Here is a 117,277-nt window from a genome sequence, read left to right on the forward strand (position 1 = left end):
ATAATAGTACTTTTAATTTCTGCACTAATAAAAAATGCGGTAATTTTATCCAACATGTAAAATAATTCCATTTATTTTATTGCTTGGATATAAGCAGTCATTTAAATTAATATACAATTTCTTGAAAATGGTTACTAGGGAGAAAATTGCTGACTTGCAGTCATTCGATCTACAAACACGTTCATTAAAATCAAACGCCTTCCTGGTAGCGTGCCCGTTTGCACTGCCATGTCTGCTGAAAAATTTCAGCGCTCCACTAAATTGCTGTTTCCTAGTCAACACGATGCCAAAGGGACATAATTAGGCTCTGATTAAGTTTTCTGCAGAAGACACAAATATTCACAGATGTTCTAATATTTTGTTTCGATGGTCTTTTCATACAATCCCTAATTGTCCGACATCCTTTGGTGCACTTAAAATAAATATGGTGTGCACGGATACGGGTTTTTGAAAGTAATATATACGTGAGGGTCTCCTGGAGGAGAGATTTCTTCTGCTGAGGGACTTTCTTGTTTTGCAGGAGGTGGTATCCTAGGGCCTGGAGACAAAAGAAAGCAAGACGTGCCTTCCGACTCCCTGATTCTCGCCTTTCCTTCAGTAATCCCCTCCTCCCTGCCCTACTTTTCAGCCTGACGTTTCTATTCTGGGTTTCACCGTCCTGATTCATCGGCCCCGTGCAGCCCGAGCTGCGGCAGAGGTTTCTTGGAGAGGGAGGTGGGTGCCAAGGGCCTCAGGCTTGTCCCTTCCCACCCGGCTCCGGTGGAGCAGCGGCACGCTCACGGTGGGGTGAGCAGAAAGGGGACGGATCCCGGGAGGCTGGCTGATCCCCACAGGGGACCCGCTGGTCCCGCCAAGCTGCGTCGCACCGGTGGGCTCGGGAAAGGAGGACGCCCAAGGAGAACTCGGCGCCGCCAAACACCGGCCCTCCTGCTCCCGCGCATCCTCTGTGAAGCGCACGAAGGAACGAGGCCCGTTCGGCATGCACGGATAGCAGGGCTGACTTCGGAAGTTTCGGCAGGTGGTGTAGTCGTGACCGTGCCAGGCAGCGGAGCCCAAGCCCCGCTTGAAACTTGGGTGCTAAGGCACAGTAACTTGTCATCCGCAGGTCAAAGCACTTTCAGGAGGAGGGGGTGCTGAGGGAGGCCCGGGCCGGCACCGGGGGATTAAGTACCCGCTGGCGCGCAGGGGAGCCCGGGCTGAGGACGGGGGTCCCCTCGTGAGCCCGGGCTGAGGACGGGGGGTCCCCTCGGGAGCCCGGGCTGAGGACGCGGGGTCCCCTCCGCCGCCGGGGCCCGATCCCCGCTGCCGCGCGGCCGATGCGGTCAGTGTCCGCCAGGCGGCTCCGCGCCCGCCGCCGCGGCGCCGAGGGGAGGAGGGGGAGGAGGAGGAGGCGGCGGCGGCGAAGGGAAATTTCCTGCCTGGCTGCCGCCGCCTCTGCCCGCCGCCTCGGGCCGGAGACCGCCTGGGCGTCCCGCGGCCGGCCGCGCCCGCCGCCCTGCGCGGGGGCGCTGAGGGGCCCGCGGAGCCGCCGCCGACGGAGCCGGCGAGGTGAGCGGAGCCCGGTGCGGCGGGAGGGAGGGAAGGGGCAGCGGGCGGCGGGCGCGGAGCCGCCGCTGCCGTCGGCAGGTGCCGGCGGCAGGGGACGGGGCGGGCTATAAGGCCGGGCCGTCCCTGGGTCCGCGGCGGGAAGCGACCGGCGTTTGCTCGCTCCTGCCCGCGGGGCTCTGGGGGCCGGCCCCGGCTGCCAGCGCTGCCGCCCGGGGCCGCGCTCGCCCTGCGGGGGTGTCCCCCAGCCCACGCGTGTCCCTGTCTCCGTGGGGTGCCGGTCCCCGGGAGTTCGTGCGGGGCCGGCCGGCCCGCGGGAGAGGCCGGAGGGCCGGGCGCCTTCCCGTGGGAGCCGAGAGGGCAGGGGCCGGGCGCCTCCGGCGGGGGGCCGTGAGGGCGGGCTGGGCGTCTGGGCCCTGCGGGGCACCCGCGGGGTGGCGAGGGAAGGGCCGAGCCCGCCGCCAGGCATCCCCGTTCCCTCGCCTCCGCGCCGCCCGCCTGGGGAGCAGCGGGCTGGGCTGTCAGGCTCTGCCCCGGCCCCCGGGATGGGGCTCGCCTGTCAACTTCAGCTCTAAAAAGCCGTTTCTCTCCTGTCAGCGCAGCCACGCTCTTTTCACCCAGCTCCTTCTGAGGCGAGCGGGGTTGTGGGTGTATGCGGCGTTCAGGTGCCCAGGACCAACACCTGAGGGGTGACGTGGCTGCCTACCAACTCTTTTAATCTCCCTTGGGCAAGATTAGCACCGTTTGAAAGCCGTACGGTTCTATTTCTGCCATTTATTGGTTTCTGATGATGTTGGCCGGCCGGTTCACGCCGCCGGCAGCGCGGTGCCCTGGCAATGCTGCGGTTTGGCACCGACGGTGCCCGGAGGAAGGGGGTCACCGGAGGAACCGGCGTCGGTGCTGCTCCCCTGCGCAACGGTGGCCCCGTCCCTTCGGCAGAGCCCTCGGGCGCGGTGGGGCTCCGGGCTCCCCAGGGCCGCTGACGAGGAAAGCACCTGGATGTATGGAGATAGGTGTAAATCCTGCAGCTGGTGAAAAACTTTGTATTTTCCTTATACAGCTTGTAAGGGAGAAATGAAATGAGGCTTTCATGGAAAAAAAATCTAATTTATTACTTCCAAAACCAAAGATACTGTGTTCCCCCCTCCGCCCTCCTTATGGTTTCATTTAAAATACTGTGAAAAATAATGACAAGCATCACAAGGATAACATAAAGGCAACTTTTAACTGTCTCCCGTCACTGGATTTTGGTGTTTTTGCACTTCAGTCGTGGGTTGTAGAGAGGGTTAATGGATATCTGCCGTGAGATTGAACAGTTTTTTAATTGGGAAAGGGTGTCTCTTAATTTTTTTTGTAATTTTTCTGTGAGGTTCCTCTCCTTGTGCCTTGTTTCCGTAGAGTGAGGTGATTTGCTGTGCATTCAGCTGCGTAGCTTCTGAACCACTGCCTGTCTCTGACTTGGATGGAGTAGAGTCTGCTGGGTTAGAAGAAATGACATCGCTTATCGAGCTTTTTTTCCTGAGATGTTGTAAGCTCTATGAGAGAACTTGGAAAGTAGAAATAAAGGGGCTGAGAAGTGAAAAATATTTATTATGTGCATGGCAATCTTAGCGTCTGTGCATGTTGTGCTTTGGGGCTTGTAAAAAAAAAAAAAAGGTAACTTTGGATGAGAATTAATGACATGCAGCTGGAAACTCAATGTCATTTACAAGAGATTTTTATGTGGCTATAACGGGCTCTCCTCATTCAGGAGGCACCGTAAGGTCCTGGTTTGCTTTGCTGGGTCACAGATGAAACCGTTTCAGTCTTGATGTGGGAAGATGCAGGTGGTCCGGTGGCACCGGCCCCATCGGCGTCTCGCCGGAGGTGGAAGTGGGGCCTTGAGGAGAGGGGTCCCTGATGGGGTAATGATCTCTAATTACTGCGGGGGGCTTGCGGGGCTCGGCTTTGTGCTGGGGGGGTGGCACTTGTGCCCCGAGGGAGAAGGGGGGTGAGGATGGAGGTGGGACGAGCGGAGACCATCCGGCTGAGGTCTACGAGACAAGCGTGGATGCAGACATCCTGCACGGGGGCTCCGCATTAGCGGGAGTGAAGGGAGTTAAGCTAAAAAGGTTTGTTTTCTCAAGTGACAAAATCAGTTGTTTTAGAAATCTGGGAGAAGAAGGGAAAGAAAACAGTGCGAGAAACAAAATGGTGTGGGTGTAGTGTTTGATTCCTTTAATTTGCTCTGTCTTTGCTCACAAATAGAAGAATTACATAGGAGCTGTGTTATGCCAGCCATCCTTGCTTGCTGTGCTTTGACTAACATACCCTGTGTGCCTTAAATGCATTTAACATATTCTTCCAAGTAAAAGATAAAAACTGAGTTCCTAATTTAAAAGCTTCCTATGCCTCCGACACCTTTAATAAAACCAGACATCTTTATATACCTCAAATCAGTGTGATGCTGCTGTTTGGACTACGGTAGTTTATCCCGAGCCTGTGAAGTGCAGGTGCAAAGATGATGATTTTGGCACATTTGGGTCCTAGTTCGCTTTTGTATCTTGCTTTCTTTCCCCTTTTCCACTTCATGTTTATGTTTGTCTATCTGTTATCTAGCTCAATCAGGTTTTTTCATCTACGTGAGTTAACAGCTGATCTCTGCCAGAGCAGCTGTTTTGAATCCCTGTTTTTCTTGGTCTTATTTTTCTTCCCCTGTCCCCCACTGCATTGCCAGCTCCTGGATTATGTGGCCTGGGCGATGTCAGAAATGCACCATGTGGGCTGAAATTATTGGAAGCTGGAAGGTGGTGGTTTGGGGACTCTGCAGGTTCGAGGTCTGTGTAAGACTTTCATCTTCCATGTGGGTTCCCCTGAAGCTGAAGCAGAGGACGGGCAGAGCTCCGGTCCTTGCGTTGCATGCACGCGAGTGGGCTCTTGCGCATTCCTAAGTGGAAAGGCTTATGGGGATTTTGAAATTCGTATTTTCTTGGCGTCTTTCTGACAGGATGGCGTGCACCTCATTGTGGCAAAACCTGCTCTCCTTAAATAAGCTTCTCGGTTGCAAGACACCTGCCTCGCGCTGTGCGTGTCGTGTGCTTTTTGATTCTTCTGTAAGACAACTGGTGCCATAAGTTGGTTTTCTGGAGCGTTGGTTTATGGACGAAAGCTGCAGAGCTGTGTTATTGACTGAACTAATTTCAGAGCATGTTACAGGAGTACTTGGATCGGCGTACCTGGTGACCTTTTTCTCTTTCATTTAAGAGGTTACATGAAGAAAAATGGGTGAACACGGGTTGACAAACTGCAAAGTGAAAAAGAGCTGTGGGAAGTCTGGTGCAAAGCTGCCTTGGCACAGCTCTCCTTGGTGTTTGCTGAGAAGTCAGCTACACGTTATCAGTAAAAGTGCTTATATACTACTTCGTGTTTGATGTCCTGTAAACGCGTTCACCATGATTTCGGAGCAGGTCAGTTGTAGTGAAGAACAAAAAAGAGCCAAGGCAAGCGTTGAATGCTGTGTAGGATGAAAAAGAGAAAGATAAAAAGGAATACTGACTGTTTGCCTCACTGATGGGAGCGCAGCCCATCCACCCCGCTCGCTGAAGGAGTGGGAGGTTCTGCAGGAGATACTGTTCAATTATATAGAGAACCTGCGGGTTATGTGTGTATGTCCTTTGAATGATATTGTCATTTTATAAATGCGATATTGTATTTCAGTCGCTGTTTCCAAAATACTCTTCAGCATAGATTTATGGCAGGGCTTAACACCAGCTGGAGAGCCTGTGTCTGAAGGTTGTATCAGAGCACTTGAAGGCCATCAGCAATGAATGAAGATGCTTTAGTGGAAAAAAATCTTGCCTTTATATAGAAACATTAAGGTGAATGACGCTGTATCTGGAAGTACGCTGAAAATTTCTCAGCCAAAGCAGTTGGCAAGGAAGGGGATGTTTTTGCTAGACAGTGCTAGCGTCAAGGGGTCGGTAAGAAGAGACCAGCTTAGGATTAGCAAGAGCGGTGCATTCAAAGGAGATGGAGAGAGGCATAAGAAATTGCTGCTTGTTTAAAATGGAAGGCCATTTTTAGAGATAACCGTGCAGTTTACCTGATCCTGGAATGTAAGCCGTATGCTGCATTTCAGAGAAATACTTGGGGTTTTTTTAAATTCATATATGAATAGTGTAGTCAGAACAGTGCTACTTGGTGTTCCTGGTGAATAATGTATGCAAACTTAAACTTGGTTACTTGCTCCACATCCAGCGCACACTGGGATGCGATGGCTTTGCAGCGCCGCGTCCCCGCGTCCCGGGAAGCAGGAGTGGAGGAGCCAAACCTGGGGGCTGCCGTCGTGATGCCGGCAGTGAGCAGGTCTTTATTTCTTGATAGGCATTTCATTATTGATTTCCTGATACAATATTAATGAAAGCAGAGTCCCTCTGTAACCTAAAATATAATTTGGTGCCCCGTAATCGAAAGTATTGTAAATTGAATTGATACATTATTAAAGAGTTCTGAATTACATATTCTTTGTGCAGCTTCATTTATGGGTACCCTGTATGTGATGCTCTCTTTATGGGTTGAGAGCTGTCTTAGGGAGTGATTCAGAGGTCGCTTTAACTGATTTGCGATGTGATGCAGCAGAATTCAAGCTGAATAAGAAATGGCTGTAGCCACCAGGCTGCTCTGCGCAGGCTTTCTGCGTCCTTTTTCACTGTGAACTTATCTTTTTTTTTCTCATTGCCTCTGCCCTTCTGCACGAGGTTGCATCCCAGTGTAGTCTTTGTCCTGTCTGATAACAATATGTATTGTATAATCCCAAATGCTCTAAGGGTTAATATTAAAAAAAAAAAAAAAAAAAAAAAAAGCAGCTGTATTTATTCCAAACTTTTTGCTGAAATGTACATATCTTTTAAATATACATGTACAACAGACTGGAGAACTTGTGTGAGCCAGAGCTGAAATGAGATACTGATAAGCCAGAGATTAGGAGAAAGTCAGCAGCAGGAATTTATTGAAGTATTTGTACAGAATTTATTTTTGAGTTATTCACAACATGGAACATATTTTTTAAGGCATGTGCACAGTGTTGTGCTTTTTAATTCAGTTGACTTACTGCAGGTGTAATAATTCCATCAATGATATCCTTTTGCCTGCCAAAATCCTCTGTGTTGTCTGCAGAGGATGCCTTTGGGAAGTGGGAGAATAGGTGGGAGTTTTTTCTTCCTGATAGGAGAGGGTGATGCTGTTGGACTGTATTTTGATTGCAGTGCGCTCGGATTTTTCTTCCTAAGTAAGCCAGCCAACCGATTATCTCCAGTGAAACAGCTCCCTGAACAAGAGTAGCATTCAAGGCTGCTTTTTTCTATCCTCCTGGTCCTGGCAGCGAGTTTGGGGACAAGTGGCCTCGCTGACAGTCTGTCCTGGCACCTACAGGAGACGGACGGGGGCCCTCGCCCTGCCCAGTGCTGGGTCTGTGGGCAGGGGGGAGCTGCCCTGTCCGCTGCTCACCAAGTACATCTCCTGTCGAACGGCGATGCCCTAAAAATGCCCTTTTTCCTTTGACTCCTGACTAGTGACTCACTGTTGAAGTGGGGAAAGTAAAAAGCTGCTCGCAGAGATCTGGTGCTTGCCCACGCAGAAGTGATGTATCTGTGTTCAAAGGTGTTTCCTGGCTAAGGGAGGAAAGAAAACTGGAAAGAAGTTTGTTGGGGTAGTTTATTGCTTGCGATGGCAGCTTATTGTCACTGGAAAACGTGGTACAGCTCAGACATGGGGTTTTCTGTCCCTTTTCTCCCCACTGTAAAAAGGAAAAAGTGCTCAGTCCTGAAAACTTAGGTTATCGGAGATTTTCTAATGTAAAGTAATAATTATTGGTAAGAATGAGAGATCCGAGCAGGTAAGACAAAAAAAAAAACAAACAAAAAACAAAAAAAAAAACCCTGTAAATCAGGTAGGGGTGTGCTGAGATAAAAACTAAAAAGGCATGAGCGATGGAAGTGACAGTTTTTGGGAGGCAGCTGTGTCATGCGGGAGAGCCAGGGTGCCCAGCAGCTGGATGGAGCTGTACCAGCCGCACTGCCAAAGGTTCGCCAAAGGGAACACACACAAACAAGGATGCAGCAACATCAAGAATCACCGGGAAGAATGCAGTCTAGAAAACACAGAATCACAGAATGCTTTGGGTTGGAAGGGACCTTTAAAGGTCGTCTAGTCCAACCCCCTGCCATGAGTAGGGACATCTTCACCCAGATCAGGTTGCTCAGAGCCCCATCCAACCTGGCCTTGAATGTTTCCAAGGATGGGGCATCTCCCACCTCTCTGGGCAACCCCTTCCAGTGTTTCATCACCCTCATCGTGAAAAATCTTTTCCTCATGTTTAGTCTAAATCTCCCCTCCTTTAGTTTAAAACCATTACCCCTTGTCCTGTCGCCACAGACCTTGCTAAAAAGACTACCCCCATCTTTCTTGTAGGCCCCCTTTAAGTATTGAAAGGCTGCAATAAGGTGTCCCCGCAGCCTTTAAATAGTAGTATGAATTTTTAAGAAAAAGCAAATAAGGAAGCAGTGGAAGATTTACAAGGGAAGCAAGTGAAAATTGCGTTAACTCATGTCACTTAAAAAGATCAGGACAAAATGTATTAGATAAATTGGAGGATAAAGTTTTCTGCTAAAGCAAAGGAGTTAGATGAACTAAGTCTCCTCCTCCTCCTCCTAGGTTTTGTTGCTCTCGAGGCATTAGAGGGTAATTCAGAATGAAATATGCAACTCCACCTTCATGATAAGGTCTTACTCTTTTGAGACCAATGGGTTTCAGGTTTCCTGGTGGTTGGGTTTTTCCTTAATTGTTGTGGTTCTTGAGTTTTCTTCCTCTTCAGTAAAATCAATATCTCTTTCATCTGAAATAACTTTCAAAGAAAGCTTAGATAAAGTGGAGCGCTGCTGTAGTTCTTGGCGGTGCCCCTTGCAAGGGACTGAAGACTAGCAGAGTAATTTTGATTATCGGCCAGCATAACCAGAGACTGAGATGAATTACAGGAGCACGGTGCTTTTAAACGTCACTTTCCTGTGGACGTGGTGTAGTGTGGATTGTAGTGAGGACAGACCAGTTGGGTTGGTTGTATAGAGCTGGCACTTCCCTGGCCTGCGGTCTCGCCATCCAAAGGTCCTGGTGCCCAGGTCTGCTGCTGTCCTGTCCCTGTGTTCCCAAGGGCGGGACCGCACTCCATGAGGCTCATGCTAGGTGGTCTTGGCACTTGCTCCCATAATTTGTTACTTCCCTTGGTTCTTTTAATGACAAGTTTTATCAGAAACAAAAGATAAACTTTTGGCAAATGAGAGAAAGCCCATGTAATCATGACTTGAAGCCAACGATGAGGATTTGTGGTTAAAGACCCTCTTGTTTTCAGTCTATTTGATAAAGGATCTGTAAATATTTCCTTACCAAGAGCTGTAATTCTTTAGCTTCAGAGCAGTTTTCACTATTACTTGGGATGCATTTTAATTTCTTTCTTAGAGGGGCAATTCACAACCAACCTTTCTGTCTTTTAATTTATTTTTGCTATAATGTGGCAATTTGTAAGCATATCTCTGTGTAAAATCTGCAGGGAATTTACCGTAACTTATTAGGATACCTTCTTGTCTCACTTGCCCAAGTAGTGCTCGGTCTGCTCTCGCTCCTAGTGTGCTTCAGTTGTAATTTTTAGACTTCCAAGGCTGTGAGATTGTGGTTAGAAGAGTGTGAACCTTTCAAAGCGTACTTAAAATTACTTTTTTCCTGACAGATTTGCTCGCTGAACGTGCTGCTTTCTTTACCTGTAGCTGTTTCCCAACTGGATTCCAAACTAACAGCGCAAATTAAAAAATAAACAAGCAAACAAAACCAGTCTTGTCCGATACAAATAGTTCCATTAGCCCTTCCTTCGCCTTGCTTACTGTTTCTTTCAGTGAATTCCATTTGTATTGTCTTTTGCCCTTTAATCTTGTCATCTTTGCTGCTTGTCCTTTGATGATTATTTTTCTTTGCATTCCTAGCCTTCGTTTCTGCTGTAATATGCTGTATATAGCTTGAGCTACCATGCCGTGCTTTTTCATGAGTAGTAGGCTATTGGTTTAAACAAGCAATGAATGATGTTTGTATCCCGTGTTCTGCGGGTTTAGATGTCTCAGGTACTTTCCGATTTTTTTTTTTTTTTTTTAATTTAGATTTGGGTTTCATGAATGTATTTAATGATCCTGCACAATGTCACTTAAAATATTTTATTACTCAACAATATTAATTTATCTGCTGCCTGTGTTTCTACTAATCTCATACAATTGGGCGAAGTCGGCAAATTGCTCCTGAGAGCAAGACTGTGGTAAAAAAGCTTTCATAATGCAGAAGAAAAGCCTTTGTATAACCAAGTTAAAATGATACATGCTTTTCCTGTTAAATATAGGGATGTGTTTAAATGGGTTCACATTATCATTTTGTTTGCAGTTGTCAAAAGCTCATTAATTTTAAGTCAAACTACCTAGCTTGCTGCTTCAAATTGCTTTTAAATTACACATGTGCTGATCAATCTTGAAAAGCCAAATTAAAAACTCAGCTGAGGGCACATTTCAAGGCCACAGATACAACACTTAATTCTAATCTGTTTTTCACAGCCTAACCTCCCACCTCCAGCACCTCGCTGGTTCCCGGCAGAACTGGGAGGAGAGGAAATTTTAGTGACTTAAATATTTCTGGGAAGGCAGGGAGGAAAGGAAAAGGTGGAAACAGGGAGCTATATTTAAGTAATGACCTATTTGCATTACTTAGTTTAAACTATTAGAAACAAACTTAGGAAGACGCGATGCTGAGATAATTGGTACTATCATAACGGGTGATTTTTCGAGGGGACTTGCTCCTATTCCACTGCAAGTCCCTCTCTGTTTCACCTGAGCACAACCTGGCTTGGCCTGGGATACAGAACGGTGTGCAGGAGAGCTCTTGGCAGTCACATTCTTCATTTTTTCTAATATCTTTGACTAGCAAACTGCAGAAGTTATTTAGAAGTTATGTGTACGTGTGACATGACTGAGTTGTAATTTGTACTGAAAAAGCTTAAGAATTTCTCTCCTAGATCAACCTCTTTGCCCTTGAAATTTGACCTCATTTACCAGGATCTTCAGAGGAAGAAACTTAAATAATTTCCTTGAAAAATCACTGAACCCTCAAAACTTTCTCTGTAAACAGTGTTTTACATTTCCAAAGGCCTTTGGTTAGCAATTTATTATTTGAAATGAAAGCTTGATGCCTTCCAAAAGAGATTACAAATGCTGTCTAGTGTTGCTCTGTGTGCGGTTAACATCTTCAGGCTTAGTTCTGCCAGTCTGCTGCTGTCCCGCCAGCAGGTCTGCGTACTGTTTTTTCCTCTGGTAACGTTATATTTAAATATAATAAATTTTAGCAGGTTAATTGTGCACAATATCTTTTAGATTTTTTTTTTTTTTTGGTACTCTATCCTTCCTCATCTACCACGCTCTTTCACATTAGTTTTAGCAGCTGTAGCGTCTATATTCCTGATGTTGGTTTTGTTTAAAATAAAATCGCAAGAAAAACATCTTGCAGTGACTGAGCATCTGTGGCATCTTCTGCATCTTAGAGAGAAAAGCGGAGTGAAATACCGCTGGCAAAGTTGGAAACAGCTTGCACCGTCCCGTTCCCTGATAATATACTGACTTCTTTGGGGCATTACGCTTTCTGGCTGGTACTTGACTGCAGCTGATATTTTCATAGCTGCCAGCCCCCGTGGGAAGGGGAGGTGCCTTCTGTTCCTCTTGGGGATTGTATGCAAGGGAACCGAGACGCAGGGACTGTCGGAACGAAGGGAGCACAGAGCCTGGGCACCGCTGCTGGTGCATCGCCAGCCTGCCCCGTGGTCCGCACAGTGCTCGTGCTTTAAGTAATTACCACTACGCAGGATGCTTTGGTGCTGAAGATGTTCTTTAAGAGTTTTGCTCCGGGTACTTTTATTGAAATTGGACTTGAAGGTGGCTGGTTATGAAATGCTGAAAGGAGAAAAAAGATGATACTAGAAAATGAAAGGGCAGTCAGGCCCTGGCCCAGGCTGCCCAGGGGAGTGGTTGAGTCCCCATCCCTGGGGGTATTTAAAAGCCGTTCAAATGTGGTGCTTAGGGACATGGTTTAGTGGTGGGCTTGGCAGTGCTGGGTTAATGGTTGGACTCGATGATCTTAAGGGTCTTTTCCAACCTTAACGATTCTGTGATTCTATGAAAATTCCTTCTGGGGGAGGGCTGTGATTTTTATTTTTTTAAAGGAGAAATTATCCCGTTTGCAAAATGAGATGAAAGGTGTTCCAGCAATAGATTAGCAAAAGAAAAATCTTCTGGTTTTTGAGATGGTGTGTTTATTTACCTTAGCCTTTGTGGCAAGGTAGGACCCTCAGGCGACTCTGTATTTTTGGAGACAAAGCTCATCTTGGACTTCTTGGAAGGTGGATAAATAAGAATCCACTGTTCCCATCCAGCCTGGCCCTGGTCTGCCGAGATCTGTCCCCTCCAGAGAGAAACCGTTCAGTCCCTCAAAAACCGTACAGTGTGATTTGGGGACAGACCATCCCCGAGCTTTTGTCCCCAGGGCACCTCAGCCCGAGAGGCGGGCTGCGGCTGCCTGCCCCGCGGGACGCTGCCATCGCTGGGAGCTGTAATCGGAACCAGCTCCGGAGCGTGGGAAAGGAAGGAACTATCCTGCCGGCCGGCCGTTTGCAGAAATATGCCCAGCTGTCAAGGGGCCGGGGGAGGCGGGGGGGGGGGGGGAGAGCAATGTTTTGTCAGTTTTTCAGCTAGAAATGCATTCACAGCTGTATACCAGGTTTTTGGAGGTGTGTTATATGCTTTTATTTTTGCCTTCATACCCCAATTTGTATCTATTTCGAACTGTTAGGTTTAGTGACTTCTACTAAACATAGTCTCCTCCTTGAAAACCTCCAGACTCTCGTGTTCTCTTACAGCTGAACATGAAGCTGTTGTCCTGCGCTGTTACACAGCCTCATATCTATCCAACAGTGCTTTGGCCAGCTTTTAACATCTTAAATGACGATGTTATTATGCAAAGCCATGTTGAAAGGTTGGTGGATTTCTGCTTATTCACTTAACGTATTGCTCAATGTGCAGTAATATTTTTCACGGTGTTGGTTCACGGCTGTCCCACAGGAGCTCTGCCAATGCTCCCTCCCGCTGCTCTCAACCCTTGTTGTATCCAAGTAATTAATATCCTCGTCACTGATTGGATCTATCAGGCTTGCTTTTTATTAAGCTGCTTGCAAAATATGTTTATGAAGCTGTCAGAGACTCCAAGGCGTGACAGTTACTTCCCCAAAATACGTGCGCTCTGCCCGGCAGTGAATAGCCGCGTTCTCGTCCTCACCCCTGGGCTTTCGCCTGTGGTGCTACACCCCGTAATGACCATTGCGTGACTGATTAACAGAAACATCGCCTTTGTAGCAAACACAAAGTAAGGGCCTGGCGTGGTTCAAGTGGTTTTCATGTGTCTGGGCTGTATTACAGAAATGAGCGTATCCTCATTTACTGCTCCCTGTAGGTGCATTTTGTTATGGCCAAGAAGTAGAAGCTGATGATTGAAGGTCAGTGGGACAGCAGACTGGTGGCATATGTTGATAGATAGCAAATTTTTAGTAAAATTTGTGGTAGGATCGCTTTGAAGACATTCCTTTTATAAAAGCACATTTGTGGAAAGTGTTTGTATTGTACCTTACTTTTAAAAACCTTAAAAAAACCCAACAAAAACCAAAAAAACCCAAACTGAAAGGCTTGTCCTGCAAAGAATGATATGCCCGTTTGACAATACTTTCAGGCTCAGGTTCATATGCTTCCTTTTCAAGTAAATGGATGGAGTGAAGTTCAGTGGAGAATAGATGCTGAATTGCGGTTCAGAGTCGGAGCTGGGATATTCTGTCTTCCTCCCAGCAGTCAGGTTATTCTCATAGCAAGGAGAATGAGACATGCTCTGCAGCCCCTCCGAGGAACAGTCCTCTTACACAGTGTGTGGGTACGAACTTGTGTCATTTTTCTGTGTCTGGGACCAGGTCCGGGTGCTGCTGGGATGGAAGGAGGCTGTGCAGAGCAGGCTCAGGCCCTTGGGCTGCGTCTCGATGGTCCTTCGGTGGTTGCATACACAGAATGCTGAATTTATGTATATAAGAAATGTGCATTCACACTGACTGTATTTTAACACTACTGCTTTTGCCCTGATCAGAATGGAAACTTGATGGTTGGGTAAGTTTTCAAACCGTTGTGTCTGCATATGAGGCATGCTGCTGTTAATATACTTATCAACCTCAAATGTCCTGTTTAATACTGTGTTTTTCCAAGGTTAATTTTAATGTATTCATGTGTTTTCAAAGGCAAATTACTTGTGAATGTCACATAATTAAAGCCTCTAGGAACCTAGATACATTGCTATTGTAATATTACTGGAAATTTGAAAACTTGTATTGCCCGATTTATAAACTTGGGTATGTGCACTCCCCAGCACTGTACCCCTAAACTAGCAGGCTGGTTTACTTAAGCTCTGTCTTTAGTCGCTAGAGAGAATCTTCTGCAGGCATAATTGAGACAACCTGTGGGCTTCTGCCCTGTCCTGAGGGCACTTCTTGTCTCAAGACACTTGTCCTACCTTGTCCCTCTCTCTGATGAGGGGAGGGAGCATGGGGAGATTAACTGGTTGAGTTTCAGTGTTGGGTAATGTACGTCTTATGTATCTGTTTGTGTCTATACATATCTAGAGATTGATTCTTACAGCTAAAAGAAACGTAACAAAGCCAATGTAAGAAGACAAATAGACTAAAATATTTTCAGTGTATTATTTCTTGTATATGAATAACAATGATAACCTGATAAAATACTGGTAGACAAAGTACACAGACAGTTTGAATGGGAATAAACGAGGTGTGATTTTAAGATTTGAAGTGAAACTTCAGCCTGTTGGTGTTTAGTTTCCGGGGGTGGCGGTGGCTTGTGTCAGAAAACAGAGCTGTTTGGGGAAAGGCAAGATGAAGAGAACAGATAATTGTGAATTCGAGAGGGCTGTGGTGGTGCCTGGGTTGAGTGGCAGATGGGTGAGGTTATGAAAAATGCACAGAAAGGGCAGGTTTGGAAGGCATAAAAATGATTTTTATGGCAAAATCTGCCCTCACTTTTTTAATGAATTGAATTGGGCTGTGCTGTAGCTTTCACTTAGGTAAGCACATTTCCTGATTGCCATTCATTTCGGGACACTCCGTGGCTTTGATGGTATCGCAGAATACCAGGTTGGAAGGGGCCTCAAGAATCATCTTGTCCAGCCTTTCTTGGGAAAAGCATGGTCTACACAAGACGGTCCAGCACCTTCTCCAGCCAAAGAAAAAATTTTTTCATCATTCCATGAACATTTATTGTATTTCATCATTCCATGAACATTTGTTTCTCCAACTTTGTGCTGCCTCCTTGGATTTGATTCTTCCCTCGTGCATCCTTTCTGCAGCGTCGTGTCTGCGTCTTTCTTCCCATCAGCATTAACGTAATCAATGCACTCAGCCCTTGGCAGAATGGCAAGCCCTTCGTATTTCAGAGTAGCGGCTGTCCCCAGGCAGGGATCTGGCAGAGGTGCCCCCACCCCATCTCCCCTCCAGCGCTCCTGGGGACAGGCTCCCCGGCCGCATAGGCAGCGTCAGGCTGGGCCGGGCTGGAGGCGCAAGTGGCAGGGGTTGAAGGTTGCTTCAAAATACAAGAATGAAACAAAAAAGCTGAAATTTTCAAGAAAATATTGTATTTCTTTTGAGTATTTTTCACGGGAGGTGACACAAGCACATCTGTTGATGCCTAGTAGGCTGCTGCTCAACTCTTGACTTGAGGTACCACAAATACCCATTGTGTTGGGCAACGGGACTGGCTCTGGAGCTTGCTCGTCATACGGCACCCAACACTGAAGCTATTCACGGGGTCTGATTCAAGGGGCTGACAGCAATCTTTATCTCTGCATAGAAACCGGAATTTTCCTCTGGGACAGAAGCAGCAAAGCTTGAGGGGAAAAATGCCCGTCTTCAGCACCGATTTGTTTCATCCTGTCAATGGCAAGGCCGGAGTGTAGGGAAGCCCCCTCTTCCCTGAGCCAAAGGCAGGTGGTATCAACTCTTTAGTATCTGGGGCTTATGCCTGTGTTTTATATATGTTCAACTCTCTCATAAGTGAGGTTTTAATTTTTTTTTAATCTCATTAGGTCAGAAGGGAATAATGCTTTCCTTAAAGATTCCTTATAGTATTGGTCTTTTTAAAATTTATTTTTTGAGAATATTGTATTGATTATATATTATTGAATTGTATCTATGGAATGTACATGCAGCTTAAAAATATTGTTGTGATCTCAGGTAGAAGGAAAGGGGAACTTTTTTGGCTAGTTTCAGCATCTAAAATCAATAGTTAGAAATGATACAGCGTGTAAACATCAGGAGAAGCACTGCATTTGCTGGGAATTGGTGGCATGTCAGAATTTGCTGCTTAGGGCTTCGCAGCAGTCGAGCAGTAGCTAATAAATTTTCAAAAGTATTAAACAGATTCTGTTAATTTTCAGGGCGGAAAGGAAACAAAACTCAGAAACCGCAGAGGCATTTGTGTAATTTCTAACTGTCTGTTTAAGAACTCCCATGGGAACCTCTTAAAACCAACAGGTGTTTTCTAGCTTTTTAGGTCCCCCTGGAAACATATAAACAATTGTGTCACATGCCTGCTCTTTGATCAGAGTCTTTAAATACTGAAACTCTGCTTTAATTGCAACACACGCTGTTGGGTAACAGAAATTTGTGAAACAGTGTGTCCTTAAAATAGCATCATACCTAGGTCGTGGTAAACAAATTCGAGCTGTAGCAGGATAGTAAGTAGTGGCAATTGGTAACTGCTGCAGTAAAATTAATTTTGGGATTGTTGGGACAGCCGTGTTGTTGTGGGTTTTTTTGGTTTGAGGGTTTTTTTTTTCAGTTTATTGTAATTATGACCAAAGTGAAATAATTGAGCAAGGATGATGTTTATGGCAGCAATTCCCTAGTGTTGCTGGGCCCCCAAATGGGAGATGTCTCTGTACCAGTCCCTGTAGCCCATGTTGCTTCTAGATTGTTTGGCAGCTGTTCATTTTATTTAATTTTTTCCCAAGGCATGCAAGCAGGTATTGAATACGTTTATGCTGTCATGTCTTTCTGTAGGAAGAATGGGCAAAGGAGGCATTGCCTGTTTATCGAGTTTCTGGAACGCTAGAATCCTTTGTGTGCTTTGTTTCCAAGCAAACAAAGTCGGGACAATGGAGAAAGGATATTGTTATTGGGCCTCTGGGACTCTACTACTGCATTTTGTTTTTAAATAGCCTTTAATATTTCTGACCCGATATCCTGAGCAATATAACAAAATTCCAAGTGGACAGCTAGCTTTCCTTGTTTTGGAAATGTCTCTGCTTCCCCCCTTTTTTTTAAACTGAAGATGCAGGTTATTTTCTTAATGCCAGAACAGCTTATCTGCGGGTGGTGTACCACTGTATTTTTGTTTCAGCAAAAACTAATTCTCAACAAAAATCGAACCAGCTAATGTAGTGTCAGTGTCCTGCCAGAAGGTAAAGCAGAAAGTAAAAAAGGAATATAAATTATGCAAATGAATAGCATAGCAAGAGGGAGTGTTGTGTGTAGGCTTAGATGATGGATGTTGTTTGAGACTGTCTTGAGTGTCCGTCCGTGAGCTTTTGGCCAGGTTGCATCGAGTCTTTAAAAAACCGTTTCAGATCTTCCACTTGCATCTGAATGAATGAGGAACCTTTGTAGTGTTGGATGCTAGAGGGGACTAAATTACGTCATGGCCTTGTGGTCCAGAGATCTGAATCCAGATTATTTCTCCTTCCACCCCTGAGTAATATTAGCAGGCATGATTCTGTAGAGGTCTGTTAAAACTTTATTTTAAAATGTTGTTTCATGTTAACTGAATGCCCCGGGACAGGCAGGGATCCCTTGCTCCAGCCTGAAGGAAAGCAAGCACTTGAAGGGCACTTCAACACAACAGCCCAGTTTGATTCTGTCTGGGTTTAATTTAGCAGATTTGGGGCGTTTTCTGGGGTTATTTTTACAAGAGAAGGAGCAACTTTCTTGCTGGGAATGCTGAGCAGTTATTGTGTGTGGGCGGGCTGTGTCTGGGCGATGTTACGCTTCATTTTGGTTCATCTCTTGGGGGATGCCTTCTCGCCATTTATGTCTTCAATAACATGTTTACTGTTAGCATTTAAAAAAATACCTCTGCTGGTTTTCATTTTCCTTTTACAGTGTTTCTGCATAATAAATGGAACAAATTTATTGTATATTCTCCCTGAGTTAACCCCAGTTGCCAGTAGCCCACGAGGACCAGCCAGCAGCCAACGTAGTCGGTGCAGCCTCTATTTCAGCAACACTTCTGCTACCCTTGAAATAAAAAGTTTACCGATATTGTGAAATAATGCATGGTATTGTGAACGTACCGAGTATATTATTGCATGGTATTAAGACACTAACAGGGATAGATATGTAGGCTAATGTTGTGGCATTCGGTGCTGTTTCCTTTTGAGGCTTAGGCTCTGTAATTTTGGCCTCTGATCCCGACCTGGTGGGGACGGTTTGTGTAGGAGCTTTCTTAAATTTCTGACTGAGGCATAACGTGATCATGCCTGGTAACAAGAAGATATTTTCGTAGTTCATGTCTGTTAGAGGGATGAGGTTAGTTCTCCGATAGGAAATGACCATTAAAAGAAGAGGTAAGAGTTGCTGTCAAAATTCTTTTTCATGATGATGTCCAGAATTTACTACACGACTGAAGAAATCTCATTGGCAAACGTCGGTTTTGGAGAAGAGGAGGTACAGAAAGGTGCTTCTCCTTACAGTAAACACAGGAGGAATGACGAGAGAGAAATCCTTAAATGCACAGATGTATTTGCTGTAGTAAAAGTGACTCCGCGTATCGTCTCAAAAAGATTAAAAAATTTTTTTGATGCTTAGAGGAGTTTTTGATGACTTGGTAGCAGTCATCTGCAAGCATTTGTGCCGTCATTTCATTTCTGAAGGCTCTGGGCTGGGTTGTGGTTCTTCTCTTTGGTTTCCCCCCTGAGCTGTGGTTTCGCTAGTGAGAAGCTTCTAAGCTGGTCGTAGCTCTCGGGTCTCGGCTTCCTGAACTTCAGGCTGAAGGATGAGAACAGGCAGAGGTATTTAAAACTGGAGCCCTTCGGTTTCCGTCCCCCTGAAACACATCTCCCTGGGAGCTGTGGCTGCAGTAGGGGCCCTTTACACTCCGCAGGGTGATGGGACAGGAATATGCATGACCCAAGAGGCTGCGTGTTGATTTTTCTACCACGCCCCTGGAGCGTGGACGGTCGGTTGTGGTGTGGCCCATCAGTCTCTTGAGCGATGCACGTTCTTGTTGCTGGGTTGTGGACCTGCCGGCCGGGCCCCATCACTGTCTCTGTCCTGCCTGTAGCTTCAGGCTCAGTGCAAGTGGGAGAGAAGAGCCCATGAGCAGAAAAAGCCTATCTGAACGCCAGTATTGGAGGGAAAGGTTCACCTGAAAGACAGGCGCTGTTATTTGAGCCTTTTGAAAGCAACCAAGTCACAGAGGGTGTTTTCTTCATGGAAAAATAGACAGTCTGTGCTGACAGCTTGGCATAACTCTCCACTATTTAAGGAGTGGAAGAGACTGGGGCAGCAGAAGAGCCCACAGAGTCAATCCTACCTCTTGACTGTAAAACCCTGTCATATGTGGACTTCACTCTGAAAAAAATGTGTATTGTATGCATTGGAAGTTATGGGATTCTGGAGGTGGCAGGAGTCAGTACTGGTGATCGGGAGTTGCTCAAGGCTGAGGCTGGAGATCCCAGAAAATACATCGGTGTTCATGATGTGTTTCAGCTTGGAGTTGTTGAACTCCTTCCTTATCATATTTTTGCAAAATAGTGAGGCTCCATATGAAATCTGGTATTTTTGAAAGGAGATTTATCTGTTTTCTTTTCACCCTCCCACCGGTAGTTTTTGTTTTGCATCTGGATTTCTGGTTGTTTATCCAGTCTTCAGACATGAACATCTGACCTGCTCCTGGAGCCAGTAGTAATAATGACTTAAGGAAGAATGAGGTTCACCATTTCTGTTTGGATAATCGTATGGAAGAATAGCTGAAATAAGCAAAAACTGATAAAAGTTTGAGGTTTTCATCTCCCGCATTAGGCAAATAGCGGTTCTGAGTTTCTACCGGAAGGTCTTAGGGTAGCAGCGTCCAAGCAAAAAGGTCAAGTCCTTGTAGGACATATCCAGTATATTCAGATGAAGGGAACTTTGTATAAATGCAAACATGAAATGCTCCCCGAGGGCCACAGCTTTTATTTATCCCCTCAGTGTTACAGAAACCAAACTTGGAACCAGTTTCTGCTCTTTAAAGCACCACTGCGAGTCCCTGGAGGATGCTGTCCTTCCTGCACATTTACAGGTCTCCAAGGAAGGCTCCTCTCCAGTTGACTCAATATGTGAAGCTGGAAGTTTCTTCTGCACTAAGGCAGAGAAACGATTTATTCACATCACATTCGTTCTTAAACAGAAGGGAAGAAAAGGCTATAGGTTAACTTGGCATCAAAGCACATTTATAATGAAAATTGGCAATCATAAGGCGGGGGAGAAGTCATGTCTCCTGTACTGCGATGTTCGATGACAAAATAGTTACTTGAATCTTACTGATTGATCGTGGAGTGGTCAGGGCAAAAGCAAGGCTGTGCTAGAATGAAGATGAAGGTGATACTTAAATGTTTCCTGCTGTGGAGGTATGTGATTTTGAGAATCCTGTTGTGATAAAACTTAATGCCTCGGAGACAGGAGATTGTGTGTACTTACCTGGATGTTACCTTTCTTTCAAGCTGATAGAATTCTGAGGAGAATAAAAATAGGAATTGCTATCCACTGACTGGTGTCATCTCATTTGGAACAGGTTTTCTAGGCACTCTAGTTGATGGAAAAATATATTCTTTAAATAATATGTAATGCAATCTGTCATGTTTGTGAAGTAGAGTTGAATTATGTGGGCTGTAGAAGAGGGAATTGAAGGAAATAACTTGTTAACTCTTATCAGTGATCTGACAGTGTGGATCCTGCTCCCGGGCTGCAGACGAGTGTCCGTTGTAGCAGACCTGACCTGGCAGCGCCGGTCTCTGGGATAAGAACGGGGGTATATGCTTCTGTTTGCATTACACTGGAAAAAACTCTTCTGAAGTCCGCGCAAATGGTTCACAATTTACTTGAGGACCAGGCGGAGATGACGGCGGGACCCGCAAGCAGAGCCCGCGTCTCCCTGGCTGCGCGGAGGAGCTGCTCCGCTCATCGCAGTCGGTCTGTCTGGCCTGTTTAACTTCCCTTCTGCCCGCAGGGAGCCATTGCGCGAAGGAGATTTTTGGACAGGAAAAGTTACAAACTAAACAGAGGAGAGAGGCAAAGGCTGAAATAAATGAACTAACAGTATTCTTGTTCTGTCGATTTGAATGCAGGCTGTTGTGGTTATATGAATGTCTTCTTCCAGCAAAAATTTGCTGATAGGTTTCTGCCTGTCCTCAGTGACTTATTCCTGCCCCTGAGCTGCCACTCACTGAAGACGTATAATGTTGTTATTTGTGGGCTGTAAATCAGATCAGGGAAACGTTTCCTTCTGGAGGGCTCTTGCTGTAGTATTTTATTTATCTGTTTTAACCCAGATGGTTTCTTGGGCTGGCTTACAGCAAACAGTTGTGCCAGCGCCAGTGGTGGAGTGGTGCAGAGCGGCTGGGGTGGTGCTCAGCTGTGGAGGGAGGGGAGAAGAGATGAAGGGGGGGAAAAAAAGAAGAGGCCTTTGATCTTGGACATTGTTTTTATTGCTGTCTGTATTCATGCACATGCTGTACTCTTGTTTTCCCGATGCCGTGAGCTGTGCTTCCTTTCAGCATGATGTTGAAAAGAAGATCCCCTATGGCTATATGGTGTTTTAGATAGCTACATCGCAACTGGTGGTCGTGTCTTAAAGACGCCACACAAAGACAAAAGTAAAGAAATCGAACAGGAATAATAATAACCAAGTTATTACTAAATCAATATGAAACTCGATGAGGAGAACTGTGTTTCCGTAAAGGCACGGGCGGCTGTGAAGGAGCTGCCCTTTCCTTGGGCGGTGGCAGGAGGTGCCGTAGCCAGCGCTGCCTTAGGGCAGAGGGAATTGGTATTGCCCAAGAACCGAGATCAGGACTTCATTTTGTTGCTTCCCCTGGGTATCCCTGTTTGAGAGCACACTCTTGTGCCACTTAGCTTGTCACATTTGTGCTTTGTGTGACACCTCTCTGATTGTCCCGGGGGAAATTGCCTTGGTCTCAGTAATCCTTTCAGAATAAGCATGTTATCAAACCCTAACGTTATTTCCGGACGTTGCAAAATAAAGTTGTTTTCAAGACGTATGTTGCCACATATTGATGCAGAGCTTAGTCATCAAGTTTTTCTCCTGTTAATTTGTTAAATAACTATTTAAAACTCTTCAATAACAAATACATCTTGGCTATTTAAAAAGGAAAAAAAATCTCCTATGTCCTCTGTGTATATCTCCTATTATCGTCTTCAGAATTACAATTTCTCCTTCGACACAGAGGGTAAATCCAGAGCTTCTAAAGCAGAACCCTAAAATGTTTGCTGCAAACACACGTCCCTTGTTAACTAGTATTTACATAAAACATGCTGACACCACTTTGGGGAGGTTGAGTAGGATGCTTTCTCAGCTGTTGAAATTTGCACATGAGATGGAAGATGTTTTGATTAAAAAAAAAAAAAAAAAAAGGTTAGCTGAATATTTTTTCCATTTATTCCCATGTGCCAAAATCAAAGCAGTGTTTCTCCAGGCGTCTTGCCCATTTTCTTTTTTTTGTTCCTCTTGTTCGGTTGTTTGGATTTTTTTCCCCTCAAGGTTGGGATTTGGGTTCTTTTCCTCTTAATGGAGGAATTGAGTTGCTTAATGAGATAAATACATGTAAAAATGCCTTTTAGACGGAAATGAACATAATAGTACTAGGTTTAGATTCCTGTTCACTTTTAGTAGTTGCAAATTCGATCTGTTATTTATCGGTATAGGCAATGGTGAACTGGGGACAGGCGGTGGGAGACCTGTGAGACTTCACCAGTAACGTCCTCCTGCTGTAAGAACAGTAATGAAAAAGACTACAGTTATGTCTGTTTTACTTCTACGTGTTCTTCTACCTCGTGCATTTTCTAATATGAAGCCCTTTCTGTGATAACATTTTAGTATGTGGTTGCTTAGTTTATTTTTGAGCTGTATTTCAAAAGCCTCCTGTCAAGGAGGAGAACTCCCAACTTTCCTAATCAGTGTTGAAATGGCTTCTTAAAAGCATAAAATAGAATCTTATCTTTTTTCCTTGCAGTGAGGGAAAAACATTCCCTTTCTCATTTCTTTGTTTTTATTTTCTCCGCGTGGATGCTAGTGCTTGTGGCCACTCAGAAACTAGAGCAAAATCTTTTTTTAGAAACTAGAGCAGAATTTTCATAATAAACTTGATCTCGTACAGATTCAGAGCCTCCTTTGGGGGGAAGTGAGGGAAGGAAGCTGGAATTAGGGAGGTTTATAAGCAATGTAATTTCGAGGATCCATATTCTAAAAAGTCTCCATGGATTTGCTACTGCTGCCTGGATTAGAAGACCCTTTAATTTGCTTTTAATTAAAATGATTTTCATTTATTCTGTGCCTTCTTCAAAGGTCCCAAGGCACCCTACAAACTTGTGATTATATATAGGAAATGCAAAATCCATATTCATGCGATGCCGAGGTTTCACGTTGAAGTTAAGGATGAAAAAGAGTTTTACCCTCCTTTTTTCTAGTGGTATTTTTAGAACCTCAATTCCCCGTTACAGTGCAACTTTTAAAGCCCTGTAGTTGTACATGTTTGATCTCGGTGAGATTGCAGTCCAAAGTGTAAGCATTGACCTTCCATAAATATCTTATCTGAATAATATATTTAAATAGCCCAGGCTTTATTTTTGCAACCTCATTAAGTTGGATGAAAAAAAAAAATCATGTAAATACCTTTATTTTTTTTTTTAAAAATAGGCAATGCACCTATTGCAGAAAAGTCCAAACCAAAATGCTATGGAAATGATATAGTAAAGTGGAAACTGTTACATAGCTTGTAAGTATAGTTAGGTTATGGTAATTTTCTTTTAAATAGCTGATCTTAATACAATGTAAATACTTAGAAATGAAGAAAAACCTTTCCTAAAGGTGACCGTACTGCTCTACATTTTACTTGTGTAGTCCACTGTAACTACTAAAGAGCAGAAGAAATAGGGTCATCAACTGGGAAATACCCATATTTTAAATGACTTTTGTGGTGGTTTCTTTCTTTTTGGTTATTTGCTGTGGAATTAAACGTGATGATCAGCATGGAAACCTGAAGAAGTCCAAGGAGTAGTATGGATAATGCAGTCTCAGGTGGGAATTTGGTGCCCTGGGTGAGGTGATGGTGATGGAGCCAGCGCTGGGAGAGAGGAGCAGCAGAGACGGGGAGGCTGGCAGGAGCAAGGTTGCACAAGCGCTGAATTTTTCCAGAGACTGGAAAATTTGCATTTATGTTGGTTCTTTTTGTTTCGGAAGAAACATAAACTGTAGTGGTAGAGATGCTAAGATTTTTTTTTTTTTTTTTTTCATGCTCATGAGTATAGACAGCTCTGAATTAATGCTGGGACATTTTGTAACGAACGGCAGTCTGCTGGAGGCAGAAGTTCTCTGTGTGCTTTTGCACGATGTAGGCAGTTGTACGAGTTCAGTAACTGTACCATGAGTTTTTCATATGCGGTAATTAAAATGGAAAAACAGAACAAAGTCCTTAAAAACGATTTAAACGTATTTATTTCATAATAAAATTCTCTTGAAAAAAATGGGTCTTCTACTGTCGAAGAAGAAAACCTGAAACTTCTGCTTGTTTATAGAGAGCCAGCAATTTCACTGTTCAAGTTAGGGTAAGCAAAATGCCATTTTTGACATTACACTGTTGTTTGAGGATCTTACACCAGAATTGTGAGCAGCATATTTTCGTATAATACTGGTTTTGTTTTCTAAATGAATACAGCAGTGTTCGTGTCTACGGAGGAGTTATTCATGAGGAGTTCACAGAACTTGCTCAGGATCTGGGAGGAGGGGAGATGGCTGTGCTCAGCAGTTTGGCTGAGGATGGGATTTTTGGGGGGTCTTGGGGGGTTAACTTTTGAAAGGTTGGAATCTTTGCGTGCGTATCTAATGTACAATTTAAAAAAAACCTGGTGTAATTGTCTACAGCAGCTACAATTCTGTAGCCTGTTGGCGTTCATCTGCCGAAGCCGTCCAGGTAGGGGAGAGGTGGTGCTGGAGGAGGCTGAGGTTGAGTAGCAAGAACCGAGTGATCCCAGTGAACGGACAACTTTGACTTGCTGGATTTCCCTCCCTAACGCTTGAATGATTTAATTTGAAGCTTAGGGATTTTTTAGTTTGTTTTTCTTCCACCGTTATTTCCCAAACCTGTTCCTCATCTCCTGCTCTACAGCCAAATCTATAAAGTCTCAGTGTTATTTTCTGGTATAACTGATCAATAAAGGTGACTGAACGTGTGAAGGCTGGTATTTGGTGAAGTGTTAGTGAAAAAGGCCAAGTGTCTCCTAAGGGCAGGTATGCCTCCTTCGCCCCCCGCCGTGTCCTCTTCTGTCCTCCTGGTCTATGGTGGCAGCGGATTTCTGGTGGTTGAGTCTTTCTTCAGACCTGGAGTGGCTTGTTTCCAATGACAAGCTGATGGTAAACTTCGGCCTGAGAATCCATGGATTCCTGTTTTCTGGAAACACGTTAGGCAGTAGGAAAACTGTATTTTAAAAGTACAAATGACAGTTGCAAAGTAAAGCTGAAAAGGCCTTTCATTTCTCTTTTATCTTGTTTTTAGTTGACTCTTACCTTCAGTAAGATGTTTGGCTGAATTAAAAGATGGTTATAAGCATCTTATGAAACCACTGCGTCCTGTTGCTCTGTAAATAGATCTTAATAAATGACTGGTTTGGGATTGTGTGCATCTGAGACCAAGATGCTGCTGCAGGGTGATTTCTTGTGAAATTGTAGGCCATTAAGATGATGGACTTAGCGGCGGCTCTCCACAGACAGCTTTATTAAGGGCCAGTTTATGCATTTGTGGTGAAAAACATAGCAGTTGTGTATTTTCAATGACTTTGCGAGGCATCTGTATTGCATCTACTCTGCTTCACTGTTTCATTTAGGCACAGATGTTAGAAAAATGCCTGAATGGAGTTACATAAAACTCCAGCGCAAATTGTTATTCTCCTTGAAATTAGGATGGTGTCATCTTGTTTTGGCTCCAGGGAGATTAGATGAAATGGGCTTCCTAGAGGAACATCAAATACCACAATTTGCAGCCGAGCGTGACCCCAGATGCTTTGTGAGAGCTTGCTGCTCTCCGTCCCTTTCGTAGTGCTACCACCGTGTGGCATCGGCGTGAATTATGGTCCCTGGGAAAATGGCATTTATGCTGCGTGTCGCTGCCCGTGGGAGGACGTCGGCATCAAATAAAGTGCCGTCATGTTGGAAATCCAGTTGAACAGACATATGCTGCTGTCCTGATGTGTTGCTTCAGGACAAAAGGGTGTAGAGAAGTGACTGGAAATTATACAGACTTAACCAGCAGCCTTACAGGCTTCCTGCAAAGCAGCGTTCCCTGCTCTTCAGGCAGCGCCGTTGTGTTTTGAGGGCGAGGGGAAGGTATGCGGAGGGGAGATCCCCGAGATAACCCATGTAACGGCTGAGGGTTTTGGCCGGGTCTGGTCTGGTGCAGCTTCACCTCTCTGCTGTGATCAGGAGCTCATCTGTGAGCTTATCTAAAGCTGGATGTGCAGCGGACGCTTCAAGTTGTTCTCATCTCCTTCGTGCAGGAAAGGAAGTGCCTTAATGAGCGCAGGGTAGAAGTCATTTTCATAATTACTGTTCTAAAATAAATTTAGGAAATACTCATGACTTTGTTTGGCAGTCCCTGGAAAACCTAATCTGAGGCCCAGTTTTCTATAGAAGACTGGACCAGGTGCTCTCCAGAGCTCCTTGCCAACCTCAGCTTTTTTCCTATGATCAATTTTAAAATCACTTGGCATGTTTCTTTCAGGACTCGCAGCCTTTTCAGAAGATGCAATTAATTAATTTCAGGTGGAAAAGGGTGCTTAAAGGAAGCCTTTGGGGGGCACCTGTAAACTGGTTTCAAGCATTTTTCTTTTTTTCTTTTTTGTTTTTGGGGGGATGGGGTTGCAGATCCCTTTAATGCATGCATTAACGCAGGGTGACTAACCAGCATATTAGAAAGAAATGTAGTTGCACGCCCGTCCGTGAGCATCCGAGTTGAGCTGTTTTGTATTTCTGCTGCATTGAGGTGTAGTGACATTTGCGAGTTCGTCTCTCTTGAGTGCTTGTGGCAAATGGTCAAGACACTAGCAACTGAAGTCTGCTGAAGTAACTGCAGGTCTGCAAGCATTTTATATTCATCAAGAAGCAATTTTTGTTGTGTTTTTTTTTTAAGATGCGGTACAAGAGTTGCATGTTAGTTAACGTAGTCCTGATTTTGTATTCGGTATACATCTAAAACATCCTAACAAACATCCTTTGTACATCAGAAACAGAAGGCATGCAGTGCCTGACGTCTGAACACAGTGGTTTTTTCCTGTTTACATTGGCCGAGACCCTTAAAAAAACTTACTTATTTTGTCATGAAGAAGACTACCAAATAAGTTCACATCTGTGGAAGCTTGTGTAAGGTAGACAGTGAAACCTGGCATGTTCTGCATGTTCTTGCCCTTCCAGGAGATCATTCAGGACTTTTGTGTCATATCATCATCTTATCATTGGAGCCACATGGGATCAAAATGAAATGACTGCTACTGCGCTCGAGCAGGGAGCAAACTCTGAAGTCTGATTTGCACAGCAGCTGTTCCTCATTTAATCTGAACAAACACAAGAGCAAAGGTCTTTATACATAATTTTCCACTGGATATTATTCAGCCATATATTCATACGCAACATCTCTGCCAGTGACCTGGATGATGGGATGAAGCGCACGCTCAGCAGGTTGGCAGATGGCCTCGGTTTGGGAGGAGCGGTTGCTGTGCCGGAGGGCAGGGATGCTGTCCAGAGGGACATCAAAAAGCCTCCTGGCGTTGGACAAAGCCAAATGCAAGGGCGTGAGGACGTGAAGTACGAGCCCAGAGGAGAGGGCTTGCGGGGTGGGGACTGAACTGCAGTCTTCAGCTACCTGGAGGAAGGTAATGGAGAAGACCGAGCCAAGTTCTACCCCGGGGTGCACAGCGCAAGGGCAGGAGGCAGTGGGCACAAGCAACTGGTTATAGAGGGGGAAATTGCAGCTGGTTATACGGGGAGAAGAAAATTCCCTGTGAGGGTGGTGTGCGGCACCACCTTGGAGCCCCGCCGGCACGAGCAGACGTCCCAGCAGCCTGGAGCCCAGCTCTGCTTTCGGCAGGAGCTTGGGCAGGATGAGCCCGAAGGTCCTCCTCAGCCCAAGTTATTCTGTCTCATTCAGCGTTGATGCCTGCCTAAAATCCTTGCCGGGAAGCTGTACGTGCTATGAAGTGACTTGCTATTGTTAATTGTGAATTAAGGAAAAAAATGCAAAAAATTCATCCTCTGAATGACTTACGAAAGGGAATTCACATCTGTGTGCAACTCCAGCTGCACTCAGGTATATACAGCGTGCATGTATATATATACACACACGTATATATACAGTGTGTGTATATATATAGTTATATATATAAAACGCTGGAGATCTTGACCCTTTTTATGATCAATCTGCTTAATTTGTTCATTATTGTCAATAATTATGATTAGTCTAAGAAAATATTTAACGCTTCTGTTCAGAGTCTGTATTGAGAGAATAGCGTAGCTTGTCACAGCAGGTGTCTGGGCTGTTCTCTGCGCCTGCACTGCTTTAAAACATCCTCTGGTTACAGGTGTTCATTGAATTATATTTTAAATTAATTTTCATGAAGTGGATATACTGCTATGCTTCTGTTTTTAGCCATGCTGTTAGCTGGTGTAATACTGGAAATCAAAAACATTTCTGTTGATTCAAAGTAAAGTAAAATTTTAGGTTTACCTAAGGCTTAATGTGTCAATTCTTATAACAGACTGTAGGGAAAAGTGGGGAGCTCTGCCTACAGCTGGAAAGGGTTGTTTTCCTGTAATGTAAATCTGATCAGTATACTTGACTTAGTGAACTAAAAATCTTGTTGGTAACAGCATCATTACAGTCCATAGTTTACAATTTTAAAGAAACTAAGAAGTGAATCTGTATTTCAGTGATGGAAAGATAATGTGTTTCAATGCCGGTCACTCACCACCACTCATTCTCTGGAAATAGCTTATCTTCTTGAGCCATCCCGTTGTGGTGGTATTTGTATCAAAAATAGTGCTGTTCCTAGCCCATTAAACCAGGATGTGTAACACCAGAAAGAGTTTGTAAAGGAAGTAAGATATATATCTTTACAGCTTTGTGTGTTAGCTATGACGCATGTATGTATTCTTATATACATACATGTATCATAGCTATACATATATGAAAGCTAACACATAGTTTTACTCTATTTTGCATTTTCAGTATTGAAAAATAAGTCAGTTTTCGTCAAGTTGGTACAGTTATGTCTTACAATATGTCTACTTTTGTGTTTTTAGTGATGCATTTTGCGTATGTGGATGAGCATGCACTAATTAAAAGTCATAGAGCGGTAAAAGTCACGGATCTTTTTGTTGAAGCAGGGAAGGGTTCCCCTCCGTGGAACAGAAGGTGGAACCTCTGCAGGCATCAAGTATAAACAGAAAATGTGTTTAGATTTGGATCTTCACAGAAGGAAAAGGTTGGGGAACTGCACAGAAAGGTATGCAGATAAGTTTTGAATTATATTCTGCAGGGGGAATCATGTTGGTTTAGAAAGGCTGATGGTGAATGAATCGCTAGAAGAGCTCTGTGGCCTCTTTTGGGCAATACTTAGAAAATTACTTAATTTTCAGTGCTGGGAGGGGGAGGGACACAGTGGGCTACAGCTGTGGCTCCCGGCCATTGCAGCCGACTCCCATGGGTACAGCACATGGTTTAACTGAGCACCAAAATCTCTGCGTTTTGGTCAGAAATGACTCTCTGGTCTAGCCAGCACGTGGCAGCAGCCCTGCCTGGGGACCTCCTCGCTCCCATCGCTGCTCACGCAGGGAGCTGCAGATGGGTCGGGGTTCTGGCAGCACCGCGAGCCATCGGGGCCCCTGGCTGCGGCGAGTTGGTCCCCAGGGATGGGCAGAAAGCCATGGGCCTTTTCAGAGCCAGCAAGACCTTCTCAAGATCTTTTTATCTACTGAGTTTAGAGACGACCAGTTGTGTGTATAGTCAGCGTTTTCGCCCATCTTACCAGTTTGCATTGGTCATGGTTGAGTGGTGTGATACCTTTCCCCAAATCTGATCAGGAAACGTTAACTTTGACCAAACTGAATAACTTTAAACCTGCGGATTTTGTCACCTCCCTGTTGATCTTTTTCCAGATCCCTGAAGAATGGCATTTCTTTTATTTATGTTGTGCAGGTGCCAGCTCAGCTCCTCGTGAAACACCGTTGTGAAAACCAGTAAGTAGTTAGAGCAGAAAGAGTAAGGGGCAGATAAAGCGGTTCACCTGCTAGTGAGTCTTCACCTGTGTCCCGTGGTTAAAATACAATGAAGTCAAGAACTTCAGTTTTATCTTTTCCAAAAATGGTCTTTTGGATGTGTCCTCCATCACAATATTATTCTTGGTGATTACTGTTTGTGAAATAAGGAGAAAAACAACACAGTGACTGCAAATATCGTGCTGTTCACTTAACTTCACGTTTTGTTTGTGTGCCTGTAGATTACTCATGACGCAAAAGTTTTGCTTTATTGCTGAAGAATCGAGATGTGCGTTGTTTAGAAAATCCTCCCTGCAGGTTCATCTTTCACTAGCTCAAAGGCACTTTAAAGAAGGCATTGCCTTATCTCAGTAATGCATCTTGGAAAGTCATTTAGTGAGCAAATTGCCAGATAATTGCATTGGTGGTAATTGCATCTTAAATTGATCCGCTGTTGAGAAAGATGCTGAAAATGAACTGTTCTTAATCATGATATCAAAATATTGGTTCTGCTCTATTAATTAGCATGCTGTGAAATGGGAATTTTTTTCTTTTTTTTAAGGAAGCAACTTAAGCTGATCTGGTTTGCTTTCGAGTTTTAGTTAATGCCTCTAGTCGGTTCCCTGAACGAATCAAAGCTCTGTGCCTGTCTGTGTGAGAGGGGAAAACAAAGTTTCTAGGATGTCGATGAATGAAAACATGAAAGATTTTTTCCATAAAAGAAATTTTGAGATATATCTCAGGATTTTGTGTAGCTTCACCAAAAGACTTTTCTCTTTCCTTCAGCCCTGCTGTTGTCCTAGCAATTGCTCACCGTTGACAGCACATGCTTTGCCTTTGAACCCGTTGTTAGCAGCAGAAGGGCTGCATCAGTCTGCCCTGTACGTCTGCATTTCCCTTCGCTGGCCTGGGTAGAGGAGGTGATGACTGAGCAGCCAGGAGATGCAGAAAGCTTCTGTTCAGACATGGGGGGGTTCATTTCATAGGATGTTTATGACTTAATTTGCTCGTCTCCCACAAAACCACTTTCCTTTATAGTCGATCTACTTGACCTGTGGAGAAAAGGTCTCTTGGAAGCCAGTGCGTTTTGATTTTTCTATGTTGTTGGGGTTTGTTTTTGGTTTGAAGCGCTGTTTTGCAGAGTCGCATTGACTTAGTATTGACCTAAGTTTAGTTACCATCACTTTTGTTGATAATTAGACTTGGCTCTCTGCTCTCCAGCAATCTTTTTTTTTATATATCTTTCTGTAGCTTGGTTCTGCGATGTGGCCGCAACACGAAGACAGTGAAATGGATGCAAAATCAGTTGGAGCCCGGAAATGAGTTACAATCCCATTATTTTGTCTCATTTATTTTTCAGCAGTGGTTCTTTGGTGGCCTTTCAGGAAAGGTATGTGGGACACTTGAGTATGAAGGGAGAAGAATTGAGGCTATGATTTCTTTTGGGAATTGCTCCAGTGCTACTTTGATAAGGCTAAGATAAGTTTTATGAGACAGCTAAGTTGCACTAAATTGTACATTAATGACTTCAGCTGGAAAAGCAGATCATAAGCACACAATATGCATGCCACAGGGCAGGTTTTTGTAGCTAATGCCTGATGTGATGGGAAAGGAGGGGACGTGTTTCAGACACAGACTGCAGCGCTGCTTGTAAATGCAGCTTGGTTCCATTTCTCTTCATTACTGCAGTACGCTGTGTGTAGGATGTGTATATATATGTATATGTGTGTATATATATACACACATATTATTTTTTTCTGTTGAAAAGTGTGCGAGATGGGGAGAAGCCCTTAGTGCCGCAGCGGTGCCTCCTGCGGTTGAGGTCTCTGGGATAATCCTTACCACTGCAGGAGCGAGCGCTTCTGCCAGCCATACCGTGCTCGGAGCTATGTGAGCAAATTATCCTTGTTTTCTTCTCTCAATGGAAAGAGGTTGACGTGAATCTGGCAAAATCAGACCTACCCGTTGTCGGTTTTGCAGCTGCCAGAAGGATTTCTTGCCAAAAAAACAGTTCAGGTCTTCCATCTAATGAGGCCTCAAGTTCTTCAGCATTTTGAGGCTTCATTAACTCGAGTTTATCTGCTGCCTCTCTGGCTTTTCCACAAGTAGCGATTGCTGATCACGTCTAAAGAAAGAGACCTTGCTGTTCCGTGAAAACACAGTCCCACAAAGCACATGGGTGAACTCCTACCTCTCCTCTTCCCACCACCCCGCTCCAGAAGCGCATGAGTTACGCTGTCGGTTGGTGTGGCTTCCCACAAAGCAGCTTCCTTGCTTTTGTACATCTAACAGGCTTTAAATGAGCTTTGCCATCTCACAGAGTGTGACTCTTGGCTCTTTCAGATGCCTGTACAAAGACAGTCCTCCGGAGCCTGCTGGACTCTGAGAACAGAATATCGTTAAAATTACCCTGACCTGGAGATAAAAAAAACTGATTACTTTTTCCAAAGGTACCTGCTATCTCAGATTTGTGCATCTTCTTCAAGCACAAAATTTCTCTCCTTTTTCCTTCTCGTGAGATGTTTCCCTACATGTATGAGAAAATAAAGCAGTTTGAATTCAAAATCCCATCTCCATCTCATGCAAGTGGGTCGCAGGAACCCCGACCCTCACTGGGGAGCGGGGAGCAGGGGCACCCGAGCAATGCGAGCGGTGCATTAACGCCAGCGGTTAGGTTTGAAGAAGTTGAGCCCAGTTTCTCAAGCCGGGTTTTCCCGTGGCGGAGAGGAGGAGGCCGCGTGGGAGCACGCTGACGGTGCACTTGTGGGGATGAAGGAAAATCACAGAAACAATTTTCTTGTGACTTCCCCTTCCCTCCGCCCCCAGTGTCTGTAAACAGGGTGTGAGGAGGCAGAGCACTGTGTACTGAATATTTTGTTTACCTGTACAAGTAGATTTTCTCCATTACTTCCTGGGATAGAAATACAGGGCCAGGTTCTCAGTAGCCGCTCTGTTGAAAAAAGAGGGGGCTTCACTTTGTGGCAGCTTCAGCCAGTCATTGATCGGCCTGAATGTTTCCTTTTCCAGTCACAGGAGGAAAATTTTGATGTTATAGTATGGCCAGAGCCTCTCGGGTTATTCCATTGAATCTGTGGGATGAGCACTTATCACATGCTAAAGCCGCAAGCAAAATATTCAGCAATCAGGGTTTCCATCACCAGGGTGGGACTACACGAGCACACTGAATTTATTCTATAAAAAAGCTCGCCCTTTTTTTGGCTGATGTATTCTGAAAGGCAAGTTTGACAGACAGCAGCATTTGACAGATCTGAAAAAATGGATCCCGTGGGGCAGCGGTGTTTGTTCTTGGGCAGCTCTGCATTAGGTGGAAAGCAGGTAAATAAAAGGAAAACAAAAATAATCAGTTTGTATAATGTGATTGAACAAGGTGTGCCTGTATTTCTAGATATGAGTTGTCTTTGAGACTACAGAAGGGAAGCCCAGGAGATGTTGAGTGTGTCCTGTTCTGCCGTGCTGGGGTGAATCTGCCCGCACGCTGCTGGAAGAGGAGGGCAGGGCTGGGGTGCAGGGAGGCAGCGAGGGACCGTCGGGGCCCCGAGACGGAACTGGGACAGTGGAAACACATCTAACATGCGGGTCTTGCTGAACTATAGCTCAAGTAGTGTTGTTAGATTGAAGGACAGAAAAGGAATCAAAATTACTTTTAGTAGGCTGTCCATTAATTGTATAAATTACCTGAAATAATCTCTCTAGGAACGTTAAAATAAAAAAAAAAAAAATATTAGAAGGGGGACTATAGAACAGCAAAATATTAATTACTTGGGTGAAAAGTGTTGTAAATATAATTTGGAGGATCTCCTTCCTTAGTCTCTTGGGCCTATATTTTTTACCCTAAAATGTACATGTGCGTGACTCATCTTTATGAAGCTGGTACTATGGCTTCGGCTTAAAAGTACGGGTCTATATTTGTGCTTTGAGGGATTGTGGTCGAGAACGTACAGGGGAAAAAAGAACAAGATAATGTTCCCTGGACCAGGAAACGCAGAGAAATAGGAGGGTATTTTAAATATTCACTGCTTTGAAAGATGCCTTGTTTTAGAGACATTCATTTGTTACAGTGTGGTAACTGACTACTCAAAATACAAGATGAAAATGCAAAACAAACAAACAAAAAAAGTAGAAATGTTAGTACCTGTGCATTTGTAAATTATACTGCTTTCGTACTGGAGATTTCGGTGATACTGTTTTAAACCTGTTTCATCAGAAAGGGTTATCAGAAGGAAGTAAGGTTGGCTGGTTCAGTTTCATATCCTCTCTGGAGCTAAAAGTGTCATTTAAGTAATTTTTGCGTCCTTCTGTGTCTGACAAACTAAAATTGAGTGTTTATGTTTCTGTAGCCTAAGGGAACCTGAGCTTATCTGAAAGTTTTGTAGCTGTCTTATTAAAAAGTTACTGTTTAATTGACTATATCATCCTGGTAGTGTATTTTTATTGTCGGAAGTAGTAATGGGAACATGCTATTCTGATGCATAAAAATCTGGCTTGATACTTGTAAAATTGTACTTCTAGTGAAAACTTCAAATTCTTTTCCATATGAAAAGAAAAATCTGTATTCTGAAACGAGCCTCGAGGTGTACGGTATCTATATGCAGGTGCTCGGTTGTTCTGCAGGTAAGTGGAAGTATGGAGGGGGGTGAATTTTGGAATAACAAATTATTTCTGTAATATTGCCTGGTAAAAGCCTTAGAGAAGCAGCCATGCACCGTGCAAGCGCTGAGGTTGGATTAGCAACCCCAGCGTGTACATACGCTGTGTCTGGGACCTCGGGACCCCTCAGTGTCCCCGTAATCCCTTGGGGAGGGACGGAGCCGTTCCCGGGAACGTCGTGGTGCCTTGGCTCACACTCCTCCCGTGGTGTGAAACTTGCTTTTCACCTCTCCTTGCATTCTCCCCCCAAAGACACCCCCACTTGTATTTTATCCTCAAGGTATAATGTGAAATAAGTGACCTAAATGTCACGTAAGTGAATAACTGAACGCCAGGCCTGTCTGAAGCGCAGGGGAGTGTGTGTTTGTGCATCCTCCACGTGAGTCTGGGCTACCAGCAGGTTTCCAGTAAGCAGAAACAGATGGCTCGGGCAGACGCAGAGCTCTTGCCAGCTTGCTTTTTGCAGAGGATGCCATAATAAACACTGGGACAGAAAAGAAAATTCATTTTTTATTTAAAAAAAAAAAAATCTGCCCTTTCAGAAAACAAATGGTTTTCCTACCCTGTTATTTTGGTGGATGCTGCTGGTGCTTGGCACCGGCGGGAAGCGAGGGCAGGACACGTGCCTGCCAGACAGTACCAGGTTGTAGGCTCTGCTCGTGCTGTTGTCTGCTGTTGTGTTTGTGAAAATATAGCTTGCAGATCTCGAACTGAGTGTCCTGTACAAATGCTGGATTTTTTTTTTTTTTTTAAGTTAACATACTTCTTTACTTCTAAAATAGAAATACAATTCTCTTTGATCTTGGGTCCAGGATACAGTCGCAGTCCAAAAAGCTATTCCCATGGTAACAACCCACATTTGGCCAAGGGGTATTTTCCACCAAATCGTATTTTTGGATGAAATAGGCCACCATCTCTGAACACGATGGTCAAATCTACAACTTTGTGTTTCACTCCAAGGAGGTTCCAAAACAGGACTCTCCTGTATTTTCTACACATGGTGTCTTAGAGAAAGCTGTCATGGGCTGGTGGGAAAATACTCTGCCTTTTCTTTTTATTCCTGTCCTCAAAGAAAAACGTTCCTTTATGCAAAAAATCCAACTTACAGTGTAAGGAAGAGGAACAAATGGTTTTAGAAATCCTTGCAAAATTATGTTTTTGTGAGCTATAACAAAATCTGCTGTAAATACCCCGAGCAGCACTCAGAACTCACTTGTGCTAAATATTTCCCAAGAGTCTGCTTCTATATTACTGCTATTATTATTGTACTATTAATCACATACAGTTTTTCTTTTGTTCCTTAGTAAATATGTTCAAGAGTAGCAATTCTTTTTAATACCATGTCTTGAAAAGAATTGGTAAGAATTTGAATGCTAACTAGCTATGGATCTTCAGTGCTTTGCCAGGGATTTAGGATACATGTACATTTTATCAACAGTAATGGCATCAGGAATTGCGGTAATGATTTTAAAACACATTAAATAATAAAATATCAGTTTATTCTGTGGAAAGCATGTCAGTAAATGCATACTGTTATTGACACCAGCTGTCACTGGAAAGCAAATACTCTTTAGGTTGGTTGTTTGTAGGCAGCAGAAGCTATGACAGCAACCTATAGGAAAATCAATAGCTGCATTTTCCATCAGGCACTGCCTCTTGCCAAACTGCTACTCCTGAACGGTACCGCTTCAAATTAGCGTATGTTTGTGCACTTCTTTGTTAGGTTGTGTTGTCGATATCCGAGCAAAAGAAAAAGGGGGGTGTGTATTACTTGTGGATGGGACAAACGGCAAATATAGGAGCGAGGGCTGCTGGGGCTGGGTTGGGGAGCATCGGTGTTTCCTACCCCAGCGTGCTGCCGTCGTGGGTGTCCAGGAGGATCTGCCTTCCTCGCTGTCAGCCTCCGCTTGGGCTTTGGGGAAGACGTCTCGTCATGTCTTGATTTATTTCTCATCGTATTTTCCCAGTTACCGTACATCTGCCAGCTTCTCTTCCTTCCGAGTGATGCTTTCAACCTTACTTTATTGCTTGAAATTATCTGCTGATTAAATGCTACATTGCCATTTTTTGATTGAAGTCCAGCCCCTGCCAACCTCTTTCCAAAAAAAAAAAAAAAAATTTGAGAAGGACTTTATTCATGAATAAGCAATGGCAAACTGTAGCCTTTGGGCCCTGTCTGCTAATGCTGCTGTGGGGAGTTCTTGTACAGGCTTTAATTTTTCTCCCAACTCAAGTTGAAAGCAGATTTTGAGCCTCTGATGCAACACGGTGTTCATACCTGGTAAGGTTCTGGAGGAGCCACCAGCCTCCTGCTGGTACCAGCGTTGCCCGGTTTTCTGTGCTGGACTTTCCTTTGGTGGGTTTTCCTGATTTTGCTTAAATATACACAGTTACAGCTGCATCTCAGAAACCATCTGGCATCCATCTGCTCCCATCCAGTGCAAGGTTTTCCTTCTCTTACTCTTGTTTACATGTGTTGGAAATCCATTTTTCTTATTTATTTCACCCACATCCTTCAAACCATATTTGAAACAAGTGAAGCAGTGGTTTGCTAAGGGTCAGGCAAAAAATGGGACTATAGGAAAAGGGAGGAAGAACTGTCATTAATTGTGGAAAACAAGTGCTTCTTGAAGTTAATTGAGGTGTAAATGAACTTGTTGCACACATTAGCATCAGTGGAACTGAATACGCTATTTGGTAATTGCAGTGAGGGCAAGCAACTCTCTAGATCCAGACTACTTCAGCTATTTTTAGTGGTCATCAGCTTCCACTTCTGTCTGTTCCAGGCCCCGGTGGGAAAATAGAGCAGCTTATTTCTCCAGAAGGGTCACACCGTTCTGAGGAGATATTTCTTTTGCAGGAAGGGAAAACGCAGGGGTCTGAGCTCTTAGAATTACTCTGGTGAATACTTATTCCCATCACAGAACTGTAATGTTTCTTCCTCAAAGTGTCAACTTTTTGAGGATTACTAGATAGGTGTTGAACGGGTCTGAGTTTCTGAGTTGAAATAACGAACCATTGCTCATGATAAGCAGCTGAATATTTCCTCTAATGAATTATCTTCTGTTTGAACTGCGACATTGGGCAAAACATGAAGTAGCACACCTGGAGATGTGCCTCCATCTTCTAGCGATCTGCTGGGTGTTGTCCTGAATTGGGTAGCTACCAAAAGTCCAGGCAAACGAAACCATTCTTGCCGATTTCCAGTGAATGATGGAATTGCTTTAAAATTACTTCAAAAACTTGGCTGGGTGAGGCCAAATGTTATATCCAAGAACTGCCTGGTTTATGGGTCTCCACGTGGTTCTGCCTTCTTGTGTGTCTCTTAAATGCACTAAATGAAGCAATTCGATTATGGGGGAAAAGTGTACAGTGAAAAACCTTTTAAAGGTTGTAAAACTCTTCCTTAGCTTCTTTCTTTGTGGAGAGACATTCTGCTAATTCTTGAGGACTCTTGTTAGCTGGAGGCAGGAATGCGGTGCTTTCCTGGAGGTGGTGGTGTTGATGTGAGCATGGAGGGGAGAATCCGGAGGAGGGAGGACGTTCCTGAGAGCATCTGCAGACATGAGGGAAGGTTGGGTTGACCTTCCTTCTCCTTCTGTTGTTGACTTGGAGCATACTCATCTCTATCGTGTGAGCGGCAGTAAAAGCCGTGGTGGTGGTGGTCTGAGTGAACTTCTACAGTGAACTCTGCTCATCAGAAGAGTTTGAATCAAAGAGCAGTTGTATGCCACAGCTTTTTGTAGCTCTTTAAATCTACAGGTCACTCTTAAGGTGATGAAGAGGAAAATTAAGTATTTTAGCAGAAAGTCTCGGGAGCTTGGACTCTGAGGGGGTCACTGTATCAGGGCTGAAGCTCTCCCTAGCAGAAGACCTATGTTGTACTGTGGCTCATCCATAGTACAATAATCTTTATCATTTTTAAAGAACTTTGCTGTTTTTCTCCACATAAAATTTTGGAAAATAGTTTGAGCTTGCTATACCCGTTAATTAAACCCATACTGACTATACTCAGAAATGAATGGGAGCAAACATCAGTCAGAGCTAAGCCTGAGCTGGAATGGAGGGAGAAAATGGCAGAAACAAGCTCGCTGTGTCCCATGTCAAGCTGCAGCAAGAGTTGAATGCAGTCAACTGCGGTCCAAGATCTAAAGCAAGCTTTGCAGCTGGCAGGCAAAGTCGGGATGACACGGGGAACGTCACGCGCAGAGTAATGTACTGGGTGTGTTGAAATGGTGTAAACAGGGTCTGGAGGAAGCAGAACCTTTCATTTTCATTTGCTCTTAGTCTATGGGGTCAGAAAAGATCTTGGTATTGTAAATAAGGGAATATCTACCTTTCAGGTGGTTGTTCACGATGATAATCTTGTACAGTGTTTGTCTCCTTCAGAAAAGCAGCTGTAATGTCCACGTGATGCTCGTCGATGTGGACACTGACTGGAACGCGGTCTGTGCACAACTGAAACACAAAATGAAAAATATTACAGTTATTAGAGAACAACTGTTTGGGCTTCGCTGGCTGGATTGGCAGTGTTTGAACATATGTTTGCTGTCGGCTTGGCTTGCAGATGAAAACCGACTCTTGTGGGCTCTGTGTTAAGGGGAGGTGTAGCAGCCCCGCGAGCCTTGTCGGCGGTCGGGTTCAGCAGTGATATTCTTGTTTCACTGTGGGGGATTCCCTTTCCTTTAGCTTTAGTGTTTTTCCAATAACATTTGTTACACCCCATGATTACCAGTATGTATTTATATAATCAGTTTATATATTATTTATTATTTAATTATCTATATTACTGCTACATTACCCGATTTGCTAAGCATGCTGCTTGGCTCATCGTGCTAAGGCACAGAAGTCACCGTGCTGAGCAAGACGAGGGGGGTTTATGCCGAAGCCGTCGGGCATCTGCGCATCGTGCTGACAGCGCGGGATCTGCAGGATAACCTAAATACACAGCTTCAGCCAGCTTCCACTGGATTGATTTGACCTCTTTTTTTAAAACGTGAGTAGTAAAAGGGAAGGAAGCAGCTTTGTTGATTTTTTTTTTTTTTTTTTTTTTTTTAAATTTTTGATCTGTCTGTTAAGCCTCTTCACAGTTGTATTCGAAGGGCATTACATTTATCAGTCTGGTCTGTTGTTACGTGGCAGATTGGTGCAAGTGACACATTGCTGCAAGGAACTGCACATGCAAACTAGTTCATTAGGAAGATATAATCAGGTTTAAAATCGTTAGATATTCTCCTGATGACTCCACTGGTGTCATATGATTTCTCCTTATTATGAAAGGAAGAGAACAAAAATGAAAAACACAGCTTGTTCGGGACTTTTTGGTTTGTGGGGTTTTTTTGACTTGTGAATTTGTAAGTATGTCTTGGCACACGATTATTTTAAGTTTGGAATCAGGAATTGTTGGAGAATTTTGTGCTTACTCTGACCTTCCTTAATTTAATAAAATTTTTCTATTGGAAAGGTGTGACTCTAGGATGTAAACTAGTTTGAGTTGCATTTTCATTTTGGGCTTCATAGCCTGAAAGATGAATAATTTGTAAATGGTGGGTGGAAATGTATGTGTACATATATACAGGCCATGGATCTCGAAGCAGTCGTACTTGCAGGATGAGAAAAAGCTGTTGCAGCCTCATTATCTGTCGTTCCCCCAGAGATCCATCTTCTCCCCCCGGAACAGCGGCTTCGGGAGGGGACAGACCTTTGGTGCTGGGCGGTGAATCGCGTGCGGGGGACTCGGGGCTGTTGCAGAAGGGATGCAGCCCTCCCCGCTGCAGAAGCAAGCCGCTGTCGGGATGCCGCCCAGGTTTGCCCCGGCTGTGATTTGTAACCTGCAGTTTGCAGCTCTCGCCAGATATTCCTATTTAAGAGCGGCTAAACCTGTCAGTAAATCAGACCGCTGTCTGCTCATTTCTCTTCCGTGAGGGATAAAGCATGTTTTGAGAGCGCCAACCCCTGTTTTACTCTTCCAGAAGTGAAGACAAATGCAGTAGCCAGCTTATGTGAGGCTTTACTTTTCCGGAGTAAAGCACTGTGGGTGATGGGACTTCGTACCTTTTTCTGCCTGAATTTATGAGTTGAAGCCTGTTGTCCTGCACGAGACCTCTCAGTAATGGTGTGGCCTAAAGTCTTCTGAAAGGAGAAAACATGCTGCTTAGGGTGCACCAAAAGCAAGCCTGACTGGAAGTTAATGTAACGTGAATAATGTGAATAAATGCGTCTCTTGTTCGGATTCAGCAGTAACTTTGCTGGAATAAATGGAGACTGTTCTCAAGTAAATATTTCAGTGTGTCCAAGTTGCGCAGAACGACAGGAGCGATGCAGGCCTTGTTTTGTTGGTGGGAAACTAAAGAATAAGAAGCAAATGGGAGTTAGTTTCACCTCTTTAGAGGTTTAGGAAAATGTTCCTACTTGGAGCCTACGTGAAGCCGCTGGAGAGAAACCTCCAATTGACCTGTGCTGCAAGGGCAGAGGTTTCTGCTTGGCGGCATTTCCCCTGCCATTTCATGTATCAATAACTCTTTCTGTGAAGAAATTTTTTTTAAGAATTGGCACAGGCTGCCCAGGGAAGTGGCTGAGTCCCCATCCCTGGAGGTATTTAAAAGAGGGGTAGACGTGGTGCTTAGGGACATGGTTTAGTGGTGGACGTGGCAGTGCTGGGTTAACGGTTGGACTTGATGATCTTAAAGGTCTTTTCCGACCTAAATGATTCTGTGATGGGCTGCTGGCGGCACGTGTAACACCAGCTGGTGGCGGCTCTGCGGTCCTGCCCTGAACGCCCCAGCAGAAGACAGTGGTTTGCTTTTATCTTGTGAGTGGACGGGGCTTGGTGAGGGAGCTGTACCCCGCCAGCCCCGGGGCTCCTCTCCCCACTTTGTACCACGGCCAGCCAGGTGGGAAGCTACAGAAACCCATAGCAGCTCTGCTGCAACATCGCCATGGCAACCAGGGAAAAGAAGGCCCCTTCTGGGAAAAGGAGAGATTTCAAATTTTGTTGCAGCCAAGAATTATTATTAGTGTCTGATTGCAGCGCTAACACATCCTTGTTTCAAAGTTTCTCGTCAATAAAAACAAATGGCAATGGCTGTTTCTCTACTGCTCAGGTGAAGGTACTTGCAAGCCTGTACTGTTGGTTCAAGAAAAATAAATGGGATTAAGCCAAAAATATAGAAGAAATACTGCATTAATTACATTTACAAAGCTACTAAGTGCAAGACTAAAAACTAAAAAAAAAGTCTGCGTGCAGCCCCCATGAAATGTGTGTGCATACGTGTATAAGGCTGCGTGTAAAATCAGAACACCTTGATTCTGTAAGTGACGTTTAAGGTCTAGTTTCTTGGTTTTATTATAAGACATTGGAAGAAGTAGCCATGCATCCAGTCATTTCTGAATGTGAGAACCCTATTTTTAATATTGGGCTCCTTCACCAGTCCTCAAGGTGTCAGTTTGCTCTAGTTCTGTATACACAAAACTGTGAAATTGTTGGGTTTTGTTGTTTGTTTTTTTTTGTAATCAGGAAGTTACTAAATTATTTAAGCTATTTAACGAAACTAGAAAACCTGTAAATAAAAATGGAGAATTTGATAATTACAAAAGCAGTGTGCTGTTGAGTCAGAGCTTATTTTGCATAGAGTTACCATTGCATGTCCTCTTTAGCTAAGAAACCGAACTATGTAAGAAAATACCATATGATATTACATATGGCATTTTAATAACACCTATTTTATATAGCTTCTGCTTAGCCTAACTGATAAATGTGAAATGTAAAATTTCAAAAACATCTTACCATTTGTAATGGAAAGTCAAGTTTGCTTGGCAAGCTAGACCGTGGTTTTTTTTTTTTTTTTTAATTTTATTTTAATTTTTCTTTGAGCAGAGGGGTGAGTCCTGTGCAATTGGGGGTCTCTTGCCCCATCAGTGTGGTTATTTGTTCATCAGCTCTTCCCGAGCCGGGTCGCCGTGCCGTGCCGTGCCGTGCCTGCAAGCAGCAGGGCTCTGCTGGGGCCACCTCCTTCCTTCTCTTCCTCCTTTAATCACAGTTAGTGACAGCTCCTTCTTAAACATGGCTTCGGGTGACGATTAGGGATCTTTTCATGTTATTTCTGGCTCTTGCGTTTCAACTATTGATCTGTGTTGATGAGAGAGGGGAGAAAGGTGGAGAGTAGACAAGAGCCTGCAGCCAGCAAACGGAAAAGGCATGGGAGACTGGAGGGATATATGAAGACACTCCCCTGCTTGGATTTCTGTGTGTCTGTTACAAATGAAGGCTTAGGTGTTTTAACTGCTAAAAGTTGATTTTCTTCTAGTTCATAATGTTGGTGTGGCAAAATCTATGGGTCTCCCAATACTAGTACCCACCGGTCTGGATGGTTGGAGTCTTGGGTTTATCTTCTGGCTTTGCACAAACTACTCGTATGTTTTGTTTGAAAGCCTAAATCCATACATTTTTAGGTACTTAAAGGCACTGAAAGTTGCCCAGTGAAATTTTCCGAAGTATCAAGGCACCAGACTTCAGACCGAAGATATAGGATTTTTACCTTTATACCTGATTTGAAGACCTGATATGGTGTCCTACTCACACTTATGGTATATAGAAGTAAATATGAACTGTTTTTAAATTATATGTATGGATCCTGTGAGATTATCTGTGGGAAAGCTCCTTTTCTTCTAGAAACTTTAGACTTTGAGGGAACTTGCTGAAATATTTTTAGCCCTGTACATAATTTGGGAAGTACTGCTTCCACTGTAGCATATAAAAAGAGCTTCCAAGATTTACTATGAGTTCAAGAAGATAACAAGCAATCGTTACTCAGAAAAACATACTAACCTTTTTCGTAACTGTAATCTTGGCATTAGGTTATTTTCAAGAAATATATTTCGGTCCATTAAATCTGTCTTTCTCAAGGTGGAGAACTTGGAGTTGGCCATAAAGACCTGACCTCCACCTCTTTCCTCCCATTATTAACATTTGAAGCCTGTGGTGGTTTTCCTCTGTTTGTTTATACGTGGAAGAAAGTTGACAGTGGGATAGATGAGCTCCATATGCCATTTCCTTCCCGAGAAAGTGGAATGTTTTTCTTTCTGAATGCATAGATAGGACGAGTATTGGCAATGCATCATTTTGATCGTCCAAACCTATTATTTTAAAAATTATCATCGCTACTGTGATATTAAAACCAAGGATTAAGTTGCCTTTATTGCGAAGTAAACAGGCACTTAAAACAAATATTGACAATTAAAGAATATTTAAAAATACAGAATCAGAAGTTCTCAGGTTTGATAAAACAGTGGCTTGGCTGAATGATACATAATTCGTGGATCTCGTGCTCAGCTGCAGGGATTCAGCCTTGTGCGTTACTTGGGCAAGTAATACCTGAGTAAATAAAACCTTTTTGTTTTTTAATCAAAAGTCAGTATGGTTGAACCCTGCCCAGCGTTCCCATTTGCAGTCCAGTGTAGTTCCCTGTCGTTAAGAGATGGAGAAGAATCTCTGGCCACACTTGTAAAAGAAAGTTATTTAATGATGCCTGTAATCTTAGGTCGTACTGCATTTGAACAGGCAAGTCTCCAAGGACACTTTACAAGTATGTTAGCGGTGGATATTAGACTTTGCTTGAGTGTTTGAAGTTACATTTTTTCCAAAGAACTGTTGCCAAGTTAACATCAAAAGGGAACGTTTTCAGATGATCTTGAACATTTCTGAGAATGCTCTGTGAATTTGCAGTTGAGTCCTCGGAATTATTCTGGATTATCACCTTACTGATGAGACTATATAAAAGACATGTATAAAACAGTCCCAAAGAAGACTTAAAGATAATTTTAATGCTTTTGGCTTAAATTTCAAGGGCTTTGCTAGGTTTGCATGAAGAATTTCAATAAATACGTATTGGCTGTATTAGCTTAAGTGGTTAGAAAAACACAGTGGTGGGAATGGATCGTAATCCTTTGGTTAATGAGAATGGAATAAAAAAGTATTACGGGCTTACTGCTTCCATTGTCAGGAGCATAAGCATATTAGGCTGCTTTTCACAATATGATACAGCCTTTCCCCTAAGTCGATGTATGTGTTGTATATAGGGAATCCCTATTTTGGGGTATATCTAAGTGCATTCCAGCAGATGCATTCAAAACTTCTGCACAGCTGCCATTTTTCTGAAGCTATTCACAGTTAAAATAATATAATTAAAGTAATTTAAATGCGGTCACGATGAAAATAACTTTTGTACGGTATGTTTACTCTCCTGTCTGATTTCAGCGTGGGCTGCAGAGCTATTCTGCAATGCAAATGCATAGTCAAGCGTTCCCTGTTGGACCTGCCTGCAGATAGCCCCGTACCTTCGCCTTCCCGGGAAAGCAACAAGGTTTTTGACCTCATTTAAAATGTAACCCTTTACCTTTTCCCCAGCTTTCTTTGGTGCCTCACTTTTCTCGTACGTATGACGCTGCCTTACTTCTGAACAAAAATTGGCTTGCTTTCAGATAAACAATGTATTTCATGTTGATTAAAAGGAATTAAAGATTATAGGCGTATGAAGACAAAAATGCTGAAAATGTCTTGGAAATGAGTGTTCATGGATCACAAAAGTATTCTTTGACAGTTATTTATACATAAAGATGCATTGTTTTCCATTTCGATGCAGAAATGAGCCATAAAGCTGTACTTTGACCCATGTATGCATTTTAGAAGTGAGAGGTGAACGTTCCCCTTTTCAGGGGTCATAGCGAAGCCGCGTCGGGCGCGCTGCACTTCAGGTTTTGCAGCTGCTGCGTTTCAGGGGCTGTTTAATTTCTTTGGGATTAATTTTGTTTGTGTATTTGAAATACTAATCCTTGTCTTTTGAGGCAGTATCTTAAAATTATTGAAGTGATAAATTTTGCTTGGAATCATCTATTTAGCTAGCTCGAATGCCAAGAGAGCTGAACTGAAGATTTCTCATTTATCACTGTAGTTACTATTGAAGAAAAAATGTTAGCACCAAGTGCCATAGATGCACTTTTAGGAGCAGGCTCTAAGATTCACTTTAGTGGGTCCTTACACATATTGTAGTGTTGTTCAGTTTTCTGAGCCAACAGGCTATAAATATCCAGGAAGGAAAATAGAAGGTCAAGTGTAAACCTCTCGCATCAAAGGAGGCCATGCAGCATCTTCCAACTCTCATTCTGTAAAGCTCTGATGAGAAAAACATATTATTTTTAATAATGCAAACAAACCAACCAAAAGAAGTCTCTGAATTCACTGGGGCTAGCAACAGCAAAAGGTGGGAGTTAGGAAATGGGTGGATTGAGGAGCGTCAGGGATGCAGGAGTGGTACAGCCCAGGGGTGAGAGCAGCGGGTGACTCTGAATCCTTATGCCTGATTTTCCTGGGAAGGGTTTCTTAAGCTGTACCTCTTCGATACAGCTGTTAATGGAAGTGAGAATGTGCCATGTTTAAATGGTTTTTTGCTGCAGATAATACTTATTTATCCAAGGAAGCTCAAAATGTTAAGACACTCACATAATTGTAACTGCAGTGGAAAAAGCTTATTTTCTAAATATAGTGATGATATTTAATTCATAATTCTCTCCTCTTTGGGGCAAGAAAAGCTCACTTTCCTGCTCAAGTTTGTGAGTTGGTGAATATGACTACTGAGTGTATAGGCAGCAACGGCAGTAATTTGTAGACATGGAGGCTATACTTAAATTTTATATACTATTCTCCTACCCTACTAAAATGTGATTCTGAGGCTGGGCAGTGGGGCAGGGCACACCCTTGCCCAGTTTGCAAACAGCACCCAACTGGAAGGGTGACTGGTGGACCTGATGGCTGCGTATGGAATGCCGCTGCGCATTGAAATCTGCTTTAGCATCCAACTTTTGCAAGTCAGCCTTTGGTCGACTGACCTTGTGCATACTTGGCTTTAGCCCTGTGTTGTGCATTAGCTTTTTAAACCTTGTTTTTTAAAGAGGAGCTCTTGCAAAAATGGCTGGCCTTTAAAATTTGGCTGTGCACATGCAAATATTCATTGTGGCTTAATGACTTCGCTCGTTTTGAATAAATCAGATTGTGATTTTTTTTTTTATTATTTTTTTTAGTGATTTAAAACCTTCAAGCAGACGGCACGCGTGCAGTATACTGCTTCTGTGTCTGAGCTGGAAGTAAAACCTGGGGGGAGGTTGGTGGTTATAAGCTGCAGGGTCTGCTGTCGTCCAGGGAAAACCTTCTGCGTCCCCCAGCCACCTCCTTTTGTTTTCTTGACGTCTCCTGGCCCGAATGGTCCAGCAGTGCTGTAGGATGGCAGGCGCACAAAGGTGGATGTAAATGTTGAAATGTCTGTAAGTGCTATAGGTCGGCTATGCTGTCAACGCTTGTGCTTGCTCTTCCCGGCTTTCTTGTTAATAGTTTAATGCATTTCAGACAATTTGCACCCTTTGGTACAGTTTTGTCCTTCATGGATGCATACCATAGTAGGCTGAAACATTGAATAGCCAAAAGTAAGAGAGAACATAGCAATCACCGTTTTGGAAGCAGGTCTAAAATAGATGAAGTATGCCCTTTTCTGAATATCCAGACAATATAAGCCTTGTGAAGGTTGTGCAGTTATCTTGCATATTGATGAGAAGATAGCCTGCCCTTGCTAAAGCAATATTGGTGGGACTTCCATAGCTGTGAGGTCTCTGACACCTAATCAGATCTCACAAACACAAAATTTGTGGCATAAACGTGTTGTTTTAAGCAGCAGTGAGTAACAGGGATTATTTTCCGTAAGGTTTTCAAGAAGAACCTTGCCACAGAAGTTGCAGTATTATTAGTTCACAGTAAATACCACACTTGACCAGAAAACCCATCTCTGAATTGAAGGTTGCTATTTATATTAAGGTGGCATTGAAGAGAGAAAAGTCCTGATGTAATTATTTAGTGAAGCCGTCAGAACAAAATAAATAATACGACCTTGGTTGCCTGATCTAATGATACATTTTCTCAAAAGATGCAGCAGCTCCACCGCAGAGAGATTCCTGTATTTTAGGTAAGTAGCACAGTTTTTGGAGAAGGCAGGGAAGCCGCTAACCTAAATCCGTGTTTATCTGAGAACTATTCCATTACAGGGAGGTTTTTAAATGAAAGCGATCTCAATCTTAGTCCTTTAAATCAGTAGGGGTTTAGAGATTTTTAGGGTTACAGGACCCAATAAATTTGCATGGACTTTTCTTGCATTATTCTGTGTTTATTACCCAGTTTCTTTAATAATCTTGCAATTTATCGTTGTCTTCAATGTTCATATATTAGTAATGTGAACTTAGTGTGAAGGTGTGGAACAGATTTAAAGTGCACCATGTTAGACTGAATATTATGCCTAATTTTCATTAATTTTTTTGAATGTATATTTCAGAGGAGATGATTTTCTGGCTGTAACAGTTCAAATTTCCTTAAGGCTCAGAAGCACTAGGTAGAGAAACATTTTTCTTTACTCATGAGATGCTGTCAATAATTTTTATATATTATGAACAGTGACTTTTTTTCTTCCGATGTCCTCACATTTGTGAGCATCATCTCTAACGCACTAAAGAGGCTGCAAACACACCCTCTGCTGTGTACTTTAATTTTCTTCCGCTTGAAGTCGCTTGCCGCTGCCTGCCAGCCGCTCTGTCCGGTGTGAGCCCCCCACAACCTGCCTTCCCCCGGAGCGCCCCGCGGCCGCGGGCTTCTGGCTTGGAGAAGTCGTGGTGATGGGGGAGGTAGGGGAGGCTGGAAAGGAGGGGGCAGAGCAGCCATGGGTGCCTTTGCAAAGGCCTTGTTTCTTCTGCAATATTACAATACCAAAAAAATGTGAATATCAGCTGGGGATTCTGTCATTGCCTGCTCCTTCCCTGAGCATGAAGAACCATTTGTCGTACAGGGCACCGCTGTAGGATGCTGCTAATAAAATATTTGTGAAGATGAAAATCAAATTAAATAATAATTTCAGCAAATTGTTCTGCCTGTGAAGACTTTTTCAGCCATCAGCGATGAAGAGAGATATCTTGGAGGCAGAGTAACTTTTATTTTTCCTTTAAGCGTGGATTGAGTGGAAAGGAGCAGAGGACTGTGTAAGGCAGACACTTGGACTGTCACAGGGAATCCCGTCACCCTGCAGATGTATGGAGAAGAGGTATATATTTGGAGACAGAAGTTTTGTCATGTCAATTCAGGGAGAAGAAGGAAAAACAATGCAGCCGTCAGCCCTTATTTAAGGAAAGCTTTCTGTTGACTTGCATAAGAAATCATGAACTTGGGCTGTACTCTGCAGTGCAGACACTAAGAGCTGCTCACAGATACCAGGAGTCACAACCCTCATTTTTGCAGATATGATAACTATAGCACACTGTATAACATGTGTTTTACTACGCAGCTTTGTTTCCGATTAATTACTAAGTGGTTAAGTTCTTGCAGGTCAGAGCCTAAGGCTGTTGTCGTTGACAGCTGGGATGCCCAGATGATGATGCTGGTTTTTCAGATAGGGGGGAAAAAAAAGTTTAATAATGTTCCACTAATGGAATTTATATTTTCATTCAGAAGAAAAAAATTAGAAGCCATCCAACATTAGACAGAAGAAGTTACAGAAGAAGAATTATCTGTGTGCTTCTTGATGCATAAAGGCTTCAGCCTTAAGCTTTCTGCCTGAAGTGCGCAGCTTTGGGGCAGATTAATTACAGAAGGCAAATGGACTTTTCTGAGTTTGTCCATATATTTTGACTTACAGTTGAGAATGTAAATAAGTTTTCTAATTAACAGAGTTTAAAGTCTCTAGTCTTCACTTAACATACTTGATGTCCAGGTGCTTTTAATGGGCAGGGGCATAATTACACACTGACTTTCTGCATCGGAGAGAGCCCTTAATTTCTAGCAAATTTGAGATTAAAAGGTAAAAAAATTGTTGCTGTTGTCGACCTACATGTGCTCTGCAGTTCAGTGAGGGTGTTTAGCATCATTTGAGAAAAGAGGTTTCTATACTGGAGATACTGCAGCTGCTTTTTAACCACGGTTGGAGGCAACTGCCGCTTGAGAAGCGGTGACGGTGCTGGTGCCACCCTGGGCTGCTGAGGTGGCCAGCGCGGGCTGGGGCCGGCTCGCAAAGGCCGGGCAGGGCACCCAGCCCACCCTGGAGAGCAGTCCCTGTAGGGGAAGAATTGTGGGCAGGCTCTCTTCTCTTTTCTGCATTTAAATTGCTGCTAATAAGTTAGTTGAAGTAGCAGACCTGTGAATCTGAAACTGAAGTAGAGGAAAATTATGCTCCTTTGTGCATGTGAATGGCCTTCTGGTTAGAGTTCTTGGAGTGGGGATGTCGGGAAAGGGCACTGTGCGCACAGAAAAAGGGGAGCGGGTGCTTGGCTGCTGCTCCTTAGGGGCTTCGCGCCTCCGCGGATGGAACGGGATGCTCTGGAGGGATGCGGCGTGGGCGCTGACATGGGACTCGGTATTGGTTTTCTTTGTAAGAGTTCCTTGCTTATGATTCCTCCTATCTGTTCCCTCATAGACCAGAAACACAGAGTACTTTTGGTGTGCATTTTTCCCTAAAAATACATGTTTTAAAAGATGGTTAAAATGCTCTAAGTTGATATTTATTGGGCAGTTAGGTCTTGTGTACCTCCCTTGTGAACAGTAGCAGAAAAGCATTGGTCTGTACCAGCTTTTCTGAATTACTAGGAAAATAGGTTTGGGTTAGTATTTATTATTTTGCTAGCACCATAAATATGCGTAGGGCCTCAGTGTAAAATGGTGGTTCTGGATGTGTTTCACGGCTTTGATGCTATGATCCTGCTTGTAGTGACAACTAGCAGAATAATGGAAATGCCATCACTGTGTTTATTCTGAAGATAAATTCACTTTTTCCCCAGCCTAGTCTTTGAACAGGATTGCTGTACCTCTGCTGAGAGGAGATGTGTGACACCAGCTTCCTCAGCAGGGTACTCGGCATGGAAATTAAAGGATTTTGTTCAGTGCACCGATGTCAGATAGCTCAACAAGCTATTGCTTCAGTAACTCCTTGGATTCATAAAAAGAACTGGATGTCTGTCTTATCTCCATATCAAATATAAATACAAAAATGCAGTGTTTTTTTTTTTATAGGAAAAAAGGCAATCTTACAGTGTTTTAGAAGCTTCTGAGCAATATTATGACAACTATTACTCAGCCAAAGCAGTGGTGTGCTTGGTGGCAAATGAAACAAAACAAAACAAAACAAAAATTGGAAACCTTCAGTTTTGTTTTGAGCTGTTTCCTCTGTTAGAATAACAGGATTGCATGAAACTGGAAGGATTGTTTATGAGAAAACTGTTGCTTCACAAGGCTGGAGGTTGAGGGAGCTGGAGAGCGGCTGGGTAGGTGGCTCGGCAGCAGGAGGAGAAGGTTTGCGGGGGGTGCGTGGGGAGGGGAAGGGTCAAGCCTAGGAGGAGTGGAGAGGAGCCGAGAAATAAGAACAAGTAACGCAGTGGGGCAGTGGGAAACAGCGGCAGCAGTAATTTTTTTCAGGTTGTGGGTTTTTTTTTTTTTTCCTAAATCTCCTTTTGATGTTCTTTTAACACGTTTCTCAGACTGTATCACTTTCACTCCTTATATTGGACATTTTACCATTCTTATTTATAGTATTGCTATGTAGATTAGGTTTGCACGCAGTCCCAAAGCGTGGCCCAGATGCTAAGAACAACGGAGATGGTTAACTGGTTTGTTGCGGTGGGGGGCGGTGTTACTATTTTTTTTTTTTTACCTAATTTTGTTTTTTTTTCCCCCCACATGAATTCCTACCATTTAATCAGAGCATCTTCAAGCTGAGGCTCAATCCGGTTTCTCGTGGGAAGCGCGCGCTAACTAGGAGAGCGGGCAGGGTGGCCTTGCATGGGAGATGCTTTTACTTTTGCATTCACCCAAAGACGCCCGAGCTGGCTGCGGTGGTGATGGTGGAGAAGAGTCCACGCTGCCAGCTATAATTTGAGGGGGTGACAAATCGTCTTTTGTAGCTCATCAAGAGCCTGGCTTTGCAATGTGAATGTTATTGCCTCGAGGAACTAACGTGAATCCATCAATTTGTAGGGCTGTAAAAGTGAGATGATGGTGATGAACGGGAGGGGAGTCAGGCACACAGAAAGGCCATCTCCGGCGGTGTAGCTGTGGGTAGTTTGGGCAGCTCTGCGTCTGCTATCAATGTAACCATCAGAGATCGTAGTCTTTCCTGGTAGTTTTTACCCCAGCTCTGTGCATCTTTGATTTCAGAATGATTTGTCTGAAATAGTCATCAGCTGCTGTGTAATTTGAAGGTGATGTCTAGCATCATTTTTTAGTGTATACAAATTTACAGCTCAATTTTTAAGCTTAGCTGTGCAAGTAGTGGTGCTAAGAAAAACTTGTGCAAAGCTTTATCCTTTTTTCTAGTCTTAAAGTAAAGATTTTTTTTAAAGTTTACTGTCTATATCATGCAGCTTGAACTAAAGAGTGCCTGTGTCTTCTAATAATCAGTAAATACAGGGAAAACGAGATGCAACAGTGCAGGATGTTTCTAGACCCAAAAATCTCGCCCATTATTTTCTTATCAGTACCTCGCCTCCTCCCAGCCCTATTTCTTGGTCCCACTGCAAGAAGACTTTGCTAATAGGGTGCCTGGTCATTAATTCAAGAGTATTTTAAAGCCAATTAGATAACACAACAAAACATTTGGAATGTTTAATTCCAGCGCACTGGGGGTATATTGTAATCTGCAGAAAAAGGGTGAATGAGTTAAGCCATTTGTTTGAATACAGCCCAGGTTGGACAGCTGCTAAGTTGGGCTCCTAAATCCAGCTGGTGCCAACTGAGATGTTCCCCTGGGTGAAGAGGTCGCAAAGGAGGCTTCGAGAGCCCAAGAACTGCAAAAGCCAGTGCTGTTTGCTTCCCTCCGGGCGAAGCTTCACAGGGAATCTCTGCACGTTTATACTTGAGAGGGCTGGTTTTCCTTTCCTAGTGACATTTATAGAAATGTAGTAAAAGTCAAGCTGTAATCCTGGGTCAGCTAGAGAAAAGGAAACATATTTTTCCCTGGTGATAAAACATTGGCTCTCTCTGTGCTGCATTACAGCACGTGTCCAGGCTCTCATTCCTTTTTCTTACAATAATTTATAAAAAAAAAAAATAATAATTTTTTTTTTAAATGTCTTTTTTAGGAAGTTTGCTGCCATTGTGCAGTGCTCGAACTGTACTTTTTAGATGACCCGTACAAAACTGCAGAATCTGCCCCGTTGCTGGCAGCTGCGTGGCGTTCCTTGGCCGAGGCGCGGGGGGAAGCTCTGCGGCTCGGCCGGCGCCGGGGGGTAGCGGCAAAGCCCTGATCGCTTTTCGCTTGCTGCCTGTACAGAGATCAGCTTTTGGTTTGGGGTTTTCTTGCTGAGCAATAGATTTTTAAAGGTATAATACTACATTAAAAAAGCAGAATTTTGAGTCTTGACTCCTAAAAATGATTCATGTTAACATAAGCAGCTACAGGTTATGTGCTGCCCTTCAGAGATGTTGTAGTACTTCTTTTATCGCTCGTCTCTTTTGTCTTAATGGCTTTTATTTTTTATTTCCCTTTAAAACAGAGTTCACTGATTTGTTCAATGATCTGAATTTGGAACATATTCTCTGAGCTCCCACTTACTGAAAAATTTCTTTTTTTTAAGAGTATGTGCCCACCATTATTAATTTTGAATGGCATGCAGGTGTTTTAAATGGAGATTCAAACATTTAAATTGTGCCTTCCTGCCCTGCCCCTTACTCCCTCATTTTTCTCATTCTATGAAAAAGGTTAATTTTTGGCAGAGTGCCGGAGGGGAGCGGCTGGTCGGGCTCCGACTATCACCCGTGTCTCAGGGAGGACATCTTTCCAGAGAGATGAAAGTAATTTGATTTTCTGTTTTAATATCTTCCAATAGATTTCCATTTCTCCAAAGCCGGAGCAAGCTTAAAGTCTGAGAAGGCTTCAGACTTTGAAAGACGCTCCAAGGACTTAGCTCAGCCCAGTACTGTTTTATTGGGTTTTCTTGTATTTTACCAGTCCAAGGCTGATCTGAGCTGAAACGATGGAAAATTCACTGCGTTCCTGCAGAGATGGTTTCAGTGGTGAATTGCCCTCATGGTCTAGCATCAATGTTTTAGCATCAGTGTTTTGCCATCAGAGACGGCGTTACGGGGAGGAGGTAGGAGTTCTTGCCGCATTTAACCTCCCCAGCTGCTGCAGAGCAGAGAGTATTAGAGAGCTTGTTACCGATGTAATTTTTCTATCTGGTGGCTTTTCCAGCCTGCATCAGCATTTTTCTCTTGGGGTTAACTTTTTTTTTCCTAGTTGTTGTTCCTCTTTTATGATACTAATTCTTCTTTTTCAGACTTAAGCAAAGATAAATCTTCTCCCCCCTGCCAAGAAACCTTAATCCTCTGTTATGCCGTGAAAAGTTGCAGATAGCTTATTCAGGAGGGGTTTTATTTTCTCAGTGGAGAAGAGCAGCATGTGTTAATGCTTTCAGCGGCGTTCCTGGCGATGCTGAAGCTGTGCCCGGGGCAGCCGTCTGCCCTCCTGCAGCGACTCGTTGAGGTGTGGGGTGTGGGGGGGAGACCCAGGGATGCAGGCACTCAGCATCCCAGGGATGCTGCCTGCGGTTTCTGCGGCCAGGCTTGAGTGTCTGCATCCCTGGGACTCAGCGCGGGCTCTGAGAGCTGCCTGCACAAACCACGCTGCAGGCTTGGATTTTACATTTCTAATAACTCAGAGGCTTTCTAGTTTAATTTTAATAGTAAATGCAGTTTCTATTTATTTCTTGAGACTCCAGGCTGTAAAGAACTTTACTATCCCTAGAAATTTGCATTGGTTAATGACCTTCTTTTGCGATAAATGGCTTATTAGCAGGCCTAGAACTTAATAATGGATGAGAAAATCAGATGCATTTCATGTCCCAAAGCCGTGTTTCGAATTAAAGCTGCTGCTGTTGATAGCATAAATTTAGTTATATGAAGTAAATATATCTGCTAACTTAGGGAATGTCGCAGGAAAAGAGAAATCCCGAACACTGGTGACAGATGCTACAATATATATGTAACGCAGGCCCTGCTGTTGCTTTAGCTCTTAGTGCAGGGGGGCTGGAAGAGCAGAGAGCTGCCGTCTGTCCCCGAGACAGCGATGTCTTTCAAATAAGTAATTGGAGTATCAGGCTTTTGATGAATGCTCAGCAAGCAACTAAATATAAAAACAGATGTTACCCGTGAATCTCTGTGCACGTTGCCGCGTGCTGTTATTACGATATGACACCAGTCACAAAACAGGTGTTACATGAAATTATCTGGGGCGTGAGTTCAACATCTGGCGTAGCTTGCTTCGTTAGTTTTGTAATTGTTTCTTACGCGTTGCATTTGCCGTGTAACCCGGCTGGTCAAGGGGAAGCGCTTTTGGTTGGAAGCCGCGGGTTCTCACAAGGAGGACGTGGCCATCTATTTCATTAACCTTTGGTTTGGTTGCTGGTTTGCTGTGACTGCTGTCAGTCTCAGGGGACGATTGGATTGTATGAAGGATAAACATTACGGGGTAACTTTTAGTAGTTAAAGTTTTAGTGCTTCTTTGTAAAAAATTGGAGATATATACACACACACACATTTCCTAAGTGGGAGGTGCAGAGGAAAAAAGGCTACAAAGAGTATGCATTTTTGCCCGTTGTAAACTGCTGTTTTGAAGCTGATGCTTTCTGTGAGCCCCTGGGATGTACAAAGCGAGCGTGGTCCTCCGCTCGCCTCGCGTGATGAGTGGCTTAGTTTGAGCATCAAGAGCTCCTCTTGCTTTAGCTTAAAAATAATCCCCAAAGTGACATTTATCGTGTTGCTCTCTTGTAGTTTGAAAGATTCTGGTTCGCGCTCTTGTCAGGGTTTGGATACAGCTGGCTCAGCGTGAGGAGGCTGTATCCAAACCCCCCCACGGAGGGGTGTTTTCCTGGGACAGTTTGGGTTCCCAGCCAAAATGGGGATGGGAATTTGGGAATGCCGGTGGCTTGGGGGGAGTTGCTCTTGCCTGGCTGGCAGCTCAGGGTGTGGATGGTGCATCCTTGCTGCTGACACAGGGGTCCGCATTGGCCAGGTCAGAGATATGGACACGGGTCCTAACAGGGGTTGAGAAGAGGGTCGAGCATGGTTATAGAAAATACTGTGTGCTTAAAGAAAGGGGAGAGCCTGTGGTGGGGACCTTGGGCAATAAGGTCTGTTAAGGCATTATTTCAGCTTGAAGAGCAGGTACCTGTCTGTCTGTCTGTCTGTAGGACATCAGCAGGGCCCAGAGCTGTGCAAGCTCTACCAAGGCGGCTGCGAAGAAACAGTCCTTGTAAGCAGAGAGGGATGTGGAAGCCCACCTGCAGTGCACGTGTCATCTGCAGGCATGGCCAAGCTACTCCTGACCAGGCTGGGTCAGGTACCGTTCCTGCTCTGAGATGCCCTGCCCTGTATTTGCTGCTCCTGCTCTGCAGTCCCTTGCCTGTGCCGGCTGTGCAGTACGTGGGCACCTCAGTTTCACTGGCTCAGCCGTAGGTTGGGCTGTGCAAGTGAGTTTGATCATTAAACTGCTTCAGGTTTAAGAGAAAAATGAGCTTTCCTTCCTTCTCCCCCTCATTTTAATCTGATGGGTTGGCAGTATGATGTATGGTTGTGTTGGTGTAAGTAGGAACACGTGGGGTGGTAGGAAGACAAAAGGTATAAGAGTGTGTAAAACCTTGTGCTATCAAACCCTTTGTATTTTAGAGCAGCAGTCAGAGGCCGTACAGCCCCTCTGGCCTTGCCTCCGAGCTGTGCCTGTGTGTGCTGGGAGGAGGAGGTTTCACAGAATTCTGTGAACCTGGGGGTCGTAAATAGTAGATCTAAGCTCAGATCACGGGCAAGGCTCCAGAAAGCTTTGTCTATCCCATGAAGTACAGAATCACAGAATGCTTTGGGTTGGAAGGGACCTTGAAAGGCCATCCAGTCCAACCCCCTGCCATGAGCAGGGACATCTTCCACTAGATGAGGTTGCTCAGAGCCCCGTCCAACCCATCCCTGAATGGTTCCAGGGGTGGGGCATCTCCCACCTCTCTGGGCAACCTGGTCCAGTGTTTCACCACCCTCACTGTAAAAAATTTCTTCCTTTCGGTCTTGGCAGCTCTGTGCCCCAGTGAATCTGCTGGAGGAGGGCGTCAGCCATGTGCAGCTGCGGTGCAGAGCCGACAAGAGTAATTATAAGCCTTGAAACACATTGGTACCATTCCATTTCTCCAGTTATACAATTGCTAAAAATTTATGTTGCTGTACAGGGGAAGCAGCTGAAGGCTTAAAACCAAGAACTTATTGTACTGAAAGTACACGTTGGACACGTTAACTGCAGAGCAGGGGAATCCCGTGGAGGACACCGAGGAGGAGGGAGGACGAGCGGGTTACCTGAAGCAGCTGGTCAGAGCAGGTCTGGAGCTATCTCCAGCAGTAAATCAGGGGAAGGAGCAGTTCTGAGCGCTCTCGAGCCATACCAGCTTTGTGGTGGGGCCGGAGCTCCTGGCCTGTCTCACCAGCGAGCTGACCTCCCACACCAGCCAGGGAGAACCTTGACTATTAATGTTGGTAGTGTCCATTTCAGTCTTCAGCTTTGAAGAAATACTTCTGTCTTTAAATTTTGCCCAGCAATGGGGTTGACCCTCAATAATATGCCCAAGGCTTGGCTGCTTAGCTTTTCTTCACAGGTAACAACTGGTTTACCAGGTCAGCTCTGAAGAGTGCCTCTGGTGCTGCCTCCCGCCCGGAGGGGCTGTGGGGTTCCCAGTGGGACGTGGGGCTCTCGGCCACCGAGCTCCGAGGACCTGGTGTGGAGGGAGCTCAGGTCACGGCGGAGGTAGGGAAGTGGAAGAAGGATCGGGAGTGAGCTGGTACGCTGGCTGTGCGTTAGGACCAAGACTAGTGAGGGCACTGAAAGCAGCGTCCAAGTTCCCTGTGTCTGGATGCACCACGAAATCCACCTTTTAACTTGGGACCTTGAGCGTTGCTTTTGCTGCAGGGACATTGTTTGGGTTGGAATTTCTGCGGTGCAAAGCCATGCTCGGCTTTGGATATACCCGTAAGGTTTCCAAGCCCTGCTGGGCTGAACAGCTTTAAGCCGTAACGCTGCTGCCTGCCTTTCTGCATTACACCTTCTTGATGTGTTACGAATGAACTCTCAACCATCCAGATCTCATGTTCTCCTTTTCTGCTTTGTCTCAATATGTAGACAGGGCACACACTTGTGCTTTTGGTTTTTCCCTTCCTCCCCTTCTCTCCTCCAAAATGAAATACTTTCCTGCTGAAACACAAGCATTTAATCTGGCTATTATGCGGCATATAATTCATCTGTATGTATTTTCTATCATATATAATTAACTTTTGTTTTCAAGAAGCAATTTTAAATATTCATATAGATCTATTACAAGGGAGCATCTGTATGATGATATGTTTTCTGCAACTGAAGAATAAAAGGGCCACTGGGACGGAACAAAAGGCAACTTCTCAAGTTAATAGTAAGATTTTATTGGTGTTTCACTCCGCTGCTCGAGGGTTTCTCCTGCGAATCAATAGCAGACTGCCTAATTTATGTATGAGCTGGTTGAGAGGCGTTGCAGATCCATTTGCTGACAATGCACAGGGAAAGGTGACCCTAATTTGTGACTGAAGCCTCGGCGCAGGCCTGTTGGGAGAGGGGGATGCTGGAAACCTGCAAAAAATGCAAATGTTTGTGTTTGCTTGAAAGGTTCTCCATATGTATTCAGTAAAACATAATTAATTTGGGGTTTGGGTAGCAATTGTTTAGTGTTATAGAGGATATTAATGAGACTTTAAAATCAGTCAAGGTGTTTTTCCTGAAATGTTTGTTCCTGTAAGACTTTATAAGGAAGTCCTGGAACTTTTTTGTTGGTCGATGGTGATTTGTTTGATTAATGCCCTGAAAGCACTGGGCTGTTTGACAAGTCTCTTCTCCTTCTCCATGTTTCTGTGTTAATGAACTCACTCCTTTGGTGAGCTTGCAGGTAAAATAGTAAATAATTCAAAGCAGAGCCCCTCTGTGGAGATCTTTATTTATCTAAAATGAGACCAAGAAGGATGGACAATGAATATTTATGCAGCGAGAGAGACATTTGGATATGAAATAGGAATGTAAAATGGCTGTGGCATAGACCTAATGGTAGAAAACATGTGCTTTTAAAATAATCCAATGTTTTTTCTTTCGTTTTCACCATAATAATGTTCTGTGCTTTAATCTCAACTCGTTCTTCCATGTCTTGCTCTTCCGCTCGGGTGTTGGGCAACTCTCAACGTGGGGGCCGGTGCGGGTACCCCCGGGGCCGTGGCTGCGGCGGGGCGGGCTGGGGCGTGGGTGTGCGGTTGTGGCACCGCCGGTCACGAGTCACAGCTGCCCTGCCAGCGGGGCCACCACCAACCCAGGCGTCACAACCGCTTCCTTTCTGTGCGCTGCTCCGGGCCGCCGTGCCACGGGGACGGTGGCCGGAGCGTGGGCTTCCTGCTGACTCAGCGCCGGCGTCCTGCCCGTGCCACCACTGCCCTTCTCCTTAACCATGAGTTAGAGCTCGTCCTCATGTCGAGATTTGCACAGGCTTTTCACTTTAAAGTTGTAACTCATTATCTGGATGTAATTTCTTCTGTGCTGAGTATCTGTCTCGAAACTTTAAAGTGTCTTTTAGGATTTAGCCTCTGATCTAGAATTTCTAGAGATTTGGGATAGGAAAGGGATTGATGGGGCAAATCGAGGTTAGCAGCGAGAGCCCAGGCAATTTATCAACCTCCTCTGCCAAAAATAAGATGACGCCTTTTCTCCCACACTGTCTTTGAATAGATGGGCTCTTCTTTGTACACTCCAAAAGCTGGGGTTATTCAGACATTCATCAAGACGCTGATATAATGGTCTCCTCTGCCGGGGAATGGGGGCCAGGGGAGGGCTGGCTCCTCACTGATTGTAAGTTTTTCTATATATAAAATTGCATGACTGGCTCACGATACCACTAATGTGATACAAAATGTTTTATTAACTATTTCATAAATCCAGCAGTAGTTAGAGCAGGTATCACTTGCTTTCCGTAAGTTGTTTCACAAATGACTGAGAGCAAGGCGCTGTTCTTAATTTTCATGCATGCAGCCCTGCATTGCAGAAACCGCTGCTGAAATTGGGAACGCTAGCAAAAAGGAAATGGTGAAAGTGGTCATTAAAAAAAGAAGTAAGTCCAAGCCCAACTGCACGGTAGAAGTAAGAAAACGGCGATAAACTGAAAATAGCTTGCTCTTCCTGTAGACATGTCATACAACGGAGATTCACGTTAGAGGATTATCTGATGAGCCTGCAGAAATATTGCAATTTAAATACTGCAGACAACTCATTCAGCTCTTCCTTTAGCTCAAGAAATAGACTTCAGCTCAAGAAATGCTTTTACAGCAGCTCTTGTGTTTTGCATGGAAGCAGTTGGTTGAGGCTTGCGCCTGTGTATGGAGTCACCTGCCAGCGGCTGGCGCGTGGCGCTGAGCACAGGCAGTGGGTAAGATGAGGTCATCGGGGCGATGACACTGGGACCTGTACAGGTTTCCAGTTTCTGCCTCTTCCGCGCCAGCTGAAGCTGTCATGCAGTGGAATTTGGGCTCGGACCTGGCATTTCAGGTCAAGGTTGTTACTGTGGCGAGGAGCTCCCTCCCCGGAGCTGCGGTTCGCTGTTTGAGGGCAGGACCGTGCATTGCAGTTAAGACGTGAGGGAGAGCGTCTCTCCCTGGGACTGAAAAGAGAAGAATCAACTTCTCATGAATTTTCTGGTTTCCGAAAAGACTTCTGTTTTTGCGGAGTTGATGTCGTTCTGCTCCTTTACAGCTGTACCTTCATGAGATGACTGCGAGTGGTTGGGCTTAAGTGTCACTGAAAGAAATAGTCCTTCAGGGGCTGCGTATGTGAACGCTAAAGGTGGGTGAAGAACGTATGGAAGAGCGGTGGCGTAGCTCTCCTCCCCGGCAGAGGATGCTCAGCGCGGCGGGCGCCCGCCCTGCCTGGGGACCAGCGGGGAGCGGGCAACCAAAGCCACCGGGCACCAGCGCCGCGTGGTAGCAGGGGGCAGGGATGGGAGCTTGGGCTGCGATGAGGGAAGGACAAATTAGCATTCAGATGGAGTTAATTTGAAAATACTGAAGTGGCCTGTGTGAAATCCTCATCTGAGAACAGGCTGGAGCGATCTCTGGGTGGTTTGTATTTGGGAGCTCGCAGGGGCCAGGAGACGTGTGAGCGGGCAGAGGGCATTACGTGAGTCCGCTTTGGGAAGGAGACGAGGAGGAGCTGGAGGTTTCACAGACCCGTCAGCTTAACTCCATTTCCAGGAAAAATACCCAGAAATATCAGTAACCCCCTGGAAACTGTTGGGAAGATGTGCAGGGAGTGACATGTCCTGTCAAATCAGGCTTTTTCCCATGACGGTAACATGCCTTATGGATTTCAGCAGAACCTGTAGGTGCTGTAGTGGGGTTTTGCCCCTGTCTCAAAGAGACGATGCTTTCTCCGAAGCATGTTAGGAAAAGATGGATGTGATGAAACAATTGCTTTCAGAGCAGTGTTAATTGGCAAAGCTCTACCCTGAAGAGTGCAGGTGTGTGGCCTTCACAGTAGCCTGGATGTTATTATGTATTTTGTCTATTAACGGCTTGGCTTGCATGGGAAGTAGTGTATTAATGGCATTATTAATCTTGACTGATGAGGGAAGCATTGTGGAGAGGATGGCATGCAGATGCAAAGCAGTTGCGAAGTCTGAAGCAGTCATCAGCCGCACCGTGCGAGCTGCTGGAGTAGTTTGCTTCCATAAGAGTGCTTAGGAAAGGACCTGTCTGACCCTTCCCGTGTCACGCTGCGTAAAATACATGAACCTATGGGATAGTGAATGGGTCGTACCCCTGCGTTTTGGGCTGATGAGCCCTTACCCAGAGCATCAGGAATTCGGGAAGGATCTTGGGCTGAGAGAGTCCAGAAGACAGTAAAGCAAATTACTGGCATTTAGAAGTGATGTGTTTGGAGAGGCTGAAAGAATTGCCGCTGTTGATGAGTTTACAGAAGAGAAGATTAAAGGGAGATGCCTGTCGTCAAGCATCGGAGGCTCAAATGGGAGTAGTTTGTAATCCGTCTCTCCGGGTAGAGGGAGAGGAGCGGTGGGCTGACTGTACACGGGGAAAATAAATTTAAAAAAGAAAAAGAAAAAGCGAAGGAGTGGAATACAGAGCTGAGGGATGCTGAAGAACTGGAGAGCTGGATGCACGCTTCAGACTAACATGTCAGGAACGGGGTAGGCAGAGTTGGTCCAGCCTATGGTGAGGGAATGGCCTCGGTGGTTTCTCAAGGACCTTTTGCAAAGAAGGCCCTTCTTGCTCCGCCGTATTATTGAGCACTTAACAGCTCTGTTGGTTGTATTTAGAATTAATCCCCTTGCAGTTGTGTAAACACCTAAATAAAACATGACTTGTTTAATTAATTACACTGAAATCACGGGACTTTACATTTAGCTTTAGATAGGAATTATTTTAACTTCCCCCTTAACGATTAAAGCCTCAGTTCATGACCTACCAGGTATGAATCTTTTAAAAATATACTATTGGGGGATGTTTTTATTTAACATAGGTATTTGTGGTTTGTTTGGTTTTTTTTAATAACAGAATTTTGTTTAAATTCTCAGCAATATTAAAACACTTTTCTGTACATCAGGTAAGAAAGTTGTGAAATACCGTCCTTGGTGCATTGACTTTGGAACTATAGCTCCTGGTTACAGCAGTCTGGGCTTGACAGACAGACATCCATAACGGTGCTCATCACATCTGAAAATAATGCTGCCTCTGCAAATAGTGCTAGTCATTGCGCCATCAGGTGGGGGACCATTTTATAAATTATAATTTTCTTGCTGGCTTCATCCTGATTAATTACATTTCATTTATTCTGGTTAGTGTGGACTGGCTTACCCTAGCTCAGTTTAAGTCAATATTGGTCTCGGTGTTAGCCAGTGGAGGTGGATTATGACTCCTTCAGAAACGCACCTGCTGAGACCGTGCTTTCCTGCAAAAGCTGGGCAGACAACTGCAAAAACGGGAAAAAGTTCTTTAAAAAGTATTTGAGAGTAAAGGTACATCTGTGAGGGAGAGAATGTATTAATCATCCTAACCTTTTTTTATCGCAGCATGGAAATATAGTTGTGAATTTGAAAATAATCAATCTCTCTCTCTCTCTTGTTGTAGTGCCTTCTCTCTTTTGTGTGCTCTTTTCCTAATTTTGAATTTTGGTGATGTGAAAGCTGACTGTTCCAAGTCTGACCTCTGTAGTTTTAGATATGATGTCCCAAAATCTTCACAGCCTTTATAGTGCTTTATTGAGAGCCGCTCAGCACGGCATGGAAAAGAAATCTCTCTTTTTTTTTTTTTTTTTTTTTTTTTTTTCCTTCCTTCTTCTTTCTTCATTTCCAGACTATGGGGCTGCAGATAAGCCATATAGGTAATACATGAGTGGGATATGCATAGTTTTCCAAAATGAAGGCTGCAGTCAAAGTTCATTATGTTCCTGGTTTTAAACACATCTAAACCAATCCTCTTTTTAATACAATTTAGCACATAGCTTATCTTCATAACTTCTTTGAATTTAATCCTGGTCATCCATAGTACCAAAAAACCCAAGCAAACAGAAGAAAACAGATCGCCGTCATACTCAGCGCTGCTGCCTCCTCGTCCTGGGTGCATTTGTAGCATCTGATTGACTGAAAAATTCCTCACCATTTTTAACGTGGCAAATGTCACTTTGTAATGGTGGCATGTCAACCCCACTGTCAACACTGTCATTTAATCCTTTTCAGAGCAGAGCTGCTAATGCAGCGCTTAATCTGCTGGTGACAACCGGTAATTTATATTCGCTGGAGATCTCAGCCTCGCTAATTGAAATGGATTTGAACTAGCGTTAGCCATGGTAGACTGGGTTTTGAGACTTGCTCATGATACTGAGAAAGGCAGATAGGACCAGCTATATTGGGTCAGTAGAATTTAAAAAATTACTGTTACAAAAGTGGTAAATTTTGTCTGTATTAAGTTAGGTGTCTTTAAACATAACTTTTTTGAACAGATAACAGATTTTCTCTATAAATCCTTGTTAAGCTGCGTGTAGTCCATGAATGCGTGTGGCAGATCAGAAATCATCGTTTCTCAACTGTCTGCTGTAAGTTTTTGTCCCACGCATACTCCGTGCTGCATATGCTGACCTCCTCTGACAGGAAAATGAAAGCAAATGTCATAATTTTTCTACCTGAATTAGAGACGAAGTGACTAAGCAAGTAGGACAGTCTATCAAGCTTGATTATTCTAAACGGAAATTCATTTTATTCAGTTAATTGGTACTTTGCCTCACTCAGTCTCTTACGTGTAAGTGATTATTCTAATTTGTATTTTTTTAATCTAGATATTTTCATCTCCTTTAAATGATCTTTATTGCAAGTATTTGTATAGAATACATGAGGAATTGTTATTGTCAGATATAATTTTGTGAGCGGTTATATTAAATTATACATGATTTTAAATATTAGATATTTATCCCTTAAATTCTCTTGCTATTCCTGAGGAGGTCAGAAACAAAGCTTGTATTTATACGTACAAAAACCCCAACAGTGAGTGTGCTGTTGGCAGTCCCATTAAAAAAATACATTGTCATGATGAAATGTAGCTTTTCATCGTGGGGTGTTTTCCAACCTGCCTCTGAGGATCGGCCGTGCGGCAGACCGCGCAGATGAATTTTGCGGAACGTTTCCCAAGCAGAGAGGTCCCTGCCCGAGCTTTTTGCTGCTTGCTGGGCTGCACTGAACGCCCGCACAAATATCTCAAATATTTTTCTTTTCTTCCTCTGGATTTTGGGATATCTTAAGTCTCTGAGGCAGAATTACAGGGGTTCAAAAAAAGAAAAGGGAAAGATACCTGATATATTCATTTTTTCTAAAGCTCCTAAATTTGAAAGCGGGTCAAAATGTGGGACTTCGCCGAACTTCTGGAAATTTAATTTGGGGCTTAATGTATAACTCCAAGTAACAAATCGTTACTGAGTGGTTACCCCAAACAAGAGGAATACTGCAAAGCTGGTTCCAGCTGATGCCCCGTGGAGCGGTGGGATGCGCTTGCCCGCGGAGCTGGGTGCCGGAGCCTGAGGTCCCGCTGCTCCACGGGCTTTGGCGCCGAGTGCCCGAGGTGGGGACGGCGGTGGAGAGCTCCCGCTTTCCACCCGTTCCTTTGGAACGGAAAGGAGCACTTCTTTTTCCAGTTATTTTGTAAAAACAGAATTCAAATGAATAATAATGCTTCCTTACCCACCTTATGATATAATGGTGCAATAAAGTCCTAACCAAAAATGAAGTCACGCAAGAGCTATTCCAGTTAAACTATAACTCGGTGCTGCCTGGTGTGCGAAGACGGGTTGGCGGAGCCGCAGTGGGAATGCCCAGGCTTCAGGAAAGAGTGGCTGCGGTCAGCCCGGCGGGAGATGAGCGCTGCTCCCGGTGCCCGGGGCTCCCGGCCGGGGGGGATGCCGCCGCCCCGGGTCGCCGGCTCCAGGTAGGGCAGCCCCCCAGCCAGCTGGAGAAAACGGGCTCTGGGGCATAAGATCCTTCAGCGGGACCAGCTGGGTTTGGGGGGTTATGGGTGAAAAGCAGGGAGAGCAAAAGGAGAAAAGATAGAGCAAGGAGAGAGGGTGGCCTTCCCCCCTTCCCTTTTTGGAGTTTGTTTGTATTTGGTGGGTTTGTTTGTTTGTTTGTTTTTAAACTATCAAACTTTTTGGGTAGGCACTTGCCCTTGGTGTAGCCAACATCCCAAGTTCCAAGGCATTTGTCAACGTGCAGTGACAATGCTTTCATGTCTCTCATTTTTAATTATAATTCCTGAATTGATAGAGCTTGTCCTTTAGAATATTACTTTTTTAGCACTAAAAATCTGGGGGGTGACCTGGGCTGTATGATACTAAAGCCTGGGGGGAAAAAACCAAAACCCACCAGTCTCTCCACCGTCCTCTGTATTAGATGGGATGTTTTGCTGGTTTATTCCTGCTTTAGGAGGATGCAGGGAACGGGTATCTATTTAACCCGCTCTGCAGCAGCTTGTGCATCAGGCTCCTTGAAGAAAGTCACACAGCCGTAGCAACGCCACGCAGCAGGACAAAGGTTTTATTAGCGTGTTTTCTTAAAACCCAGGTTTTAGTCTTAAGCTGTCAGGTCAGATGAGGATTCAGTTCTGCAGCCAAAATAGAAATTAAGCATGTATGCTAGTAAACCCTGAAAAGAATGCCTTTTTCTCACGTTTTGGGGAGCTGGGCCATCCCTTTGGCGTCCCCTCGGGCTGGGCGAGAAGCGGTGGCAGCAATCCCGATGCTGGGGGGAGCCGTGCCCGGGCTTCCTGCGCTCTCCTGCCTTCTGAGCTGGTCTTTATTGGATTGCATTTGGATTTCAAGTGCTCCACCGCCTTGGCAGGATTTGAGTTAGCTGTGCAATTTTACAGTGTGTGGTTTTTTTTCTTGTTATGGTATCGAGTTCACTGTTGGACATAGAAGCCTTTATCTATAACAATGCAGGCTTTTAAAACTGTGGTTGTAACAGGAATCTCTGGCACCTTTTTAAGGCTTCAGATAATCAGAAATAGCTAAGAATCCTTCACTACAGAAAATATTATTCTATGGAGTTAACGTTTAAGTGCCTGAGCCATTTACCCACGCATAGCCATGCAATAAAGGCTGGAGGTAGTAGGATATAAGTAGATAAAAATGCATCGTATCCCCATGCGGTTATGAAAGCAGTTCCTATTTCTTCTTCCAGGCAGGGCAGCAGTTGCCTTACAGCAAAGCCCTGTAATAATGACAGTGGAGGTCTCTACCTGGATCTTTTCCTTTCTGATTTTATCAACAAGAGGCTTCTTTTGTAGTACGCGGTTCTCCTTTCTTGTTCAGCAGTGCTCTTCTACCTGCCTGTCCTCTCTGGAGAGGAGTTGTTGTTATTTTTTTACTTTTTTTTTTAACAGACTGTATCATGATATTGAGGATGGAAAATGCTGCTGTGTCTGTGGCAGCGCGGTTTTTTGGTTCAAAAAATTATATCGTTGCGGTCCTGTATGTGAAGTCCATAAATATACATCTACAGCTTACATAATAAATATATACGTAAATATACATCTAAAGCTTACAGTGTTCTTATGTTACTGCAACTTGCTCACCTCCCCACCCACCCCGGCCTGAAGAGAAGTGCCGACGGCTTGGTTGTCTCTAGTGCTTGGTCCTACTAAGCTCAGTCTCTTGCATCTGCCTCCGTGCTGCGGCACCGACATTCGCTATAAGCTTGCTTTCTTTAGCAAGCAGAAATACAAAGTGCCTCGGAGAAAAATGAGATCCCAAAATTCGCAGAACCTTTGTGGATGTGTTTATTTCTGATTAAATTGTGGAGCACCGACTGTGTGCTCAAGTTGCACTTTAGCACTTTCAAGGGAACAGATACAAGATGTCTGGAGTGGGGTTTGTATCTGTAAAAAAACCTCCTAACAGTAATTTTGAGAAATGTTGATGCTCCTTGCACGTTCCAGTCTTTTGGAAACCTGCCAGCGACTTCAATTTTTTTTTTTTTTTTTTTTAAAGAGCTGGATGTATTTTACCGGTGAGTCGGTGAACTCGGCGCTGCACTGCAGAACGGCTCAGCAGAGCGGCTCGCCGTACCTGCCAGACTGATCACCCCAAAGCCCAGTGGATGTGGGCAGCCTTTGCCGAGGGCGGAGGCACGGCGGCACTCAGCACCGCGTTCCTGGCAGTGCCAGCCCTTTCCCTATTGATTCCACTTTTATTCTGGCTTTATTCCAGATTTCCAAATCCTCGTCCTTCCTTTCCCCTCCCAAACCGCTGCTGCGTGTTTTGAGCTTCCAGCATACTATTGCTTTATAATTCTAAATTGTTAAATTTCAGGAGGTTATCTATAATGCTAAATACAGTGTAGCCAATGTAGGTACAGTTTGCAGTAAGCTGTTACACATTATTGGTTACTTAATCCCAAGAATGGCCAGTTCGGGGTTAACCTGGCTGTTGCCTGAGCCTGTTAGTGGAAGACAGCCAGGACATCCAGGCTGCTTAAATTATAAACAGCAGTAGAAGGAATTGAATGAGTAAATCTGTCAGTAGGAAGCTGGACTGGAAAACAAAAATGACTTTAAGAAAATAAAATTTGATGCTAATAATACTTTTTATTATTCTTTCTTCACTCACTATGTTAAAGAAGAAAATCAGCTGGATCCATTGAGCTTCCAAACTGTAAGAAGGGGAGCAAGAATAAAGAAATGCTATTAAGTGTGTGCTCCCATGTAAAAAAAAAAAAAGTTTTATACTATTTTTTTTTTCTTCAAAAATATATTTTGTCTTTTTACTTTCATGTTCATTTTTTTTTCTTACTCCTGTATTCTCACAACACTTGGAACAATTTAAAATAGCATCCTAGGGGCAATGGATAGAAGGCATCCTGCAATCCCTTCTGGAAGCAGTCACCTTGGTAAACTGAGCATGCTTTAATTGCTTTCAGAAGGGCTGCTCTGGATCTTACAGAGCCTTGGAAAAGAGAACAAATACTGAACAGTAATGTCGGATGAGATGGTGCCCTTCCTCGCAGGGCCTGTGCTCCCCGAGGCGGCTGCCGGTTCCGGTGCGCTCTGCTGAGCAGCGCCCGGCGTGCCGAGAGCCTCGCTGCTGCTGCCATCCCTTCGAAGCGCGAGAGAATTAGTTTTTAAGTTTGTTCCTCTCTTTTAAAGAATGCCCGGTGTCTGTTGAGTTTGGATTTAGTCCTAGGTGTACCGGAGAGGCTGGGAATAAGGTTCGCTTATGAGTAACACATGTGAGAGTGGCGAAAAGGTGGTCTGAAAGTTGTTATTACAGAAGTTTTTATACATTTGAGCTTATCCACAGATTATTTCTGGTGGATTACCCCATTTTATATTGAAGGGAAGGATTTTCAAATGGTTATTCTAATGACTGCCAAGTTCCTGGATTTTTTTTCCCTGTTGTTAGGCTGTACTATATAATGTCCTGTGGAAATTGTAATTTTAAATGTACTATACTGAAACATCGGGGAGCTGTGTTGTGCAGTATTACTGCGGTTATAATTTTAGCAATGGATGTAGAGCCACCATCTGGATGTGTTCTGGCATTTGTGAAATACAGAAAGTAATGCTTGCGTGCTATGTTTTTTGCCAAAGAAAATATTTTAAAATCGAGCAAGGCCAGCTAATGGATGAGATGGCAGCCTCTTATAATTAATGTGTTTATTAGGGACTGGATAAATTTACAGCAAATTAATAACAACATTCATTTTTTCCACATAAACCTCAATTTAGAGGGACTAGAGTATTTCTAGACCAGCTCATTTATCTACAACTATTCATTTCCCTGAATTTCTCTATAGTCTTCAAAGCAGCAGCATGTTCTCATCACACCTTTTCTCTGACCTTCTCTATGTTGGCAATTATCTTCTGGTCTCACAAAACCTGAAATTCTCTGTATTTGGAAGGCTCTGGTGAAATGCTTTATAGCTCGCAGACTCATAGCTGTGGCCCATGTGTCCTCCAAAGGAATGTATCTATGAAGCACCGCGTGTATCTCTATAGGAAATCAAGGTAGGATAAGGCAACTCTGAAGGGTGCTTGTTACACATACTTTAAGCTTCGTGGTTGTTACTGGTCTGCTCGGTGGTAAAAGCTTCCCTTCTTTGGTTTGGTCTCCAGGCATCTGTGACGCCAAAATTGCGTGTCGAAGTTGCATGGCGTAGAAGTATTGGTCTTGCGGAGGAAAGTCACTTGGACCCTTCCGACGGGGTCTGGCCACGCTGGGGTTTTGGGCTGCTTTCCCCTCCTTGCAGCCCATGCTGCTCCTCCTCGTGCTCTTTGCAGAAGGTATAATACATGCAATCATGGCAGGAACCACCGAAAATATGTGATTTTTGCATTTATTCTCAAGATTTGCATTTATTCTCAAGATTTCTGCTGGTACTTCTGAGTTTTCTTCTTATCTATGGAAATGACTTGCAGGCTCCTCGCCTCAGTGTCCTCAGCTGCTGCGTTTTACTGATGTGGAGCAGCTTTTCTGGCCTGATTCCTGTCGTCGTCTTTGAGCGATGGCTGAGCGTTCTCTTCCTGGTCTTGGATTTACAACATTCTTGATGAATTCTTAGTGCGCGCAACTGGTATTTTCCTTTTCCTTCTGCGTCAAAACTGAAAGTTAAGCGATAAGGCAATGGGAGAGTAAAAAACAAGTTTTAAAACATTGCTCATCTACAGTAAACGTTGCTTTTTGTTTTATCTTCGTTCTGACGTGAGGAAAAAACGTAAGAGTAATTTGACCTGAAAATTTATCTTTTGCTTTCGTTTTCTTTTAGGTCCAGGATGGAACATTCCTGCTCGCTCCTGCTGCTCTGTGTTAGTTTTCTCTTTGCGCAAGCCTCGCCGCCCAATGGAACGGAATTGCCAAAGCCAACGACAACAACCAGTAAGGCCATCGCTTGGTTTGCGGGGATGGGAGCGGGTGTGGAAAGGGACTTCTGGTGAGGTCTCCCTGGTGATGTAGTACTAGATATTTTTCCAGGACTTTGACCCTGCTAATGTGCTTCTAATCTTGCAGATGACCTCTGTATTTGATCTATATACGACCGGTGCTGTACGCTTTGCTTTCTCTTTCCCATGTATGGGAAATGCAGAGGATAGCTTTGGGAGAGGCGGAGAAGCACAGGATGTCTCCTCCTGCCTGGGCTGCGAGGTCTCCACACCCCAGGAGCTGTCACTGTGGATCTCCAACGTGGTGGGACCTGGACACAGATAATATGAAATAAAGAAATTATCAATTAGACAACAGGATGAGTATATTTAAACATCATGAGGAACTGCGGCTTTCATGTGTGTTCTGTGTTTTCTAATGGTACGAGCTGTCTAAGGCAAGACTTGAGGAGATGGATAATAGTGCAGGTGTCCTGCATAAGATTAGGTCAGGTGAAAAAATAGAAAAACCTTTTTCAGAGACCTGAGAGCAATCTTCTACTCACCGGTCCACCACAGCATCTCTTATGCATCCTCATTTCTATTTTTGGAATTTCTTCTTCTTGCTTCAAGCCCTCCTACGACTACATCCTAACATATTACAGTCCTGGAGAGGGGCCCGTTCAAGTCAAATAAGGGTTTGTTGGGTTTTTTTATTGAAGATACTGATTCTACGATTATGTTCTGTGACGGGATGATATATTTTACTTGCACATTGTCCTTATCCTTCATGATCCTAGCTAGCTACCTTCGAAATCCCTGTGCTGGTGAGTGGTGTTTGCCAGGCAGTGGTTCCCTGTTCAGGCGGTGGCAGTGCGTGACACCGTGCTTACGTCAGAGGGGGATTTCCGAAGGGATAGCTGCTCCGTGGACTTGGGTGAAGGGAAGTAAAGCTGATGATGTTCCGTGTAAACAGGGTGGTGATACCTTGATAACTTTTCAGATGACTGTTGTTGACACCCAGTCTGTATAGGAGGGTGTTTTTGTGTTTCAGTTGGTTTGTTTTTAATCTGCCTGTGAACTTTACACCCAAGCAAGAATCAAATGCCAGGCATGGCCGATGGCCACTTTGTTTTGGTCCTTCGTTGTATAAATTCAGGTGTTTGGCGTTTGCTTCCACCAAAATCTGAGGCCGGAGCGCAGCAGGGGCAGCTGAGCACTGCCCTGCCTGCGCCCTGCCTGCGCCCTGCCAGACTGCGCAGGGGAAGTGGAGGGGCTCTACCGTGAGTCGTGACAATCTTAGGGTTGTTTTGCTTAGGGCTTTCAAAACATATAAATTGCTACTATTGGTCTGAATATGTAAGAATATGGGAATTGGGAAAGGGAAGTAACTTGTTAGTTGTATCACTTCCCAGAATTTTAATAAAACTAGTAAAAAGGGAGTTTCTCCATAGATGCTGTTCATCTTCAAAGCTTAATTCAAAATTGTGTTGAAGTTAAGTATGATAATATGGATAAGAGTAATCTTACCATCTGTGTTTTAATTAAATCTTAATTTTAGTGATACAAGTTAGAAATAATTAGTACGACTAAGCTGGTTTTTTCTAAATATCAAAGCCTTCCTTACTTTGCAGTGAGAAGTGAAGAAGAGTTTTGGCTGATAGACAAGTGCATGCACACTGAAAATGTATTGCTGTGCAGCAACTTCCAAGATAATAGGATTATCTAATACATTTGATAGCCGTTGACTTAATACAATGGTTTTTTTAATACAAAAATAAAGATTTTTGATTGAAGTGTCAAGAAAGCTCCATTTAAAAGAATATGGAAAGAACTGAAGGAGTCTAAAAAAAAAAAAAAAAATCCAGCTTTCCTTTTGCATACTAATTGGATAAATGATCCAAAAAGATAAGATGCTTTTGATTCTGAAAGGAGTAGTTCTAATTTCTTACATGTCATTATTTTAGCTGACTTGGTTTTTAAAACATTTTTTGAATTAAAATATTGTATTTCTTCTTATTTTAAACATGGATACTTGGTCTGTATTGCTCAATTTTTCAGCACTATTGCCATTTTGCTTCCTACAAGAGTATCATGAAATTGCTACCATGAAATTTCCCTTTCATAAAAAAAGAATATTCTGGAGTTTATTGCACTGCCATTTACTGGAGAAGTTGCACTGTCATCTATTTCGTGTATTCAACTATATTAACTAACTACAAACCAGTATTTATTTATTTGGATTTGCATAAACAAACACATATTTCAAGTAGATAAAACTTTATGCTATCAAATACGTGACAGACTATTTATATGCGATACTGTCCATAGCATTCAAATAATTCCTGATTACTGAAATATTAATTAGTTATCCAGTATTAATCATAGGCAGGGTTCTTTTACTTCCTCTTACATTTTTACTGTTATGTAGTTTAAATGTGAAAGCAGCCTGAGAGTTGCAGTAGGAAAGCTTTTAAGTCCTTTCCAAATGTTTAAATTTCTTTGGTGTTTACTCGATGAATATTTCATGGGTTTCATGCCCATCTTTACAATTTCTTTCCACTACGGGTGTATTAACATGCAGAGGTAATGAATTTATCAGATGAGTGGGAGGTTGAAAGGCAGCAAACGGTGCAGCTTTTGATGCCCTATTTATTGCTGGTTTAAACTTTCAAGCAGTTAGTGGGTGTCTTTGAAGATAACGGAAGCAATGTATAGAAAGAATGAAATCTTGCTATACGATAGCCAGAACGAGACCCAGAGATGGGGACTTTCTAGCAGAGATGCTAGACCTATATAGAAAACGAGGTTTTTTTCATGTAGAAAACGAGGTATCATCAGAAAACTGCGTTTTGAAGAAGGAGGCTGGCTCAATTTACTTGGTATTTAAAAGCCAAAGGGATGCTTGCCGGTAGATACTCAATTTCAAGAATTAGTTTGAAAAGCAGAACTTCAGAAATCGGTGTTTTTGGATTGGGGGTTGGACTAGGTGACCTTTAAAGGTCCCTTCCAAGCCAAACTGTGCTACGATTCGGTGATTGCGGTGGCAGGCGGGGCTGTGCTCGGTCCGGCCGTGCGGCATTCGGCTCCGGGATGGCAAACGCAGGCACAATTCCTCCACTTGCTGCTGCTTGCCTTCCTGCGTGCTGCAGGCTGCGGACACTGGTTTGTCTTCCCTGCCTGCCTTTTTCCTTTGCCCTTCCTTTTTTTTTTAATTTGGGTTTATTTTTCAGTTGTAGCAAATGCATCTCCTGGTTATCAGCTGCGTATCTCCTTCTTCTCCACAGTCAGGGCACGGTGAAGCACAGTGATTCTCTGCAGGGTTGGGGTTTTCTCTTCCAAAAACAGCGTGAGAGAGCGTAGTCTGGACTTTGTGATATCCCCATTGCCCTGGGTGGACTTCTCCTGCCCGGCCATTGCAGCACAAGTTCAGCTGCACCTCAAGGAGACAGGGTGGCTAGATGAAAACTGAGAAAGGAGGAGGGTTCTTCTTTTATTGAGTTAACTTGTAGGTTTTCAGTGCACTTGAGTCACTTGAGTGTGTCTTCACCTTAGCCTCAGTCCGAATGATGGCATGAGGACAGCGCCTCTGCGCTCTGAGCAGCATCCCGGTACCCCCAGCAAGGTGGGCACGCAAAAGGGTTTCTGTCCTGCGGCTCTGTGTCCTTTGGTGAGCTCTGCTGCTCCCTTCAGTTGTTCTTGGTGAATTTTGAGAGTTACCTGCATGTGAGGAGCATGTGAGGAGCACTGAAAGACTACAGTAAAAACTGAAGATGCTTCATTGCCCTTTGACGCATGAACAGGTGAAGGAGTAATATGGAAGATACTCAACGCTCTCATGGATGATAGGTTATCTGGTGTGAAGGATGCTCTAAATTAGTGTGTGAGGTCTTGCACGGCCACCAGGCAAGCTGGCTGCAGAAGCTGGTGCAAGCTGGACTGAGCTCTTCAGCACAGACACGTCTGAGAGCTCCTGTATCCCGCACGTGGGGGATGCGTTACTCTGCTAGATGTCGCGTGTAAGTACCAGCATTGTGGTGAACTGGGAAGCGCTGGGGTGTGTGCCTGCAGGTGACAGAACACCGCTATTAAAATTAGACCAGAATTCTAGTCATAATCATATATTTTGTAACACGGCACTATTTAAGATTGCTCGCACCGTGTTTGCCGTGCGATGGATAAGGTCTGCGTCAAGATGTTGCAACAGCCGCTCTTCATGTAAAATAAACGTCGGAGGAGGTTGGGGTCCTTTGCAGGGCTGGATGTCTGAAACAACAGTTCTGACCCAAAACAGAGGCAAAAAGCCTCTGTGGTCAGATTTGACTGAGGACTGTTTAAAGGACATTTGTGTGTCTGCCGAAGGGACAGCAGAGATGAAGGATGCACCCTGAAAAAACCCACTTGAAGTCTAACCCAAATAATGGGTGAGAGCAGTTGAGATTTAGTTTTGGAGAGGTGGAGGGTTTTCTCTGTTGTTTGAAAAGAAGTTCAGACCTGTGAATAAATAGTGTCTGTTGTGGAATTTCTCCTGTGCTCAGATAAACAATACCTTGTCTGCTCTTTGTCAAGCGCCGGAATAATTTCAGGTACCTGATTTTTGCTAATCTAGGGCAAGCCATGTGCCTTGCCTTCTTAGCTTGCTTTTGTGGAGGGAGAGAAAAAGTGCTTTAATCGCACTTTTATTCATGGGCCATTTTACCGTTCAGATCCTATGTGCAAAGGAATCGATCCAGGGATAAAGAAAACCAAAGTTTGGGAGAGAGTGTGGAGGGAGGATCACGGGACAGTTACCGATGTGCATACACTGCTGTTGGTTCCCTTTTTTTTTCTTGTGGGTGGTTTTGTTTTTGACACATATGGAAAGTGGGAACATCATAACCCTGAAGGAAACGGTGATACATTTCCAGAAAGAGCTGGCTGGGCCGGCGGCACAGGGAATGAAGCTGGGAAGAATCCATGCGTCAGCCTCAGTGGGTGGCAGGGGAAGCACAAGGGGTTGCCACCATCCTCCTGGTGATGATCCTCCTCTTGTCAAGATGAAAGTCGCTATTTCATTGTATTTCTAAAAAAATACCCTTGGGGTGATGTTTTTCATGTAGCTGTGGACAGAAGGCCCTGTGGTTTTGGACCACAGCACTCTTTGTGTTGGAGCAGTGGAAACTTTTCCCTGGCAGTGGCTGCAGTAGAGATCTGCTTTAGAGGACGTCTGCCTCTTCGAACGTCTGCCTCTTCGGCGTGCGTTTACTCATAGGCTTCAGTTGTCAATTTTTGAGGCAGCACTGATTAAAACAAAATATTTCTGGTCTGTCTTTCAGTGTCCCCTTAAAATCCCACTTAATATGTAGGGAGTTGTGTTGACCAAAGATCTTTCAGCCTCTGAGTCTACAATGGCCTAAGCTCGGTTGTAACTTTCTCTTACAATTTTTGGACTACGTTTATAAAATTACCAATGCAGATATGGAAGAAAATGCAGGTAATAAATGCAACTGTTTAAAACCACACCATGCCTTACGCACAGGCTCTGCAGAAATGAAGCTGTTGGTGTGCCACTGCAAGGCTTCAAAAACAGATGTGCCCACCTACAAGGAAGACGGGACTGTTTGTGGGTTTTGACCTAATTTTCTTGTGAAATGGTAGGAGGAGAGGTGAGATCTTGATTCAGAGAATTGCATTGGTCATTGCAGGGCTGCTCTGTCTGTAACTAAAGAAATGTAGGCGGTAGTCTGCAGGAGGTTGAGCTTCTCTTCTCCTGGGTTGGATTGAGGCTTTCTGTGGTTGACCGGGAATCAGTTTTTCAAAAGCATGATGTTGGTTACATCAGTTTTTCTGAAAGGAGGAGACGGGGGATTTTGTATTGTCTAATGAACTGCGGGAAGCTTTAATTCCCTCGTGACTCAAAGTTGTTGTTTTTCTCCCCATGTGTCACGGGTCTTGACACGGAGCTGATGATGAGAACTAACACAAAACCCCTAAATCCTGCAGGATTCTGAGAGGTTGAGTACGAAATTTCAAAAGTGGGTTAAAGTGGTTCCTTTTTGCCTGTGAGGGCCAAAAATAGATGTTTTCGTTTGTTTGTTTCTTTGGCAGACCTTGGTTTCTATAGAGAGTGCAGTATTGCTCAATACCACACAGAAACTGTTAAGCTGTTTCTAGTGATGCACATTCATCCAGAGATGCCTTCCAGTAGTGATTTTCTGCAACCCCGTCAAGTTCTGATTACAAGTTTGTCACTTTTGTCACTTTTGTCTTTATATACCACTTAAATGTCAAGTTTGATACATTTTGTTGCCTTCCCTTTCTTTGTACTATTATGCTGGCTTGAGATACCTTCTTTCCTTGTGTGCCCCTAGTGCACCTATGCCTCGGAAGGAATTTTTTCCGTGCCCTAATTACCCCGTTTGAGCATCCAGCGACTTTCCAGCTGCTCACGAGATACAAACCAACACTCAAATGGTTTTGCAGGGATCAATTCTGGACAGTGGGTTTATCCATATGAGCTCTTTTGTATAATATTACAGGTGTTATGTAGCCTTAAATAGTTACTGTAATCTTGTGTTTTCGTGATATTTTATGTCAAGGCTTGTGGCAAGGTCTCTTCAAAAAGCCTTTGCTAAAAGTGTGAATGCAGGAGGTGCTAGGAGAATTACTGCTGCAGTTCTCAAAGCCCGCCGTAGGAACGGTGAGGAACTTGTTAAAGGCGTGTGAATGTAGTATAAAAAGAAAAAAACCGCACCAGCAGCCACAAAAGTTGCCTTAATTTTGGAAGAGTGTACGTTGGTAAGAAGGTATATAAAAAGTGCAGCTGAAGGAGGCTGAGGGAGGCTGGTGTAATGATGGAGAAACTGGGGGGTCCGGACCGGCAGGGAACCGTCCCGGTGGACGCCTCGAGCGCGGGCTGCTGCCCCGCGGGGTCCTCTGGTGTGACTGAGCACCCACCGGCCTCTTGCTCTGTCCCATGGCCTGGGCAATACATTCCAGGCATGGAGGCCTCATCCTTCCCATTTGGTGAGGTCTCCACCACCGCTCTTACACCAACCTGGATTTATCCGTCTGGTCAGAGAGAAAAACAGGCAGCAGGGTTATGTTTTGGTTGCTGAGGGCTAAGGCTGCGAGTTTTGCTTGCTTAAATAAAACATGTTGCTTTTTAAATTATGTTAATGTGTTATATACGGAATGGTTCAGCAGAATTAAAAGGTTACAGAAGCATAATGAAACTGAAATGTAAAGAGTCACATACACAAAAACACTATTAACAGAAGGATAAGACTTGCAATTTATACTAGATGAAACAAAATTTTAATTTTTTTAATCTCCATTCTGTTTAAAAGTCTCATCATTCCTACTTGTTCCTATATTTATATATAATATATACAGGATATATAATATAAGCCGTAGAAGATGCTGCAGTTTGCACTGTCCCCTCCTGCCTCCCCCCTCCATCATACTCAGCATCTGCTTTACAGCCTAACACAGCCAGCAGCGGTGTTTTGGGCTGGTAAATGAGATGGGTTTAAAACACATGTTGTATCTCTGGAGTCAATAAAATCTATAGGACGGGTGGCATTCTTGGGTGATTTCTGTCTGGCTGAGCTGATGCGCATAAGGATGCTGCAGCAAGCCTTTTGAATGGGCTTCAGATTTAGTTTAAAACTTTGCACCCATTAAACTTAATTACAAGTAAATTCTTTGCTTAACCGGTCATTCCCAAAAACATCCTTGACGTTCTCAGCAGCAGATAGTTTGTTTGTGCCTTTGAAGAAAAAAAAAAAAACACTAAAAAAAAATTGAACTTTCAATTTCAGCTTTGCATGTATTCAATAATTTGTGATGCTTTTAGTAAGCACAAGCAGAATATTGTACGGAACCACAGATTTTTGATAGACCAAGCACAGTTTCTGCCCAGACAAAATCAGGCGATCCGTGTCTATAAAGTTTCACGCTGGCTGCGTTCAATCCACAGACTCGACAGAGGAGAACAGTTTGCACAAGGACCTGTTGACTTCGATGCTGATTCTGCTCCTGGTCTTCATCATTTTCATTCTGTTGGCTGGCTATTTTTTCAGGTAGGTCTGAGCGGAGCTGTGCATGCAGAACTAGCTCAGTCTTGTTTCGATATGATCTAACAAGGAAATGAAACGTGTACTTATGGTGAGGCAGGAGCCTCCATCACAGCGTAGAGCAGGGTGCTGCGGCGGCGGCGGCTCTCACTCTGAAGATGAACAGAAAGAGTTTCTCCAGAATTACATGGTTGGTAAAGACTCGTTTGGAAAAACGCTTGTTACCTTTCAACGTAGTTCCTCGGATTAACGTGGTGTATGTATTCCAGGTTCAGAAGACATAGGAAAGCTGTTGTGAACTCTGGGGACAAAAAGATGCCAAATGGTATCTTAGAAGAACAAGGTATGGAGAGATTTGCTTTCCTTCTCATGCTGAATTTTGTTTGTGTATGCGCACGCTCATTTTCTAATTAAGAATTCAGTTATTCAGTTATGTTTGCTTTTTATTTATAAGTTATAGGATTGTTATTAAAGAGAAAACTGTTTTTAAAAAAAAAAGAGGTCCATATTTAAGTATTAGTATATACAATCTTAACTTTCAGTTGTTGGTTTTAAATAATTTTCGCTTTAAGTAGGGATACAGCAAATATTTCTTTGTAAATGTTTCTCATGCTCCTTATAGATGTTTTATTGGGATGCCAGCTGAGAGTCAGGTTTCTGGCACTGTGATCCTTGTATTTAGAGAAGGGATTGCAATATTTCTTCTTAAAAGGGGAAAAAAAAAGTCCTTAACTCTTTGTGAAATTACAGGCTGGTTCCTGAATGTAAAGAGAGACAAGCAAGGGGATGAGGCAGGGCAGTATCGTAAGCCAGCGGCACTAAAATAAAACACTCTCAGGAGTTGAAAATGTTTCCCCCTGACTTTTCTCCCATGTGCTGGGTTTGTGTCTGGCAGCGGGGAGCCCTTCGGGTGGGTCGCTCTGTGGGGCTCAGTTCAAACCTAGCAACTGTGGAGGAGCCATTCATTTCTTGCTTATAAATCATTTTAGCTGTAACAAGGAGAAAAAACTTAATGATAGAAAGAATTACGTCTTTGTGCCAGTTCCACATGGTTACGTATGAACTGAAGAGCGGGTTAACAGACACGGTGGCAGTCATAGAGAAAGTCAAACCTCTAAATATACCCGTCAGCTTCCTCTTGGGTCGGTGCCGGTGCACAGCAACCCCGGGGAGTGCGGTTTGGAGATCCCCGGCGCCGGGTAAAGCTCTTGGGCAATAAATCGTTAATGCAGCCACCAGTGAGTTTTAGTTCACAAGTGGAAATCGCCCCGTCATTATCAGCCTGTAGGGAAGCGGTCTGCCTTTCTGTTTGCCTTTGGTTGTAAATAAAACTTGTCTTCACCAAACAGCGGGCTTAATCCCTCCACTTCTTCCAGCCACCGTGCCAGGCAGCCCATGAGGATGCTCATTTTAATTTCCAGCTGTGTTCTTGAAGGGCGGTGAAGGTGTCCTGGGGCTTTACTTCCCTGTGTGAGCTGAGGTCTCGGTGGCAAGAAGCGCCCGCAGCAATCCCCGTACCAAAGCCTGCGGCCGCAGAGCGATGGCATGCCGGGGCTGGGGTGATCTGGGGCAACCGAGAGCAACAGCTCATCTTGGTGCAGAGCTTCTGGTGGCTGCCCAGTTAAAGATTTTTTTATTATTATTATTATTATTTCCCCTTCACAAGTGAAATAATCTAGCAGTATCTCTTCGGTGATAGATACTAAAAGCTGTCCCTGCCCTGTGGCAGAGCAGCTCCAGGCTAGTATGCTCTTCATCAGCAGAAGGAACCTTCTCCTTTTCTAAATAAAACTTGGTCACATTTTAATCTGGTGTAAGTACAGAAACCATTAGTTTTACCAGTAGTGGTTCTACTTGATTTTATTATGTTCTCAAAGAAGCTGCTTGGCCTGTCGTTTTGGTTTTTTATTTCATTTAAATCAGCTTTATCACTGATTGAAGTCTCATGTGAGAAGCAAGTTTTGGCATCTTCCAGCATAAAAATTAATTTGTAGTTGGAAATAGCTCGTTATCTGTTGCTCTGGGCATGCCTTTAACGCATACTTCCCTTGTACTGACAGAACAGCAACGGGTGATGCTGCTCAGTAGGTCTCCCTCGGGCCCAAAGAAGTATTTCCCTATTCCAGTAGAAAATCTGGAAGAGGAGATACGGATGCGATCGGCAGACGAAGGGAAACTCTTCCGTGAGGAGTTTAATGTAAGTGCTCACACGTGGAGTGGACGGCTGCGTGGCGAAAAGTGGGGGGCAAATCAAAACACCTGCAAATATTAACGATTCTTTTAAAAATGGTTGGTGTGTGATGCTGCTGTCTCAGAGCCTCAGCACTTGTGTGAGTGTGCTGGTGCTGTCTGTACGTGCCGTCACGTGTGGTAGGTAACCTTTTATCTGGACAGAATCTGGAACGATAACTGCTTTTTGATACGGTGATGCCAAATTGCTAGTATATAAACTGATGCTTGCTAACGTTTAAAGGAGGTCTTCAGCGTTTGCCTGAAGGCTGGAGGAGAGGAAAATTGAATATGAGTCTCTTTAGCATTGATTTTCTTGGTGGGGATGGAGGGTTTTTTTGGGAGTCTGAGTGTTTCACCTCTCTGGGAAGTACTTGGAGGACAAGACACAGTGCGGCCTTTAATATTGCCCTAGTCAGGTTTGACTGCTTTTCTTTTTTTTTGGTAATTTGACCCTTTGCTCTTTGTTATCATCCCCTTCCTTCCCTGTTTGCGGCGCCCTGTGCCCTAGCACATACGCTTCTATGAAGTATCTCAACTTTAAGGGTTTTTCTTTAAAGTATTGTCTTGGTCGGAAGGGGGAGTTTATTTTCTGCCCGTAACCTGAGCTTCAGTAGCCTGTGGTCATATAGATGAGTCTTAACCGGAGTCTGTGGAGAGCTGCTGCAGAGCCGGTTTCTATGGAGAAACCCGGTGCGATGAGTCTGCTCTCGCACGTCTGCGTTTGGGGGCCTCTTCCATACTTTCATTCTTTTCGCTTCCCTTAACAGCAGAAGAAAGTTGCACTGAGCGGTAGCTTAAATGGCAAATACAGAGTTGTCAAAGCCGATGCACACATTGATTAGACAGTCTGTTAAGTTACCTTCTTAATTAGTAGCATATTTATATCTGCAATTTGTTTGATGCTTTATTTAAAACACATAAATCCTTTGCCTTATCAGAGAGGGAGCATTGTGGAGATATTTATCAAAGTCAACAAAATGAATGTGAAAATTAATCTGACAAGATGTGCGCTTGTGAATTTTGACTCTCCTGATTAATTCGTTCTGCAGTTAGGAGTGAAACGAGCCATCTATTTTTATTTTTAAAACCTGCTTTGCTTGGATCGTTTTCCGCACCATGCTGTGAGCGTGTGAGTTTCTGTCTGCACACAAGCGCTGAGTCGGAGGACTGGGGTCCGGTCCCCACAAGTGAGCAGCCTGAGCAGTGACGGGGTGGTGGTACATAAAGTCTGCTCGATGCTTTATGTGTTTGGTTTTTTTTTTTTTTTCCCCTGCTGTATCTCCTGTGGCTGCTTGTGTGGATATATGAACTGTTTGCTCAAGCCTGAGGGGGGAAGAAAGGGTGAAAAAATGAAAATCGGAGTGATTGATATTGTAGCATAAACCAGGAAAGCTGACAAACAGGAGTCTGTTATGGCAGCACTGGAAGGAAGAGGGTTGAGAAATCGGGACCCTTCGGCGCACAGATGTGTGTGTGACAACCTCACCTCCAGAGCATCCCCCGGCACTCAGCTCCATCCTCCCTCCAGCCGAGGTTACACCTGTACCTGCCCCGCGAAGCTGTAGCTGTCAAATCCTGCGGTTTTTGGCTGGGTCCAAAGCCGTCGCCGCTGGGCAGGCGAGGCTGCGGGAGCTGCTGCTGGACCAGCTGCAGCCCAGGGCTGGGGATGCTCAGCTGCTGGGGCTCTCTGCCCGCTGCGGCGCTGGCTTCGCACAGCCCGATATAATGCGTCGGGGGTCAGGCATCTCCGGGAACCCAGAGACAGGGTCTCCATTGCGAATTTGAAACAGATTTATGCTTAAAATGGCGTTTTGGCCAGTCCTGTGAGCCAGCGGTGGCCCGGCACGTGCACCAGCCAAAGAAGTTAGATCCCAAGTGTTTTTTCTGGCGAAAAGAAACCAAAGCAAGTGCTGATAGACGAAGACCCGCAGCGGATAGAAAGGATTTTTTTAGGACAGTTCTCTTAAATTTATGTGCCTAACATAAAGTATTCTTCAATACTTTTGATTTTTATCCTTAAAGCCTAAATGACTCTTAAGAAGTACCTTGCACTTGTTGCGCTTGTACACTAACCAAAATAGCAGAGGCTCCTTCTACCTTCAGTTGCTTCATTTTTTTATTATTTGATTTCTTTGTGAGCACAGAGCACTAGGAAGAATGTGTTCTTTCTTCACAGGGGGAAAAAAAAAAACAAACAAATCTGTTTCAAAAGTATTCCTTTCTGTCTGGTCCCTTCAAATAAGTCTCACCTCTATTTATCATCTGTAACGCAAGATGAGCTGGATGTTTGAAGTTTATGATGCCTAGCTTATTGCCTTGATTTTCAGATTAATGTCTGAAAACCTTCCTGGAAGAATTTGCTTTTGAAATTTTAATTTTGACTTGATTAAGATGTCCCTGCGATTCGTTCAGTGAAAAGAAGGAGAAGATGCGCCGACGCTGGGGTAGGTCGAACCCCTCGGAAGCTTCAGAGAAATTTTGGGATTCCTGGGAGCAGATGAGACTGCGGTGGCAGCAGATGACCCAGTGCCACCGAGACTCATCGGCTCCTCGTGATCGGCGGGGTGACGGAGAGGACGTGATGAAGGCACCCTCGCTGAATCACATCCTCCCCTCCAAAGATGGGTGGGAGCAGCGAAAGGGGCCGTGTCCTCGCCCCGGGGTTCAAAACCCACGTCAGGCAGGGCAGCGGGACATTAGGAGGTGTCCAGGGAGGTGTCAGGGCCTCGCAGGAGTGAGGAGAGGTTATTTTGCCAGAGAGAACTACTTTTTCATGTGTTTTTCACATGAAGATGCAGAACTTGTATGGCTGTTTATGAGGAATATGTTGCCTGACTTCTGGAGTTTGAAGAAATGGTGTTTGAAGTGCTAATTATTTCTTCTTATGCAAACCATAAATTAAGTTTCTGTGTTTTATAAATTGTAAATGTATTTTAATTAGCAAAACCATGGGCTTCATTCAAATAAGGAATTAAGCAATTTGCTAAAAGCAGCTTTCTTTTTCAACTCTTTTTTAACCTTCTCTGTCCTTTCTTTTACTTACATTCACAAGTTTAAGTGATAGAAAAAAAAAAAACAAAAACACAACCCGAACCCACAAACGCACGTTGCTGTTTCCTCTGTGGTGGTGGCGAAGCCCTCCCCGCACCCCCGCTTTTGTCCGGTGTCACCCTGACAACACGGATTGCTGCTTTTAAGGGGAAATTTCAAGCCCTGCTCTCTGCCAGGCAAGCGGGGATGGTTGCTTTAAGCCGCACAGCCGGTTACCAGTTTTTTCCCTTCCCCGACGTGATTCAGACCGGGTGGTGGGAGGCAGAAGGTGGGAGAAGGCGGTTGTGCATTCCCAAACCGCGGGGATTTTACCTCGGTGGGATCCGACGCGCTAACACCGGGTTTTAGGAATTCAGTACAAGAAACTTGATGAAACTCGGTTCTTGTTTATGCCGTTCTCGGTGAGGGGGCAGCTGAAAGCGCGGGGCAGGAGCCTCGAGCCCTGTCTCTTGATGAACGGGGCCTTTTCCGACGCTCTCCCCGCAGCCCGAGCTCGGCCGCTTGCCTGGTGGTGGCATCTCAGCAGCTTCTGCCTGGAGGTGGAGGGGCTCCACCTCGGACACCTCCTTGTTTTCATCTTCACCCTCTCCGTTTCTTCCTTTCATTTGATTGCTCTGCAAGAGTACTTTTTTTTAAGCTTGACTAATTTATCTGCAGTCCTAGATCTTGCTGATTGCTAGCAGAATTTGACTTGTGCTCGTACAGCGACGTTTAGCATAAAAGAATTGGGATTTATTTTTGCTTCCTCCCTTTCCGCCAGAGTTGGGCCCTCACCTGCGGGTCTCGGCAAGATGTTTGATATTTAATGCTCTTAGCAGTGAGCTATTAACAATCAAACTCTATTTATGTTATTGAACCAACTGTTACTGCTAAAAGTAGCTGTCGGAGCTGAGCCGGAGGAGCGGCGCATCCGCGCGGCTGGGTCACGGCGCTGTGAATCACCGCGGCAGATGGCAGCTTAAAGCAGCGGCTCGGAGTTTAACAATTTTTCTAAATAACTGCGATCTCTGGTGGAAAAATTACTTCTTTTTCCAAAACTGCTGAACTCGTTCTCTGTAGTGAAATCTGCCAGGACGTGGTTTCCTGTTTTAGAGTAATGAAAGTTATTGTGAAAAAAAATAAAATATGTTTAATTCCGTTTGGATGCAAGGCAATATGTATAAATGCAGATTTTCCCTGAGCCATGTGCAGTCGAGAGTTAGCTGTTTTCTAACACATTGACTTTTGTATCTTTTTTTTTCAGTCATTAACACCTGGATATGTGCAGGGAACATTTGAAATGGCAAATAAGGAAGAAAACAGGGAGAAAAACAGATACCCTAACATCTTGCCATGTAAGACGTTACCTTTTCTTTTAAATCGGACAATTAACTCTGGCACTGAGCATGCTGGCAGTAGCGTTTGTTTGCTGAAAATATTCAAGTAATGTAATTTCACTGGTCACAAACGTTCTTCATACGTTGTATGTGCAAAGCCTGTCTGGTTTGTGGCGTGTTTCTAGTAGTGATCTTCTGTTAGGTTTTTCTGTAGCGGTTATCAGGCGCTGCCCTGTAAAGCTTTAGCTCTCACGGGGTTCTACCAACTAACACTGTGGCCAGTGGGAGTTTTAGTGTCTCAGGGTAGTTTTGGGCAATCAAATATGGCAGAGTTTGGGCTTCCAGTGTCGTAGAGCTGCAGTCGCGGTGACCTCCAGGTGTGGGAGCAAAGCAAGACATTTGTGGGGCAAGTTTCTTGATGAGAATTAGGGACAATGTGGGAGACAGCCGGTTTGGGAAATGTGTGCTTAGCCTGGCCTCCTGGTTGCAAGGAAGGAACATATTTCAGATAGATTAACATGAAAACGTGCTTGTAATGTGTTTTCTTCCAGATGATCATTCCAGAGTGATTTTGACCCAAATCGATGGAGTCCCACCTTCAGACTATATTAACGCATCATACATAGATGTAAGTTGACAGTTTTCTACTGTTGGCCAAACTGCAAACTTTGACTGTGAATTAAATAAGTATTTTTCTGCTAGCATACATTGGCATTTCATCTTTTAACTGCTGTGATATTTATTTCCATAGGGTTATAAAGAAAAGAACAAATTTATAGCAGCACAAGGTAATTTATTCTCATTTCTCTATTCCGTACACCTTATGGCTGAGCGTATTTAATTTTAGACGTGTTTTAGAAGTTATTTTCAGCTGCAGATGGTGGCCAAACGTGAGGCAGGATTTAGAGGTTACGGTTTAAATGAAATTAAAGCGAGTGTGAGGTAGCCCACTACCTGTGGACCTGCAGATACTGCTCTGAGCGAGGAGGCTCGCCTTCCCTCCTCCACCCCGGCTTTGCTGCTCTCTCCTTATTTTTCATCTGCCTACTGGGGGTTTGAAAAATGATGTGTCCTGATAATACCTTCTGCCTAAGCGATCCTGATACAGAAATTAGCATTTGCACATGAATTCTTACGCTGTATTTAGTCACAAATTTTGTGAACTTTGTCACCACAATCCCAGACACAAAGCAATAGCTGCCCCTGCCCTTCAGAAATGCTCCTGGCCTGCCCAGCACGACGAGCAGCTCTCAGGACCGGTTGTTCACTGCGGTCACAGGTGATGTTGGCCCTCGGCATGGGGGAGAGCTGCAGAGCAGGAATCCTGAACGATGCTCCTGCCATAGCACGCTGAAAAGAGCATTAATAATATTTCAAGAGAGGAGGTATCTGCTAGAAATGTAGATTTGAGTGCATATGATTGTGTAAAAGAAAATATGGGTTTTTTTTAAAGAAATCTGTGTTATATTCAAAACCTGAGCAGTCTGTAGGAAACAGAGATCTGGGTGGGCACCCAGCGCAGGGGCGAGGGGTGTTCACACTGGTCTCCATCACCCCTCTTGAGCAAAGCTGTATTCTGTCTGCAGGACCGAAGCAAGAAACAGTGAATGATTTCTGGAGGATGATATGGGAGCAGAAGTCAGCTATTATCGTCATGTTAACCAACCTGAAAGAAAGGAAAGAGGTAAAGAGCTTTCAGTTTGCTCTGGGATGTCTCTACGAGAGCGTGCTCCAAAAGCAGGTGTGGGTGCTCAGCGTCTGGCCAGTCACATTTCTGACCACTTCCTTCTCCAGTCCCTGTTAGCACATCGGAGTTTCTGCTCAGAAATGTAGTTTTCATTTCCAAAATACAAATTCATAGACATAGATCTCAAAAAAAATCTGATAGCTAATTTTGTCCTGCGGAGCCCATAACCAAAGGCAAATTCTCATGCCTGTGTTTTAATCGCAGCGTAAGCCTGCGCTTGTGGGTGGGTTTGGTTAGAAACGAAGATAAAAACTTTATTCATTCTTCTGAGAGTTAGGTTTCAAAATTCTTTCTGGCACATGCACGTAAAAACTAAAAACCAATGCTTTTTTCTGGTGAGAGCGATGCTGTTCCTTCCCTTCCCCTCCTCCCTGTACCTGTCTTGCTCCTCCCATTGTGCGAGATTTCTGCGTATGCTGGCTGAACGCCGAGACGCACACGAGACGCGTGAAACATTTCACTGCATTCCTGCTTCGCAGACTTAAGCAGCTAAGTTAAAATACTAACGAAATGTATCATCAGAAACATAAAAGATGCTTTTTAATTATTTTCTTTTCCCCTGGGGGACAGTTTGCTGCACTGAGCATGCTACGTCCTTATTTGAAATATATAAAGTCCTCAAAAACGCGTGGCCGAGAAATAAACCTTGTTTCCCTGGTGACTACACGTCAAGCTTAAAAATATAAGAGTCAAGACATCAGAGTCCCCACAATTAGGCAAACCAAAACAAAAGCTGTGTAGGTCTGGCTAGGTTAAAACGTAACTTCAAAGCTATTCTCACCTTCTCTGCATAAATTTAAGCCTCAATAGCACTAGCGAGGTGTTAAAGCAGTGTTGTGCCAGATGAGAAACTCTGCATGCTCATACGCACACGTATGTACGCTGTTTTCAAATAACTTCATTGTTTTATGAGTGACCACCAATGAAAGCAGGCTCGGTGTTATAAAGCTCACTCCATCTTTGTACAGGAAAAATGTTACCAGTATTGGCCTGACCAAGGGTGCTGGACTTATGGAAATATCCGCGTGTCGGTGGAGGATTGCATAGTTCTGGTGGACTACACCATCCGCAAGTTCTGCGTTCAGTCGGTAAGTAACACTAATGCTCTTGCTGGGTCTTCATTTTAATTTTTAAAGCAGATTGTTACAACGTCAAATATTTGCTTAAAAGAAATTCAGGAAATTAGTTACACGTATTTGCGCAGGGAGAAGGGTGTGGCACCTCTCCGAGGCAGGCGAGCAAGCTCTGCAGGTCAGCACATGCAGCGTCCGCTACAGTTTAATGGATCATAGAATCACAGAATCGTTAAGGTTGGAAAAGACCCTTAAGATCATCGAGTCCAACCGTTAATCTATCACTGCCAAGGCCACTGCTAAACCATGTCCTTGAGCACCATGTCTACCCTTCTTTTAAATACCTCCAGGGATGGGGACCCAACCCCTGCCCTGGGCAGCCTGGGCCAGGGCCTGACAGCTGTTTCAGTGAAGAAATTTTCCCTAATATCCAACCTAAACCTCCCCTGGCGCAGCTTGAGGCCGTCCCCTCTCATCCCATCGCTTGTTACTGGGGAGAAGAGACCGACCCCCCCGGCTCCAGCCTCCTTTCAGGCAGTTGCAGAGAGCGATGAGGGCTCCCCTCAGCCTCCTCTTCTCCAGGCTGAGCCCCCCCAGCTCCCCCAGCCGCTCCTCCCCAGCCTTGGGCTCCAGCCCCTGCCCCAGCCTCGCTGCCCTGCTCTGGCCACGCTCCAGCCCCTCCATGGCCTCCTTGGGGTGATGGGCCCAGCGCTGAGCACAGCATTCGAGGGGCGGCCTCACCGGTGCCCAGTGCAGGGGGACGATCCCTGCCCTGCTCCTGCTGGCCACACTATTCCTGACACAAGCCAGGGTGCCATTGGCCCTCTTGGCCACCTGGGCACACTGCTGGCTCATGTTCAGCGGCTGTCGACCAACACCCCCAGCTCCTTTTCCCCCAGGCAGCTCCCAGCCGCTCCTCCCCACACCTGCAGCGGTGCCTGGGGTTGCTGTGCCCCAAGTGCAGGACCCGGCCCTGAGCCCTGTTGACCCTCACCCAGTGGCCTGGGCCCATCGACCCAGCCTGGCCAGGGCCCTCTGCAGAGCCTTCCTACCCTCCAGCAGATCAACACTCCTGCTCAACTTGGTGTCGTCTGCAAACTGACTGAGGGTGCCCTCGATCCCCTCATCCAGATCATCAGTGAAGATATTGAACAGGACCAGCCCCAACCCTGAGCCCTGGGGAACACCACTGGTGACCGGCCACCAACTGGATTTGACTCCATTCACCACCACTCTCTGGGCTCGGCCGTCCAGCCAGTCTTTAACCCAGCGCAGAGTGCACTTATCCAAGCCGTGAGCAGCCAGCTTCTCCAGGAGAATGCTGCGGGAGACAGTGTCAAAGGCCTTACTAAAGTCCAAGTAGACAACATCCACAGCCTTCCCTTCATCCATTAAGCGGGTCACAAGAGGTTCTGCTTGTTTTTGTCTTGTCTGTAGCCAAGGGCTGTGGAAAGTCATTCCTTGTGACTGCCAGGGAGGGAGCACAGGAGTAGAGTATTGACCTTTTTGGGGGCAAATTGCATAGATAAATAAATGAGTGAATTTGGATCTGTTTGGGTATTTGGAGCAGTCTGTGGATATCAGTTGGCCAATGTCAGCTGGCATTACAGCTTGATTTCTGTTGTATCCTTGGTCTCTGGCACAAGTTAAAGCTTTAGATCACAAGAGAGAAGGTGGGGATGACTTTGCTTTTGTCCACAGAGCGTAGCCTAGTAAGGGAGCAAATTGCTAGAGATCCTCCCACCCCTAAAGGGAGGGCTGCCATGTTTGTAGTGCAGTGACCGACTAATGCAGATTGAAGACTGAAGACAATATGGGCTGGTGAGAGGTGATAAACCACATATAGCTGTGTAGAACCACGTGGGGAGCTCAGAACCCCCCAAAGTATGGGTGCATTCATGCAGCATTAGTTACAGATTATGAACGGTGAAGTAGTCTCTGCTGATTTAGCGTGCAGATCGCTTTGGTATGATTAGTGATCGCTGCTAAGGCATCGCTGAATAGAAATACTCAGAGAAACTGTGCTCAGAAGGCAGAATGGGAAAGGAGTGACGGTACGGAGATGTACATACTGTGGATAAGCTGAAGGGCTGGAAAGTTTATGAATGGGCCCAGCTGCCTTTTACTTGTTGATCACTGCTGAGCATGTGTTAGGAGGATTTGGTTATCCATTGATAGAGATAGGGTAACCTTACAAAACCAGTTGGCTTTCTCCAGTTGAAAAGACATGTCCTTGACCCTGGCTCACAGGCTGAAAGCTTGTGAGACAGGTAGGCTTTATAACTGTAAGGATAGGTTGTGGTTACTGGATGCAGGGGAAACGATGCTGAGCGCTGCTGTCGGTGCTTCTGTAGTAGCTTCTCTTTCATTCTCAAAGAGTAGGTCAGGTCATGAAACTGGCAGTGGCTGGGCGTTCGAGGTCCTTGCTTCATTATTCATATGTGATACGGGAAAAGCTGGCATTTGGCATCTCAGAGCGATGCAGATCCCGAATGTTTAGGCTGAATTTTGTGAGTTTCATCTGAGGCCGCTAAAAGAAGCGTGAAGATTTAAAAGTGAAAAAGGACTTAGGATTTTATCCGTTAGTAACAAATTGTGAGTCTTACTCTTTGCAATCCTATCCTGGGATTATTCCAGTTTTCACCAGAATGCAAAGATGCATTTTAATAATATAAGGTAGTTTTACTCTATGTTTGTATTTTACGTACACTGTAAACTTCCAATCCTTGAGTCAGCCTCTAAGTGTTGCAGGAATTAAAGTCATAAATAACCAGAGCAGTTTGTTTATAAATCTTTGCATGAAAAATGAAATGTCAGACTCGGAGTTTGTGTGTTCCCTGCAGCTTCACGATGGTTGTAAAGCTCCGAGGCTCGTTACGCAGCTTCACTTCACCAGCTGGCCAGATTTTGGGGTGCCTTTCACACCGATCGGGATGCTGAAATTCCTGAAAAAAGTCAAAACGTTGAATCCTGCCCACGCTGGACCAATTGTGGTTCACTGTAGGTATGTATGCGCTCTTCAAGCCATTCTCTTAGCTTGGCCTGGAGTTACGTGTAGAATATCAAGGCTAAATTTTAATCTTCTGTTCATATCCTATGAAATTTGTGTGTGTGTGTGTGTATGTATGTGTGTGTATATATATTTACTTACATATTTATATTTATGTATGTAAAGGGCAATAATATGCTGAGGTTTTGAGAGCCCAGGGTAAAAACAATTTCAAAAGATCTGTCTCTGCTGTCACTTTAAGACTCAAACAGAAGTTGTTGTTTTGGGTCTTTTTTTTTATCCCTGAGTGATACCCAGCGTTTGGTATAAATATGTTCTTTGTCAGAAAAACAGACTTGTAATACAAATCTGTGACCTTTGCCACTAAATGCTCCTCTGAGAATTCATCCCCCACTTCTCCCACAACAAAATTGCAGTTGGCTATGTAAATTATCTATTAAATGCCTAGAAAGATTGGAATAAAGACTTGCATTTAAGAGACTTAAATGCTGCAATTTTAAAAATGTACTGCATAGCAATACAGAGCATATTCCCACTCATTTGGTCACCCGCACGTGAACTTCCTGCTATTAAAGGTTTGTGCTAAACTGTTTGATGTTAGTGAAACCACAAACAAACTCCAAAGCAGTTTTAAAAGAATAATTGCGATCTCTATAGCGACTGTAAGCTGAGGACTGAGCAAGAAGTATCTTTTCAGGAGCAATTATCATAGCGAGGTTAGAATCGAAAGAAAAGAATAGCAGCTTTGTCTTTCTGGGTTTTGGTTTTAAGCAAATAGTTGTAGATTTTTCTATTTGTTTCTTTTTCTCTTGCTTGTGTCAGACAACTAGAGCTACTCTCCCAGAGTCCTTGAAGTGTGTATTATGGAAAAAGAGCGTGGTTGCCTGGACCAAGCCAGCCTTGTTTCTCTCTTCATTTCCATCCAGACCTTGCCTTGCTAGGATTCATCTTCTCTCCCAGGTGTCATACGTGAGAGGCTTAAAGAAAAACATTAAAGGGAAAAAGATGATTTTTAGTAGTCTCCCATAGTCTTTCCTTTGAGAAACCCACAATATTTTTATAGCCTTTTGCCTTGATGTTCTGTGGAGACTCGTACTGGGCTTGAGCTTTATTTTGCACCAGCAGGAAATTCCGTACTTAGTTTTATCAGGAGAAGTAGAGACAAAATAAAGGAAAATTATAAAATAGCTTAGTAAAAATCTGCAGAGATTTAAATATGGTGGTCCAACAGACCACAGTAACACTGTTATGTGTCAGTGCTGGGGGCTACAGCAGTACTTCAGCCTGCTTTAGAAATAAAGAACGAGAGAGGTGACACTTAATTTCCGTTACGGCTCAGGATGTGACACTGCTGAATTGTTGAAAAAAGGAAAGGGAAACTCATCGATAGTGAGCAACCGTCCATTTTTTGTGAGCTTTTATAAAAATATCACCCAGTCATTCTGAGCAAGAACTGCTCCATCGGAATCTTTTGGAAGTTAATAACGGCTAATTTAGCATTTGGAGGTATAGAATTGCAGATAAAATGGGCGGGGAGATTTCTGCCAATTTTTTTTTTCCCAGAAGTTTTCAGAAATACATTTTTTCAGTGAGGAGAGAGCTACATTGAGGAATAGCTGAGGAAGGGATACCCTAGAGTAGGTTAAGGATGGATAAAATCAGGGAACTTCAAGGCAAATGTCAAGGTTGGTGAAATTACCAGCTTTAGCAGGAACGTGCAAGGATGGAATTAGGCGCTGATCTGAAGTAAGGTGACCTTGGGGCAGAGGCCCGGGGAGGGAACAAGGATGTGGAAAAAGGGCTTGTATCTGTAAAAGGAAGGGAAGTGAGGAAGCTGAGCACGGGGCTGGGTGGGTGAAAGCTCGCAGGACTGAGCAACGAAGGACAAATGTGAAGTGACGATGAGCAGCCCACGCTCAGAGGTGGTTTCCAGGACACCTCAGGAAGAGGGAAAATCTCTGTAAACGGAGAGTCAAGAGAGGAGGAGTTGAGGCGGACGCATCTGCGGTGGCAGAAGTCAAACATGAGTGAAAGCAAGCGAGAGTGCCGGGAGCCTTGGCCCCCGTGGGGTAGAAGCTGTGGTGGCCTGTGGTCAATGGTCGCAGAGGGGCCAAGGGGGACCGGCGGGTGGGAGCGCTGGGCCGGGACGTGGCTGGGCGAGGAGAGAGGGGAGCCTGCCAAACCCATGATGAAACGCAAAGGGATTTGGAGGCAGGAGGTTATAGAAGAAGCGTGAAGAAGTTGCATGAAATTTTGGTGGAGGGCCATGGTACTCCACGGGTCTGCTCACCTCGGTCATCCCTCTGGACCTCTGGGATAGGAGGGCTTGGGGCTTCGGTTTCACATGGCGTTTGCTGTTAGAAGTATGTCTGTGTCCATATGAACTAAGTTGTATTATGCATGCAATATTTTCTTTCCCGACATTATTTAAAGCTTAATGTTTCCTGGCTGAAAATTGATCTGTATCTTTGGACACGCTGGGGCGGGGGAAGAGGTTTTTGTCGTGTTTCAGAAGGTGTTTGTGGACACTACAGCAGTTGCTGTACAAAGTAAGCTAACGGAGGGTTAAAGGAGAGCTCTTAATGCCTAGCACAGGATGCCATGCCCTTTTCCTCTGGGAGGAAGAGCTGAAAGTCGCTGGAGCGGTGTAATTTATAATGATCGTGCTCCCTCTCGTGGCTGTTGAAGGATATAAAAAAAAAAGTAAGTAATCTGGGATGGCAGTTAGGAAGTGTAGAACTTCTAACAAGCAACTTATCTAATTGGCATGTGACAGCAACCATGCAGAAAAGAGCAAAAATTAAGAAAAAAAAAAAATTAAAATGTCATCTTAGACTGAATTATTATAGCTGATCAAGCAGAATTTTTTTCCATAGGTCTTTTCCAATATAATTTTGATGTTATCATTTCCGAGCTGTTAAGAGGTGACTTTTTATGTTAAAAACTTAGACCTCTTTTTGTTGCTATCATTGCTAAAATAAAAAATGAAATTTGGTTTTTCACAGTGAGTATTTCAGTCCAGTAAAAACAGCATAAGTTCTGCCTGTGTCATTGCTGTAGCAAGTCCTGCAGTCTTGGTACTTCCACAGAGATTTTGTTTTTGTTTCCTTTTTAAGCGCTGGTGTGGGTCGCACAGGCACGTTTATCGTTATAGATGCCATAATAGACATGATGCACGCCGAACAGAAAGTTGATGTTTTTGAGTTTGTTTCAAGAATCCGTAATCAGCGTCCGCAGATGGTTCAGACTGACGTAAGTGGACTTTAATCAGTGAAATTACAACTTTTTGCCGTCAAAGAAGAATATGCTCCTCTATTTCCACTCTGATATGCATCCCAGTACGTCCTGTTGTGCTGCACGCCTGGATAATTGGAAAATGAACAAAGCCCAGTAGAATGATGGGGTTGGGGAGGAAGATAAAGGCATGCTAGGGCTCTGAAGACCACCGTAGGGCACGTTATCTTTAGGTATCACATCCAGGCTTCCTCATGCACACGACAGTGAAATTTTAGAGAATGCGAGCGATGTACCAGGAAAACTCTGCTTTAGTTTAAGGTACATTTTGATAATTAGTACATTGTAGACCATTGAGACAGATGAAAGTGCCAGAATTCATAGTTCTACTTCCTTGCTTTGCAGTATGCTTATCTGCCTCTTTGCTCGTTCCAGATGCAATACTCCTTCATTTATCAAGCCTTACTTGAATACTACCTCTACGGTGACACGGAGCTAGATGTGTCGTCCTTAGAAAAACATCTACAAACATCACATAACGCGGCACCAAACCTGGTCAAAATAGGGCTAGAAGAAGAATTTAAAGTAAGTACGAAAGCCCTTTGCCATAGGATTTCTACGTGTGGAAACATTTAAGCCAAAAAGATAGTTCAAAAGCAGGAGAAGTGTAACCTTAAAAGAAAAGGTCCATTGGAACGGACCAACTTGTTTTATTTTGTGCTTGCTGTGAATGGGTCCTGCGGAGTCGGTGGCTGGGGCCTTGCTTAACATCCTGTTCTGCAAATGCACGTTCAAAGCGACATCGTTTTACGGACCTTTCCCTATATGCTTTCTGTTTGTTTATAAAAGAAAAATGGAATTATTCTTTCGGTTTGGTACTAGATGCCAGATCAGATAATGCTGGAAGAGGGAGCTGGATTACGTGCACCTTATTTGCATCTCAGCGGGATTGTTAACTCAGTGATGACTGACGGCAGAGCGAATTGCAGAGGACTTACACATCTTGTGCTGAATATCCGAACCTGTCAGGATAAAAAAAAGAAAAAAAAGACATTTCTGTTTAGTGGAGAAACCCCAAAGGCAGAAAGCAACCACGCTGGCTGTTTGTGATCATTGCTTAAAATAGACTTTATTGTCCTGAGGAAACAGAACTTTTCTATGACTTTTGCTCTGCTAAAATATTGATTCTACATATAGGTCTGAAGCATTAAATGACACATAGGCATTAACTGGAGTCCTCCCTGTCTTCTAAAGGATTAATTTAATCAGAAATTGGGAACTGGGAAAAGAAAATGATGTAAAAATAAGTCTGACAATATAGCAACAAGTTCAGAAATCAAAAGTATTGGTCTGAGGGAAGGAAGCAAATGAAAACATCAAGTATTCGCCTTTTTCCAGAATTCCTAGGCTTGTTTTTGCTGTCCACTGTGCCAGCAAGGCTGCACTGAAGTGCAGAGAGCAACGTTTAGTTCTGCCGTGTGTTAGAAAAAGCGCTTCGATGGCTCAGGAGCACCAGGCCCACCTCCACCAAAAAAGAGTAGAGCCATGCTGTAACCGGTAGGAGGGTCTCGGACATGAAGTCTATTGAACACAGCCTTACAGAGCAGCTGAAAAGTGATTTCTCGGAGGGTAGGCATTTCTTTTTAATAGTCTGTTGCCGGTACTAGAGATTTTACTGGAATTGAGATATTCTCCTGAAACTCAGTACCTGGCAAATAGATGCTTGCAGTTTGAAAAATAAATTAAGTTTAATTTAAATTGAATTTATATTAAATAGTTGCTGAAATGCAACTGTGTAACTCTGCTCATTATCTGGTAAGTCCCACCCCAGCAGAAGCAGGCTATTACTGTTGTGTTGTCTTGCCCAATCTTGCGGGCATGTAATCTATACTTTAAAAAACTTTGGGGGGCAAGAGCAGTGTTTGTCTTCTGTGTCCTGGGAATGCTGTCAGCACAGACTGAATAAATAATAAGGAATATTGGTCCCTTCACTCGCAAAAGCTTGAAAACACGGAGAGCCAAGCTGCAGGATGTGGTGCGCGGCAGGCCATAAACTCGTGCGACCTTGTTATGCCAGAAAGAGGGTGGTGTGCCGCAGGGAAAGCACCGTCCCGAACTAAAGGACCAGGGTTTTAATACTCTGAACAGGATTGTAATAATAGTAATATGAAGGAAATTAATGTGAATATGAATTCAGTTCATGTTTTGACCATAAAGGAAGCGAAGTCTATAAAAGAGAAGTTTTTTCAGCGTTGGAGAACAATGTGGAAATGCAAAGGCTGTTACCGCAGTGCCAGGCTGGCTGGAGCGCCCGTCGGCACCCCTCCCCATCGGGGGCTGCGGCTGCCGGGAGCGACGCTGGGCGGTGTGCTGGGCGGCCTGCCTCTGCTCACGGAAAGGCCGGGAAGAAAAAAAATAAAATTAATTCGATAGAATGGCACGCAGACCTTTCTATTAAAAGGTATTTTCAAAAGTGGCTGATTTTATGAAACTGAATTTCCAGATGTCAAATTTAAGAAATGGAGGCCTTTTCAAAGGGAATGGGTACTCTGTGCTTCTGAAAGCCACGCTCAGACCCTCCAAAAGTGTCTTAAAAGAAAAAAAACAGACCCAAAAGGTTAAAATCTGCTGTCATTTTACAGCCCTTAAGCTTTATTGATATGCCTTGGGAGTATGTTCAGATTCTTAAATATTTATCAGTATGAAAAAATTACATGACTTATTCTTAATTCATTTTTATAGGCAGGACGACGAGGTGGCTTTTGTGAAAGGTCAGTCTCTCCTTGACTGCGTTACTGTTTAGTACCTGCCAAAGGCACTTGGGAACCCTCTGGGTGCAGGATACGGTGAGCAAGAACCACTTCTGTTCCAGTGAGTTCTCATCCCTGTTTGTGTGCTTTATTACAGAAGTTAACAAATGTTCGAATAATGAAGGAAAACATGAGAACTGGCAATCTTCCAGCAAACATGAAGAAAGCTAGAGTCATCCAGATTATCCCATGTAAGAGATTAACTTTTTATAGAGAGAAACAAGTGCTATAAATACGTGATTATCCTAAGGCTGTCGTGAGTATGCACTATTTCTGTAGGTTGACAACAACACAGCTTATATCAGAATACAGCTCTGGGGGGATAAATCAAGAATAGAGGTGCTGCCTGGATTTGGAAACTGGAATTAAGATGATAATTACTGCATATGTCTTAAAGAGAAAAATTATAACTTCTCTGCCTGTAAAATTCAAATGCTTTCACAACCTGTTGCTTGTCCAGAATGGTAGTTTTTGGGTTTGCTTCATTTTTAGCTAGAACACCTTTTTTGGAGTGTTCCATCAGCTGTCCCCTTGGTTTTGTTGTCCTTTCTGCAGGCAGAGTCTGCTCTAAAGTTCTAGAGAACTTACTGATACAAACAGCACTATCCTCTCCTTACGAAGTATAATGCCCTTATAAAATGTCTGTAAACAATTTCATGAATTGTTTTTTACTTTATCAATGTAAAATGTATTATGATCAGATATTTTTTGTGACTGAATTAAATAATTCAGCAGTTTCACCTCTTAAACCCACGTGTTTTCTGAGCGATTCCTTGCATAGCCTGGAGCAGCACGGCAGTGTCTGCACCTGAAAATGAAAGTCTCAGACCTCGCTGGCCATATCCTGTGTGAACGGAAAAACAGCAGCAGAAAAGCTATGCCCTCCTCCACACGCTTACTAAATGCTGGATAAGATCTTTGAGACACTCTTTGGCTTTTAGATAAAAGATTTTTGTCATTTTTGTTCTTTCACAAATGTAATAGTGGAGCAATCAACGTACAGTTAACAAAAGTAAGACTAGACTTTTTTTTTCCCCCCAGATGATTTTAATAGAGTGATTCTGTCAATGAAAAGAGGGCAAGAGTACACAGACTACATCAATGCTTCCTTCATAGATGTACGTATAAAAAATTTTCATGTATTTAAATTGCAAGTCAAATATTTTGCTGTTGCTGATAAGTCTTTTTGAAGAGACACAATCAACTTGGCTTATGAAGAACATCAGCGTTTTTGTTTGGGTTCAGTTTATGAGAGTTTCCAAATACATGTCTTATCTGGTGTCTTCAATTTCAGTTTAAATGGTTGTGTAATTTAAATATTCTTCTTGTTAGATTTATAAACTAAGGTTTTTATTAATTTCTAACGAAGAGGCAGCGAAACAAATTAGCTATAGAACTAACATCCAACGGTTCCATTATCTACGTTCAGGTTAACGGATGTAAATACGTGCTCTTCTGAGGAAAGGAAAAAGAGAAGCCCATGTTCAGCATGGGGAAAGGCTATCGCAGGGTCTGGGAGCCAGGGCTTACCTAGGCAGACCTGCGGTAATCCCGAACTTCGTTCCCTGCTTCCTCTTGGAACCAGGGCAACACCTTCCACGGTGTCTTCTTTTTATTTAAATATGAGAATTAATTATATCCTCAAGCAGTCAAACCCCATTAGTGATTGAGGATTGTGGATACTACAGCTGTGAAGATCACATCAGTATGTAAATAGAACTGTAGCTCAAAAATGGAGTTAAATGTTAACCACTGCAGCTATTAGCTTTCCTATAGAATTATGAGAATCTCGTCGTGAAACCCTTTCAGTTACCTATTCCTGCAGAACTGCATCCCTTCAGCCATGACTGTAAAAAGGCATAACATACAACTCAGGATTGTGAATTTGGGGGATTTTTTCCCTGTGTTTCTGGCAACGAGCAAGAATTGGGTGGGCTCAGTGTCACCAGCTTTGCAGTAACCACCGCGCTGCCAAGCCGCGCGGCTCACGGGAAGCACCGGTTTCTGTAGCGATCTCCTCTCCGACTTTCACCGCCGTCCCCCTTCGCTTGTACTCGCGTGTCGTGACATAAACGCCTCCTGCTCCTTCTCTGCAGGGCTATCGCCAGAAGGATTACTTCATTGCCACCCAGGGACCGCTGCCTCACACGGTGGAGGATTTCTGGCGGATGGTCTGGGAGTGGAAGTGCCACACCATCGTCATGCTCACAGAAGTTCAAGAGAGGGAGCAGGTACGTGTCCTACAGCTGCCGGCTCCAGAGCAAAGCAGTTGCTGGTAACACCTGTTAAAACATGAGCATTAATACTCATATTTTAAATTATATAATTTATATAAATAAAATAAATTATTCGTTGCCTATACACTCGAGCGATGTGAGATTTTTCTGCCTTTCCTAAAATGAGCTTTTGCGTCACTGTTTGGTGTGGGCCAGTGTCACTACTTTTGCTTGAATTGTCAGAAAACCCATCCAAACTGGTGAAAATTACGGTTTGTGAAAGGGCCCGGTTCACATTAAAAGCACAAAATGTATAGGGATGCCTGATACGGAGCAGCGGTTTGGGATTTGGGAACAGCTGGACAAAGGTTTGTGAAAACTTCCCTCCCTGTTCTGCCAGTAGAAGCTCTGGTGGCTTATTCTGAACCTCTCCTAGCACATCATTAATTAATTAATTGAGTTACGTATTTTATTCTAATCTGGTTTAAAGCAGTATTTGCCGTCTATGACTCCTAAGCCCTTTTCATCTTAATGGTCTATGTTATAGAAATATTTCATTGCTGTATTCTCGGTTATTAGCCTTTTCATTACAAAGTGTTTTGAACATGTTTATTGTGCCGTATGTCGTGTCCTGCATCAGAGACTCACGGCAATGTCGATAACTGGGAAAAAATGTCAAGGAACGTTTACAATTCTCTCTCAATTTTGCAGGAAAAATGCTGCCAGTACTGGCCATCAGAGGGCTCTGTAACTCACGGAGAGATAACCGTAGAAATAAAGAACGACAGCCTGTTAGATGCCATAAGCGTAAGGGACTTCATCGTTACATACAATCAGGTAATGTTTTCAAATTACAAGAGGTTTTTTGCATTTGGAGGCATTTACGAATAGGATTATGTAACTTAAATTCTGGAATTCCTCTCTAAAGATAAAGGTGGTTGATCGGCATCGGACATTGTATCAGCGCAGGGGAAGCTTACATGAAACATTTTTGCTTAAAGCCCCATGAAAATTCTGGTCAGTAAAACATGCCCGTGCTCAAAGTGGAGTATGGGGTTTTTTTGGGTTTTGATTTTTTTTTAATGTTTTGTTGTTGCTGTTATTCTTGTATTTTCTCCCATCTCCCACATATTGAATAAAATGTTCTTTAATAGATATTTTTAAATCCTATGAAGCATTTTAACTTACCTCTGCCTACCAGCTCTTCCTTTATGTTGCTCTGCTACAGGCGCGATCTACTCAAAGCCTGGTTTTGATCTTTTGGACGTGCATCTCTTCACTCACTGCACCATTTCTTTAGGATCTGATTTGCATTGCTCTTTTTGAAAAATAACAAAAAAATTACTTGCAGTTAAGAATGTAATTCATTTGACTACTTACTGCATTGCATATAATTTATGCACTTAAATAGTTGTCACAGGCAAAGCAAAAGGACTTCAAATTTGCAGTACTCTGTTTCCTTAAGAAGGAGGGGGGTGGATTAGGCGTGAATACACACCGAGCTTCACAAAGCAGAGGGTCCTGGTCAATGTGCTGACTTCTGTCACATTGGAAAGTATTAAAACTCAAGTAACATTTCAAGTAGCATTTTACTTGGTCACGAGTAGTGTTCCCCAGGGCTTAGTACGTGGGGCCAGTTCTGTTTAATACCTTCATCAATGATCTGGATGAGGGGATCGAGGGCACCCTCAGTCAGTTTGCAGAGGACACCAAGTTGAGCAGGAGTGTTGATCTGCTGGAGGGTAGGAAGGCTCTGCAGAGGGACCTGGCCAGGCTGGGTCGATGGGCCCAGGCCACTGGGTGAGGGTCAACAAGGCTCAGGGCCGGGTCCTGCACTTGGGGCACAGCAACCCCAGGCACCGCTGCAGGCGTGGGGAGGAGCGGCTGGGAGCTGCCTGGGGGAAAAGGAGCTGGGGGTGCTGGTCGACAGCTGCTGAACATGAGCCAGCAGTGTGCCCAGGTGGCCAAGAGGGCCAATGGCATCCTGGCTTGTGTCAGGAATAGTGTGGCCAGCAGGACCAGAGCAGGGATCGTCCCCCTGCACTGGGCACTGGTGAGGCCGCCCCTCGAATGCTGTGCTCAGCGCTGGGCCCCTCACCCCAAGGCGGCCATGGAGGGGCTGGAGCGTGGCCAGAGCAGGGCAGCGAGGCTGGGGCAGGGGCTGGAGCCCAAGGCTGGGGAGGAGCGGCTGGGGGAGCTGGGGGGGCTCAGCCTGGAGAAGAGGAGGCTGAGGGGAGCCCTCATCGCTCTCTGCAACTGCCTGAAAGGAGGCTGGAGCCAGGGGGGGTTGGTCTCTTCTCCCAGGTAGCAAGCAACAGGACGAGAGGAAACAGCCTCAAGTTGTGCCAGGGAAGATTTAGATTGGATATTGGGAAAAATTACTTCATGGAGAGAGTGGTCAGGCCCTGGCACAGGCTGCCCAGGGCAGTGGTGCAATCACAGTCCCTGGAAGTGTTCAAAAAAACGTGTGGATGTGGTGCTTAGGGACGTGGCTTAGAGGTGGACCGGGCAGTTAGGTTAACGGTTGGACTCGATGATCTCAGAGGTCCTTTCCAACCATAACGATTCTATGATTTTAGGTAATATCCAAAGAGCAATGTTTTTGCGCTACAGTCCAGCATCGTTAGAAGTGTTTGCTGCCGCAGATCTAAGAACTCTGAGTAACTTTGTGCCTGAGTCCAGCTAGACTACATCAGTGATCTGAAGCAATATTAAGTTAAAAGATCTCCTGCAGAGCTGGGAGGAAGGATTGACCAAGCCTTTTTCCTCATATTGGTGCAATATTCCAGGCTTCTACCACAAAACAGTGTCCCGAGACCCCCCATCAGACTTGTTCAGTAGATGTCCCCTGTGGTGGACACGTTGCAAGCACCTAGCATCAGCAGAGCCCTAGTGTTTTCAACTCTCTGTGGCTTGCAAGAGTTGATATGTAGTAAAATTGCCAGAATATTAATGTTGCATCCATACACTATTATAATGCAGTCATAGGAAAGAGCAAGCAAAAATCTCAGGGTACTTAAACCATACGAAGGTGAAGAGCCTTTGTGCATCCCAACCTGTCTAGAGCTAACTGCACTAGCATGGTATTGATACCTATTGCAACTTTTAGTGTGGTTTTAATCAGCAAGCATAGAGATAAGGCAAATAATTGTTAAGTTCCAAAGTAGCAGGTAGCGTTGTGCAAAGATGAGGGCATTTCATGAATTGGGTTGTTTTAATGGCACTTTGGGTTTGGCCTGTGCATGATGAAAGCTTCCAACCAGTGGTACTTGGGATGAATATTCCTTAAATGTATCCTTAGTACTGCCCTGGTGAAGCAGGCTTGCAAATCAAAAGGCAAACCGTAGGGGTAAATTACCAGCACAGCGGATGGGGAATTTGGAAACAGAACTCTCAGGTCTGCATGACCAATATCTTACGGACCAGGCTGCAAACAGCCCCCTCTACTACAGTGGTGCAAAATTGATGCTACAAATGTTTACGGTAAGAAGTGTGTTTCCGTTTTGAAGGAGCAACTGGATAAATCTGGTGTTTTCCTGCACGCAGGGTAACCAGGAGAAGCAAAGCAGGCTCGTTCGGCAGTTCCATTTCCATGGGTGGCCAGAAATCGGGATTCCTGCAGAAGGAAAAGGGATGATCGACCTGATAGCAGCTGTCCAAAAGCAGCAGCAGCAAACGGGCAATCACCCGATTACCGTGCACTGCAGGTAAGAGTCGCCTCTTCTTCCCACCATTAGCGAAGGAACCAGTTTGCTTTTTCTCCAGTTGGGTTGCTTTTACAGCAGTTTTTGCTCATGAGGGGAGTGGACTGCATCCTTTAAAAAATAAATAGAAATTAAGAAATAAGAGAAGATAGAAAAAGAGAAAATCTAGTATTGCATAAAGGATTTTTGACTTGTCTTTTGCTAAATTAGCACATTGGATACCTTAATGGTAGCTGTAATGGCTGGGAGTAAACAAATGGATTAACTTGGGGTGTTGTAGACTTGCACCTGAGTTTTGCTAAACGCTGTGATTAGGAAAGTAAAGCTGTAGGTTTATTGCAGTGATGTGTAATACACCCCATAGTCTACTGGGATCAAAACGCTGTTGGTTTTTACAAACTGTCAGGAGAAAAAAATATATCCCTCATCTGAGCAGAAGGCAACATGTACCCCTGTCCTTGAAAGCCAATTCGAGAGCTGGGAGGACAGAAAAAACAATGTTTACATTAATGGTAAGAGGTAGCTTGTGTATGACTTTGATACATGATAACTAAAATATATCTTTGTCCTGTGCCAGGTTTTCACTTTTGGGTTTTTTTTTAAATGTACTTTTTTATTGCAGCATCTTTTTTTTTTTTCTCCTTGTTTTTTTTTTAAAGGTATACATTGGGCTTTTCCACTATTTTTTCAAATGATATTTTTCAGACTGTGGGGTTTTTAATCAGTCTTTTAAATTTGTCTTTTCTGTACTACATCTGCTGATTTTTAAAAAGGAGTAGTAAAACTGGTATTCTGCCTTTTTCTAATTCAGAACTCATACCTTGCTTTTAAAATATTTTAATCTTTATAAACCAATAAAGCTTTTTCTGTTTTCTGGTCAATACAAAGTCAAGCTCACAGTACACGGGGACAGGGTCAGCAGGGTTTCAGAGCCTCCAGAAGAGAAGTTCCTATGTTTTGTTTTGTTTTTATAAAGAAGCAGCTATTAACCCGAGGAGGTCACCCTTTGACGTGAACCTCTCTTCGGCTGTGGACTGCTTGGGCCTGCTCTGGGAGATGCGCTGGCTGATTCCCAGCTGCTCTTCCCAGCGTGGAAGTTTGCAGAGGCCGCATCTCTGCTGTGTTCGTGTAAGGCCTCGTGCAGCGCAGCGTCTCTTGCGGTTGAAGCTCACAGGCTTAACCACGACATAAAAACAATCATCGTTTCTTCTCCGATGGCCCTCAAAATCAGTTATTTAATTCATGCTAAATATTGCCCTTTTAATCTTTTCCTCTTGGGCACGTTGTACAAGAAAAACTGATTTTGCTGGACCCTGGCCATCTTCTAGCAATACACGGAGGTCAAGGTCCTGGCATCCTTCTGTCTAACAACGTGTTACATTAATTGTGATATTTTCTCTACCTGTCTGTGGTCCCACTATTGAGAAACGCTTGGCACCTGCACTGTGACCGAGACCCCCTGTGACTGACTACTGCGTGAATAAGCTTCTCCAGCCTCTTGCCAGTGAGCTAGACAGTATGTTGCTGCTTCTAGATTTTTCCTGCATTTCAGAGAACATCCATCTGGTTTTGAATGAGTAACTGATTATTTTTTCTTCTGAAAAAAAACAAAACAAAACAAAACCAACTATATTGATTTATGTGCCACTCAGATTGTTCCTGTAGCATCACCTCCAGGGAAGTACGCTCACTGACCATTTGGAAGTATTTTGGTAGAAAAGCTTGTCTGCTTGCTTGCTCGAGTTCGAATTGGGAACGGCACATCACAGCTGTTCTCTGCAGCGTACGCTGACTTTTCTTTCGCTCTGATTTGAGTTTTAAAGGTGCTGCCCCAGTCTCTGAGAACTACAGTTTGTGTTTGGCTGGCTGCAATGTCACCTGTATTTTCATGCACTGTTGAAGCAAAGAGATCCTGGGAGCATGAGCCAGGACTCGGATTTGTTGGTGTTTTGGGACATGATCTTGTACCAATGCATATTCATTGCTAGACCTTTCTCCTTCTTGCTTCAGGAGTGTTTTCATAGAATCATAGAATGCTTTGGGATGGAAGGGACCTTGAAAGGCCACCCAGTCCATCCCCCTGCCATGAGCAGGGACATCTACAACCAGATCAGGTTGCTCAGAGCCTCGTCCAACCTGGCCTTGAATGTTTCCAGGGATGGGGCATCTACCACCTGTCTGGGCAACCCCTTCCAGTGTTTCACCACCCTCATCGTAAAAAAATTTCTTCCTTATATTTAGTCGGAATCTCCCCTCCTTTAGTTTAAAACCATCCCCCCTTGTCCTGTCGCAGTAGACCTGGCTAAAAAGTCTGTCCCCATCTTTCTTATAAGCCCCCTTTAAGTACTGAGAGGCCACAATAAGGTCTCCCCGCAGCCTTCTCTTCTCCAGGCTGAACAACCCCAGCTCCCTCAGCCTTTCCTCACAGCAGAGGTGCTCCAGCCCTCTGAGCATTTTTGTGGCCTCCTCTGGCCCCTCTCCAACAGGTCCCTGTCCTTCCCGTGCTGAGGACCCCCGAGCTGGACGCAGGGCTCCAGGGGGCTCTCCCGAGAGCAGAGCAGAGGGGCAGAATCCCCTCCCTCGCCCTGCTGGCCATGCTGCAGGTGATGCAGCCCAGGAGATGGTTGGCTTTCTGGGCTGTGAGAGCACATTGCTGGCTCATGTCCAGCTTTTCGTCTATCAAGTCCTCCTAGGGGCTGCTGTCCATCCCTTCATCCTCCAGCCTGTGCTGATACCAGGGATTGCCACGACGCAGGTGCAGGACCTCGCACTTGGCCTTGTTGAACCTCATGAGGTTCACACAGGCCCACCTCTCCAGCCTGTCCAGGTCCCTCTGGATGGCACCCCGTCCCTCAGGCATGTCGACTGCACCGATCAGCTCGGTGTCACCTGCAGACTTGCCGAGGGTGCGCTTTGCTGGTTTCATACATTCTCCCTAGGGGCTGTGGGTTCCCCCACCCCGTGGTGGCCACGCTTGAGGGTGATGATGATGACATTTTGTGTTTGCTTCTGCAATTTGACAAATTTGAACAGCCTCTTTTTTTTAATTGCTAGGGAGTTAAAACTCTGAATGATAATTAAAGCAGGTAAAATATCAAGGAATATTTTTTATATATATATATTATTTTATATATAAATTACTTACTTTATTATAAGTAAGTAATGCCTTTGATATGTGCATTAGATGTGTAAGAACGGTTTGAGGTATACATTGCTTCTACTTTCCCAAGCTTTTAGACTTGAAGCCTCTCTGAAGCCTTAGCTTAATCTTTTGGCATGCATTTGTCCTAGGTTGTTTGAAATCTACTGCAATCACTATAAAATGGATTCAAACAAGAAAATAAAACCCAAACCACACAATGTATTCTAATGTTGAGAATTCTCTCCTGTCCCTACTTGGACAGCCTGTACATCACAGCTTTTGAGTTACTTGCACTTCTCCATGAAGTCACACATGAGTCTTCAAATATAAATTAATGTAACTTTATGAATAAGTAAACACATATCAAGTCTAAGACTGCTTTTTCAGAGTGTTCAGGTGAACTTGTGAAAACTTCTGTTCATTTTTTCCAACTATTTATGAACAGTTTAAGGAACTGCTAAAAAAGATAATTCTTAAGTAGAATCAAGACATAACCCTAAATAGTTTAGAAAGGTTTTGCTAGCTGAGTTGCCAAAAGAAATCAAAGCCAATCTGTTCTAAATCCGAACTCCCTTCTCTTCCAGTGCGTGTCTGCAGCTGCCTTCTCTTTAGCTCCTGGCTACCTACGCTTCGTCTCCCTTCAGTCTCCTCCTTTCCGTGCTCTATAAACTATGCAAGGCTGCGGTGTTAGGCAGAGATCCCTTGCTTTTGTCTTCTGCCCACTCTTTGCCCATTCAGCATGTCCTTTGCCTTTGAACTTTCCGTCCCAAGAAATGACGTTTGAGTCAAATTTAAAAGTTATCTTTTTTTTTAAGGGAATTGCAGAAAGAGAAGCGAGTATGCAAAAAGTAGTGCTGTGTTCCCATGAGACAACACATATTTTCTCCTCCTTTTCAAATGCAGTTTAGTTTTCCATGCATCCCTACTAAAAATTCTTAAATTAATTAAAAAACCCCCACCTTGTATGGGCTTTAAGGGTTTGCTAAAAGGATGTTTTCGGAAGAGTGAGCCCAGCACAAGGAGCGTTGAAAATGGAGTGCAAAGCAATGGATACCTACCTCTTCTAGGTATAAATGGATAAGCCACATGCGTGATGATGTGTGTGTACAGGTTTACTTCATGTCTTCATCTCTTTTGATAGTTGTAAATCTATTCTGAAATGCATCACTCATGGGTTACTCTAGAAACCAGTTACGGTTACTAGAGATTAGCTAACTACAAATAAATCTGAACCCTTTTAGACTTTGTAGTTGTCTTTAGTCTGATGGAAGTAACTGTCCAAGGGGAATGACGCACCTAATCCATTGTACCTCTTCATTCTTCCTCAGCGAGACTTTTAACGTAGCCAGCTGAGGATACACGCGTTTGCACTTAATCTTTTCATAAGGCTTGTGCTTAATTTTTTTTTTGCGTTTGACAGAAATAAGGTAGAAGCAATGACATGTGATTACAATTCACCTACTTAATTTATAAATTTAATACATTTTGAGTTTATCCTTACTCAGCAATTACTCATCTGATGGAGTGGATGGCTGATGGCCAATTTCCCAATCCCATCCTGGTTATAGTAACTATTCCCTATCGAAGCCATTGGCCTTCCAGTGCACAGCCACTGTTTTGTTGGTGTCAAATAGTCCCTAATTAGTGTGATTAGGAGAGAGAAAGAAATCTTTTGTTGTAATTTTTTTTTTCTCTAGTTAGGCATAATAAATCAGATGATAATTACTGAAATATATTTTGGTTCCGTGGAATCGCGATCTGAAACAGATATAAGGACAAAATATACTGGGTCAAACACACTGAAACAAAAGAAACGACAGTTATTTGGGAGTACATGAGGTTGCGTATTGTAGTCAAGATAGAGGCAGAACAGCCAATTTTAGTTGCTTTAGTTTAGCCTCACATGTAGTCTTGCTTTAGTTTGGCCTTATATCAGTAAATCTCTTTGAGAAATGGCTTAGATCGTAAGAGTCATTAAAATGACTACAGTTGGATAGGACATTTTCCATTTAATTGCTTTGGAGGAGGAGGAGTAGTAGTAATAATAATAATAATAATAATAATAATAATAATAATAATAATGCTTTCATATTTGCCCACCATGCAGAAGTATAAATCACAACCTAATTGAAAAATGTAGGTTTGATCGCACCGTGCTGCTTTGCAGTATAACCAAGTTTTGCAACTGAAAGTCTAAAGGTTGTGCTCTCCCCCATCAAGAATAAAACGGAAAGTGGAGTGTGGGAGCGCCGCAAGTTGTCCTTGCTGAGGATGAATGCAGGTTTGAGTAAGCAGCTTTGCCAGCCCGTTATTCCAGTCTCGGACTCGGGCCGAGGGCGTCCCCGTGCTGCTGCAGCCAGCTCAGGATCGCCCGCCTTCCTACGGGAGCTGGCAGTAACCAGCCTGGCTCCGAGTTAATTGCCACTAATTCTCTCTCCCTTCTCGCATAGCTGAGGTGACAAACTAGGCACAAAAAATGAGCAGAAGTTGGCTAATAGTAGGATTTGGCTATTCTTTATCACTATTACTTCTCTTTTAACATTTTTATCCTACTGCATGTCAAGCGACTGTGTTTCCGTTGCAGTGCTGGCGCTGGAAGAACAGGTACCTTCATAGCACTCAGCAATATTCTGGAACGCGTGAAGGCTGAAGGGCTCTTGGATGTATTTCAAGCTGTGAAGAGCTTAAGACTGCAAAGGCCACATATGGTGCAAACACTGGTACGATATTTAATAATCCCCAGCTTAGTCAAAGGATGTATGTTTGTAAATATTCTGGTGGGGGGAGAACAAAGGGGTTTTTGCAGGTTGAAATAAATTATGTATGCTGGCTGTGTATGTACAAAGTATTATCAGAAATCTGTATTTTTACAGATTTTTTTTTTTAATAGCATTTCTAAAAATACAACGTGGCTAAACATTCTGTGTCTTTTAGGAACTGGAGACAGTTAAACCAAAATCTTTTGAGTGTTGCAGGTGACAAAACATGAAGTAAACGCCTTTTAAGCTGTGTATCAGTTGTTCCTTAGTTGTACCTTAAAATGCCTGGGCTTAAATTGGCTTGCAGTTCGTCACTGAAAGGGGGAAATGTCTTTGACTTCTTTAAAGTCATCTACAAGTAACACGCGAAGCTTGGTCCAGACACTTTTCCCTATTAAATAAATATTAAAAAGCTTTTTTGAGACTTATGTTTTCGGAAAATATAGAAAAACGCTGATATTTTGTATTTTGATAGCAGCTTCGATTCAGTAATTTGAAACTTCTTCAGGAACAATTATCTCAAACCACCTTTGTCCGGGAGGTGTTTTCTTCAGACTACAGAAAGGAAGAAAGGGGCTGACGAAGTAGAACTGGATTATCCGCAGTCACGCTGAGACAGGGATGAAATCTTTCTTTTGGGGTTCTGGCCGTGTGATTTAATAACATTAGCTAAGGGTGTAATTGCCGCAGATATTCCCAGCTGAGCCTGCGGAAAGGCTTCTGCTAACCTCTGCTTTCCAGCATGAGTGAATTCAGATGCCAATTCCATTTACTATCAGCGTTGTTAAGGATTTGGTAATCCAGCAAATCGTGCCGAAGGCGTATCAGCATGCCTAGAAGATGGGGATGTGTCCCGTCTTTTGGATGCAGAGGACTAGGCAGCAGGCTGGCGGAGGCAGCGGATAAATACGCTGCAGCCAGCCTTTGCAAGGGGAACTCCGTTTCAGACAGATGAACGCAGAGGGCTTTTAATGTTCTATACATTCAACGTTACGTTGTCAGAAGTTATATTGTCATTTAGTTTCTGCTCAGGAGATGGAGCCCAGGGTTAAGCAGCCAGGGACTGCACGGGAGGAGTTACCTGCTTTAGCGCCAGCCGGTAACAGCCAGGTACAGCGAGCTGCTTAATTTAAATGAGAAGACAGGTCTAAGAATTAATTCAGTTCAAGAACTCTCACCTAGAAAGCTTAAAGAAATCATTTGAACTGAAGAGGAACAATCAACCTGTACTTGACAAAAGAGCGAGGTACCGTTGGTTTTAGTTGAAAAAATTAAATACATAAATGAAAATGAGAACAGCCCAGTCCTCGGCTGCTGGTCCGGGTAACGGTCCACGTTAGAACGGGTTGCATTTATCGCTAGGATTTGCCTAAGTATGATTCGCTCCAACGTAATCGTACGATACAACCAAAGCACATTTTGATAACGTCGTCTTCTTTTTCAGGAACAGTATGAATTCTGCTACAGAGTGGTACAAGATTTCATCGACATATTTTCTGATTATGCTAATTTCAAATGAAAATTCCTGCCTTATTTTTTAATTTGTCTGTATAAATAGTTGTATATTTTCTTAATTTATTCCATGTCACTTTGATTGTTGACTTTACTGTAAATATGGCCTTGTGTTTGCTCTGAGTTGCATTTGCTGTATAAAGTTTTCTTAAATATAAGTATCTTCTAAAGCGAAGTATGATGTTCATATACAGTATATCACTCTAAGATGGTATAGAAATCTTTATTCTAAATAACAGTAAATTAATTCTTGAGGGTCTGTTTCTTTGAACTTTTCCACTTATAAATATTTATCAGTAATGTTATCTCCCAATTCTTGAAACTTTACGCAGGTGATTTACATTTCGTACAAAGAAAAAAAGTGAATTGTGGTACATCTGTTGGAACATGTTTTGGCCATAAACCTTTCTTCACTATGAAAATAGATGTTTATTTGGGGACACATTCTGATAACCTGCTCACGCTTACTTGTAATTTATTTCACAAATAGTCTCACTGAAGGCAACGAGACTGTTTGAGTGAAGTGCTTGTTAATGATAAAGGTATCAGAATATGGCCCTGCGTGTGTAATAATGTACAGTCCAACTGAAAAATATAACTGCTTTTAAAGTCTGTTTTTAAGAACCTCTAGGTTGATGGCAGTTCTACTTTGAGTCTTACTGTCAGTAAGATATAATGAGTATAAATACAGATGTGAATGTTTGATTTAATATAGCTTTCAAAGTCCATTTATTTTGTTCTTTCCTAAATTTTACACCAGCTTAAATTAATTTAGAAAGACAATAATGCGAGTTTACCACTATTTTGAGACTATTTTGCATATCAGAAGAGTATATTTTGCAGCACCTGAACTTGTCTACTTGAAGAGGCTTGGTAGCCATTGTCAGAAATGGATATAAAGCTTCTCTACATACTCGTGTGTGATTTCCCACTGCTTTGAGAAAAGGCAAAAGAGACGAAGACGAGCTCTTCGTTCTTTGATTAGACTCAACAGAATAATCACCAATATTTGCTAAAATTTTGAAAAAACGTTTTACTAAGAGTGTAATGCTAGCAACATTAAGCATTGTAGCAAAAAGCTCCTCTACATTCTCACCCTCGCATATTATCAAAAAAGGAATGCTTCTTTATCTAACAGGGGTATGTGACTGTGTATATAGATATATTTTTAATGAAAGTACTACTGATAATATAATTGGTGAAAGAAAGTTTAAAAGTCTTTATCGTAGCCCTGAACAGGATCTGTTTGGAGGTTAGAAAATCCCAAAATCACAGGGCATCCGAATGTTGAATAATTAAAAAGTATATCTTTTCCACTCTTTAAAATGTATATGAATTCATGAGCACAAAGTATGTGAATATGTACTTTAATTACATAACTAATATGCAATAGTTCTGTCTTGTCCAGTTGGTTAGGTTTTTTCAATGCAAACATAAAAGCCTTATTTAAAACAAGCAGCTTATACGGATCCTTTCACTATTGTTCTTGCACTATTTTATCCCGTGAGCCTTTTTCATTTCTGACAGCCAGCAGCGGTATACCTGGTGGCACTGCAAGGGAGCGGGAGGTGTTCGCACCTCTCCTGTCCTTTCACACTGAATGGAAAAGGTGCGGTTTAGAAATTTCCCTTCACACTGTTCTGAACACTGCCACTTACTGCTTCTTGTCTTCCCATCGCTGCGCTTCGGTATTTATTTGTACAGTAAATTATGCACTTAAAGATTGTTTAAAGACTAAACCTTTGGCGTGAGTTGCTATCAGAAGATACACTCAAGACGCAGAAAGCGTTGAGTAACGAAAACGAATGTGAAGTAAGCTGACATTACGACTGCATGCTGAAATTTTATCAAATTTGAAAAAGCCATCAAATAAATTCAGTATGGAAACCAATACAGCGGGGTTTTCGGTATGATCATTTGTAGCGCAGGGAGACTCAGAGAGGTTAAATGATGATAGAAAATAACGTCAAGAGATCTCCACCGTTTTCCAAAGAAGCATGTTTTATCGTCCCGTTAGATCCCAATGTCAGGATCTTTCCAAACATTTAGCCTCCCTTTGAAAAATAATGTCTCTGTTGGACAGCCTTTTGGGTCCCTCAAATAAAAGCCTGGATGAAGAGCTGCCCCGTGAAGCAAACCTCCTCCGCGCGACGGCAACGCGGCGCGCTGGCGGCGGGGAGCCGCGGCCGCCGGAGCTGCAGCAGAGCCCCCCTGCCCGCGGGTGGTTCCACAGGCCGCGGGCCGCTCGCTCTCGCCGCAGCGAGGAGCAGGGTGGAGCTCAGCTGAAACGTCAAATCCGAAGTGGGTACTCAGATTTTTAGTTGCTAGCTATATTACGGTATCTAGGAGGAAACAGAAGTACCTATAATATATTTCAGAAGTCACAAATATAGCTACATACTGACTTTTTTTTATAATTTCAAGAGCTTGCTTTGCAGTTCTTGTGTTTAGTCAACAGAGTGCTCGTTGCAGCAGCCGAATAACTGGGGAGCTGTATCTTGACATAGCTATATATGAATTTTCTTTTACATTTTCCTCTGTTGCATGGAATTACTTTAAAATGCCAAATAGTTGATTGGAAGTTGTACATTCTGATCTGTATGGGGTTTTGGTCACTGTGTGACTTGACTGTCTGTTTTCATGTGTTAAGATAGGTTCCAGTTCACCGAAGCATTTAAGCATTCGCTTTACCACATCTCTCTTCCACGAAACATGTAAGTCCCATAGGTTCTGTGTTCCTGAAGCAATCCCTTAAGTGCTTTGCTGAATTGGGCCTTAACGAAGAACGCATACTGTAATTACCAGTGTTTTTTAGGGTATTTTTATGTATCAGTTTTTTAAACTTTCAAAATGAGCCTGACCACCTGTGTTCGGTATTTTGAAATGTTTTCATTTCCTCAGTACCATTTTTAATGTAAAGTTGTTCAGACTTTTCTGTATAACCAAATTGTATTTAATTTGTCAAATCTTTATAATATATGTATGTATTATACAGTTTCAGCTATTATTATTTTCTTTTATTACATTTATAATTTAATCTTGCTGGGTTTTTAATGCCGGTGAATGTCGCTGAATTATTTGTATATGCAAATTGCAAGATCTAATACATTCTGATGCAAGAACAAAGCTTTGTTTTTATTCTCAAACTGTATTACTTTATTTAAATCTTTTAATTTCATTCCTGTACTGTGTGTTCATTTAAATTAAGTACTCTAAAGGAGCTGAAATCCGTTATCTAGATAAATAATTTTTCAGTACTTATCTGCAGCTATTTGAAAGTAACATTCCGATTCATGTCGTAACCGAAGCATTGTGCGTATAAAGCGCGTATAAACTCGTGACAGCAACCGACGGGCCAGGTCTTCCCAACCTGCATTACTACGTAAGAGCTGACGGTGTAGCGCTTTGGCGTGACTCGGCCCGTTGCAGCCTTCCCTTTTGAGTATAAATGTGACGATTCGAAGTCTGACCCTGCGGTTCCTGCGGTGTATTTGTACAGCGCCGAGCGCAATGGCTCCTGGTCCTTCTTTCCTCCCAGCACCGCGTTGGAGCGGGGTAGAGCTGCCGGCGGCCGGGGGGCTCTGAGCTGCCTGAAGCTGGGGGTTTCGCTCCCTTGGAGAGAGGCGGGGAGGAGCGGGGATGCTGGGCGCCGCTGTGCCTCGCCGGCTGCCCAGTGGGATGTAGGAGGTTGGGTTCGGCCTCCGAGGGAGACGGGATTTCACCAAACAGGACGGTCAGGGGGAGGGGAGAGAGCTCACTCGCAGCACGCGAAACCTTTCTGTTCTTTTGTATGTACGTTTTACTAGTGCTGCGGTACACTGCGGTATCGTACCAGGATAAAGATAGTAGCTTAACTGTCAATATGTCACCTATCATTAATTGAAAGCCCACTCTAGTTAACAGCAATTTCTTCATTAATTTCAACAGGCTTTATGTTGGACCTGGTGCCAAAAATAACCAAGATGGCCCACTGTTGTAACAAGTGTCGGGGAGGTTTATGTCAACCAGGATTAACCATGCTGAAAGACTGCAATCCTAACGGCAAGCTGGTGTCACTGGGATTTGAAGAGGTTGAACGTTGTTTGTCAGGTGTGATTTAATGAAGCGATATTTCTGTGTTTGGCCCCGTCAGCCCTGTTTGATCTGGCACCCCTGACATTTGGGAGGTGCTTTTTCAGCGTAGATAATTTTCTGATTATTTTTTCCAAACGTGTTTGGAAGAACTTTCAGTTTGCGCGTCCCTCTTGTGCACGGCTCTCACGTTTAAGTGGTCGCACTTGGTAATGGCGCCGCTTTCAACGCAAGCTGAACCGTCCAGGAGTAACTGCAGCACCACGTTTGCCAGCGGTAACTTAGGTGTTGCTTTCTGGAGACAGCAAGCGTGTGCATCCTGAAGAGGTGTCTTTGCTTCATCGAAAAGATAGAGTTACTAATCAAGAATTTGCCTGCGGAGTTTTAAATACAGGGATACGCCACGCTGAAATACAGAGCCTTTAGGAAATCAGTGTTCAGGAAAATACTGCTGTTTCTTACTGCGGCACTGAATAGTACCAAGTTAAGAGTAATCTCTTTCATTACGTGTAAGAGCTATTGTTTTTTTAATAATTCCAGATGAGCTCATAAAATATTTTCTGTGATCGGCTCGTACATTTTTAGCAGACAGCAAGATGCACAGCTTGTGAGCCCGCTGAAAGTTAGTTTTGTGTGAGGACAGACAGATGCCTTTGTGTGGTTTCAGAAAACAGAAGAATCTCAAGTATTAGTTATTAATTAATCATTGGTTAATTTAAATCATTATTGAGAACAGCAATTATTGATTACTGCAGATCTGCACAATTTCTAGTCTATTAAGGTTCTGTCTAGCAGTATAGTAGCATCACCATTTTTAGATTATTCAGCTAAATAACGGGGATTACCAGCCACGAGACGAGGAATGGCTGCCTGCCTGCGTTCACCGTAGCGCGCTTCTGTTGGTCTGTTTCTGTATTAAAGGTGACCCATAAAGAGCGCCGCTGCTAACATACAGCCCATCACAGCGGTTCTGTGAACAACGAATCTAAAGCTGTAGAAAGGACTTGGGATCGCTCGATCCTCACTCCCTAAAGCGGCTAACGTGTGGCTGTTTAGGTACTGTATTGATAGTAAAGTCTTCATATTTGCCTCTGACATCCCGTAAAGAGAGATTTCCGCGAGAAGGGGACAGTGTAATGAAGATCCACTGAGTGGGAGGGTTTTTCTCACAGCAGCTACCCTCTGTTCTCGGCTCTGTCCCCTCTCTTACAAACAGAAGAATCCTAAGTCGTCGCTGGAATACAGCAATAATACAGCAATACAGAACGTATGAAACCTGTATCTTTTGCAATCTTGTTTATATCTACAGATTCTGTTGAATTACATGTAAGAACTGCATTTTCTTGTGCACTCCTCTGGCGATTCATTTGCCTTGGCTCGTCCGATGAGAACGTGCACGTGGCTTTTTCCTACTTCGAAACATTACAAAGAAATCCCATACAGACCTTGTGATGCTTTATCAAGTTTGTGCATTTTACGTCTTATGATGCTGAAGTTTTTAGAAGCTCAGCTTTTAGAAAAAACACACTTTTGTTGTAAGCTGTTCATGAAATAGATTTATTCTAGTAGGTTATTTAAACAATATAAACTAAGCAAGATCAAAGACATGTTGTTCCGTATAGGGCACATATGTCAAGTCTAAGCTAGGCTTTCCTTAATACAGAAATTGCTCAATGCGTTTGAGAATTTTTCAAGCAATTGAACTTCACCGCGAATGTTCCTCATCTTGGGTATTAAAGGATTATGTTATAATTTAGGTATTTTAATAAGAGCTTTCTTCTAATGACTTTTATACATTTTCTGTGCTTCTCTGCACAGAGTAGGAGAATTACTGAATTATGAATCAGGTTGAGACTTTGCCAAGGAAGTTCTTTTCACAAATAATCATTTTGGTTTTCTTTCACCCGTTTCCACTGCATTAGAAATTGTTCTGGTGTTTTCATCGATGGCGCCCTCAAACTATGAACGTTGAAGGAAAGATCTAAGTTGCAACTTCGTGCCGGTTGGGTAGGCACAAAGCAAGCAAACCTGTACCAGTCTGGAAGAGCTTGAGAAGGAATTATTTAGCGCAGCCGCAAGAGTAGCAGGTTATGAAGGTCAGTCTGGGCTCGTGGTGGCAGTGGTTTATGTTTCCGTACAACAGGCAGTGAGTGAGCAGCCAGAGAGCTGTCGCTGTCCTGCTCGTGGTCTCTGCGAGAGATTATGTTCCCGTCTTCTTCGAGACACCAGTACTGCCTTACTCTTTATGAAATATATAATTTTTTTTTTCTTTTGCAGTACTTTGCTTCAAAATTTTACACCAGTATTTTCTGGTTGGGATTTTTACGGTAACCAGGTGGTGGCCTATGGATCGAGTACAAGCTGTTTCCAAGGAAGCAGCACGTGGAATAGCTTTCCTCCCTCGTTAGAGCACTGCATGCTTTAATGGAGGTTGATGTATTTTGCTGCACGGTAATTACCGTGGGTAACCGCAGCTCAGCGGAACCTTCCCTCGGTCACGGTAAACAAGTGGCCAAATCAGTAACTTACCCAAACAGCAGATGTGCAGAGGGACTGACCGGGCAATGCAAAACCCCTCCTATGGCCACCTTTAGGGTTACGAGTGCTCTGTTGACCTCAATGGCAAAGTTTCCTGGAGTAAGAGTTTTCCTGCCCGATGAGAGGGTTTTCACTGGTTCGGCACCCAGAGCTGTCGGTGCTGCTTTCTCGGTGAGCAGGACGCTGCTGCGTGCGCTGAGCAGATCTGAGGCTTGGCCACCGGCGCGTCTGTTACACCGACACAGAGCAGAGAGACGCCCAGGCCAGGTACGGACTGCAAGGTATTCATTTACATTTAAAAAGTGATATATTTTCACCGTGACGCTGTCTGGTTTGCTTTCCAGTCATCTTTCATCATG

The 117,277-nt window shown here is 43.9% G+C and overlaps 1 protein-coding gene across 7 annotated transcripts; it reads left to right on the forward strand.

Moving 5' to 3' along the window:
* The first annotated feature begins 698 nt into the window (after positions 1–698).
* Positions 699–113,473, forward strand: PTPRE (protein tyrosine phosphatase receptor type E). 7 transcript variants are annotated; one of them, XM_087766440.1, is made up of 20 exons: positions 699–714; positions 70,353–70,462; positions 78,407–78,509; positions 78,773–78,846; positions 80,564–80,700; positions 85,030–85,120; positions 85,654–85,730; positions 85,854–85,890; positions 86,689–86,786; positions 87,818–87,937; positions 90,766–90,926; positions 94,049–94,184; positions 94,602–94,751; positions 97,074–97,167; positions 98,018–98,094; positions 99,073–99,207; positions 99,904–100,029; positions 102,739–102,899; positions 108,623–108,758; positions 110,242–113,473. In XM_087766440.1, the coding sequence occupies exons 2-20, from the start codon at positions 70,360–70,362 to the stop codon at positions 110,314–110,316; spliced, it is 2,091 nt and encodes a 696-aa protein (XP_087622566.1). In that variant the 5' UTR covers positions 699–714; positions 70,353–70,359; the 3' UTR covers positions 110,317–113,473. The 7 variants fall into 7 exon arrangements, with proteins under 7 accessions (XP_087622566.1, XP_087622564.1, XP_087622563.1 ...); XM_087766438.1 differs by lacking the exon at positions 699–714 and adding an exon at positions 972–1,018; XM_087766437.1 differs by lacking the exon at positions 699–714 and adding an exon at positions 1,434–1,548 and having other exon boundaries at positions 110,242–113,452.
* The last annotated feature ends 3,804 nt before the right edge of the window (positions 113,474–117,277 follow it).

This window comes from Nipponia nippon, unplaced genomic scaffold (genome assembly GCF_047370975.1).
Source record: "Nipponia nippon isolate SJK-2023a ecotype South Korea unplaced genomic scaffold, ASM4737097v1 scaffold_3, whole genome shotgun sequence".
NCBI classification, from domain to species: Eukaryota; Metazoa; Chordata; class Aves; order Pelecaniformes; family Threskiornithidae; genus Nipponia; species Nipponia nippon.

Bases quoted from the DNA above. Each gene is read 5' to 3' on its own strand.
- PTPRE (XM_087766440.1), top strand. From the start codon at position 70,360: ATGGAACATTCCTGCTCGCTCCTGCTGCTCTGTGTTAGTTTTCTCTTT. The intron at 80,701-85,029 runs GTAAGTGCTCAC...TTTTTTTTTCAG, and splicing joins TCTTCCGTGAGGAGTTTAAT to TCATTAACACCTGGATATGT. The intron at 102,900-108,622 runs GTAAGAGTCGCC...TTTCCGTTGCAG, and splicing joins CCGATTACCGTGCACTGCAG to TGCTGGCGCTGGAAGAACAG.